The 144179-nt window shown below is 38.8% G+C and overlaps 3 protein-coding genes across 4 annotated transcripts; 1 reads left to right on the top strand and 2 right to left on the bottom strand.

The window, feature by feature from the left end:
* Positions 1 to 24719: 24719 nt before the first annotated feature.
* VTA1 (vesicle trafficking 1) lies at positions 24720 to 77552 on the bottom strand. Its single transcript, XM_054819527.1, has 8 exons — positions 77361 to 77552; positions 63324 to 63418; positions 60008 to 60135; positions 59267 to 59342; positions 56433 to 56544; positions 46857 to 47030; positions 45024 to 45104; positions 24720 to 35159 (listed from the first exon to the last, which is right to left on the bottom strand). The coding sequence occupies exons 1-8, from the start codon at positions 77467 to 77469 to the stop codon at positions 35014 to 35016; spliced, it is 921 nt and encodes a 306-aa protein (XP_054675502.1). The 5' UTR covers positions 77470 to 77552; the 3' UTR covers positions 24720 to 35013.
* Positions 77553 to 82331: 4779 nt separating this feature from the next.
* GJE1 (gap junction protein epsilon 1) lies at positions 82332 to 91706 on the bottom strand. Its single transcript, XM_054820773.1, is given in 6 exon segments — positions 82332 to 82624; positions 82627 to 82711; positions 83093 to 83275; positions 88588 to 88734; positions 89903 to 90036; positions 91511 to 91706. Coding segments are annotated over 6 exon segments (1038 nt in total).
* Positions 91707 to 91921: 215 nt separating this feature from the next.
* NMBR (neuromedin B receptor) lies at positions 91922 to 110959 on the top strand. 2 transcript variants are annotated; one of them, XM_054819525.1, is made up of 3 exons: positions 91922 to 92812; positions 107620 to 107968; positions 110334 to 110959. In XM_054819525.1, exons 1-3 carry the CDS (start codon positions 92397 to 92399, stop codon positions 110733 to 110735), a joined length of 1167 nt encoding a protein of 388 aa, XP_054675500.1. In that variant the 5' UTR covers positions 91922 to 92396; the 3' UTR covers positions 110736 to 110959. The 2 variants fall into 2 exon arrangements, with proteins under 2 accessions (XP_054675500.1, XP_054675501.1); XM_054819526.1 differs by lacking the exon at positions 91922 to 92812 and adding an exon at positions 92969 to 93114.
* Positions 110960 to 144179: the final 33220 nt, after the last annotated feature.

The following is a 144179-nucleotide window of genomic DNA, read 5'->3' as shown; positions in this document are numbered from 1 at the left end:
ACAAGTGGTAACAAAATCACAGGATTGCATAAAAATGGAAATAATTGCACATTAATCATAATCAATAAGCTTTTTCCCATGTCATAAAAATAATATACTTCTCAAGCAGAATGAAAATTAGATGCTAAACACAAGTGCAACATTAAATCAAAAAAAGTTTTCAAAGAGCAGAGTTTCAGTTGTAGGGTGAAAGCAGTAAACGTACAGATGTATAAACCCTTTCTGACTTTTAAGAGAATGAAAGGAAAAAATGTGATAGTACCATATTTGAGATTAGCTAGCTATCAGCTGCTCTTCTAAAACTTTTCATTGTGTTCCAGCTGAAACCACAGTAGTTACACAGTAGTGTTTTAAGCCAGTAATTAAAAGTATTGGTTTGAAGGTATGAAAAAAGGTTCTTGCAATTCCACTTTTAAATAAATTATGCAAAAAAGAACAATATTCGTTCAAAACTATGTGAAAATTTGACCTACCTTTATAACTTAAATTCCATTTCCTATGCGTAAACATTATTATAAATTAAACAAGCTTATACTATCTGTTCCACAAGACAAGCAAGAAACATGACAGTTGCTTCAGCCTGAAGCACATAATGGAGTGATACAGGTAACATTTAGTCTGGCAGCATTCAGCTCCCCCAGATGAAAGATCAGGAATGCTTTAAAAGCTGAACTACATAGGACAGATTTTGGTGTGAATTCAGAGTAACGATTAAACTCAAGCTGCAGACTACCAGGCCCCAGCCAGTACAAGAACAGTTAATTAAAATAAAAAAGTGCTTTCCATTAAGAGTGTGATCTGAGAAAAAAAAAAATTCCAAACCTGAACTTTTCAAAGTACATTTTAAATTGCCCTCACTATAATATCTGAATGCTTGATAACACAGTACCCTTGAGTGAATACGAGGACTTACCCTGATTTTCCAAATGGGGAACTGACAGACAGAGGGAATAAGGGGAAAATTACAGAAAAATGCCTACATACTAAGTGTCCAGCCTGGAATTCTTAGGATATCATTTTCCCTTGTGATTTTTGTGCTATATTTATAACACTTCTATATTTTTAAGATGTATTCCTGCTGAGGCTTCCTCATAGTAAAAACTAACAGGGAAGTGGAAATACAGCAGCTAGTAATGATTTTTTTCAATTTAAAAAACTATGACAGCAGCAGGAACTAGTTCTTCATAGCTTCCTTAAACTAGTTTTTGTCTGCCTTCAACTCCTTTCCCATGTGTTGTTACCCCTTTCTCACTGGTTGCAGGTATTGGGCATGGTGAAGAAGCATCTCAAATTCTACAAATGATCCTGATTCTTGCAGGAATATGTATAGACTCCCAGCAGTGAATAAAGCTGGGACCTTGAGGGCAGTGCAGTGAGAAAAGAAAGGTTATATCGCAACATATATTGTTATGTGGCTACTTTCTAACCGTGTCCAGCTCACTGAGCTCCTTTTGAAACTGGACCATCTAACTCCAGAACCTCCAATTAAGCCACCATATGTCACTCCAACTTGACTTGACAATAATACAACATCCTTGTTAGGACTTGCATCTAAAGAAGAAAAAGTTGTGAGGGAAAACAGCTTATCTGAAAAAGAAATACTTCTAGATGAGACAAAATGAGTTCATAATCACTAGATTAACATGTATATTTACCTCACCCAAACCTGGACTTTTCCGGAAGATGATTTAGGAATCCACACCTCTGCAGACCTCCTGGCTACTTCTTCTTTGTATCTTCTCTTTTCCTTTCACAGGCAGAATATAATTTAAAAAAAAAAATGCAGTGACAAAACCTGAAAAGCAAAGGCAGAGCCCCATTAAGCAATGGTACTGGAACAGGAATATCTTTTTGTGATTGCAGGGGTGAGGAGAGGTATCAGTGGTGACTTTCCACAGACCAGCTGCAGAACAGGGGAAGTCAGCCAGCAGTGGAGAAACAGACACCAAAGCTTTAATTCAGAACTGTAATAGAAGATCTAGTCCACCATCTGAGCATGCTTAATTCATTGTGAAAGCTGAGCTAGATGCATATGTTTTCAATTTATTTTATTTTATTTCTTTTTAAACACTGCTGTGACTCTCATCATAGAATCAAGACTGCACCTACTTGGACTGCAATGTGAATGTGCAGTCCCGTGAGTTTTCCAAGACTATGTTTGTAGGATGTGCTTACAACTTGTCATAGCCCAAGTCACAATTTTGGTTTTTTTAATCTTTTAGATCCTTTGTGAAAGTTTATATATTTTCTTCAGCTTTTTTTAGAAGACGACATAGTAAAACATCCTAAAACATAGCCTCAGGAATTGAATTCACTTAATCTTTTAGTGTTACTTCTATGGGACATGTGTTGGATGGTTATATCTATGCTTTTTTCCTTAATTTAAGAGAGAGTGCATATGAAAAACAGTTAAGATTGTATTTCTTCATGATGAATAAATAAGACTTGGAAAATTTTGTGGGGAAGGAGAAAGAAACAGGGAATGTCTACTTCCCTAACTTGAAATCAGGGCTTGACAAGTGACAGAAAACTGTGCAAGGAGAAAAGAAAATATTTTCCACTTAACGCTGTGTGAAACTTTGATGTTTCATTCTTACTATTATAAACTTTTTTCTACTCTCCTTTCCCCCTTCTTTCCTTCCTGCCCTGCTTCTTCTGCCTTCCCTGTCCCTTCTTCCCTCACCTCCCTTCCTTCAAATATTTGAAGGTAAAATCATTTTAATTAGAGATTCTAAATTCAATGTTATTCAACTTAACTCTATATTAAGACCTACTTAAATGAAAAATTATGACATACCTTTTGAAGTATTAAAAATATGTATTCCGCATGTATTTTGAAAAATAGAAACATTAACATATGTTTGTGGGGAAAAAAACCCAAACCACGAACTCCAAGCTTGTGTTACCCAGATATACTCAGTCATTTCCCTGAATTGTATTAGAATTTCCAAAACACCATAAAAAGAATAAACTGTATTACAGAACAAAGTCAGTCAAAACTTTTACCTTAAAAAAAAAAGGAAAAAAAAAAAAGAAAGAAAGAGAGAAAGAAAAAACCCTATCTCTAACTTTTCAATAATTTTTAAGCACTACTTTCCATTTCTATTTGGGAAATACGGACCAGTCCCACCCTCAGTAGAGGTGTCTCCTGTACTCCTTTGCTAGGACTCAGAGACTGTTTATTTTACTTCCCTAAGCATTACATTATATGTGGATATACAAAATAATCCTGCAGATTGTACCCCTGAGTGCCAGGAGGAGTTTAAGTGCAGATATAACCGGCAGCGTGCCCCCCCCCCCCCCCCCCCCCCCCGATACGACAGCCCTCTCCCCAGTGCCGTGGTGAAAAAGGCACCGGACAGCGTTTCCCAGTGAAACGACTGCAGCAAGAACCCATAGCTTACCCACAGCAAGTGCGAGCCAGTGAGAAGAAATCACCCATCGCTTACTGAAGTGAGGAGCAAGCTTTGCCTGCAGACCAGGACACGGGAGGAGAGGATGGATCCCACAGCACAGGAGTTGTAGCTGCTCCTGTGTTCCTGTAGCTCGCTTCGTATTTCAGCCTTAAGGTCTAGCTAGTCATGAGAGCTGCTACTACTTACATGCTCTAAGTAAGTGTTACATTATGGTACATATTAGGATTATGGTGCTTCTAAGGTAAAAGAAATAAGGAAAATCTGCTCTTATTATTAATAATATTAATTTCTGACTAATACACACTCTCAATCTCTGAAATCTATCACGATAGTGACAGAGAGAAACCATTGCAAATAATGTAAATACAGATGCAAATATAAATATTCAAGATTCCTAAAGTTCAAAGGTGTTTGAATATAATTCACATTTAGTTTTCTTATTTTGCTGTTTTAAATTATGTTCATTAGAAATGGGCAATCATGAGAATGCAGAGGGTTAAATAACAAGTTCCAGATAAATGCCTTGTAAGAAAACATCTGAACTTAATCATCTTTTTGATAATCCACAAAGATTAATTAAAAAAATACAGTAATTCTTTTGAAGTTCACCATTTTCATTGTGATGTTGAAACATCTTCCTGTACATAAGCTTTGTCTAATCTATCCTGAACATACTTATTTGTTTTTTCAAATAGAAAAGGAAATTCAGACAGTTGAATGTTAGTGCTGCTTATTAATTTCACAGCATTAATATTGTCAGTAATTTATCAGACTAGAGGTATTTGGTGGACCAGTGAGAGTTAATGACTCAGCAGCTCAAATATGTCCCTAAAGCAATGATCTAATATACAGGTTCTTTTATGTCCTAAGTTACTGGAGTCCGCTTCTCAATGACTTGGTTTTACCATCATCACATCATAACTCTAAACATCTGCCTTGAGATCTTTATTTAAAGTCTCAGTGGAGAAGTGAATGGAACCGCCGTGAGGGCCAGCCTCTCTCTTACGGTAGGTATATACCACACAGTTATGGACAAGACATGCTAGCTGAATGACCTGGGAAAGCAGCAATGTCTACCCCAAACTCCTCCTAAGAAAAAGTAGTCTGCAGCAATGGAGTCCCACTTTCACATAACCACCTTAGGGCATTGAAACTACTATGCCAGAAATATTGACATATTAGTAGAGTAATTTTGTGTATCATTAAATGAGCCTACAATAAAAGGCTGCATTTAGATATTCAGACTGGGTGTTCCTATGGGTACTGCCCTTTCTTCTTGCGAAACATGCTTCCTCCCTGTCTCCTCTCTGCCCTTATTGCCTCATGCATTCTTGGAGGACGATGAAAAAGGAAACAGCACTGTGTCCACAGACCACAACAATGGCTTCCTAGTCATCTTTCTGCCCCTGGGCATGCAGCACTTCCCCTCCACCTTCTCCTTGCTCAGTAACAGGCAACTGGATCCACCTTGCACTGGAATTTCACACATCATCTTAGCCAATAAGGCACATGTAAACAAAGGAGTGCAAAACCCTAACCACTACTGAGGAAGAAGGGTAAGTGTATGAGGTGGCAGAAGACAGACATCTGTGGGGTGATTAAGTAGATACTGGAAATCTCAGGAGGTGGGAAGGTCAGAAGGAAGACACTGGGGAAATGGTAGAAGTGTTGAAGTGGTTTTTGTATCAGTAATAGTGTGGCCAGCAGGAGCAGGGAAGTGACTGTCCCCCTGTGCTCAGCACTGGTGAGGCCGCACCTCGAGTCCTGTGCTCAGTTTTGGGCCCCTCACTACAAGAAAGACATTGAGGTGCTGGAGCATGTCCAGAGAAGGGCAATGAAGTCAATGAAGGGTCTACAGAGCAAGTCCTATGAGGAGCAGCTGAGGCAACTGGGGTTGTTCAGCCTGGAGAAAAGGAGACTGAGGGGACACCTCATTGCTGTCTACAACTACCCGAAAGGAGGTTGTAGCGAGGTGGATGTTAGTCTTTTCTCCCAAGTAAAAAGCGATAGGACAAGAGGAAATGGCCTCAAGATGTGCCAGGTTTAGAGGTTTAGATTGCATATTAGGAAAAATTTCTTCACCGAAAGGGCTGTCAAGCACTGGAACAGGCTGCCCAGGGAAGTGGTTGAGTCACCATCCCTGGAGGTATTTAAAAGATGTGTAGATGTGGTGCTTAGGGACATGGTTTAGTGGTGGACTTGTCAGTGTTTGGACTTGATGATCTTAAAGGTCCTTTCCAACCTAAACGATTCTATGATTCTATGGATTGGTGGAAGAAAGCTGGATGGATAAACCAAAAAGTGCTGAAGAGGTAGAGACAGGACCACATAATGGAGAGAAGAGAAATACTGATACAGAGTGAAAAAATGACGAGACATCATTGTAGTGAGAAGAGGAAAGAATGGAAGAAGGTAAAAGGAGGTACAGAAAGAAAACAACAAATTAAATTGGAAAACTTGAAAAAATATGAAAAAATCATTAAGTTTATTAAAATTAAAATTATTAGATCAAAAGGAAATGGGTGTGGAAAAGATGATGCAAAAACTTGGACCTGGAGTTCATACACTGCAAACAAGTATTTTTGCAAACATTTTAACAATTTAACTGGAAATGCACTTTTCAGAACACTGTTTTTAGGTATCACATATTATGTGAGAATGTGTGTATAGAGATAATGCCCACCATACCAAATATTATAAGGATGAACAATCTAAATCATTTAAAGCCATGAATTTACAACCATTACATTCTTCCACCATTTCCCATCCCCTTTTTTATGAACTTGAATGCAGACATCCATTAAGCTAATGAGGAAAATGGAGCTGAATTTGCTCTAGTCTGCCTGGAATGGCTCCCAATGCTGCTTGGTTCAATAGTCAGTAAGATTTAAATCCGACTTTTTGTAGAGTTTCCATAAATAACCAGCTCAGACTCAGAAAGGTCCGAACACCCCAAATTCCTACTGAAGTCAATAAGAGCAGTGTCTATTAAGCTGCTCTCCACATTTTGTCCCTTTATCTTGTATCAGAAGAACTTTCTCTACCATTAAAAACAATCTCCAGACAAAAACTAAGTTTTTTTCTTCTTGAGTTATAATGACTAAATTACCTTGTATTATTGACATAAACATTTCAAAAGACAAAAAGAATCATTATGATGTCTCCAGTGATGGTTATTAATGACACAGTCTTTAGAAGCTGTACAGTTGTTCTTAATTTCTTTATTCTCAGTAGAGAAGAAAAAAGTCGTTTATCTGTTGTTTTTCTGGCAGCTGTCACTACTTAAGCTTCTTAAAGCACAACTAAAAGAGTATAATAGTAACTTCAGACATCATCAACTTAGCAGTAGTGTTGGATCTCAGGACAGGTTACTGATTTCAGACAGTACTTATACTGTAATCAGCAGTGGAAATAATTTGAAACTGCTCTGCCTACACAAGCAGAGCTGATTCCCCCTGAGGTCAAGGGAAAGGTTCCCACTGACTTCAACAGGCTTTGGATTAAGCTGTGAGGAAGGAGCTGCACAGGCTAAATACTGGTGTCAGAATCTGGGGTTCTGCCAGATAGACGCAGAAAGAGAAACAGGGAATTTCAGAATGCTTCGTTCCTGGAAGAGATGAGACTTTCTATTCTTTGTTTTTTAGCCCTAATTATTCCCCATGCAAAAAAAGGTCAGGAGGAAAGAAACAGGAGAAAAGATTACATTTTTCTTTTGCTCTCAAATCTTCAACAGAATATGAGTACATTCACGAGAAACCAATCTGTTTTAAACAGTCTTTACTAACAGTGACAACAACCAAAATATAGGAAGGTATGATCTAGGAAAACAATTTGTGGTGTTAGAACCCATGGACAATTCTTCTGAACAAAGTTTCAGGTTGAATGTCAGAATGTACACTGGAGAATTCCATTCCCCATCAGCATCTGTTTTGTGCTTGTTTGGAAATAGTCTGACGATTAATACTGGGATATCCTCTTTGATACAATATATAGCATTACCCCTCCCTTTTATCAAATTTGGGAATATTAAGAGCCAAGGAATATCCCTTTTATTGAATCCTTTTTTTATCAAGATTATAGTAAGACATTCCTCTAAAAGTTGATTTTGTGTGGGGAGACAGCAAAAATTCCAATTTATATTGAGCAATGTTTCTCTTAATTTTCCGTTGGTTTTCATGTTTATAAATTAGTTAAGTGTTAATACCTTCTGAATTACACTAGATTTAAAAATTATTACAAAGAAGGGGACAACACCTTGAAAATAAATAATTTATATACTAGATCATTATTAAATACATTGATTTATTTTCATGACATAGGCTGGACATGTATTAAAATCTTCATATTAGGCACTGCAAGTGCTTAAACATTGTATTCTTTAGATTATCAATGGATTATTCACTGGTTTTGTCTTCAAGCACTTTCTGCTCAAGCAGACATGCAGACAAAAGCAGCAAATGTGAGCACTGTAATAAATTTATTGTGGCACACTGGTGTTTTTAAGATATAACAAATAGATAATTTTTACCCGAAAACCAGGTTTGAACATAGACTAGTGTAGGGAAGCTAGTTCATAAGGAGTGTGAACTTCCAGCATGGAGGAAAGCATTTGTCCTTTTCTGAGCCAGAAAGCACATTCATCTTTCCCAGTGTCGGCAGTGCAAATACGTGCAATTTACACATTATTGTCTAAGCTTCTGAAAAAATGTGGCCCTTGAGGGCTTCTTCTTCAGAAAATACAAAGTTAGGCTTCCCACTAACATTTTTTTTTGTGGGAATCACGTAAGAACAGTTGGGAAGCACAATTCAAAAATCCCTTGACTGTAATCCATTCACCACACCCCCAAGCCCAAACTTAGCAGGAAAATAATACAGCAACACAGTAGAGTTGCCTTACCATGGCATGCCTAAAAAAAGTCATCTTGACACTTAGATTGTTATAGCATGGGGCCAAATTCAGTGTGATTTTAGTTAATGGTGCAGAAGTTTTTACAGGCAAGTTGGATGCTGTACTTTATATTTTATATTTTACTTTTGTTAGTTGATGAAACAGATATATGAATGAGCCTTGATGATATTATGGGTCCTCTGATTTGAGTCTCTTTTTGCATGGAATAGGTTTTTACTTTAAATGCACAATAGATCCAAATACCTGAGGTTTTGGGTTTATTTTCCCTTGAGGCAATAGTTCCTTGGCAACTCACCATGCCTTGTCTACTTGCTTTGCATAAGAAACAGCAGGACGGTGTGAGTAGTTAGTACAAAGGACTTTGTCTTCAGAGAAAATGTCGTGTGTCATGATCATGATATATTCATATATATCCTATATACACACACACACGTGTGTGTGTGTTGATTAATAGCTAATTAATTTATTGTCTGCATGGGGACTGAAAGAAACTGAGAACTCGTAGATGCACGCTGAAAAAGAAGTGCTGTATTCAGAAAATAACATGGAAAAAACAATCAGCTTGCCAATATGTGTATTGCTCAAGTAAAATATTATCTTAATAAAGGAGCTAAGAACCCACTTGTGACTATGTAGATGTAAATATATTCTAGTTTATTATTTTAGCTCTAGTTTACGCTAGAATTACTCATTTAAATTACTGATGTAATAAAAACAAGTCTTGCAAAGCCCAGTGAGTAAAATCACCAAGACAGCAGTTAAGATCCAGAATCCAAATGAGAGTAACACTGTCTAACCAAAAATCGATGTTCCCTCATCTAGTGCTTTATCCAGGTATTTCTGCTTGTATTTCAAGCTGCTTAAACCATGGCAAATGCAGCCTTTTAGTCATTCCTCTCACAGCCATGATGCACTAAAATTTCAAAATTGCCTTCTGCTTCACGGATGCTGAACTGGCTCCTCACCCCTCTTCCTGGTCTGCTTTCCTCCCTGTTGTGTTCATAAAGCAAATAATTTCCTGTACCATCGTTTTTTTCAGACCACAGCCTTTTACCTACATCTCTTTTCCTTCACAGTCCCTCCATCTCAGCCTGCCTCACTGCATCCTCAGACCCCGGAAGGAGACCTATGAAATGAGAGAGGCAAGATGGCATGAGCCAGATGAATGGTAACTGGCAGAATTTAACTAAACTGTAGGCTGTTCTTGGAGAAGACTAAATTAACCCCCGTGGAAGTCAGCGATTATGGAAATAGGTAAAACTTTGAGAATAGCTCTGTGGCTGTTCTCAACAGAAACACAGAATAAAAACATATAAGCTGCCACCAAGAGAAAAGTTTTGTACCATTAAATTATAAATTTTCCTCACAACGTTAATGGATATTTGGTCTGTGGAAGCAGTGTGGATTTTATAATTCATTTATAACTGATAACCTAAAATACAGAGTGGGATTCACTGAGCAGATAAAAATGAAGCTATCAAGAAGATAGGTGTATAGTTCAATACAGCTATGCTACCTCATTCACTAGGGGAGAGAGATGTAGAAGAGCCATTCCATGCCTTTTCGACATCTAGTAGATGGGAGAATTTGGACGTAATAAGATGGGAGAACTTGCTTGCTGAAGGATGCAATGACCACAGGAGTGAAGACAATCAGCTTACCATAGATGCCTAATGAAAGTCACAAATGTCAAATGAGATGAATCCCATACTTCCTCTGCAAAGTCATCATGTTCTCCTTTCCTTTTTATCTCACGAACTCTGTAGAGTCATCCAGTCAACTATCATACATTTTCCTGTAATTTACAGACCTATTAATTATGATATTTCATACTATTTGTCTATAGAGGAGGTATGGTATTTTCAAAATCATCATGGTTAATGTATTGACTATAACTGGCAGGGTTTGGGGACAGGTGGCAGCAGGGAAGATCTGTATAGGAAGAGGCCATGAGCTGCTCTGTGGTGCCTACAGCTGGGTCCACCTGGCTCTGAAACCCACATGGGCAACCCATCATACTGGCTCTGAAACCTGTGTGGGCAACCTATTGCACACCACTGCAGGGGAGCGCCCAGCACCTGTGCTCAGACATTTAAGAAAGAGCAGTAGCTGCTGGGAGCAGGAGCGACAGAGGAGGAAAGTAGAAGGGGACATTGTCTGGGATGTGGCTGGACACACTCTTGGAAGGGGGTGCTCCACAATGAAGGAGTTATGACTTTGAGGGCTCTGTTATTACTGTGTCATGGCAGGCTGCAGCTACTTCTCACATGTGAGAATGCTCCTCCTAAGTGTTTTTCAAAAAGTTTCAGGTACAATTTTGACCTTAACTAACACTATTAAATAGAAATTCCATGACGGGCTAACTCACTGCTGATTTTGTTAACTGTGTGAATGTCATTGATGAACATGTTGAGTTTCACATATTGGGACAACACAGGCAAATTCTTCTTCCCTGCAAACTGAGGTTTATTTTCATGAAAAGCCAGTTATATTTATACATACATACACACATACATATAAAGCCAAATTCCTATTATGCAACAGGCAATATCATGTTTATTGGCTGTTTCTCAAAATAATGAGAAGCATTTTGAACTGGTATGGCATTTTAAATATAAGTTGGTGAGATGCGAAGTGAATAATTAAATTCAGTACCAAAGAACTTGATACATAACTCTTGATATATCCTGTTATAAGCTTTAAGATAGGACACTGCAATTTCTTGGTGCAAACACTTATTTTAGGCTTAATCTAATCAGAATGACTGTAAACCAACGATTCACAAGTTTCATGTGTACACCCTTATTATGATATCCACACAACCATACTTAAGAAAAACTTAGAGTACAATGTTACACAGCAACAAGGAAAGACTGAGGTAAACTCCAACAGAGCTTGTTCTAAGAGCCAGAGTTCCTTTTACTCCAGAAGAAACTGTTCTAAAATGATTTCCCATTTTGCATGTCAGCTTAACGGATAGTCAAAAGATTGCCAGTATTTCTTCAGAAGATCCTTTGCGTAGCTGAGGGCGGTTTATGCTGCGTGCACAGAAATAAAGTGACTAGACTTTCCTCAAATGGCCATCAAATGAGTGAAGGAAAACCTTTTTGTAATGGTTGCCATGACCATTTATAATATTTGTTAGTTTGTCATCCACTTCTACTCTTTCCTTTACAGAATTACTAAAAAAGAGAATAGACCACAACTTAATTCAATCACAGCAAGCAAAGGATGGAAACAGACCCCACACAATTGCTGTATTTCCTTTCTCTCTTAAGAATGATACTGGCATCTAAACAAAGAAAATTTGAAGAGGAAAAGGAATCTGGCTTTCATTTCTGGAAAGTATAACAATAAGCCAACAAAATGTTTATGGAGACAATCAATAACACATCCATCTCCGCGATGGCTTTGGCAGTCATCCTTCGGTCTCAATTTCCCATTACACAGTGTCAGAACTCAAGGTACAAATGCTCTCTCCACCTGGTTCAATCTCCCTTCCCCTCTGCCTCCCAAAACTCATTGCTTATGGCAAATGAAGTCTCAGCCTTCAGGAAGGTTATTCCCTAAAAGAAGTAATGCGTAGTCCAGACTGGGCTATTCTTACTCCTTTCCCCACAATGTTGCTAGGAATCTGAATGGTTTTCTGAGTTGTCCTCTCATGATCATATCCACTTTTATTAGCTGTAGCTCACTAGATGCCAAGTGAGATCCCATCCCATCCCATCCCATCCCACTCATCCTTCATGGGATTTCATCCATCTCCCTAGCTAACGTCTGCTGCTGTAATGCCATTAGGCAGGCGCTGTGTCAGGGCTTAAATCGTCACCTTACCTCTCCTTCTGACACTGAATCTGAGTTCCTCCTTTAGTTGGAACACATATCACTTAATCTTTCTCTCTATGAAGCACCTTTGTAACACTTTGGTTGTAGGTTTTAAGCTGCATGTGGTAATCCTGCCACATTTACGGAAAGCTGCACAAGGCCTTTAAGATTTTGGCTGCTAGACTCTACGATGGGATCTCAAGACAGCCCAAAATTTGTGGCTGATCTGCCTGCGCTTCTTCCTGGAAGTGAGCATACTGAACACCCCAACAAGACCTTCTAACTACACTCCATACTTAGAACACAAACTAGAACCAGATGACTTGAAAGAGAGGTCTTTAGATCTGCTAGATAAATCAGACAAAAGATCGAAGCACTTTTGAAAAGATTTTCTCTGTTGCCTGCTCTTGTCTTTGAATGACAAGACCTTTACTTATGGCTTGATTTCTAGTCCAGCAATGTCCAGCAACTTTTGCACAGCACTGAGCACTGCACTGTTCCCCTTGGGGGTCTATGAAAACTACTTTCTTGTTATTATTTGCCTAGTCTCTGCTTTTCTCATAGTGCTCTCACTATCCCATTTGCGCTCTCTTTCACACTGAGTTCACTCTTGCACTGTGAACTTCTCCCTTGCTAAGCTTGCGTGCTTTTAGCAATGGTGCAATCTTCTCTTTCTTCCTCAGGGTTTTCTGGGCTGAGACAGCCTTGACAAGACAAGAAGGTAAGCTGCTTCCTTGTCTGCATTCCAGCCATAGTACCCTCAAGAAAACACACAGCACTCTTGGGAAATCAGATCACCTTTTTTATACACGTGTCTGTATGATCCAACAGTTCAGAATGATTTTTTTTTCCTTCAGGATCTGAAAGCATTAATGGGACACTGTCCTTACTCTCTGCAGGTCTTCCCAGAGGTAACGGGATGACAGACTCATGCATATAATCTTCCACTGCACAGTTTAAGAGATTAGAGCTATGGCTTTTGAAGGAAAGTCTTATCTTGGCTGTCGCTTCAGGCTAGTTTACTCACATAAGAGCTTCTAAAACTTTTGGACTTCCTTCCAAAGTCCTTTTGTTTTTTGTTAGAATGATAAATAAATTAGCACATGGTAACAGAAAATTTACTTGACTTTGTCCTGTCACTGCAGGAAAGTTTGCTCCTGTTTGCTCTGTCACGTGATAAGATTCTGCCTTCTGTCTGGATGCCCTGCCTGTATTTGTCAGCAGGACCTAAACTTTACAACACAACCCTCACCTTGGTATGAGCTACAGAATACATCGGAGTGCTGTATCAATGAGCATTTCTATCTTGTCTTTTACCAGCCTCATCGGCAAGAAACCTCCCTCCAACTGTAATTGGAAGTGCATTCATGATATAGCTGATAAGTATCTCTGGTTGTCATTATGCAAAGTAGATGCCTATGAATAGTCAGCTAGAATAGTTCCAGCTGAGGGTCAGTGGCACCAACGTGCAAACTCTTTAGAGACCACATGTGCACATTTGTCTGCTGGGTGGACATACATCTCATGAAATGAGTGGAATATTGCAAGGATGAAATATGGAGCCTTGTCTTTGTGGCCTTTTTGACACCTATGACCTTGTAACACAAATAGTTCTCTCTGCAGGAAATGTAACTACCGCTGAAGTTGAAAGATGCTGGGAGAATATGCCAGAATAACTACGATTTTTTTCTTGATAGGTACTGAATGCTGAACTTGTCACAGCAGGTCAGGGTGAGAATTACTGATAGTGCCATTTGGCATTTATATCTGACATAAAGCATGCATCAATTAAGCTAAGATTTCAGTTGCTGAATGGGGTAACAAATGGTCGTTTGGCTGTGCTACAATCCACAGCTAGAAAAGGCCACCTTTCAAAAAATCTGTTTACCTCTCTGTTCACAAAATTAAAAAACAAAATTCTTTGCCAGCCCATCAGTGTTCAGAATTAGAATTTAATTTTTTAATTCTCCCCTAGAATGACCCTAGGTGATGGTCATTACAGAGCCATATGAAACACTTTATAAAGTGCATTTCATCACTCAAGCAACAAATTCTTAAAGGTGACAGAATTCCACTTTTCAATAGATGCTATGGCAAATATAACTTTTGTCCTGTAAGTAGTTATCATTCTCCTGTCCACATTTGAAGGCTTCCTTGACTTTTTTGCTCCTCATTTCTCCAAGTTAACGCTTCTGACTTCTCTGTTCCTTTCCCTATTGCACATGAGAATTTCAAAGCTGAGGCTTTCCAGTCTGAGATGTTTTTATACATGTTTTAGGAGTTTGTGGAGCACATTTTAAGATATGGGAAAGGAACTGAGCAATTAGCATATGTAGACATAACTGTGTTTTTTACCATAGGTGGAGAGGGGCAGGGAGAGCACGCACAGCACTCCTTTTCGTTAATTCATCTTGACTCATGCTGTCCCTCCTTTTGCTGGAACTCTTTTTTAAGAATTGGAATTTCCTTTGGAAGAGCTTGCAGGTGGCTGTAGTGCTCACTAGTTGGCTACTACCATTTTAGATTTCTTTTGTTTACTGCAGCTGCTTGCCAATTTGCAAGTGATTTGCAGATTTTTCCACTACTGAGAATGTCTGGTGCAGTCTATTTCACAGGGCCATGTACTGCTTGGCTTCCATGAGAAAAAAATAGTTTATAGAGGACAGCACAATGATTTAATTATTTTATTGATTTCATTGCACTCCACTAGACACATAAGATCCCTGTGCACATCTTGTTTTTCATTTACTTCTTTGCTTTGTTGTAAAAGACATTTTTTTTTTTTGGCTAGATGCAACTACCGATCTATACCTGTTCATTAATTTGGCAGTTTCAAATTAAAAATGCTACACAGTATTATTCATTAAGACTTGATAAAATTTAGAGAGATTAATATAAGGATAATTCCAGAGATAAAGAATACTCAAAAAAAAAAAAATATATATATATAGGCCTTCTTTGCACAGAGATATTGTTACACTTGATCAACTGAAACAACTGGTGCAATCAAACCCTGGCACTGACCTGTTAATACTGAAATAATTTACATCCATCTGGAGGGAAGACTAAACTATGCTAGTAAAAAAAGCACGTTGATGCTCCCAAAAGGCACTGTATTGTTGTAACTCCCTACATAATTCTACCAAAATGGAAATCATACGGATCCAGCCCCAAGGTGTCACTGAAAGCTATTGCCAAATACTATCTAAATTACCCAAATCAGCTACAGAATTACCATGTTTGATGTAGCAACTAGTCAATAAAAAACAGAGCCAGGACAAGAGAGACATGCTGTTCCTCCCAATATTAAAGTCTGGGAAACTGTATATAGAATGAGGACACTGGAAGAGAAAGCTTTGCTACTGTCTGTCATTAACAAGGCTATAATTGTTACAGCCCTCAGCACCAAGATGTAATTAAACAGATAGAAACAGGCAGTCCCACAATAGGAAGAGACTTCAGGAGCAGCACAGAGTCAGTTTTAGGGAAGGACTTATTCTTCATGCCTAATCTACTATTTCCAGTTATTGTTTACAATTCTTTCAAGTCAGAGCACTGCTGTTGATGAAAGCATGTGTGTTTGCTGCTTTTTACAGTTCTCTCAAAAATTGACATGTTATTTATCTTCTCTAGAACTAATAATTACAATACTAATATACTAGCTATAAAGAGCAGGCTGCAGTCCAGACAAAGGCAGTTAAACTCAACTTCAGTTCAAAGTACAGCAAATAAAGGCTAACAGTGCAATGTTGTGCAACTAAGAAAGTCAGGCTCCACTGGAAAGGAAAGCACGTCTTTAAACAGCCTTAACAGAAGGTGAGCTAAGTACAGCTGAGACCTACAACACCTAGCAGAGATGTAGGCAGCTCCTTCGATTTCTTTGTGGTAAATCCTCTATCTTCCTCACTTCTTCAAGTAACACTCAGATTATAATTACAATTAATCTTTTCTCACTTAAAAAAAAAACAAACAAACTTTTGTAGTAGAAACAACTACTTTCTATATCTCACAGGTATTGAGGTACCTCCTGCAGGCCAGATAAAGCTTTAGCAAAGCTTCCAGAATCAAGCTTAACTGCTGATGGGGAACACATTACCTGGAACTGAAGGTTTGAAACACACTTTTGGAAAGTTCATCTCCCTGGATAAAGTTACCTTTGACGGATAATCTTTTCTACCCGTATATAGAGGCACAAACTATAAGTCAGTGAGGAAAATGTAGCGCAGCTTGTCATGGGAATATGCTGCATGAATTTTGCTACAATGGCTCACTTGGCTTCAGTAGATTTAAGTGGAATTTCAGCTGCATTGTGTTTGAAAAGTGCATTTAGATGTAGTGCATCTGTATGATAAGGAAATGACATTTATTATAATTACTTCTTTAGCACAAGTTCTGCATTGGTATCAAAGTATGAAAGGTCATGAAGACTCTCCTCCCCCCAAGACACACTTCTTCTAAAAGTACCTTATCTGAAGTGTAGGCAATTCATGTGAAAACTTTAATAGTATCTAAATATAAAAAGGAAACTCTTTTTCCATTTGGAAAATTAGCAGTTGGACTAGATGATCGTTGTAGGTTCCTTCTGACCAAAATAGTCTAGTCTAGTCTAGTTCTATTCTATGCTATGTTATGCTATGCGATGCTATTCCTGTTAAAGGAATATATTACTGAAGCATAGCTGATGCCAAGTACTTCCTTACATCTGATTTGTTAGTAGTGTTTTTGCGCATACCCTTTGAAAAACAGATAAATATTAAAATAAATAATGAAAATATTTGTGCAAATTAAATTGGATTCGAGATGGCTCTGAAGGTATTTCAGTGCACGTCAGTTTCAAAATGGAACAATTATTGCATAACAGTAAAAAAGGTCTTCATTTTGATCTGAGGGAAAAAGTAGAGCATGATCAATGACTTTAGTCTCTGCATAGTAGAAAATGCAGATGTAATGCATTAGAAATAGTATCCCTAAAGTAAGCTCTTCCCCAGTAAAGGCCTTCACCAAAAGGCTTAATCTGATGGACAAGGGAGTAATTGAGGACACAGTTACCGTTCAAAGGAACCTGTTTAACAGTCTAGTTTAATGATTTAAGCATAATCTGACTACTTAAACAGTAAAGTACAGAGAACAGTATTTTAATACACTCAGGTCTGGAAAGCACCATAAAGCAGCTCTTGCACCCATCCACGGTACTGATGGCAGCGAAGCACCCGCCACAGGCTTCAGCTGGTGTGTGAGCACCCCTAACCGCAGGCCAGCAGGGATAACCAGCAACACCAAAATCCAAGCTGCCACCATTTTGCTTTTGGCGGTATTTAAGATAACTTAGATACGGCTCCTTTCACTGCAATAATGCTCCTCACTTGAAGTTAAATGGTCTTCAAAAATATGTCCTTGCTTTGCGCATGGAAATAAAGAGCTCCCTTTCAGCTTTATCGGTTGGCCTGAGTATTCAGGATTTCAACAGCATGGGGAGTGGGAAAAGGATATTTACACGACCCAACTCTCGGCACTTAATGTACTTCCTTCCCCCTCCTTGTCGCCAGCGCCTGCCAGGTTTACATTTGCCGCAGCTATAGCACTTCTGTCTCCTCTGGGAACAAAACACCAGAAGAGGCATATCGCCTCTAGCTTTCTGATAAGCAGCAAGGAAATGGGATTTAAATTCACATGACAGGTACTCAGCTAATCATTTTTCATAAATGATAGTGCTATTATATTAGATATTAAACAGGGAAAAAGTGTTTGTGTGTACAAACAGAGCCATTCATCTACTTCAAGTCATCTACAGAGAAATACTTTAAGGGTGAGGTTCTGATTTACTTAATTGATTTTTTTTCTCCACACACACTTATGCAAGATTATGATGTAAAAAAGCAACATCAACCATTCTGGTGAAATAACAACTGAAGAAAGGTGTCAGAGAACACCACTTGGTTTTCAACTACGAAAAGAATTGATCTGCAGAAAGCTGTCAGTGTCATCAAAACTATCACTGGGATGAGGAATATTAATATCAAACCAGGAGGCTGCCTTTGGAATGGACAATGTTGGATTAGTAACTACAAAGACATAAGAATTTATAAATGTATCACATTTCCTACACTTACAGCTATAATTCTCATAGACCACACATACCTGAAGCTTCCTCACCTTGTTCTGAGAACCATAAGGGTGTATGGAAGTTCCTGCCCGGAACAACTCTCCACCCAGACAGGCAGGTAATTTAAACTGAACTGGCATCCGCCCGGTATTTTGAAAACAGAGAAGTTTTGAATAGCACATATCAATGAAATGCAAAGTTTTTGCTTCTCTATGGGCATTTTAGAACGGGATATGATGATTCTAAAGTCTTATTCTATACTGTATAATATTGTCATGCATGGAATTATTAACTTTGCTCACTTGCATATAAGAAGAAGTGGAAATAGGAACAGTGACAAAAATGAAACATTAATTATTGACTGGTGAAAATGTGCAGCAAATTCCATGCAGTCCCATACTGCATTCCTTCAGCAGAATTCACACAGTTTATCCCTATGTTGTAGATGCAGGAAGGTTAATACAGTCCTACCTTACGACATGCCACTTTGCATTTCACTATAGCTAGTTCTCCCCAGTGAAGTCTTTAGTCATGAAAGACGGAAACTGGAGAGCAATTAAAGCGTCCACTTATTTGGTGTGTGTGAAAATAACTGTTACACTACCTGAGGTCATTCTCAAATTATGTCTTGTGTATCTGTCCAGAATTAAAAAGATGTCATTTTAATACTTACTTGGACAATCCAATAATTCCTATTACACTTGTTTACATATTTACTTGTTTACATACCATTTTTCTGGTCTTCCTTGTGATAATTTGGCCTTCTGTGATAGGGTTACAGCATTGATGGACAAAGGAAGAGCGACTGACATCATCTACCTGGATTTGTGCAAGGCATTTGACACTGTCCCACACAACATCCCTGTCTCTAAATTGGAGAGACACGGATTCGATGGATGGACCACTCAGTGGATAAGGAATTGGCTGGATGGTCGCACTCAAAGAGTTGTGGTCAACGGCTCAATGTCCAAGCGGAGCACAGTGACGAGTGGCGTTCCTCAGGGGTCAGTACTGGGACCGGCACTGTTTAACATCTTTGTCGGCGACATGGACAGTGGGATCGAGTGCACCCTCAGAAAGTTTGCTGACGACACCAAGCTGTGTGGTGTGGTCGACACGCTGGAGGGAAGGGATGCCATCCAGAGGGACCTTGACAGGCTGCAGAGGTGGGCCCGTGGGAACCGCATGAAGTTCAACAAGGCCAAGTGCAAGGTCCTGCACGTGGGTCGGCGCAATCCCAAGCACGACTACAGGCTGGGCGAGGAATGGATTGAAAGCAGCCCCGAGGAGAAGGACTTGGGAGTACTGATTGATGAGAAGCTCAACATGAGCCGACAGTGTGCGCTTGCAGCCCAGAAAGCCAACCGTGTCCTGGGCTGCATCCAAAGAGGTGTGACCAGCAGGTCGAGGGAGGTGATCCCGCCCCTCTACTCCGCTCTTGTGAGACCCCACCTGGAGTACTGTGTCCAGCTCTGGGGGCCCCAGTGCAAGAGAGACATGGAGCTGGTGGAGCGAGTCCAGAGGAGGGCCATGAAGCTGATCAGAGGGCTGGAGCACCTCTCCTGTGAGGACAGGCTGAGAGAGTTGGGATTGTTCAGCCTGGAGAAAAGAAGGCTCCAGGGAGATCTAATTGCGGCCTTCAAGTACCTGAAGGGGCCTACAGGAAAGCTGGAGAGGGACTGTTTATCAGGGAGTGTAGTGACAGGACAAGGGGTAATGGGTTTAAGCTGAAGGAGGGTCAATTTAGATTAGATGTTAGAAAGAAATTCTTTATTGTGAGGGTGGTGAGGCACTGGCACAGGTTGCCCAGAGAAGCTGTGGATGCCCCATCCCTGGCAGTGTTCAAGGCCAGGTTGGATGGGGCTTTGGGCAACGTGGTCTAGTGGAGGGTGTCCCTGCCCATGGCAGCAGGGGGGTTGGAACTAGATGATCTTTAAGGTCCCTTCCAACCCAAACCATTCTATGATTCTATAGTTTCCACAGTGTATGGTAGTGGAAATTAATTAATTCAGTTGTTCTCAGTCTAGGAGTTGTGATCGCCAGGCCAAAAGTACAGCTAAAACTCAACCAACCAGCCTAACTGGAGTATGAAATTGGGAGTATGAGCACTAATGAAAAGAAAGGATTGGTTTAGACTTTCTAGAACTACCATATTTCTTTCATTCTAGGCATGATATTTTTTTTTCTTTCTAGCATTTGGATAACTTGAGTGCAGTGTGAAACCAGCTGTGCATCTCCTGTGTGGTCCCTTAGTGCTGAGTGCTCAGATCTTCTGTAAGATTTAGAACCTGTGATGGGTAATGAAAAGTAGAATTTACTCAGATACCCTCCCCTCAAATTACTTGGACAGAATACATTGTTTCCCAGTTTGTTTCCCTTCTTCACCACTGGCATCATTTATATCTAAATTATTGCATTAGCACACTCCAAAGGTTTCGTTTATACAAAATACATATTAGAACATAAATGTTTCTTCGAGTTTGGCAGAACTACAGGGGAAACAGCAGAGAAACACTGGAAGAGGGGATTAAACCAGAGAAGGCAGATTAGGTCGTTCACTGGCGTAATCTATCACAGCTCCAGCCAGACACGGAAATGGGCGCAGTCACTGCTCCGTTAACAGCAGCAGTCTGGTTAGACACAGAGGGAAGTGGCTGAGCGGCGCGTGAGAGTCTGTGCCCCACCACTGCCTCTCTCAGGCCTGCACCAGCACCCCTGCAGCAAGCATGCCAGGAGGGATCCTAAGGAAACATAGCTCTGAAGAACGGAATCTGTGCTGAAAACAGTGTTTGCAATAGCACATACTCATCTTTTGTACACCAATGGCAAGTTCCTTTGGGAAGACAGTAAAATGTATTAGAACTTTACCATTAATAAATTTTATTATTACTAAACTGTATCAGGTGAAGTAAGAAGCAATTGATTGTTGAACCTTTTATGGTTTTGCCTCCCCTCAATAGCAACTTTTCTTAAAATTAATCAGTTTTTTTGAGCTTGTGCTATAGGAAGTAGAAAACATGCTTAATAGAAGAAGGATCACTAGTTGAATGAGACTCATAATAATTTACTAGTAAAATAAAATAAAAATTAAAACTCTAAACATTATAACAGAAATCCATCACTGAATCAAAGTATAGGCTAGATTTTTTTTTCTTTGGTGCCAGTCGCATGTTAGGGATGGTTTATAAAGTAATCAAAATTAAATATAGAAATGCACAGCTCTCCCTTTAAAAGTTCAGATCCATTAGGAAGGTAGGAAAGTCAAAGCTCTGTCTGATCCTCCTCTCTGCATGGCTCCTAGTTTTGCCAAGGAAGCAGTACACAATAACTGTTGACTCCAAATAGGCAACAGTAGGAAGTCTAATTAGTCTGCAAAGAGATGGTCATTCCTTTGTAGTTTAATTGACACTGGATATACTTCAACACATTAATACACTCCCATTTTTAAAAGAAGAGTGTTTTGTAAAAATCTGGCATGCTTACATCCTGTTTCTTTTGTAATGCATTATACTGTGGTCAGAAGTACTGCTCTTGGATACCCATCAGAGCAGCTTCCAAGACAAAATTAATACATACTTAAATCTTATTTTGTTTTTGGAACAGCACTCCTATTTGAAAGAAATTAGTTAGAACTAAAGGAAAAAAAAAAAAGACAACCAGCACTCCTGTTGAATAGATAAATCCCCCCTATAGAAAACTGGCAGCTGTTACGCAGGGTAATGACAGCTAGTGATGCGAAGCTGAGGGATGCTGTTTGACACAGCGGTCTGCTTCGCACCCTCCTGCCTGGGTTCACGCAGGTTTGTACCCTAAGCTTTTGTTATCCAAGAATCTTCCCAAAGACAAAGCAAAACTTGATCAAAATAGAGTCTGCACTGCAAAATACCGACTCACGCCTTTTTTGTCCTAAACTGGTCTTGGTTCACTGGATTGTAATTTTGGCAAATCTAGTCAAGTTTCACATCCAAAACTGTAATTAGAGAAAATAAACAGAAATGTATCCTGTTAAGAAATAATATGCTCAAAATTATAACAGAAAGAACAACTGAAAGAACAGTATTTGCCAATGTGGAATAAGGTTATATGCAAAAAAAACCAAACCAACCCAAAAACCCAACCATATAAAAGAGATGCAATTTTCTCCTTCTGGTTTAGAAGTTGCTTGTCTTATATAAGATGCTCAAGAAAAATACATTCAAGATTATCTGTAAGGAGAAAGAAATAATCTTTGGTTAGTCTGCTGACTTTTAGAAGAGTTGGCAAGATACAGAAATAAGTGACTCCTCCCATCCAGAGCTAGGCTGCTTTGAACAGCAATGTGGATCTAGAACAAAAAGTGAGAAGCTGTGGAAACCTGTACCCCAGAAAAAACCCACAAGGAAATTCTATAGCATGTCAACGATGTCGTGGCACAGGCAGAAAACCGCACTCTCCAGGAGTGCCCAGAGGGGGGTAACGCCAGCTGATAATTACAACTTCCATTCCCAACCAAATCTTGGAAATGGCAAATACTATAAAGGTGGGAAGCAAAATAGCTGTAAAAATGTGACACAGAAAAACCTTTATAATATATACATGGTTCTTTTCATACCATGTGCTCCACTGACACCAGACTTTAGTATTGCAAAGTAAATGGACAAAATCATGACAGCCATTGATGACATTCAGTTTGTATAAACTTTGAACCTGTGTTAAAAAACTATGAGCACAGTTTAGTAGCTAAAATCTTCAGAACAAATTAAACCCTAAAACTCTGAACTGATTCTTGAGAGTATTTTTCTGTTTTAATCATCTTTGCTTCCACTTAGGGCAATCCGGATGGAAGTTCTCCAGCATCTTCAAATTATTCTCCGCCCCATCCCTGGAAGTTTTTCCTTCTCCTTTACACGCTCTGCAATCACATGTTAGCAAATAATATCTGCCCCTTCTCCAAGAACCTACTGTTCCTGTAGCAATTACATGGATTCATGGAAATCACGCTTGCAGCAATGCGTAAAATAGCATACATATGTATAAGCATGCTCCATCTCAGGAGAACAAAGCAAGCCATTCACCAGCAACTCACGTAATTTTTACAACATAGTGTTAATTTTAAAAAGCTACTGACAAGTCTTAGGTACCTGCCATTACCGTTGCCACATTGCAGGGGTGAGATTCAGTTTCTTTTAAACTTTATGTGATTTGTTCATGATTCATGGCAACTCTAGAAACCAAGAAGCTGGCTGCATGCATGAAACTAATTGAAAGCAGTAAGATAGAGGTAAACAGAATTAAAAAAAATATTTTTTTTTCTTGCACATATTCATATTTCATAATCTTCTCTGCAGAGAATTCCACATACATATTGAATGTTCTGATTTTGACCCCAGGAAAGTGCTAATTTCATCATTTTAGTGAAAGATCTCTACAGCTCTCAGATTCCTCCTCCCACAAGCAGAAAACTTGACATCTAGACACTAAATTAGATATGATTCGAATCACACATTACTAAGCTGGAGACCAATGATCATATGCCGAATTTTATTAGTTTTCATGTAGAATCTGACCAGGTCATTTTCTTCTCTCCCTGCCTATTTTGATGACACTAATAAAAATTTGTGGTGCCAGGAAAGGGAACCACTAAAGAAATCTTTATTTACATTCAACAGCTGAACACTTGCAACAGATTCCAGGATTTAGTGTGATCATGAAGCATGCTGGCCAGTTTGCGAATGCCATAATGCAAGTTATGAACCTCCATTTGGAGGTGTAGCATTTAAAGAAGTAGTAGATAAAAATGGATGTGCAATGCTATCTTTAAAAGCCATCTTTCCCAAGTTTGGAATACGCTTAAACGTCTATGAGCCAAAATACAAATTTGTATCAACGCTTCCCAAACTTTTTACTTTGCCTCTATCTGGTCTAGAATACAATTTTAAGTACAATAGTAGCTAGTTGAGCACTTTAACTTAGTAAAAACTCTGGATTAAAAAATGTATGTGCAAATCTCTCTCATTCTGGACAATCAAATTAATCCATGGTGTTATCCACTAAGAAAAATACTTGAAAGATGAGGGAATTTTGCCCAGGAAGTTTCCTCTCCCACTTCTATCCTCTCTGACATTTTATTATTTCAAGACTTCAAATACATAAAACCTCTGGGTTTTGGGGTTTTTTTTTTTTACACTTACATGAATGAAGCACATATTCATCTTATTATGATGCCCACATAGAATAAAAACAGAAGCTTACAGTATTGAAAGCAGAAAATAGCATACATGGTCCCCGAAACCCCCCTTGCAATAAAGATGTAGGCAGTTCTATTTTAAACATTTGTTTTATTTTAGAATCTGGGTTAATTTTTCTTTCTTCTATCCACTTCTGTGTGGAAATTTTTGTGCGAGATGTGCTTTCCAAATAAAGTCCTTTTACTGAGTACTGCCAAGAGTATAGCTGGAAAGAAGGATAAATAAAAATGTCCATCCTAAATTTGCTATTATTTTATATTTTGCATGTGCATTAAATTTATAATTTACATTGCATGTTCATCAACAGTATCCACTATGGTCATTTTAGTGATGAAAAGGTGTTTTAAAAACTTGTAGGAAAGAGATTAATTACCTCTAACTAATTCCCTCCAAGATATATTTCCTACAGATGCAGCAGCGCTAGCTAGTGATTTTCTGGTTTCACCAATCTCCATCCACTCCTTTACAACGGCACATTTCCAGCAGCATCTGCCTTGCTGTCATCCATGGTTCTATCTCTTCCCATGTCACCTTGTCACAGCCTACTGAGAGGACCTCCACACCAAAGTTGCCATCTTTTTGTAGACACAGACAAGAAGACATCCTGAATGAACTTCTCCTTTGAACAGAAAAAGATGAAGCCAATACAGCATTCACCTAGCCTCACTTCTGTGAATAGGCTTAAGGATGAGGACAATGGCTTCAAGTTAATCTCTGATACTCATCTTCAGAAAAAAACTTATGGTGAATCCTCGAAGTAGCCTACTCCTCAAAGGTTGTAAAACATCACGTTTGTACCCTAGACACTGACTCTTTCCTATTCTTCTGACCAGATGGACAGCTAGTAGAAAAAGCGTTTTTTTGACAGGAGACAGTATAGCCCTTGGTCAAAAGGCAGGTAAATAAAAAGATACAAAGACAAGATTAAGTCACAGTAAGGATCCTGCCCTTCAATAAAAGGAGAAGCTATCACCAAATGCTTCGAACACAGTAGGTGAGAATATTCAGAAACCTGCAGCTACAACCACAAGTTGTACCTCGGCTTCTGTATTCAATGCTTGAGGCACTCGATCCATTGACTGACTCACAGGAAAGTGGAGAGGACCATCCTCTGGGTCTACAAAGAGGACTCTAATCTGGAACGGTCCTGATCAGGTCTGATTTCATTGAGAAAGACCTCAAAACAATTTCTTTACAGCTAGAATGTGTAACATCAGAGCTCATACCGGTACCTCCATGGAAGTTCCTACATGGAGTCTGCAGGAAGTTGTCTGGGTGGGATTTGGGAGACTGAGGGCAAGAGCATAGCATATACAATAGGTTTTCTGTTTTTCAGCGTGAATGGAGATCCCCTAGAGACAAAAAGTATCAAGTAGCTATCCGTATTGAAATGACAGCCTCACCATACAGCTGCTAAACATGTTGTCCTTCAAAGGATGATTTTTCATTGCAGGATAATTTTTTTCCAGGAATCAAGAGACACACAGCAGACATTAATGCATGTGCTCCACTATCCTCCTGGGAGGCCCAGAGAGTTGTATGACAATAGTTTTGTGCTACTAAAATATCAGAATCCAAGAATAATTTGGTGAGTCTTCAAATGTTATCAAATTGTCAAGTGGTTGACAATCTTCTACTATAAACAAAGCCACTCAGTTCTTGTTTGTTCACTCTTTTTAAAGGCTGCAGTAGACATGGTGGCTACTGTGCATGGTCACATGGATAAAACAAGCCTCTTCTGCAATCTTTTTGCACTTTTTGTCAAAATTCCTAGATATTTGAGCATAATATCAAGCATTTCAAACTTACCCATCCAGTGAGTGCCAGTCAGCAAGACCTTTGGAGTCATGAGGGAGGAACCTACCAAAATGTAGACCAATTAAACATATTATCCTTGCAAAGTACTTCTGCCAGTTGCTTGCCAAAATCTCAAGAAACTACTTTAAATCAAAGTCTTAAAAGACAAAGAGTTTCAGAAAAAATGGCCGATACTCTAAGGTCTTCTCTAGAGTGCCCTACAAAGACAAAGCCTCTTCAGTCTCTAAAAACATTACATCTGGAAAACTCAAGGTTCCCACCCTGTGATTTGCATTTCCCTTTTCTAAAGGCTTGAATGTGAAAAAGCTTTTAAGTTGGGAGCATAAACAGATGTTTTCTCTCGGGAGCTCTTGAGTCCTTATATTTTGCATAGCTGAGGACTGAAAAGACAAGGAAGTTGACTGAAGATCAAGAAATTTCTAGACAGGAGACTAACAGAACACTAGTCACTGAGAGCAAATGCTTGTAGAAAGTTATCTCATTTTTAATCTAAGACTGGAGCTGTGTCAACCAAGGGGAAAAATAAGCAGGCTCTCCTGAGGCTTGTTCTGAAGATTTGCACAGTGCACAGATATTTGTGGCAGCATTTGTGTCTACACTGACTGGAAAGACTGATCAAAGCAGTCAGAAGAGGCAAGATGATCTCTGAAAAATGAACTGTGACAGAGGAAGAAGTTGTGGAATTAGGACTTAAATTTCAGTAGAGAGTAATCTTGATAGGTATTTCCATTGTCAGAAACTGAAGAAATTGCAGGTGCCAGAAATGCAGTAGCAAGGTGTTTAGCATACTCCAATGTGCTTAGGTTCACAGAGCTTAGTGATTTGATCGAACACACATGGATCTCTAAACCTGACATATACAGGTAGAAAGAATTATAGATTACTTCACAGAAAGCTGACTGAACAATACCAGCAAATATTACACAGTTACTATGAAAAGTGGCTGTAGAAAGAAACTTTTTCATTTTATGCTGTTTGTATCTCACTTAAGCTTCAGCAGGGACAACTGCTAAGTACTCCAAAGAGTCTGCGGGAAAAATATATCATCTAAAGCTATGTGGTAAGGGGAAGAAAGTTTCAACAGTGTTCACAATGCTCTGTGTGAGAGCTGAATGTTCTGATTTAGGTAGGTGGTTGAGAGTGAACAAGAATAGAAGTTGCCTTCTTTCATGACCACCTGCAGTACACGTGGCAGGGCCTGTGCCATGGGGCTTGTACATGTTCCTGCAGGTGTTGCTGAGAATAAGTATTTCTTAGCTAATAGGAGCTGTGTTTAGTTCTATCTGAACCATAAAATATACTGACAGAGCCTTCAAAAGAGTACTGTCCTTTTCTGCAAGTCTAGTGCAATTAGGTTAAATAAGCTTTATCATTATTATTTTGTATAAAGTATAAATAAAACCTCAGATTTGCCAACAGAAAACATAAATGGAAAAAAAGTCAAGACTTCTGTCTCTGTCAGTATGAAGACTATGAGATTAGAACCCCCACACTGGAGAACTAGCTGCATACCACACTTGTCCTAGCTATATTTTACTGAACAAGCAAAGCTTTCTACCCGAACACAGCAAACACTTACGAACATGAGTACTCTTACTGCCTCAACAGGACCATTCACATGGGTGAAGTTAAGTCAGGCAAGTTAAGTGTAGGAAAAAGGCCACATGTGTGTAAAGCTTCTATTATCAAAGTGCTGCTGAGCTGAAATGCAGCAGTCATGAGTACCTGCATGCTTGTTTTACAAATACCGATTTAATATCTACACTGAATAAAGTATTTTTCCCAAGACTGCGCTGATACACTTGATTACCTTCAGCAAAAAAAGAAATATTTGCTGTTTTTTACAACAGCTTACAGGTCCTGCAATACCTTTTTTTTACAGTAACATTTCCAGGTATTTTGGCAGATGGACGATTACTCAAGGTTGAGCAGAAGCCAGAAAAACTTTCTCAAAAGCTCAGTGACTGAGAAGATGAAATTTTAACTCTAGAATTTCAATCCTGCAATCCAATCCAATTCATAAATTTATCAAGATGTCTTAAAATAAATTAATGCTTTGTCCCCAATGCCTTAAGAAAGCTGTTCCATAATGATTTTCAGTAGATAAGATTGTAATCTCAGTAGCCCACCTTTGCATCTCTTACAAGTAAATAACTTTCATCAATGATCAGAATCAAACCTAGTATTGTAAGTGACAGTTTACTCACTCTGTGCTGAAACAATCTCATCCAATGCATCCTAAATTCGCATTAGCCCACTGAACTAAGTAAGGCTGATCAGAATGACTTCAGCTTCCAGTATCCTAATTTTTATTAAAAATATTCTCTTGTTAGAACCCAAGTGAGTGACTTGGTATTTTGTGCTTTCAGTTTCACTCCATACTGATTGTTCAGTCAAAGTCACAGAATTTTTCCCAGTTCTCTGCAGTACTTGCAATACCTCCCAACTTCATCTCATCCACAAATTACATGTGACTTAGATGGTGAGCTCAACCTAAGTCACTGATATACGAAACAGGATGTGTCCCTGGGCTGATCTCTCTCCATTTCCATCCTGAAAATAATTCAGAATTTACCGCAATCTCTTTTTCCACCAGCTTTAATTCATCTTTCAATTCTCATGTTAATCTACTTCCATCTGAGTATTTTTAGAGCCTTATGTCAAGCATTACTTCATTTTAAGTAAATTAAATTAATCACATTCATTTTCTAAAAACTTAAGTGTTGCAAAGCACCCAGGGTGGGGGGCAGAACGAAAGGGCTAGGAGAAAACATACTATATGGTATCATACCCATGTTTGAACTTTTAAGTCTTCTGTTCACAATCTGAACTTAAGCTTTTGCTTAATCTTATGGTTAAACTAACAGGTCTGAAGTTGTGCACAACTTTTTTTTTTTTTAAATACAATTGCTTTATTTGCTATTCTTCTGCCGTAAAACACTAATTCTAAACTTAGAGATCCATTAAAAGTTCCTGTTACTGGATTTATACATTCTAGAATGCAGGTTATCTTGGTCCTCTGATAAATCCAACATTTTAAGATTTGCATTAGAAGTTCCTACTCTATATAAAATTGCTGCCTCTGACTTACAACTACACTTTCTCTGTATCTCAGATCTCCTCATTCCTGTCCATTGTCCCCTAAATTATCCTATCAAATTTTGTTCCACTTCTTTCATTTCATTATACGTGTTCTCATTACATATTAATGCCTTTTCTGCCTCTCCCCAAAATCCCCTAAAAACTCTATTTTAGGAACTTGTCACCGTAATGAACCCTTCTTGTCATTACTTGTCAGGATTACAAAAATCCTGACTATATTAAGAAGTGTTAAATCTAAAGAAGCCCATTTTACAGATGGGTTAATTGAGGCAAGAAAAAGTTGACAATTTCACCAACTGCTTAGCTAGAGGTCTCCGAACTCCTGGAGATCAATTTGTTGGGCTCCGATTGGGAATATGGCTCCAAGTAGAATTAATTTCTACAAATCCATCTTTTAAATATTGTGGTCATACTGCTGCCAAAGAGCCTCTGAAGCTCAGGAGAGAAGTACAATTGCTACATTTTTCTCCATAGTACACACCAGGCAAAAGCCAGACCTGTTCTCTTCCCAAGTATGTGGGGTATCACTTGTTCCCAAGTTGCCTGAGAATGTCTAAGTATGTGGGCTATCACTCATACTAAGTATTGCATTCAACCACAATCACCTCCCCTCTAGCTATGGGAACATCACAGAATAAATACAGACAGTGAAAAAGGGGAGGCAAATCAAAACAGGGAGGAAAGTACAAATCAGGACATAGCATTTTAAGGACAAACATGGATCTCTGTAGTTCTCTGCAGATACCATATATTTATTTATGCAGTCTCCTAAGTTTTCCAAAAGGGCCACATCAAATCAATTTTAATTATTTAATAAAATGACATATTATGAGTGCAAAGGTCCCAAGGATGAGAAGATCTGCTCCTCTCCATTTCCAGAACGCTGTCAACTTGTATGTTTTTTTCTTCCCTTTTAGAGCTAGACTTAGTCTCCGATATAATTTACTCAACTAGGTTAACTTTCACCCACACTATAACTCACATTTTCTTCCCAGTTTGCTGTAAAAAAGTGGGGGGTTTTGTCATTCTAATGCTCCTCCTCACCCCTCCTATCTTCCTGTAATCTTCTCCCTTAAGCTCAAGTTTCTCTCTCATCTCTTTCAAGGTTCTAAATAAATCAGCCAACAACTCTAACCTCATTCCAGTCACTGCCCTGCTCCCATCCCATGTGGGATTGTAAGTATTTCTTCCATTTTCTTCTGCAATCATTACTGTGCCCCCTCCCATTCTGTTGAGAGTGTGATTTCTTTTTCTCCCCTGGCATATGTCTCCACTCTTTAAGTTTGTTTTCAATGCTCTTATTTACAAAGTTCCCATTCTGAGATCATTTAGGGTATTACATTCAGAACCATCTCTATGATCAGACTGTTCCACAACTCTAGTAAGCCAAAAAGAGCTCTGCTCTATTCTTTTCTTGCTGATAGTGAAGTATCTAATGCAAATTCATGTTTTCTCTAGTTCTCTTGTGGTGATGCAATAAGAAAAAAAAACATTGCCTTTTCCCAACAAACTTGGTTAAAATTCCAACATTTAAAAATGGGTACTCTGAGATGACTGAACAACAGTTGCTGCCAGCATCAGGATGCACTGGTGGTTTAGAAACTTAGCATCTAACTTTAGGTTTTCCTAATCCAGATATCCAGGCTCAGACTCTAATTACATAAACTGCACAACAAAGGACATTTTGAAAGAAAGTAAGAATTATACTTTATAAGCAAGGGCACTTTCCAAACTCAATCAGAACATTACCACAAAGACTTTACAATAACAGAAACTACCTTTGATCTTTTGTAAATCTAACTTCCTCTAAATTTGTGTTCTCATTCTTTTTGTACCAGACTCCTATTTTACTGCTGACATGAAAAAGGAGAAAATCAAAGATCATTCATTTGGAATACTGCACAAGTAAAAGGTAACTTTTGGCACTATAATAGTACATTTCAAGTTTAGCATTAAGAACAACATTTGTCAGCAGTATCTATATATTTCTATCTGACATTTTCCCAATACTTGTAAAAAGGTACTAATTATGTAATTATGTTGTCGGAAGACATTCTTATAGCCCACCGTTAAGTTTACATGCATTATATTACAAATGCACAGACACAAGTGTCTGCACACACACCACCACCACCACCCCACCCCCAATCCTACTTCAGACAGTAAATTTCTCTGTTGTTTATTTCTCGTAGGTAAGTATTACTCAGTATCAAATACTACAATTGCAATCACATTCTGCAGTATGATCATATGTAAGTCTGTGCTTCTGAAACCTCATTTACAAAGGACATCATTAAAAATTCTACCTGAAATGACTGCAACAATTTGAAAAGAACACCTCCAGTATTAGTAAATCCAATTAGTGCACATTCAAAAAAATCTCCACCATTTCCTAAACGATGACCTGCTCCGCAAGACACTTTTCAAAGACTTTTGGAGGAATCCTGAAGTATAACATGGAACCTTCCGTGCACAGAGGTGAAAGTATAAAGAACTGCAAAACCAAAAGCCTGTTAAGCAACAAACAGTGAACAGATTTGCTAAAATTCTTGCTACATTAAGTAGCAGAACTGAACGTGGAATATCTGACAGAAAACACTTCTTTCTCCTTTCTTAAGGAAGATTGAGAAGATTGGGAACTCTCAATCCAAAGGAGAAAGGCCAAGCATGTAGGTGGCAATCATACTAAAGAAGAGAGAGTTGTCGGCTGTTGCATGCAACAAAAATGGCACTCTATTTAATACTGTACTCATATGTGTTGGGAATTGGTTTAAGAGGAGCTATGGGTTGATACTTTATCATTCAGAGCGGCTGTAAAATCAATCATTCAACACTTAAAAGCTCACGCAATATTTAACAATGGGGCCATAAATTCCAGTGCCTACCACAAATTCCAATTTGCAATAATTACAGGCTATCTACCTACATTCTTCTGATATTTTCAAGTATGTACACTTTTTGAACTGTTCTGCAACATTGGTTTGTACTTTTAGGCTATCTGCCACATTTAAGGCTGTCCCAGAGGCTATACTTAGTGGAATGGAAATGTTGTGCTATGATTGACTTTAGACATCAGTTTGGAGGATAAATACTCAGAGTTTGTTGCATCAAATTTTAGTAGCTTAAAGATGTGGCTTCAAACATGGTTTGATACGCTGTTACAAAACTTCTAAATTAAAAAAATAAATTATCAGAGCAAAATAATTTTGAGCAAAATAATTTTATGCAAAATAAAAGTCAACATGCTAATTCAGGTATTGTGGTCTGAAGGTCAGTATTACGATATGTTTAATTTTACAGACTTGATGAGAATTTTATATGCTAAATCTTCTAAACACTAATTTATTTTCAGAAAGAATGTCCTGATAGCGTCTCTAAGAAATTCTTAAACTCTTAAAAGCATTTTCATTTCCATTCCCCTCAGAGACAATTATTTTAATTTCTTTCTAAGCAGAAGGTGATTACACATTTGTAAATGACCACTCAAAAAAATTGCTTATGGCTTTTTCATTGCTTATCGCTTTTTCACTGATGATTCCCTAGTTTCCTAGAGGAATCTAGAAGTTCAACATAATCATGGCCAAGAGACAATCTTTTATACACTTTAAGAAATACTTAAATTTTCATTGGCAACCTTCTTAGTTATGTATTCCCATATCATTCTATCACAAAAAAAAAAAAATTGAAGAGCCTCAAATTAATGCAGTATTATATCATAGCCTGCTTATTTTTCCATGTAATACAAAAGCCCCAAAGTTCTTTTAATTATTTTGTAAATAGAAACACGAAAACTGACTTTCCTCCTTCAAGTGCTGGGGATTGAAGCTGGTATTAGTAAATAGTGGTATGATGCCCAAATGAAAGCAACTTCTGATTTTATAGCAATGCAACGTATATATATATATTCTACATGGATTAACATTCTGCATCCTTCTTTCAAATGAAAAGCAGCTTTTCCAATCACAGTGTAACACCATAATAATATACATGGAACAATTTACAGTAATTCATGTTGATACTGAAGGGAGGGCTCTATCTTGCATGAAACACTGTGCACAACATAGGCTTATTGCCCAGCTCTGTACAGCATTACTGTCAAAAATGTTTCAGACTGATTTATTCTAAATTTCCCAAAACAATTAAAATCTAATCCAAATCACTGTCCAGGTTAGCATGTTATCCCATATCAGAAAGCAACACAAACAATACCAGATGTTTTAAATCTCAGTCAACTAAAATGCTTAAGCATACATTTACAAGTTTCATACTACCTTTTCAAACCTGCTGTCAAAGAGTCTACACTCTTAAATGGATACAGTCAACTAAACTTTAATGCATGCTTATGGTTAATTTTCTTTTCTTCATCTTTTTGCTTTGAATATCAGATTTATTTTAGTCACTGCAAAATAGTGCAGCTATAAAGAATACATGGCTTTGATCGGAAAGACAGATCAGATAATATGTCATTATTACATAAATCAGGCATGCTTTATGTTGTACTCAATTATGTCACGTCAGTTAAAAGACTACTTATTCTTTCTTTTAAACAGCATGGATGGATTTTTAACAATCAAGAGCTCTATAATTGCAAGGGCAGACCTCATAAAGACTCAAAATTCAGTTTCCAAGATATTTTAATTAAATCCCAAGTCCAAAAAGTCTCCACAACAAAGCAGACAGGAAGAATATTAGCTGGAAATACGAAGCTCTATGACACTAATACCACAGATGAACCTGTACTGCTTTAATGGCTGAAGAACAGGCCTTTTTTCAGCCTCTTAAAAAGATGGAACAGCTAGGAAGTAAATCTCCCTGAAAGTTCATGTTGTTTAGAATCTCTGCCTCTGATTTCAGGATCATCTCTGATAAATATTAGTACTTTCTTTTAATTACCCATATATATACAAAATTGTAAGTGTTCACACAAAAGGAGCAAGAACCATTAATACATGTAGCAGTCCGTACAGTTGTGGGGCATTGGGCTGGAACACCATCGAAATAACTCTCTCTGAAGTATCAAGAGATGTTTTTTCCAGCATGTTTTAAAAAGAAATACAAATGTCCTCAAGACTCCCTCAACTTTGACTTATGTCTCAGATAATACCCAAATAATTTATGTATAGAAAAAAGTCTTTCCCATTGTGATCTGTCAGACTTCTCACATGCTCTCATTTCAGGAGGAAAGCACTAATCTTAGTTATCATTTTAAAGATATTATACTTATTAAATAATTGCTTGAAATAATAAAACCAGAATAAGAATTTTAACAGAACAATCTTATGCTCAAGTTTTTTTACAGATTCAGCATTTTCCCATTCCAATAATCTAAATATTGCAAGATGAATTCTAACTCTTGAACAGTGTTCACTGTACTTTCTTCAGTATTTTGCTTATACCAAGCCACGGCATTCATATGTTTCTAGCTCCGCTGTTTGTAAAATGAAAACAGAGATTCCTACTGTACCATTAACTGCTAATCTGACACTGAAACAGTGATTTCATTGTCATGGGTGATGGGATTGAGAACTTCTGTATAACTCCACTCCTCTAACAGGTACAGTAATAAGCTGTTAGTTCTTTAGGCAAAAGACATGAATCTGTTGCATAAAGGCTTCATTCTCTGCCCGTAATCAGTAACTTGAGGGCCTTCTGTAGATTCTGCACAGCAGTGCTCACATCTTCGTATTGCAAAGCACTGCCAGCATATTTGCAGTATTTTTGAGCTCTGGCAAAGTCCTCTGGAGTCAAACGGACTTCCCCTGCAAAAACATAAGTATTACAAAGTTACTATAAAAGAAATCTGACTGGGGCTTCCTTTCACATGATTTCTGCGCTTTACTTCTATTTGCGGTAATATTATGAAAACCAGGGTAATATTTGTGGCAATATTACAAAGACGAATCTACAGTGTTTCTTCTGCTCATTTTTCTTTCCATTCATATAAGCTCAACTTCTTTGCTGCTGGCATTTGAAAAATGCAAGAGGACCTTTCTGAACACTGGTATTTGTATGACCCAGCGCCTTTCAAAAGTAAGTCAAAACCTTTGAGAAAGATCTGCTCTTCATCTAAGGCAGCAAAGGAGAGCTTTTCAATGACAATGTTAGCTGTAATCATATTCCAACCTGTAAGAAACAAGGATAGTGTTTTTTGTGTTTACAGTATAATTACTTTGCTCTTTTCTTCAGGAATAATACATAGAAACTGTTCCTTCTCAACTGGAATAACTTTTCAAAATGTAGGAGCATTTCTCATTGGCATGTTTTTGCCCATTTTATATTTCTGGCTTATTCAAGTAATGTTTGTTTCCAATTTTATGTAATATGACTGAAAACAAGATCGATCCCATTAAGCGTGCCCATTTTTGTAATACAGGAGAACACAAACAAAAAATATTCTTATAATATAGTATAAAACAATTAACTGTTACTTATTCATGAGATATTTTCTTGACATAAGTGAAAAAATTGGGAATTCTGTAATGCTCACACACGTGCATTCGGCCTTCTAGAAAGCACAGTAGGGAATTATGCCCTAACTGGCAGAAGATTTAGTATGTGAATAGCATCACTGATGTGTGCATGAAATAAAGCAGTTATGTTACTGTCCCTCCTTTCACCTGCAAATGCCACGCCTCTCCAATAACCTATGGGTAAACTGTAAAACCTTTACGTATGTTCTTTCAGAACAACTTAACTTGTAAAAGACTGATTTTTAGGGACATGGATAAATAATTACATATAATACTTAAGAATTATGTATTTATTTAATAGGTTTTCCCACAGCATCTTATAAGCAATGAACAGATTTCACAGATTAAGAGAAAATCCATTTTAAAATGCACCACAGATTTTATACAAATTTGGTTAAACAGATTTAGCAAGGACATGAATATACTTAAATACATTTTTACGGTACAATTTTAGTTATCTGGGTCCTTTTGTTTTAAAATAAAACTGTTGTTAGCAATACTGTGAGAACGTTACTAAAAAATCTCAGTTCTTATCAGAAAAATGTCTATTATATTTGCTTTTCCTTTCCCCAATCTTATTAGTTAAGAACAGCTTTTGAACAAATAAAACAGAAAACCTGGGAATATTAAAAACTAGACTGGTCTGCTGGTTTTCAAAACAACCCTACCCCAATAAAAAGCAGAAGGGTAAGTGCTCTTAAGATGAATTTTATCAATTTTTAAAATATACTCTAGAAGTCTACTTATTTTCCCTTCAATAAATAAATATAACCACAGAATAACTGTTGAATATTGAGGCACATGACAACTTGGTGGGCTCATTATCATTGCCATGTATATTGATGTACTCCTGAATAAGTGAAGCCACATTAAATCTCTTAAAATACATACACGTGAGTAAATACACGTGACGGAGTGCATAAACACAGGCATACGCTTAGGTTATTTTGTAACCTAAATAAAGTCATAGACTAAAAGCAGCTGGGGTCAATCTGCGACCACATTACTGAACAACTTGAAGAAATTAAAAAGACCAAGTTCCCCTCAAAGTGGCTTTATGCTCTGATGCCAAAAGAAACTACAGAATCATTCTTTAAAAAATGGCCAAGGCATCAGTCCAGTATTCAACTAATTTATTGGAAGGAAGCCTAAATTCACCAGTCTAATCTTATTTTTACAGTATGAGCTCTATTAATGTTTTGCTGGCATAAAGCCTTATTTATTATGAAATCTACTTCAGATGCTATTATGACATAACTTGAGAGAAAAAAGTTAACAATTTTAAGTTTATAAACCAAAGTTTACACAGTAAGGGTTGTTGATCTTTTGATGTGCTCAGTGGCCTCAGCTCCAGTCAACACCTCACAATGGACAAGCAGAATAGAAATAAAATAGCTCTGTGTTTTTACGTTTTCAAAATAATGTGATGTGAAACTTATCTATAATGTCTGTACTTACATCAAAGGTACAACCATAAAAGTTAGTAACTGACTTCAATTTACATATTCTAAGGGTTAAGCAGCTTTGCAGAAAAGGAAAGCAGCTTTGCAGAAAAGGACTTGGGGGTCCCCGTGGACATCAATTGGTCCATGAGCCTACAGTCTGCCCTTGTGGCAAAGAGGACTAATGGCACCCTGGCCTGCATTTAGGAGGAATGTTGCCAGCAGGTGGAGGGAGGTGACTCTTCCCCTTTATTCAGGGCTGGTGAGGCCACACCTGGAGTGTTGTGTCCAATTCTGGGTGCTTCAGTACAAGAGAGGGACTGACATGCTGGAGAGAGTCCAGCAACAGGCCACAAAGATGATGAAGGGACTGGAACACCTCTCATGAGGAGAGACAGAGAGCTGGGACTGTTCAGCCTGGAGAAAAGAAGGCTCAGGGGGATCTCATCAATATTTATAAATACCTGAAGGGAGAGTGCATAGAGGACGGAGCCAGGCTCTTTACAGTGCTGCCCAGGGACAGGACCAGAAACAACAGACACAAACTGAAACACAGGAGGGTCCTGTCTGAACATCAGGAAACACTTCTTACTGTGAGGGTGACCGAGCACTGGCACAGGTTGCCTAGAGAGGTTGTGGAGTCTCCATCCTTGGAGAGATTCAAAAGCTGTCTTTTGAATTAACAGTGACTTTTTTTCTCAAACTTCTTCCTTCAGTGCTGCAAATCAGACCATGGGGAGAGTGCAGGGGCAGACACGAAGGACATGGTCCTGAGTAACCCATTTTACAGGACCCTTGCTTGAGCAGAAGGTTTGGACCAGATGACCTCCATAGGTCCCTTCCAACCTCTACCATCCTGTGATTCTGAGTTCTAAAAAAGCCCAAGAATACTGAGATGTGAAAAGTATACTGTATTTATCCTGAAACAAACCTGCTTCTGTCAGAGCAACCTCCTTCTCTGGAGATATTCAAAACCCACCTGGACGCAATCCTGTGCAACCTGCTCTAGGTGATCCTGCTCTAGCAGGGGGTTGGACTAGATGATCTCTAGAGGTCCCTTCCAACCCCTACCAATCTGTGAATCTGTAATCTTAAATTATTAGTAGTTATATTTATTATTGAAATGTGGCAGACATATGGAATCCATAACTAATGTCAACAAACATGATTCTTTTAGTTTAAGAGGAACACAAAGTAAAAACTAAAAGGTGATTTGACTAGAGATGCTGAAAATCATGTTGGGAAAAAAAGCAGTTTTAGAATGAAAATAATGTGTATTTTATGTGATGTATCTGCTTCTCCCTGGTATCCTTTTCTATCCATGAGATGTTTTTCTTTTTTATGAAGTTGCCCAAATACAAGGCAGCTGATTTAAGAACATTTTAATAATGCAACTTGGTGTATAAAAACAGTGATGGCAAAGGTAACTGAAATGATTTTTGAAACAAGATGCTCTTTTTTCCCACTAAAGCACTTAAGATATTCAAAATATAAATCCTCTAAGATTTCTTCTTAAGATCATGAAAACACGTAAAATGTCAAAATATTATTTCTACGTTGTGTGTAGAAAATCAAACATTATTATACACACAACTAGAATGGACAAATGGTTTCTCTATACTATGCCACCTGTGGAAGGGAGCATATGGTAATGTAAGAAGATTTTATAAAAACTCTGTGTAGCACAACCATGAATGCATTTAGTGTTAGCAAAATCTAGGGGTAATAAATTTTTTAAGCTGACCACACCAAAGAAGTGCACGCACATGTTATACAAAGTTGCTGTGTAGCTCTACATTCTGTTGTCAGAGACATTAACCCATGCGCAATTGCACAGGCTTTGACACTTTCAAAAGCCAATGTTAAACTCTGAAACCTGTTCCCATGGGACAGGACAATTATTAAAGGATTCGTGCTGACTAAAATCAAAGGAATACTGTTACTTTAACTTGATTTTCTTTTGATAAAATATTCCACTCTTCTCCACCAAAAGTTTCTCTCCCATCATAGCATTAATCAAATTGCTTCTCCCATGTTATGGAAAGGAAAGAAAATATATAATTTATTTTAAAAATATACATTTGATCTTACTACCAGAAAGAGTCTTGCAGGAATATGCGGAATATCCTGTTTGGCTATGCCTATACTAGTACACTCAGCAGTGCCAGGGAATGCGTCTCAGTACTCAAACTTGACTGTCTACACTGTCAAACTGCTGGAACAGACTCCAGTATGGTTTTGGCCCATGCAAACTAGCACTTTCCCAAACAATTCCTAGGCACGACTTGTGGTTAGAGCAGGCTAGAGACCATTCAATACTGGCAGCCTTCACCAACTACCTTGTTTAGAAGGTTTAAAAGTTTAATAGTATGGATATGAGTGGTTCTGTGCCAGCTGTTCTCAGTGTCAAATATTTACAGGCATGTTTAATTTATTAGTATAGACACAGACATCGTGTCTAAATTGTGGAGCAAGTGTACTTTGCACTGTGCTAGCTAGCTCTATGTATCTACCGGAGGGCAACACCGATCCCTCCTTCCTGTCCAAAGGAAACGTCAGTTCCATAGGAATGGTGCATACCAAGGTCTAACCTCGATATGCAGCCAGGATCTAGCCCAAATATATATACTGCAACTCAGGAACTGGGGACAGCTTCTGGGTCCCACAGTTTAGTACGTTTGTTGCGAGATATAGGCAGTTCTAAATCTACTTAGATACTGTGCAACAGAGTACCGTTGGCATAAAAAGGACTCCTTGGCAGTGCGAGGAGAATAATCATAGCTGCCGTTACTCTTACACGTATAGCTGAAGGGAGGATGCTTTGGGTAACGACCAGGCATGCATGACAGGACGCTGACAGGCAAGGACAAACACCTTCCATTGCTCTTAAGCCTCTTAATTCTATGCATGCAAACAAAACCGTTACTGTATCTCTGCTGACTGACATATCCCTTATGCCCTCTCAAACTCCTGCATAACTAACAGTGTATTTTCTAAGCTTTCAGAACCGAGTATCTGTATGAGCTTTATCACCTCTCAGGGTGCACTTTTGCAAAACTCCCTCCTAAGAATGTAACACTAAGCTGTTACAAGACCCAAACTTGTAGTGATAACAACAGATGTGCAGAGGAAGAATGTAGGCATGCAAATACTCAGGTTAGATCAAGTTAGAGATTGATCACTGTGCTTAGCAAGGGTCTTGATCTCTTAATTACAGGACAGTAGTTATTATGAATTCTCAAAAACACAGGGTATCTTAATTCACACAACTCTTTTTTGTTTATATTTATGTACTAGCTCCACCGGGGGATGGATGAGGAGCCCACTGAGACCCTATGGGTCAGGATTAAAGGGAGGGCTAGGGCAGGGGACATCATAGTGGGGGTCTGCTACAGGCCACCTGACCGGGGGGACCAAGCAGATGAAGCCCTCTATAGGCAGACAGAAGCAGCCTCACGCTCACAAGCCCTGGTCCTTATGGAGGACTTCAACCACCCTGACATCTGCTGGAGGGACAACGCAGCTGAGCACAAGCAATCCAGGAAGTTCCTGGAATGTGTCGATGACAACTTTCTCCTCCAAGTGATAGAGGAGCCCACAAGCAGAGGTGCCATGCTCTCACCAATAAGGAGGGCCTGGTAGGGGATGTCAAGCTCAAGGGCAGCCTTGGCTGCAGTGACCATGAAAGGGTGGAATTCAGGATCCTCAGGGCAGCGAGGAGAGCGCACAGTAAGCTCACTACCCTGGACTTCAGGAGAGCAGACTTTGGCCTCTTCAGGGATCTGCTTGGTAGAATACCATGGGACAAAGCCCTGGAAGAGGGGCCCAAGACAGCTGGCTAATATTCAAGGGTCACCTCCTCCAAGCTCAGGAGCGATGCATCCCAACAAAGAGGAAGTCAAGCAAAACTACCGAGAGGCCCCCATGGATGAACAAGGAGCTCCTGGGCAAAGTCAAACAAAAAAAGGAAGCCTACAGAGGGTGGAAGCAAGGGCAGGTAGCCTGGGAGAAATACAGAGAAACTGTCTGAGCAGCCAGGGATCAGGTTAGGAAAGCCAAAGCCCTGACAGAATTAAATCTGGCCAGGGATGTCAAGGACAACAAGAAAAGCTTCTATAGGTATGTTAGTGATAAAAGGAGGATAAGGGAAAATGTGGGTCCCCTCCGGAATGAAATGGGTGAACTGGTTACCCAGGATATGGAGAAGGCTGAGGTACTCAACGACCTCTTTACCTCAGTCTTCACTGGCAAGTGCTTGAGCCACACTGCCCAGGTCACAGGAGGCAGGGAGAATGCAGAACCGCCCACTGTAGGAGATCAGGTTCGAGAATATCTAAGGCACCTGAAGGTGCACAAGTCCATGGGACCTGATGAGTTGCATCCGTGGGTCGAGGGAACTGATGGATGAAGTGGCCAGGCCACTCTCCATCATATTTGAAAAGTCCTGACAATCCGGTGAAGTTCCCACCGACTGGAAGAGGGGAAACATAACCCCCATTTTTAAGAAGGGAAAAAAGGAAGACCCAGGAAACTACAGGCCGGTCAGTCTCACCTCCGTGCCTGGCAAAACCATGGAGCAGACCCTCCTGGAGACTATGCTCAGGCACATGGAAAATAAGGAAGTGATTGGTGACAGCCAACACGGCTTCACTAGGGGCAAATCGTGCCTGACAAATTTGGTGGCCTTCTATGATGGGGTTACAGCATTGATGGACAAAGGAAGAGCGACTGACATCATCTACCTGGATTTGTGCAAGGCATTTGACACTGTCCCACACAACATCCCTGTCTCTAAATTGGAGAGACACGGATTCGATGGATGGACCACTCGGTGGATAAGGAATTGGCTGGATGGTCGCACTCAAAGAGTTGTGGTCAACGGCTCAATGTCCAAGCGGAGCACAGTGACGAGTGGCGTTCCTCAGGGGTCAGTACTGGGACCGGCACTGTTTAACATCTTTGTCGGCGACATGGACAGTGGGATCGAGTGCACCCTCAGAAAGTTTGCTGACGACACCAAGCTGTGTGGTGTGGTCAACACGCTGGAGGGAAGGGATGCCATCCAGAGGGACCTTGACAGGCTGGAGAGGTGGGCCCGTGGGAACCGCATGAAGTCAACAAGGCCAAGTGCAAGGTCCTGCACGTGGGTTGGGACAATCCCAAGCACGACTACAGGCTGGGCGAGGAATGGATTGAAAGCAGCCCCGAGGAGAAGGACTTGGGAGTACTGATTGATGAGAAGCTCAAGATGAGCCGACAGTGTGCGCTTGCAGCCCAGAAAGCCAACCGTGTCCTGGGCTGCATCCAAAGAGGTGTGACCAGCAGGTCGAGGGAGGTGATCCCGCCCCTCTACTCTGCTCTTGTGAGACCCCACCTGGAGTACTGTGTCCAGCTCTGGGGGCCCCAGTACAAGAGAGACATGGAGCTGGTGGAGCGAGTCCAGAGGAGGGCCATGAAGCTGATCAGAGGGCTGGAGTACCTCTCCTATGAGGACAGGCTGAGAGAGTTGGGATTGTTCAGCCTGGAGAAAAGAAGGCTCCAGGGAGATCTAATTGCGGCTTACCAGTACCTGAAGAGGCCTACAGGAAAGCTGGAGAGTGACTGTTTATCAGGGAGTGTAGTGACAGGACAAGGGGTAATGGGTTTAAGCTAAAGGAGGGTCGATTTAGATTAGATGTTAGAAAGAAATTCTTTACTGTGAGGGTGGTGAGGCACTGGAACAGGTTGCCCAGAGAGGTTGTGGATGCCCCATCCCTGGAACTGTTTAAGACCAGGTTGGATGGGGCTTTGGGCAACGTGGTCTAGTGGAGGGTGTCCCTGCCCATGGCAGCAGGGGGGTTGGAACTAGATGATCTTTGAGGTCCCTTCTAACCCAAACCATTCTATGATTCTATACTAATTAAAGCAGGTTATCACAGGTAAGTGGCTGGAGGGAGCAATGCACTGATACTATCCAGATATCAAATAATGGAACTTCTACTACTTATTGAAGAATTAAAGCTTAAATCAGTATTACACATTTCTGACAACTAGAATTAAACATTAAAACTAAGAAACGATGATGACTAAAATTTTCAGAGTAGTTATTCAAAAACCTATTAGAATGACTGTCTAGAGGATCATGATAAGCTGGTTAAATATGAAAGCTTTGCTGCCAAACAACACAAAAATTGGTTTCCAACTAGCAGTTACTATGGTAAAGCTTAAAGCATTCAGCTGTTTTGGTTAAGGAGCTGCTGAAACCCCTACAACAGCCCCCCAAACTCAAAAACTATCACGAAGTTTAAATGGTTCAGCTACAGGTCTGAGGTATTGTTTTCAATAAAATGAGCTGTCACATGAGACATGATAGTAATAAGCCAGACAAACAATAGGATGTGCCTTTTGTTCTTCAAAGGAATACTAAAGGTTAATGTGTCTCTATTGAAGATAAATTTTGATGATTTTATCTTTCTAAGATATCTACAAAAATGGCTTCCTAATATATTAAGATGGACACATTCTTAAGAATTCTTATGACAGCAGACTAAAATCAAGATAAACACTGAATTCCTATTATAGCATTCCATTGAATCAAAAATGTTTTTTCAGTAAAGCTGGTATTTTACCATAGACACCCTCTTCAACAACATACTAAATTATCTAACTAAATATTTGTAAATGATAATACACAAGAATATACCTATCTAAACTTGGTACTCATAACAGGCAACATTTGACTGTATCTAGTACTGGAACTTAAAACATCAATTACCAGCTTTCCCTGGTGAGGATAAACTGTAGGGTAGAATGTGAACAGTTTCATAGCAGGACTTCTAGACCTCCTCCTCACTTGACATCCACGTTACATTGCCAACAAAAATCTGATTATTACAAACAGATATAACTTATCTTTTTATTATCTCTATTCCATGGACAGAAAAATTCCTAGAAAACAGTTCATAATTTGTCCAAATGCACTTCAGTGTTCAAATTAGAACCTAGGATGATTCCAGCTTTATTGTTAGTCACTACTCTTTCACAAGCCATGGTTTCCCTAAGGTTAGCATTTATGTGTGCACTTCAAAGCATGCTATATGCAAGCAGACATAAAATACATGCAATATAAGTTACCAGTGACTTTAACATCAAATGGCATTTTAAAAGATAAAAGCCTTGATTAAAAGGTACATTAAAATGACATCATTAGCAGTACCTTATAAATTATTTCATTTAATACAGGTACTACTTATAATTAACAAGCACACATAACAATTATGCTGTAACAGAAAACACCACTAGAATGTCGTGATTATTTAATGAAGTGAATAAATAACTTATGTACTGGCCCTGTAGAAGAAATTTTAAGTAAAGGGAATGTGTATTAATTACCAAAAATATAATGTAGTGAGGCCATGAGGAATACAGGCTTTCCTAAGTATATCAGAACGTCATCTGAGAAGGAACAAAATAAATAATAAAAAATCCTAACACAACGCTAGCTCATTGGTTTGAAAAAGTCAGACAACATTAATCACACACTGTAGCAAAGCTTTCAGAAACTATTAAACTCTTAGCAACACTGTTCAGATGATATCCATTCTTTTCAAAAACTCAGAATTAGTTGCATTCAGATAACGACATTATTTCTCAAACATTTTCCTTCAGTGCTGGGGAGACACACAAGACACAGCATGTCCATGCACAGACAATACAAATGCCATCACCTTACCTGCAGACTGAGCACTGTAAAGGGAAGGGTCGACTAGAGGAATATTCTGAGGAGCAGGCTGAATGGTGTTGCTTGTCACTCCTGCAAATCAATGCAAAAAATTGGACTTGGGTTATTTTTATTTATAGACTTTAAAAGTAAGTGGATGAAATAAGACAATAGAACAGGTAAATCTAATGACTCTGATTTTTAAATTAAGCAGCTGATAGCTTCCCAACTCTGAAAGTTTGTAACAAGTAATTTTAAAACCCTCACTTCAGACTATGAATGCTTTATAAAGAAATACAGAAGAATTTACAGGCTGTCATTCATTTTATCAGTTCTATATTTCACAAAAATTTAATTGCAAGCATTAAAAAATAAAAAATACTAGTCCAAAAGACACTGGTTACCCTAGAGTATATTGAGGAAAACTTGCTAAAGAAGAGTAGAATTAAACTTTTATATTTGAAGTTTAAATTCTGCCTTTTAATGTCAGAGAGAGTCTCTGTTACTGTATTTTTAAAGCCCCATGCCTGCCAGCTCATACTTGCAAAATATCTCCTTACTAATTCCTTCGAAAACAATTGGCATTGGCATTTTTGTGTCTGTGTTCACATTTTAGATGCTTTCATTTGATCCAACACCATATTTTTGCAGTGAGTTCTGAACATACCAGACTAACATAAAGTTATTTCTACAACATCTGCTATGCAGGAAGATGGTATAATCACTTTTCTAAATTATCTGTTATTTCCTGGAATGACTGATGGGATTAAAATTACATAATGCAAAGAATTAATGTATTCCAACAAGGTACATATTCCATAATTTTCAGATCTGGTAAAAACAAAGAGGTAAACATTTACCTCATGAAAAGAACAACACTCTCCCCATCCCAGACCCAAAACCTCCCACCTATCTGAAGGATTTCTCTTTGAGAAAGCTGAAAAAAAAAATAAAAAAGGTCATCCTGAACTTTTCATAGGGTGAAGCATTTTTAAAATGAGAAAGTGAAAGAAAAGGAGGGGCTGTGTGACAAAAACATCTCATATGTTCTATAATATAAAAATGTATCTGAACAATCAAATGATCATTAGGATTGAAATCAAGAGCTATTAATTTTTTAGTCTTATTAAACATAATTATAAAAAGGTAACATGAGGTGAAAAAGTAATACAACTTTTTTTTTTTTTTAATACAACAACTGGGAAGAACTTTGAATTTTTAAGAATTTGGTTTTGGTCCAAAAATGACATAGAATAAGAACCAGGATGTAGGAGCCAATATGTTTAGCAGCAGGGACAAAATCTCCATTAATAATATTGTTTGAGGTCAATCACACTAAAATACTTGCATGGGAAAAGGAGCATAAACAAACAGAAGAAAGGTATGAATGGTACATCAGGCATGATTGTTACAGTGTTGCAACAGTTTCAAAACTATGTTGGATATGTTCCTGTATAAAGAACAACAGTCTATCTGCACAGGGAAAGCTAAATATGAAATAAAGTAATATAATTTCTTCTATCAAGTGAAAGATTCAAATGGTGCTTTACAGTATAGATGATGCAAGGCATGATTCTAGAGAAGAAAAAAACATTCTATTTGCAGGAACACTCACTCTGTCAGTCCATATATCTCTTCTGGCAAAGTGCTCCAAAATATGAATTATGTATTTTAAAAAGCCTAAAAACATAAAAAATATTTCGAATGGCATTTTTATGATGTTAATTTATGAAGTTGATTCTGCCATAGAATACCTATATTATTTTACTTTATATGTAATGGAGAGAGGGCTAGAATTCACCTCTCAATAAAGGCATGAATTTTTTGGGTGTGATTCCAACATACCTGTGTTATGAGGTACTTCAGCTGGAGTGTTGGCTGGTGCATGGGCACCTGGTGGTATATGTATGCCAGTGTAATTACTAGTTGGTATGTTGTTAGCTTCGTACGTAGATGATGATGTTGGCTGAGTTGTTCCACTGTGGAGAGAAGATGACCCTGCTTCTTCCCTTTCAACATCTGCGAAGATGACACAAAAGAGGAATTACTGCAACTCTTCTGTACAAACACTTGAAAACGTAGCCTTTCTTTTAAAACCTTTCAAATTTTTGTTAGTAGAAAAAAATTTTGTTAGTAGACATAAAACATTTATCAACCCAAACCACCTACAGTTGATTTGACAAAGTAAAAAAACCACATATGATTGGATAAAGATCTAGAAACTCACATACTTTCAAAGATCTCTTCTGTTTAAATTGAAGGATCATCTCATTACTGGTCTAAATATAAGCAATTTGTCTCATTAGTACAATCCCTTACATTTCCGTGTACTGCATCCACAGTAGTTGAACAAGATACTACAAATACGCAGTAATCTATATTTTAATATATACATGAACCAGAATATGGAAAACTGTATTTGCCTTACAAGCTCCTTATATAAAACTACAGTACCAATCCTTTCACTCCATATCAATTAAACCACAAATAAATTACAAAAAAGGGGAACTTTGGGAAAGTAATACCAAACAAGAAAACGAAATGCAGCTCAGCCGAGTCATAGCTGTATCTAGAACAGTTAGAGTACATAATGCACTATAAGAATAATGAGGTTCAATATATTCCATAGCATGTACAAAGAACAGATATATTATTTTTCAATCTAGTCATATTCTTAAGGTTCTGGTCTAGTTTATTCAATGTTGCTTTGAAGGCTGCAAAAATAATGGTCCATTTTTATTATGCTAATGACCCAGTTAATTTAAATTAGGTTGACTTCTGCTCCTTAATTTGAATTCAGTTCAATTTAAAAAAGCTATTTTTATTTTACTGTGATGTGTTCATCTGTATCAATAATACTGAGGTGGAACGAGCACAGTTTTGGGAATGGCTTTGTTGACAGCCAGTTGTTGAAAGGAAGCAAAACAAATACAGGAGCACAGAACTAGTATGGCAAAACTAGCTGGCAAAACTAGCTGGCAAAAGAGATGTTTCTTCTTTATGAAATCCACACTGATCTTCAACTCTACAAGACTATGTGTTATGCAAGCACCTCTACTGCTTAATAATTAAACAGTCTACTATTCCAAATATTACTATTACAAATAGCAGAATTTTTCCCATGCAAGGTCCTCTTCCTCCCGAAAGTAGTTCAGGTACTACCTTTACTAAAAATGACTAAACACTTTCTAATTCACAATACTATTTACTATAATATGAGGCTATAATGCAGAGTAAAATCAACAGTATTGTCATTAGGACATGCACAGTTAAAGAATATATTTTTGGTTTATATTGCAAAGTTGTAGTAGTTTGCTTTCATTCAGAACATCCAAGTACTAATAAATTCACAAATCCCCCAAATCCAGAGTCTAATACCAAGAATCTTTATTTAAAAGTATTAAAAAGCAAAGAAACCTAGAAGCAAATGCTACAGGCTTGGGGAAGAGTGGCTGGAAAGTCGCCTGGCAGAAAAGGACCTGGGGGTGCTGGCGGACAACTGGCTGAACATGAGCCAGCAGTGTGCCCAGGTGGCCAACAGCATCCTGGCTTGTATCAGGAATAGTGTGGCCAGCAGGACTAGGGAAGTGATTGTGCCCCTTTTCTTGGCTCTTGTGAGGTCGCACCTTGAATACTGCGTTCAGTCTTGGGCCCCTCAGTACAAGAAGGACATTGAGGTGCTGGAGCATGTCCAGAGAAGGGCAACAAAGCTAGTAAAGGGACTGGAGCACAAGTCTTATGAGGAGTGGCTCAGGGAACTGGGGTTTTTTAGCCTGGAGAAGAGGAGGATGAGGGGATACCTTATCACTCTACAACTACCTGAAAGGAGGTTGTAGTGAGATGGGTGTTGGTCTCTTCTCCCGAGTAACTAGCAAAAGGACAAGAGGAAATGGCCTCAAGTTGCGCCAGGGGAGATTTAGATTAGATATTAGGAAAAATTTCTTCACCGAAAGAGTGGTCAGGCATTGGAACAGGCTACCCAGAGAGGTGGTGGAGTCACCATCCCTGGAGGTGTTCAAAAACCACGTAGACGTGGCACTTTGGGACATGGTTTAGTAGACATGGTGGTGTTGGGTTGACGGTTGGACTTGATGATCTTAGAGGTCTTTGCCAACCTTAAGATTCTATGATTCTATGAAATTTCTGTCAGGAGTGTCAAGCACTGCTAGCAAAATTGAATATAAAAAACACAGAACATGGTAAAATTTTTGTATGCTACTCGTGAAAATTACTTTCACTTGCTGCAACTGTAATTCAGGCTGTGGTTTTATGAAGCTATTTCTGACATATGCAAACAAACATCCGGCAGATTTCTGGAAGGCAAAGGACATCTTAAGGTGCCAGATTTTTCCTTTGCTGTATTTTTTGCTAGTAACTCATGCTGCAATATCATGTGGCTAACACGCTTAGATGTAAAATTTAGTGTGTTAAAACTGGCAAAAGAGAGTGAGATTTAAAACACCAGACATGCTACCTTTTAAATAATAAAATAATAATAGCAATAAGCCATTGGTTGAATGCTAGATTTTTCAGTGGTTTTGATGTTAACTAAAAAAATTATTTTAAAATCATTTCAGAAAACAAAAATTTAGTTTAAAAAAATCCCACAGACTTACTGTACATAAGATTAATGAAATAGTTACGCATAAAACTCATCACGCTGTCTGAAGGCAAGGCTGCCCAAGTTTACTTGTAACACTGTTATCAATTATTTATAGCTTGGTCAAATTGTAGCCATAAAGTTGGACTTTCCATGCTGAGTATCTGCCTGAAGCTAGTATTTTGGGAAAGCTGCAGTAAAAATTACTAAGCCACTTTTGAGAATGAGGGAGTGGGACAAAACATGCTTTCATTGTACTTAGCATCTCAATTAAGAGAAATTATCTGTAAGTTCTTGCCCAGATTTAATCGTTAATGCATTTATTCCTTTATTCTGCCCCCTGCAGCTTCCTGTTGCCCTCATCTGGCTCTTAAGTCCCATTCGGACTTCCCTCTCTGCACCAGGACTTCACACCCCATTGCTGCAACCCCTTGCCCCCTACTTGTGTCTGTCTTGCACTATCTCCCAATCTTCTCTCCAAGACACTCCCAGTTTCAGCTTCAAACTTCGTCACTGGGTACTTGATAGTCTCTAGTCACTCCTGTAAAAGTGCAATGCTGTAGGCAACACTGGTCATGAAGTCATGAACTCAAATGGTTAAAGTCTGGCAACGTTATAAACAAAAAAAAAAAAAAGAAAAAAAGTGTTAGAAATGCTGACCACCCTTAATAACAGTGCCTGTAAGAGGCAAATGCACAAAAGGGCAATATACTTTTTTATCAGGCGTATGTTTCAAGAGATCAAGCTCAACTCTGATTTGTTCATTATGCATTTGGCAAATGTTAAACTGTATTAAACATAAAAGTAGCTTTGTTTAAATTAACTCTTCTTAGGTGTTTAAAGTGCCCAAATGTCGTCAAAGCATTGTAACTATTCTTTCAGCAAAGTAAATATTTAAAATATTCTTTATCAAAGATTAAAGTATTAGAACCATTTTTAGATATGCACTTGCAGTATTCGTGAAGAGTTTTAACAGTAGTGCTAAATAGAAGGATTTTAGGCTGCTGGAAAAGAACATTTAAGTCAACAAACTGTTTTTAAGTTCTGTGGTTAGAACATCCATAACACTAATGAAAAACAAACCTTTTCCAGGGAATGGGAACGAACACTAGGAAAATTAGAGAATTCATTTCTCATAAAGCAGTAATAACCTAGAATTTAAAGTTCCTTGCAATTTGTTTAAGGATGCTGAAATACTAGGCTGTGAAACAGTGACACAGTTGTTACACATTCAGTTTCAGCTCCAGCTGAGTATCTTGTCTTGGAACCTCATTAGCCTTTGTGTTTGGATCCCAGTATCATGAATCCATGTGCACTTTAGATTTTCCACAGAGCTACAGTATACCCAGACTATCTGCTTGTTTGTTTGTTTTAAATTATTATTTATTTATTGAAGGGAAGACTTTGTGGCTGATACTCCTGGTCCCATAACCAACTGTCCAAAGATACTTTCATAGAAATAGAGGATTCTCAAGGCTTAATGGCACTCCCCTTTCTAGTGTAAGGAAGCACCAATTGTGACTTAACTTCGGCAGCCCAGAGCACTAAATTTAAAACCAGAAAAAAAATTATTTTTAAGGAGTCCAGACTTCTCCAGTTCTCTGGACTCTTATTTTTAAGGAGTCCAGAGAATTAAAAAGGTAATTTATTAATTTTAATCTTAAAACATTTTCTTTTTCTCATTCTGCTGCACTGTTTCTCTTTAGCCTGAGACGTGGCTAAAAGACACACAATGTAAGGTTCTATTAGAAAACTCCTTTTTTAAAAAGATGTATTTTTTTTCTACAACATTGAGAAATGGACTAAAAAAATCCAACAACTTTTCATACACTGTTCTTTTTGCTAGTTGGTACTATAAATGTTTCCTGGAATTCTGCAATATAAATGTAGCGTACATATTATATATTGCAATGAAAGTAGTGACATTTAATGTATTTTACTATGGCTATACCGTGACCATTTAGGAATTTTCTCATATTTGAAATTACATTTTTAATTTTTTTCCATTAGTACAAAATCTTGTTGGATGACCTAGGGCTACTGCTAAATGACCTTTATGTGTACTCTAGGACTTGTATTCCAACTGCATTAATAAATGAAGCATGTCATTTGAAGGTTTCCATGGTGGCATCCTGACAAAAGCATCCATAAATCCAACAGCAGAACTGCATAAAGCATGCCTATGTTACTGTAAAAACATCGCCAAGAGTTACAGTATGGTTTTGAAGAATCACAAAGAAAATAACACTTTGGAAAAAAATGGTAATTTGTCAAGCTACAGAGACCTAGTTTCACTCCATTTAAACAGACTTTTTCCACTTACAAGGGGAGGAAGAAAATGAGCAAGCAGTAAGGAATGGGGAAGGTCCAGTCGTACATTCAAACAATGCTGCTTTTCTTCTTATGATGCACAAAGCAAGAATTGACACTTTTTTTTACTGATTCTTCCAATAAAAATTCATTTGCATAAAATTTTTGTCTTGGTTGTGTAAAGCATTATGGACACCTACACTATGGAGTTAATTTCCAAAAATAAATGTCAAAAAGTATTTTTCATTTCATTGCTCAGTAAAAGAGTGAGAAAATCTCTTACATGATACACAATTCAACAAATAAAAAGATATTGCTACATTATAGATATTGCAGGCTCCCTAACAATAAGGATGTTAAAATTTTGGCTCACTCAGGATTTGCGTTCCTTTTAAGTTGTATGTAGATGTAACTTGTTAATGAAAGCTTTTATTTCAACCTGAAATGAACAGTAAGGATACTACCACTTGTAATGACCTGCAATGAATAGTAAGGATTTCAGTTAAGTCTGAATTCTACTTTCCCTCCTACAACAATTTTTTTGCACCCTTGAGCAAATCAGTTACCTTTGCCTCCACGTTAGTAAAATGAAGAAGTAGGCTACTTGTTGCTGGTGAGGAACAATTATTCTTTCTACACAAGTTATGCAGATGGATTTTTAGCAAAAGCTCTGTAATCTTTATTTAGAAATTCTATTTCTGCAATTGTTTAGAATTCATAATTCATTTCAGATAATCACATGAGCTTTGTAAACATTATTACACTATGAGCCGGTGCACTAAAGAGCACTCATTTAAAGCTAGAAAGATTTAATTGGGTATTGATTACATTCACTATAACAAAAGATTTTTTCCCACATTGGCTTCTCCATTAAATTATCAAACTGGTGTAATTTGACCTACAAAGATGTGGTGATGTTGGCAGCTGGAGTTGCATCGTAAGTCCCTCTCGCTACAGCTGCACCAGCAGTTAAGAAAACTGCCTCGAAAAAGATCGTATGTTGAAGAAGATTTTAGTTTGCTAATGCTTCACTTCAAGTATAGCTGTGTCTAGCCTGGAGCATATTTCAGTGGGGAGGACGGCCATTCCAGTGTTTATGTGTGTAAGGCATCTTTAGGTAAGGAAAACATAATAACAAGAATAAATGGGTAACTTGGAAATCAACAAATAATGAGTATGAAACAATTTAACAAACATTTGAATTTACTTATGTTGCAGTGCTTCTAGGGTGCTAATACCCAAACAGTATTTCATCCAGGAAACTGCAAAGAAATCATAATTGGCACCCAGACTTTTACACACTTTTGTTTATTGTTAACAAAATAAAGGCTAACAATAAACAGGGTGAGATGTTTGGTAGACATTCTCATTAAAAAATTGGTGACACTGTATTTCATAATTTTTAAATTTTTTTTTAAACTGTAATGGTGCCCAGGAGATAGAAATGATAAGAGATTACACTGTGGAGAGCCAATTTCAGACTTTTTTGGCTAAATTTGAACCTCAGAAGCGCTCTTATCTGGCCATCTCCTCTTTCCACCCATTGATTCTCTTTTCCATATACACCTGAATGATTTTTTCAAGAATCATAAAAAGGCTGGAGGATCCCTTGCAGATGACCTGGTCCAATTCCTCAGTCATAGCAGCGCTAACACAGATCATGCTGTACTGGGCACAGAATGGCTGAGGTTGGAAGGGACCTCTTAAGATTATCTAGTCCAACCCCCCGATCAAGCAGGGTGAGCTAGAGCCAGTTGCCCAGGACTGCGTCCACTTTGGGTTTTGAGTATTTCCAAGGATGGAAATTCCATAACCTCACTTGGTCTCTCTTTTTCAATATCTGACCATGTTCATGATGAAAATTATTTTCCTAATAATTAATTCAAGTTTTCCTTGTTGCAACCTGTGTCCATTGCCTGTTAACCTATCACTATGCATGCCCAAGAAGAGTCTAGCTTAGATCTTCTCTATACTCTCATTAGGTATCGTTTAAGACAGCAATAAGAACTCTTCTTAGACCCACTTAACTTCACCTTGTATGCCATGTTCTCCAGTTCACATCTGGAAGACAATAGTAAACTCTCATACTTCAAACAATATACTACTTTCTTAATCCTTCCAAGCCCACCTTTGTTAGAAAGACAGCCTATCTTCTACTTCCTTATAGTTTGCTCACTGTCTGATAAAGGTAGCAAGCCAGACACTTTTTAATCATGCTACTTTGTCCCTTTTTATCTTCTGCTGCACATTTGTCTTCTGCTAAATAATCAGCCAGTGGCTGCCGAGTCGAATAGGATGCTCTACTTTACTGGAAGGACCACCATTTTAATCTTTCTATAAATAGTAGGTCATGTCCATCCTCCTCTTTCTTGACAGATGAACAGGAAAGAAGCTTCAGAATATAAGATTGCACGATGAAAAGACTGAGAACCAGAACAGAAACCAGTTTTGTAATGTTTTGACATGTTTAAAATAAAACCCATGTGCAGAAGATTACAAGCCTATTCATAACATATTTAAAATTACAGGTTCAGACTTCAAAATCCACTGAAGACCCAGGTACAGATCCCAAACATTAATGAATGGAAACAAACCAATAAATACTTGTGTGTGTGTGTGTGAGCACACATGTAAATATATGGATCATATGCATTAATACATGTTCATAAAACTTTATGTAGCCACCCTACAAGGTGGCTCTAGAAGTTAGATACAAGCCACACTCTACAAGTTGGATTTCTCTTGCATTGTAGATTTGTTTACTGATCCTTTTTATTAGAAAAAAAATGTTATTACTAAATTCAAGCTTAAGTTAAGAGATAAATGAGCATAAACTTAAGTGACGTTTATTCAAGCCAAAGTCTTGTATACTAGCTCAGCGGAAAATTTCAAATCATTTCATGTTCTTAGTTGTTTCATTAGGTATGTGAAGAATTATACAGAGGTTATTGTCATTGTGCAGAATTAGTCTGTTTTAATTTACATAATGAAAATATCCATTCCAAAGACATCCTATTTCTAGAATAGATTCACATTTAAAATTTGTATTTCAAGCTTCTGCGCTGACTGGGGAGGAAAATGAAGGGACCGCTTATTAATGAAACTGATTGCTATCAAAAGCTCCTGGTGAAATGCAAAAAGAATTAAACATTCATAAAGCATTAAGCACAGAAAAACTGCAAAAATGGAAAAAGTAAATGGGTGAAAATATTTTGAAAGTTAATTTAACACGTGCCATTTTTATTTTGATATATTTCAGAAATGAATAATTTTTGCATATATTTTGCTTTTATCAATAACTGAAGAGCATGATCAGTTTATACACAGAACAGTAACACTATTGTCTGTTTCAGCAGTTTAACAAAAAAAGTTTTGTAAGTTATTTCATTTGACTTCACAAAAACTCGCACATATCTGTGAAGTCTGTGGATCCATACTTTAGCAATAGGGTGATGTTTATGAAGTTTAGAAATAGTATGACAGCTCTGGTTTGATTGTAAAGTTATTTTTAGCAAAAATACAGATAATGAAATATGAGAATGGAGCTATCTTTCTCAGAATAGGTTAGGATGTGATCTACGTGCTCTTGTAAGAGAGAGTCCGCTTAGTATCTGTTCTGTTACTTCATGGAGAGGCTAGCTTGTGTCTGCTCACAGTGCTGGTGCCTGTGTTTAAACAGCTCTAAATGACAAAGGTTTGGATGCCCCTAACATTTCTTACTGAAGAGCTAAGACTTTTAAATTAGCAGCAGAGTTTAGACAGGTCTGAGTGCATTAAATAGAAGACAGTAAAAGTTACAATTCGGGAGGTTTAAAACAACCTGTCCTGATAAATGTTCATTTTGGTTAGCGAGTATCCTTGGAAATCAGCACTTTTTATCTAATAGTTAAGGAAGTAACTTCAAGGAATCCTGTACAGGAAAGTCAGGTAGCCAGAAGAACACAGGGAGTAACTAAAAACATGAGGAAAAGGCGGATGAGTGAGAAAGCAGCAGGAAATCCAAATTTAAAAAGAGTAGGCCATAAACCAGTTTTGAAATCCATGTTATCATACGGGGAGGAAGGGGTTGTCAGGTGTTTGCCTTGAGGCTGAATTCATCTAGGATCAAACCACTTTCAGCTGCTATTTAACTTCAGAGAGAGGATAAACTGGCAGTGGGATCATAACTTTACAGAACAGATTTAAAAAGACTGTGGGTAGCATTAAAGAAATGCATGATTCTGGCCCAGAGGTGACAATGCCTTCTTAGAGAGTAGCTTCATTCAAAATAATAACCTCCATGACAGAGGAAAGGAAAAATAAATTATTAAATAAGTCAATCAAATAGTAAGGTCCAATAAAAATAACAGCAGGGGAAGCAGCAAAGAAAAAGTAGAAGGCGGCCCATGGGAACTGAACATTACACAGGGAAGCCATGCTTCCCGTGGGGTGCTCCCAAAGAACCGCGCATACTGCTATTTTGGCCCGAGTCCAGCCCTCTGCTCTTTTAAAGAGAGACATGAAGTCCCTACCGAAGCTCTCTCCTTCCATTCCGATAGGCCCCGGCTGAGGAGTCTCTCCATTCTTCAGGCAGTTATGAATGTATGCTGCCTTCCACCTGGCGTACTTCCTGTGCTGGACGTTCTGGGGAAGAGAAAAGGCCAGCCAGGTTAGCCACTCATTTCTGTGAATTAATGCACTCAAACCAGAAACACAAGCAAGTTTTCCACCCTGAGAAGAGATTATAAAACTAAACTGCTTTCTCTGCTATCATTTGACACCCCTTCAAACATAAACAACACATGTGAAATTAATCAGTAAAATAAAAAAAAAATATATTAAAAGAACAGCTCTAACAGGACCTCAGCATGAAAGGAAACTGTGGAGATCTGTACTTAGTGCAGCATGTCAGGAAAAGGAAATAAATTATACCAGGACCATCTAGTGTGAAAGACGGAGCACTGGGTACTAATTACTGATGTGAAATAATAAAGAAAACTTCTTATGTTCATAAACTTAGATGATTATTTACTTTAGTTTTAAATATCTGAAATTTAAAATGCTACTCCTGCTGATCAATAATATAAAATCTTTCCTAATTACATTATTTTAAATTTTAAAAAAACATATTTAAGAGCATGAATACAGAAAGGCTGCTTGTAGTTGCAGATTAATGTAACGTGTGTGATATTCTAGGACATACAGTATTTTGATTTAGTATCTTCACAACGTAGCTAAAAATCAGATGAAGGACTTTAGCAATACATAAACTACCTGCAGAGTGAGGGGTTATGATAATGACAACTTTAAATAAACTGTTAACGACAAGTTTCATAGTTCAGTTATTAGAAAAAATATAAAGACTTCTCAAAAAATTACTTACTATATTGACAGTCAATATAATTTTTTGCCAACTTTCATCTTCTGAAATGGTGTCAATATGAAGCAACAGCAGAGAGAAGCAAATCTGCTGCTTGCCCTTCTGATTCCATTTCCATGGTGACAGTTTGAAATTCAAAAAATGCGGTAGTAGCTTCAGTATTTAAAAAAACCAACAACATAATTTTTCACTATTTTCAGTTTCTGGGAAAAAGGAATTGAGGAAAAGCATTTCACGTGGGTTTTCATAGATTCTTTTTCTCACAAAACATGAGCAACTGAAATAAATGTCAGGATCTCAACTATGTTGAGATTTTCCGTCTCATTTTTAAAAATATACTTCATTGTTCCTAGGTACAACTCGAATATGTCAAAAAATGAAATGAAGTTTGGCCACTTTATATCTCCTGGGACTGTTACAGTAGTGGTTTTTTAATCCAGGAAGAGTTCTCAATTGTTATGAGAAACCTTAAACTGATTATGTAAATCAACTACTTTGTCAAAAGTTGTAAGAGAAATAACCAGACAGTTATGAGGTAATATATTTCAAGGAACAAGGTTGAATATAAACAGCGACGAGAAATGTGGGAGGATGAGTGGAATAATTTGGCCAAGTGAACAATGCAGATTGATAGCATGTTTCACATCAACATCGTCACCTGCAAGGTACTGGTGAAAAATTTCCACAGTAATAATCTCAGCTAAAGTGGTATGGAAATTGAGGTAGACAGAATAATCTCTCTTTAAAAGTCCTGACTGAAATTACATCCAAAGTTTTTGAGAATTAATAAACTGAAATTCCAAACTGTACTTCACTAAGTCTATTGCACTGTCATCTAGAATAGCATAGAGAGCAACAGTATAATGGATATCTCCAGCTTACTAGTGGAAGCGTGTAACACTCAAGTGTGTAAGAAAAAAAATATCTGTAGACTGCCTGTGTGGATTTAGGTGTCCTGAGATGTGATCAGCACTTCCTGATTTTGTCTCAGATTGTTTAGCGTCATTGTTGTTTCTTGTTTATTTTTCCAGGTATTTCAATCTTCATTTAACAACTGTTGAAACTTACCTTCATGAGTCAGTAGTAGCTTTCTCTAACCCTTTTTTCTTTGCCAGAAGCTATCAACTGTACCATTACATTTTCAAAATGAGCTTCTCATTCAGTTAATTTAGCAAGGAAACCTCACTTTTAATTTTCAGAACAAGGAATACTTTATTAAAAGTACCTGCTCCTCTACATCTGAGATTAACTCTTCTGTGGGACATGAATAAGAGAGCAGCTGACCATGTACCTCATAGAAAGGTTTGTTTTAAAACAGATGAGATTATTCTGGTGTGCCTTAATAAAAGTAATTATGATCTTGTTCAGCCAATTCTGGAATTGATTTAAAAAGTACCTGCCATGAAGAGCACTGTGTTAGTTACTTTAGTAGATAACTTTTTTGAATTAAAACATTCATGTCCTAATGGCCAGATAGCAAGTCATTTTTATGAAGTAAATTCATATTCTTCCAACTTATCATCTTTTAAAAGTGTGGCTTGTTGCAAAACCAAAAATATTTATTCTAACTAAAACTGTACACATTTCCACCTCAATTACTAGCACTAAAGTTCTTGCTTGCAGAGTGAAAATAGTGAAGGTGGAAAAAGCCAGGAACCTTGCATCACTTTTCCCTATAATCATTCCTGCTTGTTCAATGTAATACTACGTGTCCCAGAGTTGTAAGTATCAGTCAGAAATTCAAAGTCTGATTAAGTCATGAAGCATCTTCTAAGAGATAAGTGTTATCTAATATTTCACATATAATTTATTTGAAATACTTAGCACAATTTCTTATGGCTTACAGCATGTATTTGACTACACAATTAGAACTTATGTTCTTTGAAGGTCATATTCACAAGTTATAAATACGACTCTGTAGAACTAAAACAGTAATTTGCACCTGCAAAAGCAATCAGATAATACACTGATATCCCTAACACTTACCTCTTCAGAGAGCTCCCCAAATACTGTTAGAACATCTATCAGCAGACTTGCAGTATAAAAGGACTTTATCATGTTTCTGTAAAAAAGAAAACATTTCACTAACTTGGTAATGTCAGTCACCCAGGATCACATTTAGAAGTTGATATTTTAGATCATACTGGCTTATTTCAAGCCAATCATCACTATTTTTTTTCTTTTAATCTGATGTTACAGAACTTACTTCACAATGTTTAAATTTAACAATATATTGACTAGTCTTCTGACTACTATGCAGAAAGTTTTCAGTATTTTTTAAAGTTGGTCGTGTTCTGCACTTAGTTTCTAGTTTGGAATGTTCAATATTGGACATAGGACATCCTATATTATCTTAGATAAAGCCTAGCAAAGTCATCAACATGCTGTAGTAATTGCTGTAAAATAAACCACATTATGTATTATAACAACTATTTCAATATCATTGGACAGTAGTAACTACAACATGCTTGATGTCAAGCTCAATATTAGCCTGGGGTTTTAGAAGGCTTGCCAGTAGATGAGCAACCTCTTAAAGAACACATGGAGGATATCAGTTAATGTGTGCAGTTAGAAACACACACATAGTAACAAATCAAGTTTTCTGAAAGAGAAATGAATGCATTAAGGCCCAACTCTTGTTTCCAGTCAAATAAAAGAGAGTTTGTTTATTCAAATTTCCTGACCAGTATCTTAATTCAGATAACAAACTCAAAGATTTTCACCTACTTATGAAATTGCCCAGCTCTGTCTTCATTGTCTGCATACAAAAACATTTTCAAAGCATAATTCTCCACATGAGCAGAACCAACAATTTCCTGAGTAATTGCTTCATTATCACCAAATTGCTTTTTCATCTGAAAAAAGTTGAAAAAAATACATTAATTATGATATTAGGCCCTAGTAATTCTGCAATCTAATTCAACCACAAGATTCAGACAACGTCAAGCACAATTTAAAAAAAGAAACAACATACACTTTAATTATTTTACAAATCTCCAGCTTCTAATATAACAAACACTGAAAGTAGCACACTAAAGAGAAAGCACATTCTTTTGGAGGGAGAAATACTATGAATAAGTAACTTTGAATACCATCTTTAATCACAAAATACTTAAAAAAAACCCCAACCCAAACAAAAAAAACTTGTTAAACACAACTACAATATTGTGAACAAATAGCTACAGATATTTTTCCCCTTACTATCAGAAAGACCAAGCACTCTGAAGCCTGTGTCAGGATTCAACACAGTTCAATTGACAAAGTAATGCATGCTTTATAAAGACATTGTAGGTCAGACTGATCATGTATCTTCTCTCCTGTAAGGTTATTTCACTGCAGTTCATTACATCTTGCAAAGCTTCTGAGCCCTACCTTAACTGGTCTAGTGACTTATGGATTTACTGGAATTTTCAGAGTAAGCAGTGTACTGCAATTCAAAGACCTCTTTTCAAAGATGTTAGAGTACAAGAATCCTCAGGTTTCCTAATAAAAATCAGTAAAGTAAATAACCCTCTAACAGTTACAACAGGTGGATTTACAGCTTTTGAATAGGCTTACTGTTCACACATAAGGAAATCTCAGGTTATCCTTAGAGAACAAAAACAGGAACACTGCATGATACTAACTTGCTTACTTATTTTGCCAAAAGATTTAAAAACAATCTCTGAATAGCAGTTATTTTTCATTGTGCGTGTGAAGAAAATGTAATCATGTAGGCTGCATTTCCTTATTTTTTTAGATTGCTGCCATCTTTTCAATACATAGAATGCTGCCAGAAAAGTTACTTGATTTCAGAAGTCAAAATATAAACTTTCCAAATAGAACTATAAATTTGAAGACTTTTGTCAAACTCGTAGTCTACATAGTTTTGAAAAAGTATTTGTGTTTTACAAAGTGTAATTGTTTTTCTTGTGAGTGCACCACAATTTCTAAGTTGCAAGATAGATAACTGAAATGAAACACTGAAGCTGAGAAAGAAAATTATTTGTTGATATATATATACACATATATTTATTTCACCAGCCTATACATCTACCTTACACTCAGAAAATAACTTATTGCTGTACTTGATCTGATGTTCAATGGAGATGATTTCAAATGCACAAATGACAGTTACATATGCTTCTAAAAATATCAAAGTTAACAACGTTGTTTACTTTTGAAACTACCCTTCACACAATCTGTGATTCAGTGCAGCAGTACTGACATTATAAATGATGATTCATAATTTGAACCTAAAATCAAGCAAATTTGATTTAATTTTACTAAAAACATTTAAATGAAACAGTTACCTATTGGAAAAGCAAAACAACACAATCATACATAAAAATATTTCGGACAGAAACATGCATTTTGGATATAAAATCACGGTATTTAATTAATTCACATATTTGGAATAATGTTAAGTTTCTTGCAAAGAACACACCTGGTAATTTCCAGATATATCTACACTTTTATTCTTTGCTACTATAAAGTTCAAGATTGTTTGTAAGCTTCTGTCTTAACCTCTAAAATAATCAATCGTGGCAACACACAGAAAGCTGTGAGAAACATTTAGCACAGAGCTGCAGCATCCCTTTGTGCCCCCGGCTTGATACAGGCAGACTGAAAACAGCTGCTATTGAATTACTGCAGAGACTCAACTTCTCAACATATCCAAGCTTCCTAGCCCCAAAAATGCTGTATTAGATCTGCTTAGAAGCGTCCTTACTATGTAGAGGAACTTCAGTACCTGAGCATCAGTTGTCACACAATCTTACCAGCAAATGAAAGATGAAACCATGGATTTTTCCAAATTTAAAACAAAAAGGGTAACTGAACACTGCAGACAGATTAGTTGCTGCAGTACCACAAGGGATCGAATAAATTTTAACAATTCTTAGGGAATGAAGAGGGAAAATTTTTGGCGTTTTAATATCATTTCTCCTGCCACCTCTCCTCCTTTTTGAGCATGAAAATCAGACCCATTATAGATGTTAAACTTGATGAAATAACACACCAATAAGTCACTGTACACTGGATTTTCCATTGCTAAAAATTCAGAGATAAAACATAGCAAGAAGGTATGAATAAAAGACAAATGGTTCATGTTTCATTTTTTTTCTGAAGAATTGAAGGCTGTTGCACTAGTTTCACAAACTCTTCAGGCATTGCCATGGCTAGATTTTGGATGAAATCATTAATACTAAACACAAAAGAATGACTGCTTCACTTTTCAATGTTACTTTCTGCTTCCAAATGAGCACTTAAACCTTAAAAACTACACACTACTTCCTTTGAGGCTACTGAAAACTACAGCATATGAACATAAACAGCTCCTGGAATTTAAACTGACCATCTGTACAATGACTTCACCTTTCTTCGTTTAACTCTGTTCTATTTAAGGTTGTTTGCTTTCTAGTACTACCAGGTCCACTCAAAAGAGCATGGCATAGCCATCTCTTACCCACATAGATAAGACTGTGCTTACAAAATTCCTAGTATAAGATTCTTAATCTCTAACAGAAGATATGATCAAAAGTATCTTTATCTTTTAGAGAATGTATCTTTATCTTTTAGAGAAAACTCCTTGGGTACAACAGTTTAGGTCAAAAATTTCAAAAGCACCAAGGACTAGGCTAGCCAGTCCTATAGGAGTGAAAATAACTGCTCAAGGAATCAAAGAAAATCAATTGCAAACATCTTCTAAAACTCTTGCATTTATTTCATAATGAATTAAGACTTCTCATGAGAATATGTATGAATAAAGTATTGTAATTCACGTTGTCTAGACAAAACCTTTTGGCAAATGTCTGCTGTATGAAATCTCAGTTATGTTTGTGCATGCATACATATATATAAACATACATACACATAAAGCTTTATCTCCTTTCAATCCTTGTGCCAATTTATTATATACAACTTAAATTCATTCATTGTGGCTGCATACAGAATAGTTGCATCAATGACTGATGACAGAAGAAAGATAGTATTTGCAGAAGCGTAATACAAATTAAAGTAATATCATGAATCATTTTAGAGAAGAGCAATAAATTCTACTTACAGCTTCCAACTGATCCATAAGTTTGGATAAAAATTTACGGCATTCTGGGGTTTTACTATCAATCTTCATCCCTGTTTGCATTGCATACAAACGACCTTTAAAGGAGACAAAACACACAAAAACCCAGAAATGATTATCTAAGGCAAAACACATAAGGAAACAAAACAATGCCCCCACCCCAACACATCTGAAACATAGACTCATTTTGTGGTTCAACAATATACTACTACAGTACTAGTCAGCAATGACAGCAAAATCTAGATATGTTCAGTCTTGCAGAGATACTAGGAGATATTTTTCTAAGATCGATGCATTATTTTTCTCAATGAGTATTTCCGCTGATTTCAGATTGATGCTTGTATCACTATGATGCAATATTAAGTGCTTTTGTAAATAATTACAATCCTTGTTTCCAACTCTCCCAAATAGGAACTTCAAGTTGATTTTTATCCCTAATTATACATCAATAATTCTCATATGACTTAGATATATGTATAGAGTATATGGATATATCTCAAAAATGGAACTTCATATAGCAGGAACTAGATAGCTTTAAAACTCCGCTTTAACAAATGGAATTAAACATCTATTATATCCATGTATATGCATACATATCATCAAAAGACACAAGACTCAAACCTGTTCTTTAAATCAGACCAGACAGACTTTATTAAACTTACTCTGCAAGTAAAGTTGCTAGTTTTTCATACAATCTTGAAAATGAATGATTAACACCTTCTGATTAAAAAAACATCTTTTTACTATCAAAAATCTATGAATTTTAGATATGCACATGGCAGAACTTTATATGCTTCAGGAAATTGTGGGTAAAACAATGAACCATTATTTACTAGGATTAACACACATAGAGAAGGGAAAATGGACAGAAAAATTCAGTAACCAAAGGCAGAACATTTTTCACAAAAAACTTACATTCTACTAATTCTCATTGCTGACCCTCAAGGGAGTACTACAAAACACCTTCAAATGCAGAGCTTAAGAACTAAAAGCTGTAACTCTACCAAATATTATCATGAGCTAGTTATTATGGCATACCCCAATGCCCTTCATCATGCAGGACACAGAGTTCCGCAAGTGATGCTTACTTGCTTCACAGCTTTACCACGTCTCTCCTTCCAAGCATCTCTTCATGCACTAGAGATAGCTTTTTCCCTTCAAATTATCTCAGTAAACACAAATATAACACAGTTGTTTTCAAACTGCACTTATCCTGATGTTTGCTGCAGAAGAAAGCATTACATGCACAAAAGCCTTTCTGCCTTTTCCATCTATCATCAGCCTGTCCAATAAAATTAGATCTCTCTCTACAAAACTCACGTAAGTTGTGCTGGTGAGCATCATAATTTAACTAATTTTTCTGGATTTTAAAAGTACTATTTCATGTTTCACATACAATTGATTATTCAAACCAGACAAAGTGTACATTCCTTTTTTGGGATTGCAAAGCTGACAATTTTTTTAATGTTAAAGCTGTTGAGCTACCCAACCATTTAAAGACCCCCTTCCGAAATAATAAACAAAGTATTTGTGCCCTCCAGCACATCTCTACTTCTACATTTACAACTTATAAAACAACCTAGCACCTTCGTATTCAAGTTCTCAGTAAAGATCAAGTAAAATGTACTCTGAGCAAAAGTTCAGGAATTAATAAATAGTATGAACAACTACAACTGACCATGACAAACAAAAGAGCAATTTTAACAAAAATTGCTATGTAGGTTTCATCAAGTGACAACACTAATATTAAGCTAATTACTGATATGTACTCTTAAGCCCACCTTATTTATCTTCAGGATATTGACATGTTAATATTGAAAATTATGATACCAGGACATGTAAACTTGAAATTATATTTCAAAGAAATCCAAATGCAGAAAGATACAGAGATTTGTATCTAAGGCTCTCAAATTAATTTAAGTCTACTGCCTATTAAAGTACCACAATCACATAATGAGGAGTTAATACTTACAGTTAAAACCTGACTTTTACGTACATACTTGATTGTAAGCTTCCCTGAACACATTTCATAGTATCACTGAATAATGTAAAACTTAGGAATTAACATAATGGGTGCCAGACCTACGGGCCATCTAGATCATTTATTTCTTTTTGACAGATGCAAATATCAAGACATTTTCAGAGGAAAGTAAATTAATTTTAGACTGATATGAGTTAGGGCATCATAAATTTAGAATACCCTTGGTCATTGCTGGATATAGATTCATCTTAGCTGCTGAAGTATGCATCTTCATCTCTCTTCCAAAATTCATTTACATAAAAAGAACTCTGTTTCCATATAAATGGAAATCTTGCAAATGTCTTTAGTCTTGAGGATCAGTTTAATGATTAAAAGATCTGCTTATTTATCTGCTTAACTGTTACTCTTCTGTTACCTGTATGTGGCTTTTTTACACATTCATTGAAAATACATCCATTTAAATAGTGCAAGTAAGATAATTTTTTTCCTCAGTAATATCCAAAGGGGTGTATTTACAGGACTGTGACATCTGTATGCTTTGTAGGCAGCTCTACAAAGCCAGCCTGCTCCCTTTTCAGGATTTCAGAGACTGAGAAAAACTCAAAGTCTCCTTCAGGCATTCCAATGAACAAACACAGAAGAGCGAGTCTTGAACACACAGAGAACACAAGTCAAAGAACAATAGTTACAGATAAGAAACATGTTTTTCTTGCCTAGATATAAATTTAAACTGTGAGTGACATCAAGTCATGTTCCATACCAACCACTTTCCTGCTAACAGAAGACTCTGGGATCAAGGTGCCCAAGAGTCCTCTCAGGTCATTCAGGATCAAAGGACTATTATCCAAAGCATACAGACTGTTGAGAAAACAAGAAGATGCTCTAGCAGCAGCTCTACAGATATTAAGAACAGAGACATCCTACAGACAGACTACTAATGTCAACTGAACTAAGATTAAATGTGTTGCACCTGTCAGCAATTACATCTCTGTACCACACAACTGACTATACTAGACAGTTACCACATCTAGCCATCAAACCCCATTTTGTACCAAGGTCTACATAAATTGGAAAGGTTTTCTGCATGATCTTATTAACTGGTAAAAGGTCAAAGCACATCTAAGTTACCCTAACAAGAGAGTCTGCAATCTTTAAGAACTTTCAAAGTTCAGAATTTGTACATACTGACTTCAATTACAGTAATGTGTTCAAAAGCAGTACTGCATAACCAAACCTGCCCAGAGACAGGCCTTGATGAGGGAATCATTGAGGTAAGGGCAAAAACTATTCCTTCTTTCTCAAGTAAGTGGTGATCAAGAGAGAGTATGATGTTTGTGAAAAATACTATTGACAGAGAATCACACCTAGTAGCATTCAGTACGAAAAGGGAGTCTTGACTCAAGTACCTTTGATAAAATAATCTGAATTAGGAAGAAGTAAGCAACCTGCAGGTCAGAAAACACAAACCATATCCCAGCAGTCAAAATCTCCTGGAACATCAGTTTCAACTGATGAACTGAAGATGCAGAAGGAAAGTATACTCTCCAGTGTCTGAAACTCACCAGTGACAAACAAAATGTTGGTATATTTAGGTACACTTACTGCTTTACTCAATGCTGCTGTAGCCAAAAGTGGGGCTTTGGGGTTGAAAACCTCTATCAACACTCATTAAAGTTATCAAGCAGACACCAAGTGAAATAGTTGAAAAACTGAAAGAACTAGGGATTTCTCTGACAGCAACAGAATAGGAAGAAGAGGAAATAGCTTGGTATTTGCCTCTACTGACACTACTGAAATAAGTATATTATTCTTTTAATTTTTTTAAATTTTGCTTTTGAAATTATGTGTATGAAGAGCAATACATAAGTAAATCTGAAAGCAGTAAGTAATCCCTTGCCTTATTACAGACAACAGGAGAAACTGTCTACTAGTTCTACTCTTTGCATTTATTTGTATTGTCATCATGTCTTATTCCTAAGGCAAAGAATCTTAATTTATTTCCAAACACTGATTTTTCTGTGCCTGCATCTTTTGTCATCCTTTGCTCTGCTCTCTCTAATTTTGAAATGTCCCAAGTGTTCTATATGAAGGCTATCTGTAAGACCACATTAGTTCGTATTGGCCTTTGCCAATTAAGGTGTCAGAAGTCTCTTACATATCTTCTACTTTTGTGTGTAGTTTATCACACAAATATTACTTACAGTAAGGATACATGATAGTAACTGGAAGATATGCTTCGATCTAGTAAAGGAAATCTGTTATGTCCTTTTCCTGTCTAACTTGCAGCAAATAGGCAAACTCACTTCATTGCTGCATTTTCAGCAGCAATGAGCAAAACATAGTTTTCCTGTGTTAAGATCACCAGTGAAATTTTAAACTGCTAATTAATGGTCAAAGAACTGTCGTCCATGTTTATGTTGACAGGTAATCTCAGTAGCAAAGAACTCATAAACAAGAGGCTAAAAGTTTACCGCCTCCACCATCTCTGCTGAGAAAGCCAAATATAACATAAGCTCAGTTTCCACCCCCTGTATCTGAAAGAAAAGAGTCATTATTTACATTCCTTTAAATATAGCTGTTCTGGTTTCTATAATATTGCAACAGCACTGGAATGTATTATTACTGTGCTTGCTAAGTCAACAATTTTGCTTTAATGCAAGTGGTTCAATTTCTAATAACTAGAAGTTAATCTCCTGAATGGTATGGACACCAGAGAAAGAAATCCTCTTAGCATTCTGTATTACAATTGCATTATTTCACCTTTTAAAAATATCGCACTTGAGATGCCATTTTACATCAAAATTATTCCAGAGTTGTTCTCTTCAGAACTTCTCTCTATACACTGAAAAATGTTTAAAGTGCATGTCCCTAATGACCACAGTAATATACTGTAAAACTAAATTACTAGACTTACAGAAGCCATTTGCTTGGTAACTTGTAATAAAAAATTTCCTCTATGAAAAGCCAAGCTGCTGAAAAATCCAATATAAAATAGACAACTAAACCCATACAATGTAGCTGCAAAAGTTTTCAAGTTTTTAAAGCCTAAACAAAGTATTTGAAGAATGCAGATAATCTTGGAAATAAGTGACTTGTAATTCTCATCTCTCTTGACTATTTGTGATGAAGATCTGGAAAACAAATAAATGAATACAATTATTGGTTCTTTTTAAGCTTGTTTTACACACTTGGCTTTGTAACAGATGCAACCTACTTTTTTGCCCCCTTTATCCAAATCAAGTAGCAAAAAAGATTTTTGTCTGGCCAACAACAGTAGTATACGCATAAAGCAAAGCACTAAGGAGGTAAAGGAGGCTACATAGAGCTAATGTCTAAATATTAATTAATATTATAAGTAGAGCTCAAGTCACTTGTAATCTTTTATGCACAAAGACAGAACTGTTTTACCAATTACTAACTAAAAGAGGGTTTGCTCTCAGTTTGCAGACAGGACATTTATCTTCAAATTCATAAAGACTTGGCAAGTATTCATTCTCAGAAAAATGTTTTGCCAAGACAACTACAAAATTTATGTCTTGATTTGTTGCCCTTAATCTTTGTTCAGCAAATACTAAGTGTGGGTGTGCTGGAAGGAATTATACAGTGAGCTTTACAGAAACTTCTCTGCTTTTATTTATGTCACGTAATACCACGTTATTTTTCCTTTGCTAATACACAGCACAATTTCAGAGAGAGTATTTTGTCTTTAGTATGTGCCAGGCATTCATTCCTCATACACAGTAAGTTATCCCAGATTTATGTTTGGATAACAACTGAAACTCCCCTCACTCCCATTTTAAACTAATTCTGTGCCAAGTAAAAATACTGGAGAACAAAAGTTCCAGCCAGCAAGCATGCACAATAAGTTGATTCTATCTTCTAAATTCTGTCTTACTATCCATCTTTTTTTCCTGGTCTAACAGGATCAAAAGATTACAGTTCTTTTTCCCCTTCTCTACTATAGAAAAAAAAAATACTAGGAACTGGAATATTTTTGACATTTAATAGTAACTATTTGACATTAAATAGTAACAAAAAACATTGCCATAAACTTTAGCCGTATTTTGATTCTGAGATGAAAGCTCTTTCAGGCTGTAATTTATTACTCTTTCATATTCTACACCTTCCTCTTCCCTTTGTCAAACCGCTGACAGAAAAATGTTTGTTAACTGCTTCGTACAGAAAGACAATAGTTGGAATACAAATGTGGGAAGCAAGGGACACAAAACCATTAAATTGGGTTGTATCCAAACTACTGCAAATTTATTTTCATAAAGAATGCATCGGCAAAGAAAAATGAATTACTCTTACTGTCACGAACATTAACATATCATACTTCATTCGTGTAATTTCTGCATGCAGATCATAAATACATGATATTTCTACACGGCTAAGTCAAAGTTGTCTGAATTCAAAGACCTTTAAAAATAGATTTAATAGCATGGACAAACTTTGAAGGGCCTTATACTTCCTCTTCATTATATGATGCTGAAGGAAACTGGCAAATGACAAGGTAAGTACTAGGTTGGCAGCATCAATTCAAAATCTGAAACATTCCAGAGAAAATTCATTACTTTTAAATATTTATTTTCAAGTAAAATTAGTTTAAGGAGAAATGCAAGGAAAAAAAATAATTCTGAGACAAAAGTAGGGGGAAGGAAGACTACACACACATTTCTTTAAGAAACTCAAAACAAAAAAAGGATAGTATCATGACCCCCTCTTCCCCTCAGATTCTTTCACAGTATTCTAAATCCTACAGAGGAAAATGGATCAATAACAGTATATTTCAAGGTGATGTTACATGCTAGACAAACTTGGTCCAGTCAAAACTATCTCAAGTAAAATTTCTCTTACTTAAAATTACTGAAAGTTATAGTAAATTACAATAGGACTCACTGTCGTTTGAAGAATAGCAATTTGTAAACCAATTAAATAGGCGAAACAAAATTTTCAATTACAAATAAGAGTGATAATTATTAGGGTGAGATGACAAAACAAATAATCTAATAGTATCTATTGTGAATCCTAGGAAATCAATCAGTATTTTACACAGCCATTCTTCAGGGCAGTTTAAGGACCAATTCTGGTCTTGTAAAATTTGAGTAAGAGATCTGTATGTGGAATTCAAAGGTTTCTAAGCTTTTGCACAATATTTAAACTATCAGTATTTTGCAAAGCTTGTCTCTATAGTCTAATAAAGAAAATGAAATATTTCTAATTAAAACAGAAGAACTACCTTAACTGTAGGATTTATAGTAATTGAGATTTCAAGAAGCAAAAGGAGAAGGTGGCTACTCTGGATTAGTTATGGTCAAGTCATGGGGATAAAACGGCTTGTAGTCATTAGACCACAAATGTGAAGTACTCCTGCGGAACACTCTCCAGTTCAGTTCAAACTAGAAGAAACCTGTTTCATGCTCTCCAACTACTCTGTGAGGTAAACCAAAGCACCCTAGATAGGCATGACCATAAGTCTCCAAAGTACATTCCTGACCTTAATTGCTAACAGCATGCAGGGCTGCAGTAGAAGAAGCACTGCCAGCAGGTTGAGGGAAGTGATCCTTCCCTTCTACTCAGCACTGATGTGACACGCCTGGAGAGCTGCGTCCAGTTCTGGGCTCCCAGTATGAGAGACATGGGAAGGGACACAAAAATGATGAAGGGCTCGGAACATCTGTCATACCAGAAGAGTCAAGAGAGCTGGGGCGGGAGGAGTGAAGACAAAGCCAGACCCGTCTCAGTGGTGCGCAGTGACAGGACAAGAGGCAACGAGAAAACGAAATACAGGAAATGCCATTTAAACATACGAAAAACCTTCTACTGTGAGGACAATCCCACAGTGGAACAGGTTGCTCCCACCTGCTGGGGAGTCTCTATCCTTAGGGATATTCAAAACTTGCCTGGAGACAGCCCTGACCAACCTGCGTTAGTGATCATGCTTTGAGCAGGGGATTGGACTAGATGACGTACAAAGTTCCCTTTGACCTAAATGATCCTGTCATTCTGCAAATTAGAATGCTGATATCGATGCACGCCTTCTTCAGAAGCATCAGCAAACCTCAGGCAGGAAAAGACAGTTCTTATTTCTACCTCCAGAGGTTAAAGGTGAATAAATATCCACCAAAACCCCTGAATTTTATGGTGGAAAAATGCATGTTAGTATATCTACACGGTACAACTGAACTTTAGGAGTTTTATGCAAACACACATACCTCAGAAACAAAGTTTCGATCTCTGAAGTACACTTGTTCTATTTTATGTTCTCATTCCTGTCTCTGTCAGAGCAGATTATTGTTAAATACTACCTATGTAATCAAAGCAAGTGCCAAAAATACTACACAAGAGTTAGTATCATCTTTAATTTTAGCTTCTACCTACAGTTTGCTTTGACGACTGTGGGGTTTACGTATTTATCTCTGTTATTCCAATCACTTATTGTTTTTCTGTCTCCACGGATAAACTAGAGTTTTAAGAGTACAGTTTTCCCACTTACAAATCTTTGAAACAAATTAGAGCAAACAAAGACTGAAGACAGAAAAAAGAAGAAAGCACAGGGAAAAAAAAGAAATTGAGAAATATTTTGTTTATACTCAGAGCACAATCAAAACAAGTCTTACAGTACACTATGAAATGAATATCTACTGCTAAAATACTCGACCATTTTGATTAACTTATCCTGAGTAAAGAACAGATTACATCTATTCTTCAGTATGTAATCTCTAATAACAGGCTTTAAATTATGCATAGTATCAGTAGCACACAAAACAGTTTTTTGCCACCAGCAATATGAGAATACGGAAAACGTACTTTTACAAATGGATTATATAAAACTAGTACAAAAACAAATATTTAAACTAGAAAGCTCAGGAATTTGATCTTATTACATAAGGAATGTTCTAAGAACGTTATTTTATGCATTTCAATTCCACAATGTCCCAGTTAAATGAAGTCAGTAAGTATGTGCAGAAACTCTGCAGTGAAATACAGCAAATACCAGTTACTTTTATTTCCATTAATGTTTCTGAATTACATGCATCTTCTAAATTAGACATTCAAAATGCATCAAGACACAATAAAAAGTTGAATAAATTAAAAGCTGAATTAAAATATTTGTCTGATATTAGTCCTCTGCTTTGAGGAAGGATCAGTGAAAGATTAATTTGAAATACTGTTAAACAATAATTATATTTCCCAAGTTCTAAGTCACGCCATGAACTTTATTATTTTTTTTTTTTCTTAATAAAAGACTTGTAATTGGTATGCAGCAAGAAGCTTGTTTCATGGATGTCTGACTAAACTTGAAAGTAAAAAGCCAGTCACATTTAACAGATGGGTATTTCCCTTAAAAGCTGAATGACTTTTGATTCAAGAGGTTGTCAACTAGTTGTGGAAAGTAAATTGTGTCTTTTGCTTTTCTCTTCTGCTTGATTGCAAAAACAGAAATGTCAACACAATAGTAAGATCCTTCAGAAGCAATTTTCTGGTGCTTTTCTTCCTTAAGAATTTGAGAATTGTAGATTTTCTTTATAGCTTTTTTTAAACAGATCAAGTGTACTGATCCCATATGACTGTTTTTTAACGTTCAGCAGACTGCAAAGCAAAAACCATTACAGCCCTGCTTTTCAGAGGTTACTAGAACCATAATTTTTCGTGTTGTATTCACTGGATATCCAAACATTGTTGCGTGTGAGGATGTCATACATCTTGAAACATCAATGCTTTTCTGGCAATTCACTGGCATTCTCTCAATACTTTTGAATTAGAAGATCAATGGCCAGTAAGCACAGAAGTATAAAATAAGCTACTAATAATCTTTGAAATGAACTTAATGCTACTGAAAGGCTGAAACAACAGCTATTAAGGAAAATCTTGCTTTAAACACTAAAACAGAAGTTTTCAGAAGACAAAGCTACCTCTCAAACTTTGCAATTTTTTTAAAAAATAACTTCTGAGTCAAACTACCTATGGCAGAGTTAGAGATATAATTTCTTTAGTTATTACACAGGTCAGAGGTTTTTTTTATCAAAGCCTGCCTCCTTGTGTTTGCAGAATTACATCTCAGAGTCAAAGTCAGACTTGTGTATATCTTTAACATAAGAAAGTTATATTTTATTGATCACCAATCACTTATTTTCTTTTTGCTAGACAATCAATGTAGCATCCTTTACTGGTATTCCCCTATACCTATTGAATCAGCTGACCTTTACTGAACCTGAAATAGTTACATACTTAATGACAACGATTAGCAAAATAACATGAAATGTGAGGAAAAGTATCATATGGGGAGGTAAGCATTTTAAAATGTGGTACACTACCATAGTGCTGAACACTTACATTAACCATAAAGTGTCTAGTCTCTAAAAGGAGAATTATTTTGTGAGATCATGTCCTGTAGAACTTAAAATAAACTTGGTTTATTTCTCTACAGTCTATGTTCTAACTAGAACAAATTTTACAACCAAGTAAATTTACACTACATACTGTCAGGAAGAAAATATATTTTTATTGCTTCAATCAATTATGTCCACCTACTAACAGTGGCTAGGGCTAAAAAAAGTAACAGTTTACAAACAACATATAAAGCTACTGATCATATACTGCTTTGAATTTGAATACCTAAAAATGGAGTTAAGCATGAAGGCTTTGTAAGGAATACACAGGACTACCAGAAATAAAACCATTTTTTAATTTTTGCAGTGTTTCTAGCAAGTACGATAACAAAAAGCATCCGTAATGTATTATGGTGCACAAGAGCATCAATGTTGTTCTTCAACAGTTTATTTTCATGTGGAAAATTATGTGGCAGTTGAAAAATACAACTCATCCCTGCTATTGCTATCCATATTGTGTAAAACAGACATTAAAGTTCATCAAATTACACTTCCTTTAAATCAACATATGCTAAGAGTATCAAAAAAGCAGGAGTCCTGTCTTTGCCCCAAGCCACTGTGTCTTGTTCCTTGTCTTTGTGGGAGCACAGCTGTTCATGCAGTAGCAAATTGGCCTGGCTGAAAAACAGCTTATTGTTGGTTTTCATCATACAATTACATCAATGCTTGCTTCTGAAGCACATTAGGGTTAGGAATGAGAGGCCAGAGGAGGACTACAGTATCTTCTTTAGGTAGCAGCACTAGTTTATGCTAGTTTAATGCTTCAAATGAACTACACCCAAAAAACACGTAGGGAAAAAAAATTAAAATGGTGTATGCAAATAAAATGTGTAACTGCCATTCAAATTTCCAGCTTTGAGAGCACACCTCTAGCACCAGTGGATGCTGACTAGAGACAAAAATATTAACATGAGTGATAAGTAGTTCCTCCTGACAATTTTATTGCTCAGCTATAGAAAGTAATATTTTAGGTTGCAAAAACACTTTACTAGAGCTCACTTGCTTCCGATATTCAAATTAGTTTGTGTCACAGGTCTTATTGTCAGAAATATACAAGAACTAAAATGCATGTAAATCAAAACCTAGCAAACATATGTCCATACTGAAAACTACTGTGCCGTGGAAACATTAATATTAGGACTAAAGCTTTTTTCTAGGGATGAACCACTTCTGGTAACATTCCAAAGCTATAAACGCCTTAATCTTTTCTTCGAACTGATAGTTACATCCATCACATGATCAAAATTCAGATGTTCCCCCTCACACAGTCGCTGTGCAAGCAGACTTGCGACAGGACGCACAGTGCTGTTCCATCATTTGACCTTTCACTGCAGGGTCCCCTCGGCTGGCTGCTGCGCCACACCACCCTCCCGGTCCCACGAGATGCGCGGTGCCAGGCACAAGCCTGCAGACAAGTCTGATGGCGGAACACCAGCACAGAGAACACAATATGGTCCAGCACACACCAAGCCTTCCTCACGCTATTCTTTCCACACAATACATTATAACACATGTATAGAGCTCCTTTGAAACATACTTCAAAGGCTCAATAGAGATGCTCAGATCTTTTTCAGTGAAGCATCTAATGAGAAACATTGCTTTAACTTCACATAAAATCTCTGTTGCTTTCAAACCCCTACCTTTTTAGGAAAGCTTTTACTACTTGTAGCATGCTAGAAGTACATACAGTATATTTTTTGACAGTACCAATATTAATAACTAATACTTTGCAATTCCACACAATTGTTCCAAACCCACAATGTTCAAAATTAATGGTTCATAAACCTTATTTTTGCTTCAAAGCCAGAATTAAAATAAGAAAATAATTCCTATGAAACAGGAATTCTGCATTTTATTCAATCCAGACTAACTCATCAACCATGGGAGGAAATAGGTGTCATCAGTGGAACACTAGTGAAAATTAATTCTTCTCCTTTTTGTATTTAAAAGAACAAAGGATTGAAGCAAGACTTGTCTTGAAAAAGAGATGTCACTGCTTTTAACTTTATGTAATAATGTAATAAGAAGGATATCTCTAGCATATAATCTTCACTATACTCAGTAACGAATCAGATGTGCTGAAGTACTCAAATGAAAAAATAAGATATGCAAATTTTCAGGCCACTTAGGACAGAGAATGCAAAGGACTTTACAGAAAATGCTAACTATTCAACACAGTTATTTTTTTTCCCTGTACACTGAGACTCACGTTGTTTCAAAATGGAAAAGACAATAAGAAAAATAGAGATCAGCCACCAAAACATTTCTGTTTTAAAATAGATTTGTATTTTGTTACCTACACTAAATGCTAGTATTTTTATCATATAGTCAGACAGGTGTTAAATCTGATTAAAAAAACCCAAAGAAATAAAGAAAAAGCAAGAAAACAGTGCAACTTGACCTAGCTGATGCTTCCTGCCACACAAAGTATTATTTTTCCTGTGTTTTTTTTCTAGTAAAAAAGAGTGAGTACTATTGAGAACATCCAGTGTTCTAATACGTTGCTATCTTGCTTCTCTGGTGGCACTTTTCCACATTAGCTCAGTATTCCTGTGTAACACATAAAAATTAAAATTCTTGCTGTGACACTGAGCTGACAGGTTTTTTCACAGCTTTCTGAAGCCTGAATTTCATGAGTTCATCCTTCTAAACTTAAGATTGCCTTACAAATTAAACTACCACTTCTACCTCTATTTTTTATTTAACTCTTTTTGAAGACAAACTATTGCCAAGTAAACCCCCAAATGATCTCTTCACATCTCAATAAAAAGAAAAAAACAAACAACATAAACATACATTTCTGGTGATCCGCTAGTCTTAGAAATCTTCCAAGTGCGGTGATTAACTGTGACAGGAAATTAAGACTACTAACAACTGGCTTACATTTCTTAATTAACTGCAGAAAGCCTTTTAGGCTCATAGACTACCCTGACGACCATTAGCTTAGAAGCCATAAGTTAGCTTGAAAAATTTACACATTAATCTGAATGATTTGCAGGAAGATTTTGCTGTGTTCATTTCAATGAAACAAACAAAAAAAAAAAGAGCCACCCACTCTGCCCCTTAGAGAACCCTGAAGAAGCGACAAAGCCTCACAAAAAATAAAATTAACTCTATCAAAAGAACTAAAAAGTCTTAAACCCAAATTGCTTACTCGGCTACAGGGCAGAAAGAAGGAGGTCTTTTCAGCAGGAGAAAAACTCTGAAAAGACTGTCGAACGTTTGTCTTTTGCGATACCTATTAGGACTATCCCATCGCAGAAGACTTGACTTTATACACATGGGACAATCGTGTATTTAGGCTGCTGGTATATCCACTACGACTGCAAAGAGGCTTAACTCTGCAAAAACAGAGCACGTGAAAGACGCGTTGGGGCTTGCAGCTGAAGAAGCAGACAAGGAAGACCGTCAACACCCGGTACCGCCCCAAGAGGTGGGGCTTACCCCCCTGCCCCCCCTCCTCCCTGCATCCGACGGGCACTCCGCGCACCCCAACGAGCCAAGCGAACAGAGGGAGGGGCGCGCTCCGCTCAGTGCAGCGACTGGTGGCCGGGGGGGGCGGCGGCGGGACGGGACGCGACGGGCCGGGCTGGGCCCGGCTCGGGGGCCGGCGGGGCGGGGCGGCGCTGCGGCCGCCTCACTCACAGTAGTATGCCACCACCGGCTCGCGCTTGTCCAGCTCCTGCGCGGTTCGCAGATGGTGCTGGATGCTCTTGAACTGCGGCGGCAGCGGGGGAAGCGCCGTGGCCGCCATCACGCGGGCAGCGACAGGCAGCAGCAACAACGGGCGGCCGACAACGGCTCTCGCTTCCGAGCCTGGCGCCGGCCGCTTCCGCTTCCGGCACGGGACGCCGGGGCGCGTGCGCAGTGGGAGGGCTGCCGCCCGTGGCGCTCCGCCCGGCTAGAGCGCCCCCTGCTGAGCGGGAGGGGCGGCGGACGGGGAGGCCTCGGCCCCCCGCAGCCGGGCAGCGCCGGGCAGGTTCGCTCGCCGGCGGGGCCGTACAGCCGTACGCGTCTCCTGCGCGGCTCGTTAGTGTTTGAAACGCGTCCCGCTGCTGCCGTGCGGGGCGGCCTGGAGACCCCGGGGGGGGCCGGGGCTTTCCCGGGCCCGGCCGGGGGAATGACGGCGACGCCCTCCCCAGCCCTTCTCTGTCCCTGCGGTTGGCACGTCAGCCCCAAGAGCCGTGCAGACCTTCTGCTGAAGGTAGAGCTGCACGTAAAATTCCTTTTCAGGTTGAAAAACCTTCCCCTTGGGCTGCCCCGAGGCTTCCCGGAGGTCCGGGAGCCCTCCAGCGCTGAACCGCACCTCTACTCCCGGGCCGCTGCCCTTCCTCCCGCCACGGCGCCCTGGAGAAGCCTGGTGCCACCAGTGGCCTGGCTAAGGGCGCTTCACCGCGCTGGGCTGCTTCCCGGCAGCTGTCAGCAAGTCCGCCAGCCCTGGAAAGTACGTCTTGCAGGATCACCACTTCCCGGATAACTTCTCCTCAGAGGAACCTCCAGGGATTTCTCTTTTTGCTGAGAGGGAAAAAGAACGACAGAAGAAATGGGAACCATTGAAGCAAAATGGTGTCATAGAATCTTAAGGCTGGCAAAGACCTCTAAGATCATCAAGTCCAACCATCAACCCAACACCACCATGTCTACTAAACCATGTCCCAAAGTGCCACGTCTACGTGGTTTTTGAACACCTCCAGGGATGGTGACTCCACCACCTCTCTGGGTAGCCTGTTCCAATGCCTGACCACTCTTTCGGTGAAGAAATTTTTCCTAATATCTAATCTAAATCTCCCCTGGCGCAACTTGAGGCCCTTTCTTGTCCTTTCACTAGTTACTTGGGAGAAGAGACCAACACCCACGTCACTACAACCTCCTTTGAGATCTGTTTCAAACAGATCTCACAAATTGCGATAGAAATCATTTTAGTATCTGTCACATTCTCATTCTGACAGCATAGTTAAATGATTTTTTTTAAATTTCTTTTAAATGGCCCTGTTGTCAGACTTCCTCCTAGTCTCATAGCTGTCTGCAAGGCAGGAGAATGTCAATGCTCCAGGGCATAAAGAGAGATGCATGTTGGAGAGAGGCACCGGGTAGGAGAGGTGGCTGCATTGTCTCATTGCTATCATGGGAGACCGCTGAAAAGAAAGCAGAAGGGAAATGATGGCTCAACAGAAGAAAGGAAGAGAGGAAAGGAACAGAACAAGGAGTGGTTATAGGACTCGGATGCTGTGATGATGTACTAGAAATTCGCTGGCCCAGAGCAACTATACATTTGATGTAAAGGCAATCACGTCACTTACTGAGTGTATTTAGCTTGTTTCATTGAAGATGATGGAGGGAACAACTACGGCTCTTTGTTAAGTGAGAACTAAAATGGGTATGATGTCTGACTAGAGACAAACCTGACTGCAAACGCATGAGCTGGGGATTGCTTTGAGTGCTGTCTGTGAAAATGAGGTGGCTAGGGTATGGTGGAAAACAATAAAAAAGTCAAAGAAGCAGTTATAACGTGACCCTGATGTAAGGAACAAAAATACTTCCTATTGTGTTCTGGGAGACAGGACTTTTTGTTCGCTGTGTAAAGAAATAGAATTGAATCAAAGAACCCCCAAGTGTATTATATAATTTCTTCCATAATGGCAAAAAAGCCTTCAGGATCATCTCAAATATTTGCTAAGCATTTGAGCTAAAATCAGTGCAACACTGAGAAACACATGCAGGCATGTTATAAATCTCAGAGGGAGTAAGGGTGGAAGGAAGCTGATAGAAAGCAATGTAAATTAGGATAAAAGTGGTGGGAGTTTGGAAGACTAGGAGAAATAAAAGTTTAGAGACATTTGAGAATACAGTGAGTGCCAGGAAAACAAATGGCAAATATAGGAAAGAGAAGTGTTGACAACCATGGGTAAATGGTTTCTTTATGTGGACGTAATATCTCCATCAACGTGTTCCAGAAACTAATGACAGAATCAGTCACAGAAAAACATTTGCACTGAAAGGCAATAATGTAAATTTTGTTTTTAAATGAAAAAATTGAAGCTGAGAAATTTGACAATTTTAATTTCACAGGAAATGCAGAAAAAAAATCTGCGTTGTATCTGATTTGGAAGAATAAGATTTGCTGTGTTCCAGATTTTGACCACCAAGAGAAAGGGCATGGTGGTGGATAATCCATCTCCTAGAGTCCCTCCAGGCATCCTCAGGTTGTCCATTGTCAGTCCCGGCTCTGCAAGGCTCTTGATGGTAACAGGGGCGAAGTCCCCTGAGGGGCTGGGGCTTTGGCACTCCTCTGACCTTTCTGAAGTGTTTCGAAATTTACAGAAGAAGAACAAGCAATGGAAAGAGCAAGCACCAGGGAAAATACAGACAAGGTTGTGATGAAGTTATTTTGTTATTATACAAACATCTGATTAAGTGTGATTTGAGTACATTTGATCACTACTGTACCTAGCACATGGAAGTAACTTCTTTTTAGTAGTAATGTATACATTGTATTTTATTTATAAATAAAAAGATTTTTTTTACCTGAGATTACAGGTTTAAATAGAAAAGAAAAATTCCAGATGGATACCGATGTATACAACAAAAAATTAAGCATGTATTGACCAAAGCACATAGCATATTATGCAAACAAGACGTTAGCACAGTGATTCTTATTCCACTTGTAATTGTTACAAATATCAGATTACTGGTTTAATATTGCACAAACCTGATAGTGTTGACTGGACATATATTTAAGACAGCGTATAACTTGTTTCTGCAGGGAAAAAATAACACATTAATGCTTTAATACAGTGAATGTATTGAAATTTTTTCATCTTGTTCTTGATCAGTGTACAAAAAAAAAACCAAACCCAAAACCAATCACACATTCAGTTGTGACCCACTTTGATTTAAATGGTTCAGAATCAATCAAATCCAAGACACCTAAATCATGCAATTCCATTTATGTAATGAGAACTACTTTTGTGGGTGAGGATGACATGGTCCTTATAACCCAGCCTTGTTTGGGACTGCTTAACTAACAGCTGGTACTAAAAGATTTTCTAGTAATTTTCCCAAAATTTTCCAAATATTCCTGAAAAGACCCAAGTGCTGTCACCGGGATCTCAACTTTTGATGCTTTTATGGTGACATTTTTTTCACATAAGTTAAACTTAATTCAAGAAGAAAAGACGTTCTTCCCTTCAGTCTCACAGGCCTCAAACTGTGTCCAAAGATGCTGAGGGATTCCTTTTGACTTTGCTGGTTCCTGGATCACTGTTAAGTAGCAATGAGTCTGAGTCTCTTGTTTCACTGAGATTCAGAACAGAAATTGTTCAATTTAGTAGCTACAGAAAATGATGAAAGAGGAAGAGGAAGAAACTTTCCATTTTTTTTTTCCTAGAAATTGAGGATATTTGAAAAACAAATGGAAAATAGCTAATTGTTATGATTGCTCTTTGTACATATTTTATACAGGAAACTACCTCCTCTTTTCTTTCCAGTTGTGAAATCTGTTTGTGGTTTTGTTTGGGTTTTTTTTTTCTTCCTTTACCTCACTTCAGCACAAGGAATGAAATCACTTCGAAGTTTAAGATGTCTGTTAGTCCTTAAGAAGAAACTGTCACACCTGAAAATATCTGATGCCTATATAAAGTTCAAGACCTAACCTATCCAAATAATACACTTATTGCATGGAATAATTTTAGAATGTAGACTTCATTTTAACTGTTCCTCTAGCAACTTTAGTCAGAGCAATAAGAAGTTAGATGTGACACTCACAGCAAAAAATTCTGTGGGCCCAATTCTGCAGTCACAGACAAGAAGAACTCTCACTGAAATGAAGGCATGACTGGACCCAGAAAAGGCTTTTCTCTGAGGTTTTCTTTTGAGACTTTTAAGCAAAACTAAGTCATAAAGTCCCTGTACTCCTTCAAAATGTGATCGTACAGAATTGGTAAAAATCTTCTACATTGTAAGCCAAAGCATAGTTGAGGGTAAGCATTCCAGTCAGTGCAAAGAATATCATGCTAGTCTTTCACTTTTAAAAGGAGATTCACAGCTGGCAGATGACAGTAGCTGGGCTGCTGTAAAGCAAGCTGATTATTGATAGATAGATTGTCACCGCAGCCTAACCAGCAGTCTCTGCTCCTGGGGTCTGAGATGCAGGTTGCAACAGTGGCACTGCTTGGGAAAATGGTACCTAAAGACTGCCCACCATTACTGCTTAATTCTCAAGCCATAAGAACATGTAAGAAATTTGGAATAGTTTTTCCTGGAAGGTCAATAACCTTATTAGCTCCAATTGCATGTGTTCAGAAAAGCTGTGAATAAAAACACATTTATAAAAAACCTCCTCACGCACACACACTCCTCTGCAGGCAAAACTATTGTATGTGGCAGGTCATGAAAACCTGTTACTCTTGTAAATCTTACTGCCTTTGGTCTTGACATGGAAACAAAGATTATTCATGTAATGTGGTAGTTTTTAGATGAGGAGTGTCAGATGGCTACTCTGCAGCAGTAGTCGTGAGTGCGGTTCTCTTCTGCAACACTGCATAGAGGACAGGAGATGGTTTTTGTTATAGCTTGAAATCATTGTTATAAAACTGCAGGTGGACAGGATGGCAAATATCACTGAGTTTTTAAGAAACGTAGCCTTCTACATGAGATCTCAAAAATTTCGGCAACACACAAGACCACTGTAATCACAGTATATGTGTACGTTGCAATAAGAAAAATTTTCTTTTCAAAGTGCTCTGGCACCATGGACCGGGTAATGTTAAACTTTTTTCCAAGCGCTCCCACATCACACGTGTAGATTGTGTTCACTTTGAAACCAAAGAGCTGAATCTGAAGCCAAAAAGCCACAGCTTCAAAGATAATCCTTAAGAAAACAGAGAAGATAAAAAAAAAAATGGTGTAGAATCCTGTTTGATGCTCTTACATGCAGCATAAAGGTGAAAAAATGCTCCAAGTACCAGTACAATCACCAGCTGTAATGCCCAGAATATCTAAAACGTAGCAGAAACGCGGTTGTCAGATCATTTACAACTGCATCAGGACAGCTAAAACACGCACGTATTGGAACATTTTGCAAGTCTGGTTTTTATATATATCAAGTATATAATGACTGAGATGACAATAAAGGTAAAAATCATTGTTATGTTTTAATTTGAAAAGTTCAGTTGGTTTCTGAAACGTGAGGGTTGTTGTTATGAATGATAGAAAGCACAACTCCATATTTAGTCACAGATGAAAGGTTATTAAAAGGAAAATATTCGTGGAAAGTCTAAGTGATAATTAGCCCAATAAATTACTACACGTTCTATGGAACAATTTTTTGCAGTTTATTTTCTTAACATTGGATTTCTACAATAAAAGAAGAGAATTACCTGAGGAGTTATAGGCCTGAACTGGTTGTAACAGAAAAGATTAACCTCTCTCTTGTCTGGGTCACAGCTGAAATGCAAGGCCTCATTTCCATAAACAGCAAAGCCCAAAACACCAAGGAAAAACAGACGGACTGAGCCAAAGAAAGGAGTGTGGAATTGGCCAATTACCATTGGTGGCCTGAGCTGCAAATCACAGGGTTATTCAACATGAAAACAAAACCGAACAGCATTATTGTTGGAGGCCTACTTGCTCTTTTTCATTATCCAAAACATTTATTTTATTCTACTTGTTTTCAAAGGAGAGAGTTTGCCTATGAAGGCTGCAGTAGCTTTCTAACAAAGCAATGGCTTAGAACATTTTATTGTTGCTAGTAATTTTATATAAACATTCATTTGTCTAGCACTTATCAGTTAATTTGTTTCACTGCCTTTATTTGTATTCTGCTGTTACAGAATGCACCAGACCGAGCTGAATGCTTCGACGAAAGTCCATTCGTTTTGCTGTTGTATCGATGTACATGATGTCAGGTGACGGCAAAATAAGGACTGCCGTGCCATCATCCAACCTAACGATACTTATTCTTGCAAATTAAATTTCAGCTTCCCTAAAGGGGCATTTCTAGCACCCAGGCAGGCCTGTTTCGGTGGGCGTCGGGAAGCCCTGTGGCTGAGCGGTCCGTGAGGGAAGACATCCAGCAGCGCTGCTCAGTACTCGGGGGATGGGGGACGCGGCGCGGCTCCCTCGCCGTTTGGGGCCGGCCCCTTCGCTCCCGGCTCCGGCCCCGGGTCCGCCCCCGCGTACTCACGCATCCCTCCGAGCAGCTCCGCGTGTGGTTGGGGGACGCGGCCGGGGAAGGCGCCCTGCTCGGCCGGAGCCAGCCCCCGCTCCGGCTCGCTCCGCCCTTTGCCCCCGGGCGAGCCTCCGCTCTCGGGCCGGGAGCGGGCGCGGCAGGAGCGGGGCTAGCCGGCGCCGGGCGGTAATCCCCGGCCCGCACCGTCAGCAGCGCCGGCTGCCAGCGCCACGCCGCCGCCGAGTGCTCCCCGGCCCCTGCCCCGGCGCCTTACGCCGGCCTTTCACCCCCGCTTCGGGGTACACGCGGCACCGACCGTCAGCCCGGCCCGGCCCCGGCAGCGCTGCCTCTCTCCCGCCCCGGTCCCGGTCGCGGCCCCGGTTCTAGTCCCGGCCGGGGGCTACGCAGCAGGCGCAGCCCCGGCGCGGCGCTCTCGGGGCTTTCGCCGGCGGTAGGAGCCGGGACCCCGCGAACCGCGGCGCTGGGGCAGCGTCCGGGGCTGCTGACAGGTTCAGTTTACACCGTCTAGAGCTCAATAACTTATGTTTAACTAAGTCAAATAAAAAGTAAGGATGCAACCAAAGTTGGAAGCTGTTAGGTCCCAGATTCTGCATTCAAAGAAATAACAGCAATTGAATGACCACAAATAATATTAACCATTCCAATATTGCTACAAATAACTTAATGGCAATAATTGCTATTAATATGTTGCCAGCGCAGTAGACAGGTCTCCCGAAGAGCTAAGCACACGAGCTCATGCGTGTGCCCGACAGTCCTGCAGGTAAGCAGCCGCAGGGACGTACCTCAGCGCCTTAGTTTGAACCTAGCGGGAGCTTTATGAGAACCTGGAGAGAGGAAGGATGGAGATGGGAAACCAGAGGAGGGGAAGAGGTAGCTCGTCATTCAGTCGCTGGCGTGCAGTAGCTTACTCATCGTTCTGCGAAGGATGCACAAAGAAGTGAAAGCCACCCACCAAATCCAAAGAGGGGCATTTACTCTTTCGCCTCTAAGCTCATGAGAGAGCCTTCCTTGTAAGTGGTTGCAGCGTGACTTCAAGCTGATGTAACAAAAAGTATTGCCCGCTCTGTAAATGTATGCTCATAGGCACGGAAACATAGGCAGGAGGAGGGAAGAGATGGGAATCGGGGTTCATTTCATGTGTGGATTTAGCTGCTGTGGCTCTAAAAGGTACCACAGTGACTATATTGATGGCTCGATTAGAGTAACTTGTGAGACACGGGAATATCCTTTGTAAGGGCAACCTGCCCTGCAACCGCTTAAGTAGCTAGATTAAGAAGGAGGTGAAAAGTGCTTCACTAAGTGTGTGTTATTTACAGCTCCTTTTTAAGGCAGTTAATTAAATGTCTATTTATCTCCCGGAAGACTGTAAAAGGTGCTGTATTAGTAGCACTGGGTTTCTAAACTTTTTTTTAATGCAATCTGCTGCTCCACTGCATAGAGGGAATGCTGAGGTTTGTGTATATTAAATGAACTAAAAGCAATAATATCTCAAACTGATATGTGATCTGCAATAAAATACTGTAGTTCTCAGGATTTGTGACTAACCTTCACAAAAATGCAATAATTGTGATTACAGTGAATTGTTTTTCTTCTGCTCATATGGAGCTTAATTATCATCCCAAAGCAATTTTTAATGTTCCCACAATACTATAAAATTACTAAATTGACTCGTTATGCTGGACAAATGTTTAATATCAGTAATATTTTAATCATTTAATTCTTTTAAAATGTGAATGCTGTTGAAAACCTATTGTTGAACGTACTTCAAAGAGTACTTGTATTGGTATTTCTTACGATCTCTTTAAGCAGAAATGTTAAAAAAAGCAATACTGGGAAAACTGAAAAGCTCCTAGTATCTAAATTGAGATAGATCTTTCAATGCCTTTTATTATGCTCAGTATGGTAGCGATTATTTTCACATTATTGATGAACAGGAACCCACAATAATGATTAAGATTGGCCAGTAAGCATTTTATTTCGCTGTAAATGGAAACAATATTTAAAAACACATTTTAGGTAAAAAGCTGCACTATGCAAGTGCTACTTTGTATCTTTTAGTTGTTAGGTGGGGATAACATAAATACTTACCTGACTGGATTGTCTAATCTAAGACAACCAAATCATTCTCTGTACAACCTCAGTAACATTACGGAAACTTGAATTTCTGTCCTGTGATAAAGATGATGCTAAAAGAAGACTTAGCTGGCAATGCTCTGCCTTAGTTCTGTGGACGCATAAGGAATACAGCCGCAATGAAATAAAAGATGAATTCTGGAGAGGTTGTCAAATAAACCCAGTACAAACCCCATGGGCGTCTGCACTCAAACCCCACTGAATGTGATGAATGGGCCCACAATAAAACTGTCGGTTTCTCTGAAGTGGCTCAATACGTGTCATATGAGCTGAAGCACAGGAAGCCCATTATCTTCACACTAGGAGGAACTAATAGCAATGTTTTTCTTTTGTCATGTGTGTTCAGTAATGTGCTTTGTAACACCACATTAAGAGGATGACTTGAGATGGGAGTAGAGAAAGCTGGCATTGTGCAATCATTTTGAATGCAGTCTGCTGAGGCAGCTCAAGCCATTCTTTGGGATTTTCTTGACAGAAAATAATTATTTGTTTTGAATGTCCAGGAGTGGCTGTCTGTTGGTTGTCTATCGCGCACAAATGGAATGGAAGATGTTGATATCACACTTGTTTCTAAGTGAGTCCTAAGCCTGGCTTTCAGCTCAAGGTTGCAACTCAGCAGTGTGCTCTTTAACCTTTTAATGAGTTGAAGTCCTGCTGAATAATCACAGTTAAACAAGTGGAACCTAAATGCATGCATAAAGCTGCACTTGTGCTTAGAGAGATGAACTGCTGTCTAGCATTTAGCACCCAGTTCATTGTGGGGTTAAACGTAATGGCACCTATTATCCTTGTGCCTTTAAAAAATGGCACCATGAAAATGGCACAAAATGAAGTGGCACAAAAAATTAACTGGTATCACTAAGATAAGTTTTTGTCTGCCAAAAGAGAGCTTGCATGCCTAAGTCTTGGAGAACAGCCTTTTCTGCCAGCTTTCCAGTTTTGCCTAGCACTGGAAGCATCTGAATTTCCATTTTTGTTTGCAGTGTTCCCCACGTTGAATCTTAGGCCCACTGGAGGCCTCTACTAGCTGCAGACTGGTGCCTCCTCTGCAGTTCGGACCTGAGATGGAGGTTGCCTCACCTTCAGCTAGGGCAGGAGGCTTAGGAGGCAGGTGGCTTCCTCAGATCCTTCTGACTGCCTGCTCGTTTATGTGTACACAAAGAGTAGCGGGCAGGATGCAAAGTCTGGGAGTTGAGAAGAATAGACTAAAGAGAGTCTGGGTTTTTTGCACAGGACTATGGGCTCAGCCACGGTGCTCAGTCTGGGGAGATGTGGGGCGTACATAAAGCTTCTTCCTAATATTTTTTTTTTAATTAATGCAAAGTCTGTTCAATCTAAAAAAGCATATTTTGAAAAATTAAGAAATAGGCATGATGAATCACTCTAGCATTCCTTTCTACAGCCACTGTGTCCAGTCATGCAGAGTTAATGAAGAAGAATTTCCATATTGGTGGTTGTTGCAGCTTTGCCAGTCCTGGGAGGCCACAAACTACTGCTTGCAGCCCAGTGCTCCAAGGACATAGTACTGCTGGCAGACACAGCTTGGCTTTGACCACAGAGTATAGCTACTTCTTCTGTTACTTGGAGTCTTGAAGGGGAAAGGGCTGCATGGCACACATCCGACATCTTTTCTATTAGTTAGCTGCTTCTTAGAACTTATCCCTGAGCAGCTATAGTTGAACTCAGCATTTCTCTTTTGAACATGTGTCTTTTGTGACATTTTCTACACAAATCTACAGCAACTCTTCTTTTTAGCATAATTCCTCTCATATCCATTTCTCCAGAGAATGCACTGGCATTGTTTAGGAGATGATTAATTTTCAGTGCTATTTTACTGGTAAAAGAGTCTGTCCTGGTTTCGGCAGGGATAGAGTTAATTTTCTCCTAGCAGCTGGTGCAGTGCTGTGTTTTGGATTTAGGATGAGAATAATGTTGATAGCACACTGATGTTTTTAATTGTTGCCAAGCAGTCAAGGACTTTTCAGCTTATACTGGCCTGCCAGCGAGAAGGCATGAAGCACCTAAGGAGCTGGGAGGGGACACAGCCAGGACAGCTGACCCAAACTGGCCAAAGGGATATTCCATACCATATGATGTTGTGCTCTGTATATAGCTGGGGAGTGGGCTGGGAGGCAAGGCAGCTCTGAGTCTTGCTGACCACTGACTTTGGGTGGTGAGAAATTGGGCTGCTTTGTTTATTATTATTGTTGTTGTTATCTTCCTTTTTTGTCCTATTAAACTGTCTTTATCTCAACCCGTGAGTTTTACTTTTTTTTTTTTTCATTTTCAACTCTCTCCCTCATCCCACTGGGAGGGGGGGAGTGAGCGAATGGCTGCGTGGTTGTTTTAGCTGCCGGCCAGGTTAAATCATAACAGAGTCATAGAGGTTTGATGTTGAGATGGCTAACCTTAGAGCTTGAGGTCTCACCTTAGAGATGTGGCCTTAGAAGCTGAACGTTTGTCCTCCCTGGATGCTCCACAATGCGGAGTGTTTCATACCCAGGTAGAGAGCCCTTGTCTCCATCCCCTCCTTTCTCCAACTCAGCCTACTCTTCCCAGCTGCTTCTTGGACCCACTTCCAGCTACCCGCATAGTAGCAGTAGCAAAGCTTGTTATCTGTTCTGAAACCTGGGGATAGGGGAAGTGATCTGTTTCTGTATCCTCTTGTCCTTTAAACAGACCCTCTGACTCAAAAAGCTGAAAGGTAACAGAAGTCCCTGACAAAAAAGACCTCTACCAAATCAAGAAAGCCTATATCAAGAAAGAAGACATGACTTAATGTTATTGTACTCTCTGGGAGAAGTCACTCTGTGTTACAATGCATGTCCACTTTTTCTAACTCTATCTGCTGGTCTAATGCATGATACTACAAAAATTTCTCTAAGGTTTGTTTCCTAATGCTCAGGGTTTAAAATCAAATAGTATTTGTTCCTTGTTTGCTGCCTTGTTTCCTTTTAATGCATGACTGATGATCAGGCCTTCAAACACGATCACTCCCAGAGTTGCATTTGAACACAGTTCTGCAAGAATGCATACTTAATTAAAGGCTACTTACTGCAGGTGGTTTTGGTGGCAGATATGCTTGGCTCTTCATGGGTCTACATAAAGTTTGTTGTGATGTGCAAATCTGGAATTAGCCCTGGCATTATCAAGCACCCCGAGCTGCACAAACACGTGCAAGGAGCCTTTTTCCCTGTCAGAAGCAGGTCTCGGTAGAGGGCGTTTGTGAGATGTGTGGAGTTCCTCATTCCTACACGGACTGGTATTGCATCCCGACGTTTGGGAATTGCTGATGAAGCAGATTTGCCTCCCACGTTTCCCAGTTGTTGCAGTCGCCGCCCTGTGGTGTTGCACTCCCAGATACGCTCTGTCTGCGCTGCCTGATTTCAGTCTATGCACAGTTTCTTTCCCACCAAGGAGACTTATCTGTGGTGCTCTCTCCTTTGCTTTTGTGCTAAGTACTGCGTCGCAGCTGCACGGTGAGATTGTCTTTAGACTATAATCTAAAATAACATCCAAAGAGTTGGATGGATTCTTTTGTTTGAAAAGAGAATGATGAACAGTTTGTATGTGGGGATCTGAATTCTGGCTGGTTTATGTCCGGGTCTGTGGATCTTTTCCTTCTCCTTTTTGCCTCTGTAGGAAATTGTATTCATGCTGTTGGAGTATATTCCCTTGTCTTTACATAGACATCTGTTAAATGACATTAGAAGCATAATCTAACTTTTTGTTTCCTTTGAGCTGGAGACACTCACAGTCTCCAAAGTTTATTTCCTTGCTGTTCAGAGTTCTGAATATGTAAAGTAGATAAAATCAAGTAATGACAAAAATCAGGAACATTAATTCCCACTGAATATGTACCTACCTTAGGAATTCCATCCTTTGGACTAAAGGACAGGTGAAAACTATTAGGATAGAAGAAATTCTCCTGGAGGGCAGCAGTAGGAGTGGTGATGTTGTGTGACAAAAAGCAAATGGTCTCACCTTTCTCCACACAAACTGCAAGAAGTTTATGCCAATAGAAGCTTTTAAAGTGTTCTTCTGTTGATATTCCTGTAAAAAGCCTCAGCTTCTTGTTTTCTCAGGTGAATCAATATTAAGACATGGTGACTGAACTGTTCTCCCAATGGGAATCATATCGATTGTTCACATATAAACCCATTTTCAAATAAATTAGTGAAAGGACCATACTTGAGGTTACAGTGTTAAAGACACATATTGGATGCAACCAATGGGAACCAAAAAGACTGATTCGGACTGTTTGCAGAAACCTGAATACTGATGGTCTTAGAAAAGTTTGTGTACACTCCACAAAGTAGTGGGTGCCAGCAATAATGATAGATACCCAAGCTGACAGTAAGGCTGCCTCGAAGGGAGTGTAGTTGAATTTAACACTGTGTGGAGGAAAGTAACAAGAATCACTTCCAGTGGACTCTGTGACAATTCCTATCAGCTGCCTAGTGGTAAAGGTGAAGTCTCTAGCATGATCATTTCTGAGGACTAGCGCTGGCTTGGTTTTCTAATAAACTAATCAGTATTTTATGAATCACTAATTTACAAAACTGTAACACATTTATAAATTCAAGGAAGTGAGAAGAGTCACAAAGATCAATGAATAGATACAGACAGGTGTAACTTTTAAGAAGCAATAATACTTTTTATTTGATAATCTTAGTAAAAGGTTATTTAAGATAAATCACTGATGTCTTTTAAATTTAATTCCTACACTGAACAGCATGCCATGGACAGGCTATGTATTACTGCACACATGACACACTTTGTTTCTGGTATTTCAGTGGTCAGACTCTTTCTCCAACTTCAGCAAGTCCACCATGCATTCGTTTGCTTTCTCCATACACCTGCCATAAACTTATAGGGCTTCAAGACAACTGTTTTGATAATATGAACATTTTAATAATATGTTTAATAATACGAATAAGCAAGTTCACTGCAAGCTCATATATCCTCTTTTTTGAGAAGAGGAAGGGAAAGAGTCTGTTTGCAGAGAATGTTACTGGCAAATGCTGTTATTCCTCTGCCTTAGCTCTTTAACTTAAAAACTTCAGTCCAGTAGGTCTGCCTCTTTTCCAGCATATTTGTCCTGCTACCTACATTCACGGCTTCTGCTGGGAACAGACAGAACTGTTTGGAAAGCCTATACATGTGCAGATACTTGGAAGTAAAAGATATTACCTCACTGAAAAGCAAGAAACACTAGGGACAAATGCTACCCTTCGAAGGGGCAAACAATGTTTATTCTCCACCGTGTTACACCATTTGCATAGTAAGTCATGGACAAAACACATCACCTGTCCACATTTCCATAGTTGAGACTAACGTGAAATGCAACTTTGCAAATCAAACCTTAAAACTTTAAAGGCAGCTGATGTCTTTGGTTAGGGTCTATCCAGAACCTACAGCTGGATGACAGGAATAAAATCTCTTCATCTCCAAGTGCCTCGCTCCCCGTTACCCTGTATTTCAAAGCGCCGTGGTTTCACCTGGGTAAGGTGCTGGAAGACGGGTTTTCCGACGGCGATCCCGCCTTCCGCCCGACGTGGCGGACAGCTCTCCGGTTTGCCCGGCAGTGCCTCTCGGGGGGCTGCTTGCGGGGGGCAGCGGCGGGGGGAGCGGCCCCCCTCGCCCCTCTCCCGCCCAGCCGTCCCCATCGGGCTCAGGGGCTGGGACCCCGCGGGACGGCGGCGGCTCCACGCTGCGCGTCTCCCCTCCGCGCAAGATCCGCCTCGGCGTCTCGGGGCTGGGGCGAAGGCACAGGCGCTTGCAGGAGGAGAGGCGGGGCGGCTCCTCCCAGCACCAGGTATAAATCGGGGCTGCGGACTAAGGAGCGGGCTTGGTCTGCGCCTCGTCCCCGGCGCCCGAGGCCGCGGGGCGAACAGCACCGGTGCCGCTGGACAGCGCCGGCGGCTCCGAGGCAGCGCGGCCCCGGTACCCGCGGGGCGTCCGCGGCGGCCCCGGCGGGCGGGGGGAGGCGGCCGGACCGCGCCTCCGCGGCGGCGGCGCGCCGAGGTCGGTCCCGAGGGCGAGGGCAGGCTGCTGTCCTGATGGCAGTCGCTGCCGCCGAGGCTCAGGATCTGGCCCTCCTGCCCCCTGGGAGAGGGCTTGCCCACAGAGCTGAAAGGGAGCGGCACGGGATTTTTCATTCCTCCCCCCGCCACTGCGCCGGCGGACGGTGCTTCCTCTGCAGTTCTGAGGAGAGAAAACTCGGCAGAAAAAAAGGGGGAGGAAGAAAGGCAGGAGGGAAAGGGGAGAAAGTTTGTTGACTTGCAGAGAGGTGAAGCTTTCCAGTGATTCCCACTGCACTTTGCACTGGAGACCTCCAGTCTGCCTGAAGCTGGAGGATGGAGGCAGAGCTGCCACCTGAGCTCGTAGCATTGCCCCTCGCGGGGAATGGGAGCACCCAGCTGGTGCCAGATACAGCCCTGCTGCCCCCGGCGCAGGGCACGGCCATGTTCACCGTCCACTGTGTGATCCCTTCGCTTTACCTGCTCATCATCACTGTGGGCTTGCTGGGAAACATCACCCTCATGAAGATCTTCATCTCCAACAGTGCCATGAGGAGCGTGCCCAACATCTTCATCTCCAGCCTCGCCGCCGGCGATCTGCTGCTTCTAGTGACCTGTGTGCCTGTGGACGCCTCCCGGTATTTCTCTGAGGAGTGGCTTTTTGGGGAGGTGGGCTGCAAACTTATCCCTGCCATCCAGCTCACCTCCGTTGGTGTCTCTGTCTTCACCCTCACTGCCCTCAGTGCTGACAGGTAGGAAAGCTCGTCTGCCCCTTCTCAGTCCCCTGCAGCTTGGGCTAAGGCTAGCTGGAGCTGGCATGAAAGGTAAAGCACCCCTCTGACAAGGTATCCTTGATTTGCAATCACCTCATTCCAACTTGTGAGGTGCCCATACTTCTCCTTCCCTCACTGACTGATGGCAAGTCTAGTACTAACTGAAATTAAAAGGTTTCTGGAAATGGTGTGCCTGGGCCTCCAACTTCCAGGGTACCAGCTGCAAGAACTGGGTTTAGTCCTGTCTTCTGCACCTCTGGGATGGTCCAGTAACAGCCCAGGTATTGAAATCTTATTCATTAGAGGAAGGTTTCAGATCCTAAGTATAATCCATGACAAGCCACGGTGATATGTCGACAGGCAGCAAGCAGCTTAAACCAAGTCAAGCACAGAGGTGCTTTTAATAGATTTGTTTCTTTCTGCTGAGAACGTATGTGTGTGTGTGTATTTGTGCCCTAACAGAAGAGCAAGTTACCAGAGGTGACTGCCAGAACTGGTTCAGCCTCTAAGAATTTGGAGGCACCAAACTGTTCTATTGTCATTGTCGGTCTTAAACTATTGGTTCAAACTATTCATTTTAGCTTCTTCTGAGCTTATAGAAAAGGAAAGAAAAAAAAAAAAGAAAAAAGAAAAAAAAAGAAAATCCCCCCAAACAAACTGGAAAGTAACACTTCCATCTCCAGTACTTGTCAAATTAGGAAGAAACGAAGAGCTGGAACCTAAGTTTTTCCTCCCAATTAATATAAATGGGTACTTAAGGGATTTATAGCAATTGGGTGGCTGTTGGACTGTGCTTCAGGCTCTGAAAGACAAAATCTTGCAGTGTAATTGGCAACCTGAAATTAAATTAAATTATCTTTCTTCCCTTCTCTAAGCAATTTTTTTTTTTAGCCAGAAATGAAAATGTTTAATTCCTTCATCGTGGGAATTACCCCATTTTCTTTTGTTGGATTTTAAACCGAACAAATGTATTACATTGGTGCATGATGTAAAGGCTTGAGTTCAGTAGTGTATCTTCACACTTACAGTAATATTTCTTTAAAACTTTTAATTCTTTTTTTTTACAGAGTATAACTGTAATTTATTTCTTTTTTTGCAGCCAGTTCAGTAAATAATTTGATTGCACCTGAGAGTAGTCTTCAGTTGCCATCAATTTCAGTGGTGTTTGAATCAGGACCTAAATAAAATACTTGCATATAAAGACTTTGTAACTTATGAAAATAGATTATATTTTTGAAGAAGAGCTTGCAAAATATACCTTAAAGTGAACACCTGTAACTCTCTGATTACCTCAGTTAAAGAGTATGTCAAAAGCTGTCCTTGGAGAGCCAAGCAAAACTTGCAGTTTTCTTTCTTCTCTATTTCCACTGTTTAGAAGCATGTCTGTGGTATCTTATTTGAAAAGGGAAGAAGTTATTTGCAGAGGAGATCATATCTCTAGTGAAATATAATGTGAAGGAATGCTGGTGGTTTAATATTTAAGGATTCACTCATTTACTTTTTATATAGCTTTGGAGCATTCATTGTTTGCTTTCTCCATAAAATTTTATATCCTTCTTTTAATATCAGTAAAGATTCAAGAAGTAATAATGCCAAATCTGTTTACACTGAATGCATTTAGAATTACACATCTTAGGAAACAACTACAGATGGTGTGCTGTGACCATATAAGCTTATAATAAATATGTTCCTGCAGCATTTTGGAGTCCACAGCATATACGAATACCAGAAACGGTGATACTAAGAATTTAAGAACTGTTTCTTTAACCTCTGCAGTTACATTTTCAATTACTGAGAACAAAACCCATTTCTTTTTCAGTCAGAAGAGCAGCCACTGACTTCAGAGACCAGTGTCTTATATCCTAGGGGCCCAAGTCATCTCTGAGTGAAGCTGGCTGGACTCGCAATGGAGTTTGGGTTGGACTCAGGTCTACTTTTTTGTATGGCAGACACTTGTGTTGAATTAAAGGGGAGGCACTGGTGTGGAGGGGTTTTTGTCATGCTAATTTGTAGCCAGATCCTAATGTCTGTCATCTTGACTAGATTGGTTATGGGTAGTTACGTGATCCTGGCAGATCAGGAGTGGTGGCAGCATCCTGCACCTAAGAGGATGCCATAGGATGTTAGCGGTTTGGAAAAGGCTAAAAGGCTCCATTATATTCCAGTACATATTTGGTCTGGTATACATCTTCTCAGTGATTCCTTGTATCACAGGTAATGCTCAAAGTATGTTTTAATATATGGTCATTAAAATCTTTCCTGCTTTTTGCTCCCTATTACCACAGGACTGTAGAGAACTCCGGACATTGATTACACTAAGGAACAGATTTATAAATATTTAGAGTTCTTTACAACGTGCCTGTGTGAATTAGGATAAGGGAGGTTGTCTTGGTTTCCACAGTGTAATTAGCACTTTTATTGTTTATGTGGAAATTCTGCATGGCAAATTACATGTATGTGATACATTTAACAACGGCTACAGAAGCAATAAACTCGGAATGATCATTACTTACAAACTGAAGCTATAAGGAAGGAAAAGTAGCATTCATTACATATATAACTTTTCTGAAGTTGCTTTATTTTGTATGGCTTTCTGTCACAGAAGTCTCTCTCAGCATCACTAGTGCTTTCAGTGTGACAAACATGCATCTTCTATATTAAAGCTTCATTATCTAGTACTGAGATTATTGGGGTTTTGGTTCGGTGGGGTTTTTTGTGTACAAACAAACACACTATTTAATTTGTAACAGTGCTTTCCAGACTTCCCTAGAGCACACTATCAGATTGAAATTGGCAGCACACAGCAGATCTGCCCAAGGTTGCCCATCCCCATCCCAGGAATAGCAGCTGGTCCCATCAAACAGCCCTTCCCACCCTTGAGCTCATGTGCGTCTGGCTGCCAGGGGTGGATGGTGGTGGCAGTGGTGGGGATGGTGGCAGCAGAGATGATGCAGTGGTGGCACTGGAGGTGCAGTGTGTTGCGGAGTGTTCCTCTCCTCTGGGGTGCAGAAGGCAGCACAGGAGCGGTGCTGGTGAGCCAGCCACCCCCTCTCACTGCCACGCAGGCGATGTGCAGGGATGGCACCCCTGGCCCTCATGGCCACTGCTCCTATTGATTTTCCTCTATTGCGGAGAAACCATACTGCCTCTAGAAACCTTAATGTTTTGTTGGTTTAAAACAGAAAAAAAAACAGAGAGTGGATGACAGAAAGAGAAAGCCTAATACTTGCAGTGGATGACAAATGGAAAAATGTAAGGGGATTGAGGGACAAAAATGTACAAAACAAAAGAAACAGGGAAGCAAAGTGACCATAGGGAAGAAGACCTCCAATAGCACTCGGCACACCCTAAAAGTGCCCATGGTGCTGGTGCCTGATGGCCAGGGGTGCACTTCCCAGAGGTGTGGATGGACAAAGAAATAAAAATGAGTCCCTTGTCTGACTTGCTTCTCCAGGTGACTAGGGCTAATCAACCATGTTGATGAGCAAGTCCAAGGACTTGGAGTGGTCTTGGATAAGGAGGGTAAAAATAAAGAGATGAGAAGTGTAGCCAGAGGGACTGCAGCATGGCACACATGAAGAAAAGGTGTGCCAGCATCTCCCCACTGCCAAAAGGACAGAAGCCAGGGATGAACCTGTCCTGAACTATGCCTGACTTGAACCATCCCATGAACTTGTTCACTGCTTCAGGAAGTGTTTTTCCAATTTACGCCCACGATGGGCCATGCAGTTAGCCCAGAGTGCAAACTAGGCCCATGAGGCTCCTCACACTCTTCTCAGGGCCGTTTTGTGCCAGGCAGGGACCCTAGGGTAAGGAAGCGGAGGAGCATGAGTATGGAAAGATGTGTCCAAGATGCCTTTCAGAGCTAGAGGGCTGGATGATGTGTAAACCATAGTGTGGAGGGGTGACTGGAGAAGCTCAGGGGCAGTAGATTGAGTGCTGCAGTGTGCACCTCTGGCCGTCACTTCATTGTTGTGTATGCTGATGAAAAGCAATTGTATCCAAAAAATGCCAAGACACCTGTGGTGAATAGACTATGAAGGAATAAGTGGCAGCTCCCTACAACAGCTTTAGATTTGTCCCACATACACTTTCCTTTTCTCTTTGGCTGTCATTTATGCCTCATTTTTGTGTGATCTGTAAAAATAGGATTAAATTCAATTCTGCTACTTTTTCTAGATTGAATTTTCTTTCTAATGAAGGGTTTAAATGTGTTAGCTCAAATACAGTCCTGCTGCACTCTAATGAAGGCAGTGAAGCTGAACAGTAGAGCAACTGGCCCTTACTGCAATTGAAATAGCATCTTCTTTGCATTCTTCCTAAAAAGCGTGACAGAAAGACACCTTTGATGAGACACATATTTGATAAACCAGGTAACAAAGTTATGTTTCATTAGTGCCATGAGTCCTTTCCTATATCTTAATAACAAAGGAGTTTGAAAATTTAAATTCATACTTAAATAACTAAACACATTGCCTGACTGAGATGCTTAAAATGTATCCTATAGATTCTGGTAGCTGAGCTATTTGATCCTTTTGTTTGCTTGTTTGTTTTATTTCTTTATGTATTTGCTTTAATTTTGGAAAATTGCAGTCTGTATTTTTAAAAGTGTAAAGAGACTCAAAAATGTTTTGTGCAATTTTAGTGTCTATGTGCTGACTTCTGACTACAACTGATGACAAAAGCCATTCTGGCTCAGTTTGCATGCCTATTATCTCCTACTTTTAGAGGGACCCAGGAAATGTTTTGAAGACATTCAAAAGTGTGAAAAAGTGCCATAGCAACAACTTTAGGATTTTTCATTAGTAAAATCACTCTTAACAAAAAAAAATCTTTTTATTCTTCTTCAGAATTTATTTAAAGTTTCTTCATTTGTTATGTCAGGTGCTGATTCAGGCTGAAATATAGTGATTGGAGACCTCTAAAATCCTCATTTCTTATTATATGCAATGGAGCAGGTGAAGCAGGAAAGCAGACATGATTTCTTTTTGAGCTGTAATAGTTGACATTCAGGGACCAAAGTGCCCTGACAAGGAAAGTAGTATTGAATGACATCCTGAAAATTACCTATAATTAACCAAGGAATAAAGAAAAAATAATCAAAGGTAAAATGCAAGACTATCTGTATAAAAATGATGCCTATAGTAGATGGGGAAACAAAATTATATGAAACCAGTAGAACTTCAAAATCTATAAGTAGAACTATGAAATTTTAGAAACTCTAGCACTTGAGATAAATGTATTGAATGAATACTTAATGAAGTACATTAAAAGAAATGATGATCCAGATGTTTTTCTCGCTGTAGGCTGTAGCAGTGTGGTTATAATTATGTGATAACAGACAAAGCAAAAGAAATTTAAAAGAGATTGGGCAAGCTTTGTTTCTCACTTTTTTTTTTCAGCTCACCCTTTATTTTGTATGTGCAAACTTAAATGACAAAATAAAGCTTGCCAGAACACCTTTTATGAAACTCTGGCATATTTTGTCAGGAGCAATCCTTTTTGTCAAGTTAATAAGTGAAGCCTGTCCTCATCTGTCCCCATCCCAAGATGTTCTAGTTCATTTGTATCCTATGATCCTATGTATCCATTCCATACAGCTAAAAGGAATATGAAGGAAAATATTCCTGAAAGAAAAAAAGAGCAGGGGAAAAAAAAACCCCATGCAACAATGCAGGAGAAATTATATATCTGGAGTAGATTAAGGAATTACCTATTTTAGCATAAGTTTGTTCAAGTGGATGCCCCCTCCCTGGCAATGTTCAAGGCCAGGTTGGATGGGGCTTTGGGCAACGTGGTCTAGTGGAGGGTGTCCCTGCCCATGGCAGGGGGGTTGGAACTAGGTGGTCTTTGAGGTCCCTTCCAACCCAAATGGTTCTGTGATTCTGTGATTCTAAGTCAGGCAATTCAAGTCAGCTGTTGGAGAAGTTCCTCTTGTGACCGTCTTTACACAGCTGAAAATGATTTCTCAGCAAATAACATTTTCCTCCCAAGTTAGGCAATTTTTTCTGAACCTTCATACAGACACACGCATCTGTTAAACTCCTGCCTTTGTGCGCGTGTCCTGCGTGTGCTCTTCAACTAATACGGAGGCAGCTTAGTCCTGAGCATGGCAAAGTGAGAAATGGCTGTGGTGTTTATCCTAGTCACTGACCAATGCAATGTCTGTGCTGTCCTGGCAGCAGCCAATTTTGCTTTGATTAATGCAAATGCCAGTGTCCCGTAGCCTTTCCTAGGTTGCAACCTAAATCCTGAGAAACTGTTACAAAACCACGTCTTCTGTTTCCTGTTTCTTTGATCAGTTCAGTAAAAGCCCGTGTCCGTGGCAGACAAAATAGCTGCTAAGCAGCAGATCCAGCTGAATTCTTGGCAAGCAGGCCTGAATGTAGATCTTCATGCACTTATTTTGTTGGTCTCTCCCTATACCATGGTATAGAATTTCCTCACATATTACACTGCAATGGGTTTATCCAAATTGGACTGTTGGAATCCTCAAGTCCGCATTCAGCAGGTCCTCAGAAATACTGTCAAAGATCAAATATGCTCTACCCATGCTCTCTCTGAGGAAAAGATTTCACGTTTTCTGTGATGATAAATTTGTTAGAGAATAAATAATAAATATCTTTTATGTATGTGCAGAGTGATGGATCTCTCAAATATCCTTCCCAAAAGGGACAATTTAATTGAATCCTGATTTAAAATATTTTAATTATAGAAGAGCTGGTGTATTTCTCATATAGGTTTTGCTGCAGGACCATTCTTCCAGACTATATATTCCTAGTGCTAAATTCTTCTTGTCTTTTTTATATGTACTAATGAAACAAGGCATATGCAGTCACAGTCCCTGTGTACCTCCACTACTAACTTCTAAATCCATGCTGAGATTCAGCCCAATTTGACAGTGTGATTAGAAATAGCAAGTAAGTTCTTACAAGTTCATGAAATTTGTGGAAGGTAAGAGGAAACCTACTTTGGTGTCCATTGAAGAGAAGTGTGTTTTGGAATTAACTTGCACAACTTGTCAGATGTCAGAGAAAATAACCAAGAGACAAACAATCCATACAAACCTTGGTGTAATTAGTTCTGTTGCATGTAGATTTAACTGTGTATTTCCAGCTTTATATGAGCACATGTACATATAAAATTGTGGTATGTGTATGAATATGAGAGAAATGGATTATTCTGATATGTTATCATTCTATCTTGTATGATTCTCTTTTGTCCTTCACATGACTATCCCAAATATTGTTTCATTTTTTCCAACTAATTTTCACAGTTTTTTTTTTTTAACAGTGTAATGTTTCTTCTTTGGATCCAAGTTTATTTGATTGTTTGTATTTTAAGGATTGCTATATTAACTTTTTTCTCTGTGATTTTTTAATGTTCCTTTTTTTTTTCACTATGGTAAAATATGCTTGTTTTTTTTCCATCTACATTGATTTAAATGCAAAATTACAACAGATGTTCCAAATTAAATTGAACTGGAAACAAGTTTAAAAGTGACAGAGTGAGGCCTTCCAAATTATGATACTGGAGCAAATAAATGAAATTGCAGCTTTCTGAATTTAGAAATTAGAGATTTGGGGTCCAGATTCTCAAAATGGTAAAATCTAAGTCTATTCAAGATACATTAATAGAAGTTTGGTTATTTAATTCTTCCTGGCTTGTAACATTTCTGAAAATCATCTGATCATGTAATATTCTCCTCAATAGTTATGTTACCTGCCATGGCATGGACTATTACTGAATTTATCAAGGAAATGGGAGGAATGATTTTGTAAGAGCAACAATTTTATAAAGGTAAATTGGCACTACGCATACTTTACAACTAGGGATTTCTGCTTCCAGGCATTTTAGTTTCTGTAACTGATATTTTTATTGACCTTCTGCTCCAGCACTGATGATTTTATGAGACCTTCATTCAAGTGTGTGTGGATATCATTGCTGGGAGTCATGCAGTAAGCATATGATGGATATGCAGATAGGCGTACATCTCATCAATCTAAAGGCAGGGGTATCAACAAGATTTGGGTCAAGCCCATTTGGGGAAATGTTTCTCTTTCCTCATACTCCTTTGACCCTTCAAGATTCAGAATATAAACTCTGAAGGAATAAGACAGGATTAAGTGTGGTTTTATAAGATTTTTTTTCTTACAATAGGATTATAGTGAGGAAGAAGTAATATGACTAGACGGAGAACAGAGCACTAGGGAACAGAGCCAAACAGTACATAAGTTTGTCTGGGCTATGTATTGCAACGCCTACTCTCTAACCTAGGTGTTGACCTTCCCCTCCTCCTGTCCACCCCTCATGAGCAGAATCCAAAATCCATAATTCCAAATTAGTGTTGGAATGAGGTCAATGCTCTGGAAAGGCAATAAAAGCCAAGAGAATATACACGCTAAGCTGCCTCATACTTCCCAGTGGGAAATGCTAAATCCAGGGGTTTGTATGATGCAGCCTGGTAAGAATAAGGTTCTGTCCTCACTGATGAAATGTTAATTTTGAGCCACTGTTTAGCAGGCCTGGGCAATGAATCCTGGACACTCTGGCTGAATGAATGTTCCATTTTGTTCTTGGAGAGACAGGTACCTTTGCCACAGCTGTTTTGTGAAGGTTAATGACTTCAGTGTGCTCCAGCCATTATTTAAACACAACTTTGAGATCAGGCTCCTCAGCTTTGCTGTGCTTAGTTTCAGGATCCCAATGAAGCTTAGATGCAAACCGAGTAGGTCTGGTCACGGGAGCTCCTGGCATGCACAGCAGGGGAGATGCAGCTGCTTGCGTAATTTAAAAGTCAAGAAAGAAGGAGCAGAGCAGGCCGGGGTAGGCCAGCCATTGCATGAGGCTTCTGGGTGTGGTTTTGTTATGCACATATGTTTGTTTGCACATATATATGTGTGTATATATTTATATATACACGCACAAAAACATATTCCGCAGTGCCAAAACATAGTCCTGAGCACTGGAAGTCAACCACTTGTCAAACTGCTAGAGCAGCCCATAGTGTGCCTTTGACCTGGGTCCATCAATACTCACCTAAACATTTTCTAGGCATCATTCAGGATTAAAAACAAGCCCAGGGGCCATTACCAACAGAAGTGTAAACTGCCTATCTTGTTTGGATGGGGTGGTCTCATATTGGGAGATTAAAGAGTTAAAGGCATGGTCGTGGGTGTCCAGCCAATGCATAGGTTCTGGCACTGTTTCATTTGCTAATATAGACGTAGCATAAGTTTTTGTTAGATTTGTCTCCTGGTTGCCTTCCTCTTCCTCTCGCCTCTCCTCTCCTCTCCTCTCCTCTCCTCTCCTCTCCTCTCCTCTCCTCTCCTCTCCTCTCCTCTCCTCTCCTCCTCCTCTCCTCTCCTCTCCTCTCCTTTCCCCGCCTTCTCTTCATTTTCACAGTAGAAACTTAGAGAAACTGCAACTCTGCTGAAGATGTATTTGTCTATCTTAAGATAGGTAAAATATGTTGATTAGCAACTTGGCATTATTAAACATAAATATAAATCTACTGGGAATACTGACATATATGAACTCTTCTAAATAATAGTCAGTGAAACAATTTACTATTACTGCTCTTGGGAGGCAAATTGAACAAATTGCTAATGGTACTTTTAACTAGTGCAGTTTTACGTAAACAGGCTTAGACAAATAGGAGTAAAAGGCCAGATTGCAGGCTGTGAGCTAGCATTGCAACATTTGTACTAGCTTGTAAGAAATATAGTTAGCTAGTGTGGAGTGAATAGCAAGAGAAAGAAGTTGCAAGAGAAGAAAAATTAAAAGGAGAGAGGAAATTTATCCTCTAAAACACTGGGAGGGCAGGACAGGTAATATGCTTCATGCAGGAAAAAATCCCACCCTGGGAATCTTATGTTTTGATTCATTTCAGGGTGGAGAAATCATCATCCAAAAGACTAAATCAGACTTTTTTGTTGAAGAATTATTGATACTTTTTGGCTTAACAGAGCATATTTCTATAGAGGGGAAAACTTTTTCCACTTAGGGAAATCTTAGGATTTTCCCCCTGAGAAACACAGAACACCTGCCATTGACATTAATTTTAATTAATTTTAATTGTGTTTACACATGGTCTGCTAGTCTTCATTTCAAACACTATTCATTATATACAGCTACCAGACCTCTGAGATGCTCACTCCTGGTGAATGCAATTCTCTGCACTTAAGAGATAAGCACAGAACAGAAACATTAGGACTAAATATAAAAAACTTCAGGAAATCTACTTTAAATTTCAAGAATTTAAAAGAATAAAACTGAATAAATGCAAATCTCAGACTGTTTGTGTTGTGAAAGAAGTTCCCACAACACTGGACATCAAATGATTCCACATTGTTTTCAGCTAGATAAACTGTTCTCCTCTTAATGATGCAACCGCTGTTGAGACAACAGAACTGCCCATACAAGGAAAAGGGATTTGGCCCCATCCAAAATTTCATTCTACTTTAATGGAGTGGGCTAAAACTGGACTGTAACTGGACACTATATTAGTATTTTTAATAAATATTGACCATATAGTCATGTTTCCTATTCAGATATATTTACATCCTTTCATATTGTTAGGCTAAATGCTGTCTTTTTGTGTTTGAAGTCTTCATGCAAAGACAGAATAAAATGCTAACATAGAAATGGTTTTGATAAATGACTCGAGGACTCGAGTTTGCAGGAAATGCAGTACTATGACACAGCAACATCACTTAAAACAGAAGCTTTATAATAAAGCCAATGATACCAACCCCACCAGATCCAGGATTAAAATGCAAATTAAATTAAAGTATGGATCAAAGTGGTATGGATCTGCCTTGCCTGCTTGGTTTATGACAGTTCATTATTATAGTTATTTATTAGCATTGGGATGGCCTGTAGGAAGCTGGATGATCAGTCAGGGTCCTATTTGTGGTAGGTGCTGTATGAACAGGAACAAGAAGAAAGTCCATGACCTGAAGGGTTTTTAAGTAGAGACAATGCAAGATACAGAAATGAAAGGACAAGGAAATATTGAGACAATTCTGGTTAGAATGGCAGGCTGTAATCATAGGCCAGTGGCTGCCTAAGTATCGTCTCTTATCTGTTTTGGTTTTTCTTTTTAACTTGTTTTTGAAGGGCATCACGACAAAGTGCTCTAGAAAAAGAGGCAGTGCTGCAACAGAGGAACAGCTTAGGACTACTCATGAAGCAGCTTCTTTTGGAGTCAGGTGCGTGGGAGGGGAACGGCATTGTGGACTCTGGCAGACGGAGACAGGAGTAGAGCTTCCCATACTAATTTGGAGCTGAGAAATACCTTTGCGAAGGCCTTTAACAACAAAGATGGGGAAGAGTAGATAAGCTATACCGGAGTTTAGAAGGTAGCAACGTGTTATAACTCTGGAAGAAGAGGTTATTCTTTCATCAATTTTTTTTTTTGATTGTGTGGAAGGGAGGAGATTGCTTTATAATGAAAATTCACTATACAAACAAAGCCAGTATCTGTAGAATGGTTTTGTGCTTGTGTCTGTTGGCAGAAACCACGGTTTCAAAGAAAGGAAACTTATTATAAAAGTATTTCCTGAGTTGGGATGCCTTTGTCAGTGGTGATAATGATAGAGGATGTAGGAAGAGAGAATTTACATGAAGGCTTTTAATTAAAACCAAATGCATATTTATAATTATTTCCTGGTCTTCATGGCAACCTATAATTTTCTTTTTTTCATCAGTGAAGTAAAAGAAAAGATGGATTTTGCTTGCTAATTTGACTAAATAATTTGCACCCTTACCCTGATTTACCAGTGTTGTTTTATTGATAGAAAAGATGCCCTTTGTAATTTAAGTGGCTGGTGGTATGTTTTAGCCTCATACTGGTTTTATACAAAGGAAGAAGCTGGGTATTCATTTTGGGAACAGTTCTAATTTCACTCAGTTTACATTTGGTTCTATCTGTAACCTATCTCTTTTTACTCCGTATCTTGTCAGAGATATAAACAAGATGACAGATTTTGTAAAGCACTTAGTGCCTTTTCTTTCCCTTAGATGCCGAGTACTGTGCAGGGCTGAGTCCTAGGAAGAAGAGTGCCATCTTATAGTCAGCTGAAGTAGCAAGCAGAATTTTGATAGGGTTAAAGTAGAAGTTTTTGGGGCTGAACCTGGCTGTTTTTGTAAAAAAGGGCACTCTGCTCCAATGCCTTCCAACTTGGAGTCAGTTGTAGCTCAGGGGAAGGCATGCTATTTGCTGAAACAGCAATATATGCCAAGGCACAAATATATGCCACATTTTCTGCTACTGTAAAGGCTTTCAAAAAGGTCTCCTGTTTAGATATTAACCAGACCAAATGCTGCTAAAACAATTAATTGTACACTGTCTTGGGGGACAGGACTGTGGTCAAAATAGTTGCAGTGGAAAAAGAGGGAAAAAAACCCTGTAGCACGAAACATGATTTTCATCCAACATCCTTCCCTGCCACAAAGTCCCCAAATCAGCTCTTCTCCAGCCATGTAAAGTTGTAAAGAAATGAGCAGATGTAACGACTTGACGTCACCTCAGTTGAATGAAATGGTCTGTCTTTATGTAATGAAATCAAGGGAGACAGCAATAGGAAGCAAATTATAGAATAATAAGGTCACAGTTTGTGCTGTGGAGCATTCATGCTTTGTGCAGAAGCTTCTATCCTTCCCACGGCAGTGTAAAGAATTCTTTACACCTTGGTGTCCAGGGAGTTTCTCACGGTGTGTTAGAAGAAATGGTAAACATAAATTAACAAGGACAGTTCACTGAGTTTGATTTTCTACTCTGTAACAACAGTGAAGACACAATAAACATCCTCTCTCTGAATTCAGAGAGGATATGAAAATAAATAGCAATTATTTTTAATTATTTAGTGATAAGACAATTTATCACAGTCCTGAGAAAGAGGACTCCAAGGCACGTTTTAACTCAAATATTCTCTGAAGAAAAAAATTGCTAGGGTACCAAGACAGTGCTCTGCTCCAGACATGTTCATGCCATAGCCATTTCCAGTGTTGGTTTCCAGCAAACTCGGAACCTGCTGCATGGGGATATAGCTTTTAACCGCAGTTCCTCAAACATCTGCTGAAGGTTTTGAGGGGTTATGATGTACCTGTCAGGACCTGCAAATCAGCCACAAAGGGTATTTGGGATCACAACTCCATTTCACATCATTCCCTTCAGCAACCATGTTGTATTTAGCCATAACCTAACTGTGGGTATGTATTCAGACACCTGTTCATATCCATACATATTTATTTTGTGTATGCATGTATATGTATCTACATGCATGGATAAGGAGTTCTATCACCAAGTAGAAACATCGAAGTTAGAGTTCTTCTCACTCTAAGCTCATTGTATAGCTAATAGAGAAAAATAAGCACCTCAGAGGGTGATTTGATGCACCTAAAACCTGATTCACCCTTTGAACGTACATCTCTACTGACTAGAAAGACCTTAACATAAATAAAGTTATGTACTTGGAGTATGAATCTCTCCTTGACTCCCTTCTGTCTGTTAAACTTTTCTTTAGATGTTAAAGAAAAATAACTTTTCCATTTCTGAAAACTTCTGCAATTTCAATAAAAACCCTTACCCATCCCAAATCAAATCAAAACTAGAAACAAAAAATTGAAGAAGAAAAAAAGCAACCTTCCAAATTACCACAGCTTAGACAAAATGAAATGTTTTGTTCAATGTTCAGTTTTTAATGAAAACATTAAAACATAGTTTACTTACATTTTGAAAATAAATGTTTTCAAAATAAATTTAAAATCTGAGTAAAACATTAAGGTATCTTGAAATAATTTTCTCAAAATATATTTGGCCTTCTAAACCTGACCTTTTCTTGTGGTGAGTTTCCATTTGTATCACCTTCTGCAACAATTCTTTTGTTTAATAAAAGAGTTCCTGACCAGAGTCTACTTCGATTCATTTATTTTACTTTGCTGTAGCGTGATATTTCCATTCTCTGCAATACTTACTGTTTTCATTGTAATGGTTATGAAATTATCAATTCTGCAAAGGTTTATATGTAATCATATATTAGGAGACAGTTTCCCAAAACGCGGAATAGAGCAGCAGCCTCCAATTTTTTATGTGGAAACATTTACTTTCTTTAAGAGTTTAATACTTCTGCAGAGGCCGTTGGGAGTCATTCCTGCCTGACTTTATGAAGATGCTTATGTTCTAGGCATTACAGTCAGGACAGTATATCTGTGTGCAGAAAGGTGCTGGGGTCGGAAGGCAAGAGCCACCACGGCAGCGGCTGTCGCTGGTCTGGCAAGAGGCAGATAACGCTGATTACGGTCCCGCGCTCCCAGGGGGCTGGTGGAGTCCGAGAGTGGGAAAGCCGTGGTGGCGGGCAGGAGGGACTCCTGGGCTGCGGGAGCCGAGGCAGGAAACAAGCTCCAGCGTGCACGTGCTGGTTTGAACGCGAGGTGGAAGTATGGAGGTGGGATGTGCGTTTGTGGATTTGCTGGGAGGATTTGGGGAAAGAAAGAGCGGAGTCATGGGTGCTTCTGTGCTTTCACCAGGCTGGCACAGAATGGGCACCTACAGCCACAGGTTGAATCCAGGGCTTCTTCTGCCACTTCTGGCAGGTGTATATGCAGATGAAGTTAGAGGTTTAGAGAATGCAAGCTTAAGAAAGATTACGAATCCATTGACTTTTCAAATAAGAACAAAATATGACATTATTTTAATCAAAGGTATGAAGTGGCCTTATGAATCACATGTTGAATTTGAAAAGATACCTTTTAACCTGCATCTGTGTTTTGATCAATTTCAGGTACAAAGCAATTGTAAATCCCATGGACATCCAGACCTCCAGTGCAGTGCTATGGACCTGTGTTAAAGCCATTGCCATCTGGGTAATGTCCATGCTCCTAGCAGTTCCTGAAGTGGTGTTCTCCCAGCTGGCCCACATCAATGACACGAATAATGCCACTTTCACAGCGTGCATACCATACCCCATGACAGATGATATGCACCCGAAGATCCATTCTGTGCTGATTTTCCTTGTGTATTTCCTTATCCCTCTTGCCATTATCACTATCTACTACTATCATATTGCGAAGAGTTTAATAACAAGTGCTCACAACATCCCTGGAGAATACAGTGAGCATTCAAAAAGACAGGTAAGCAATTTGCTTTTTACATCCCGATGAAAGATTTGTGTGCTGTATACACTTGTAAATGAAAGTACAGGAACTATAACATCCAAATTATTGGATTTCACAGGGGATTAGTTCAGTTTCCACATGCATGAACTAAGCCGAGGATTATCTGAAAAATCTCCTTGTTTTCACAATTACTCAGTATTAAGCCCAATATGTAGATGAATATGAGCAAGGAAAAATATAAATTCAATGCCATCAATGCATATTCCTAACAAGAAATAAGATGGGTATATGTGTTTTTATGTGTTGCTAGTGTAACCATTACTTGTGTTCTTACTGAGGAACAATGTTTTTGTAGTTAATGCTTCCTGTAGTCAGGCATCACCTATCTCTATAAGCAGCCATTTTGGGAAGAAATCTTGCATGAACTTTTTGAGAATTCTCCCTGTTTTATTTGTATTTGGAAATGAAAAAACCCTGACATAGGCAGGGGGAATTTTCTTAGGGGATCTAAGGTTCTTCTCAGACAAAGGAGTGCTGAAAACATGAGCTCAGAGCATTAACTGATTCTTTTTTTGGCTTACTCAGTAAATCTTTCTTGGATACAATCCTGAACTCGCACTTTTCTAATACCCTTTCTACTACAGATGCTATAAAACTTTTGGTACAGGTTCTGTATGCCTTTGAGACTAAGCGTTTTAAAGTGCTGGACAAAGTGATCTTCCCTGTAAGGCACGGGAAACAATAAGATAGCAACCGGCTGTTCGTTAGCAGGAACAGTTATATATACAAACAGCTTTTACAATGGAAGTGCCTCAACCACTTTACAAAAGCGTTGATATTGATAGAGAAAAATATTTACACCCATTAAAACAATTTGGAAGGGTTTTCTCAGCCAATGTTTTAGAAAATGTCTTTATACTCACTGAAACTCTTTGCATATATAGCATGTACATATTCTTTTAAAAGGAAAGACTACATTCCCTCATGTCCTTTTTGCCCAGCATTCATTTCTACTCTAGCCTGTTTCTTGTCAAAAATGCATACATATTAGCACTTCCTGTAGTATTTTATTTTCCTGTGAAATATAGAGAGCCTTTTGGTTGAACCCTCAGGATGGAAACAATATTTAATTTATATCACATTTCCGAACCCACATGTATTTTCAAAGTAAGAACACATTTTTTCATTCTACTTAGGTTTTTTTTTCTTTTTGGTAATCTATGAGGCTCAGAGGAATAGAAAATTCCCAGCAAGAGAAAGTGAATTCAGACTATTGCTATCAACTCACGTTTCTTTAGGCCATAGTACAGAAGTGTAATATTCACCCTATGCCTCTGTGCCTTTTAGTCTGCCTTTGCAATCTGGCTGAGTGCAAATCCTACCCAATTGGAATGGCAGAGTTTTCCCGCCTTTTGTGAATTCCCCACTGGTTTTGATTTAGGCGGAGCCAAGAAATCTACTTACAGATGTATTTCACAGATTTTGAAACCCTGTTAGAATAGATTCACTTGAATTTTTCAGGTTAAAATTGATAGAAAATTGACCAAAGCCAGAAAATTTTCCTGCCTCTGCAAAACTTTGGTACCTGATATACATAATAAATCTCCTGGGAAGAAGGCCTCCCTTGGGTGCCTTCTACCTTGCCAGTTTCCCTCCCTCTCTCAGTTTGGAACCGCTCTGTAGGCTCATTTCCTGTCAACTTTTCAGCCACTCTCACTATCTACATTGTAATTCAATTATACTTTAGCACTGCAATTAAGGTACATTTCTTTCATGTCATTATTGAAGATTAACTGAACCTTTCACCTTACCCTGGAATTAAGGTGCTTCAGACTGTGCAACGCAGTTCTGGCGGTTTGCCTAGGAGAGAGGTGCAAGCTGAGGCATTTCAGGCAAAATAATGGGATGTAACTACCATTGTACAGCTAAAACCCTAGCAATGACTCTACACTTCACTCACGGTGTCTCTACATTTCAAAGCAAATGGTTTCTAAATAGCTTTCTAACTAAAGCTAGGTTTCGAGCCAAGCACTGAGATCTCATCAGAAAAGGTTATATTTCAATGGCATCCTTTGATGCGTGCTTTCAGGCTAAAAGCCAATGTTTACTTGGGTCATGAATCACTCTTGCTGTGTATAAGCGCAACCTTCTGTAACTGCAAACAGCTAGGGTCCGTCACTGAAAGTAAACTGAAAGTGGGAAAGGAAAGTAAATGAGATGGAAAAAGTAATTCAGCCCCTGAAGAAAGCATTTTTACTGTCCTCACTTACGATAGTTGTTAAAGTTAATATAAAGCAAAATGCTACATGTTTTAATTAAGTCTGTTATGTGGAGTTGTTCTATTCGTTGTTGTTCATTTGGGTTCTCTTCATCTTTTTAGATGGAAACTCGGAAACGCCTGGCAAAAATTGTTCTAGTTTTTGTTGGCCTCTTTGCTATCTGCTGGTTTCCTAACCATGTGCTCTACATGTACCGATCTTTTAATTACAATGAGATTGATCCATCGACAGGACATATGGTTGTTACCTTAGTGGCCCGAGTGCTAAGCTTCTGCAACTCTTGTGTCAACCCGTTTGCACTGTATTTTCTCAGTGAGAGTTTTAGAAGACATTTCAACAACCAGCTTCGCTGCAGGAGGAAAGCTCAGCAAGAGAGATCTGCCAGCTACTTGCGCAACTCTTCCGCCATTCAAATGACTTCCCTGAAAAGCAATACCAGGAACACAGTGACTAGCATGACACAACTGAATGGGCACAACTTGAAACAAGAAATGTCATTATGATTTAATAGGTGTGATTTTTGACTGTGGAACAAATTTGAACTTTTTCTTTGCAGTTTGTAACTCACTTTTGGTTCTCATATCCTTAGACCGTCTGAGTCCTCAGCGCAGAGGATATGTTAAAGTCTGGCCGATCTGAGGTTATTTCACACCTAGTCTTACTTTTAGACAGAAGTGAAGAGTACGTTTTATTGAGAAAATAAAACTGGCTGGCTTCATATTGTACTTTAAAGGAGATGCTAATATATGTTTAACATATAAGAAAAGAAAATAATGAATATTAGTGTAGCTGATCTAACATTGCTTTAAAAAGTATCGATTTTCTGATCTGAAAAATATGTATTTTTAAGTGAATATTGATCCAAGCTTATGTCTTACTCTAATAGATTTTGCATGATTTTAGCTGTGCTGTGTGTACAAGCATTGCTCATTAAGACTGGTAGGCGTTTTTTGAACCAAGTAAGGAGCCATTGCAATGTATAGATTCTAGTTTCAGATAAAAAAAATATTCAAGTATCGAGTGCCAAATCTTTACCTGATTTAAATCTGCCTTGTTTTTTCACTTTGGCAGACATACAGATGAGAATTTACTTTTGGGGGTTCTGTTTGCTGTTGAGGTCAGAAGATTATCTGCTAAAATTACATTCTTTTTCATGATGAACATCTTGAAAGAAAAATGTTGTGTGCAACATGCAGGTTTTCTAGAACTCAGTGGCTGAAAGCTCATTTCTCTGATTTGTTAAGACTGTGATATCGTTGGTTTGGAGTTTCTACATGCTTTATATTTGCTACTACTAGCTGATTTTGCTGATATCAATACACAACTAACAAGGATGCTAAGTGTGCTGGGATGGCCTAACGTTCAAAGAGGTAATGTTCTGAGTGGCTTTTTCAAGGAGGGTCTGTGGCAAGGCTACGGGTACACACCTAACATACTCTAATCACTAATGATCATCCAGCCCATGGGACCAGACAAGCTCTAGTCTCTGAAATGATCCCCAAGCGATGAAGCATGGAGAGCTGGTGTTGGTTGCTCAGTACCAGCGGTTTGCTGTCTAGATCCACTCCTCTTGCACACAGTTTACCAGTCTAAACAAAGCCTAAGTACTGTTGAAAATCTCAGCTTTAAAAGACGCTTTTTCTTTTCCTGAAGGTCCTTGTGCATAAACACTCAATGCACTTCTGAAAATCTTAGCTGGGCTGCTTAAAAGAGGGATTTTCAAATGTTTTTTGTAAGTCATCCCAGTGCCATGGACAGTGCACAGGTCTTTGTCAGTATTCCCAGGAGGATATTTTCAAAGTACGTGGACAGTGCAGATCTGGGATTAAAACAGCAGGGAATGGTGGGTGAGACTATAGTTACCAATTACCATCCTGTCCAGCATACATTTGCTAGGAGGGCTTACGGCTCGCTCTCTTCATTCACACTCCTGTGCTGGGAGTACCTTATGCAAGACTTGCAAATCTGTTCTTCGGACCACAAGAACACAAGCATTTCAGCTTTTAAACACCTCTTTTTTCTCCTTTTTAAAACTCTTTTCTTTTTTAAAAATCAGTTCACATGTCAACACAAGTAGTCAAATAGACACAACGACTAAGGCTTGTTGCTGCAAAAACCTCATGTAAGGCTACTCATATAAAACTTCCTAATCTGTCTCAGGGCTGCACCAGCTCTTGCTGAAAGAGCTGATGGGGTAAGAGCTAATTCCCCTTTGTACAGCTGCATGCTGTCAGACTAATAACCATTCCCCAAGCCAGGTGACAGGTTAGCTGGGGCAGGGTCTGTTCTGGGTCTGAGCACCAGAGAAGAGATGCTCACAATGTCCTTCTTAGGAGAAGGGGCATTAGTGGCAGACAATGGTACCTTGTGGAAGTAGTTTTTTATGAGCCAAATGTAATTTTAAATAGTTTTTTCTTTCCAGTTCTGTGGAACTGCTCCAGCACTGATCTGACTCTGTCACAATGCTGTAGCTTGTACTTCTGCAGCGACTTCTCTAAGGCAAACAGTAGAAAGTACACTAAAAATTTAGATTGGATTTCAGAATTAGTTGCTAGTCTTATAATTTCAAAAGCCAAAGTGCTAGTATAGTGTAGGAGCTTATAATTCCTTTTGTCCTTATTAATGCACTTGCTGTTACTTTAGTTCTACTTGTAACTGAAGTTCAAAATTTCTTTCCCAGTTCCAGTACATTCAAGGCTAGTTATCCTCTTACCTCAATTTTTAAAGCAACAAGAAGGTACATTGATGTAATTTGTACATGATTTTAGCTAATTACCTGGAAAAAATCCCCAATTGTTAGCACTCAACAGAGAAAAGTAACAGATTGAAGGTCTGAATGTCAACTAGCATGGTCCATCTGGTGAGACCTATAGTATGTAATGTAGTTAAAGCTGCGTGCAGCATTCAAATGGCAAAATTTATGAAGTTCAGTGTGGACCAGCTCCTTGGAAGACTTTACACGAAGGAGGAAATTGACATGATCTTGTAAATCTATCTGTAATAGTGTAGAAAGTTGTCATCCATAACTGCCTAGCCCTGCCTCATCCTCCTTTTTCTCCGTTTCACCTTTTCTTCTCCCCCTTCATATCTTAATTCTGTGTGAGCCCACATTTCCCTCTTTAATTTTCTGCCATTAATTCTTCCTGGATGCCAGCCAGAGTTTTGGATTCCTGATCAGTCTTGAATCATTTTTGCTCCCAGATATTTTACACCCACAAAACACAAAAGCCTTCCTTTCTCAGTTCTTAATGGTGATCATTGACTGTGATAAATTTCCCTTTTAGTTCTGCTTTTTTTTTTCTGGTTCCCTGCTTCTCATTTTGTTTGGCAATCTGTCTACCCAGCATAACATTTCATAGGACTTCTAAATCCATTGTGTATTTTATTTCCTGAAGGCATTTGTCTGATGGGGACATTACCAGATGATACAGGTACCCTACCAGAAAAATAATAATCTAATTTATAGTAGATTTGATGCTTGTGTTTGATTTATACTCTTCACTCAGTGTCTTGAATTGCTATGTGTGGTATGGACAGCATGAGTCTGCCTTCTGGCAGAACTGCAAGCTACAGTCTGTTCTTTTTCTTTGTGTGGGGAAGGTATTCCCAGGTAGACTATAACTCCTTCTTGTCAGGAAATCAGCACAATTTTGGTTGATTATTTCCCAGGCCTAATACTCAAAGCGTTTTGAGTAAGTAACCTAAATTGCATATGCCTCCGCTCAAATTCTTGTAGCATGGTGTGGGGGAATTAGTTAATCTGTCTGGAGCTTTACTAGGCGTATTGCTAACCCAGTATGCACATTTTGGAAGTGTCTGTTACTGTGCTTTTGTACACATTGTATACAAGTACCCCTGTATGTATGATGCTATTTCCAGACAACACTGCTTGGAACAATTAAAAAAATGATTGTACAACGCATTATGTGAAGCACTTCCTTCTAACTCTTGTAGTCAAAGAAACAAAAGAAATCTGTAAATGAGATCATGTCAACTTTTCAGGTACTACATTGAGATCTGTGACAAAACAGTTGTTAAAATAACATTTGATTCTTTTTTCTGTTGTGAAAACTTTCTTTCAGAAACATCAGTTCTTTTCCATCTTCCTCTCCTGAATTTTGAGTTGGTTTCTTTCAATAATATTTTTGCAACAATTGAGAAAACTGCCATCATAGTCTCTGAAAAATGAGAGAATAGAAGTAATTACTGTTTCTCTTTGTAGTGTTTTTTTTTTTTCCTAGACTAGAATTAGCACAATATAAGTGATAGCATCTTGTCACCCCACCCTGCCTGTAATAGAAACATTACAGTGCTGAATCCTGAAGTGTCAGTATGGTTGAATTCTCAACAGACTTGAGGTACCTCATTTAGCATTACACTATGACATTATAATTGTCTTCAACAAAGCCACTTTGGTTACAATACAGAACAGTACCTTTAATTTTCACAACACGCCTGCCCCATAGATATTTTTCTTAACTCAGTCAAAACAGATTCACAGAAATATAAGCACAGGAACAGTCAATTTGGGAGTAGGAGAGAAAAATGCTTTCTCATAATTTAAACAGATTCATATTAAGTTGAAGATTGGCAGTGTTGATTTCCAGTACCATTTATTTCTTCACTTATTTCTAAAATAAGAGTCTGTTGCACAATAGTCAGCCTTTCAATGAAATCACAAATCAGTCTCACAAAATCACTGGATGCCTTTGAAAATCCATCTGCATGTTTGTAGCACTTGTAACAATCACAGGGCTCTACATGGATGCTCGGTGTTACCTGCTACTGGCTTCTTCCTTCTTTCTGGTACCATGATGAGTCTTCTAATTTTCGCACCTACGTAAGGCTAGAGGGGCCACTGTGCCAGAAGGGGTTATATGAGGAGGAAGAATGAGAACAAGGATAGACCAAAAATATATGTCTTCAAATGGTGTTTGCTGGCTCAAAGATTGCCAGCATGACTCCATTTTGGCAAACATAGTCTGAAAACATAAAAGTTTTAATTGAGTAGGGATCCGTTGGGATCTGGATGAGAAAGACATCTGAAAATGTGCATGCTGAAGAGCTGTAGCTTCCCAAAGACATTTTGTATTTCCAGCTATGGAAATATACAACAAAGGTAGACTCAAGTACAATTCAAAGTACATTCAGACCCTTCTGGGATTGGTCCTGGTCCAGTGGAGGGAAGCAGGACATCTGACTGAAGAACTTGACTCCATGCTTTACATTACAGCACATTTTGCAGCCACTAAACTGGCAGGTCGGCACCAAAAACATATTGCTTAGCCAGATCTGCTTTTGATTTCTCATTTAATTTAGACAAATGTCTAATTCAGTTTTGAAAAGTTGCCTTAATTTCTGATTGTCTCTGACTTATTTCTGACTCCCAATACTACTGCTATCTTAGTGACTAGCAATAATGTAAAGAAATTGTGTTTGCTTTTAACAAACATCCATGAATGACTTTTATGACCTAAGTCAACAGGAAAACGGCAATATAGCAGAGATTAATAAGTTCATTTCTCTTTTAAAGGGTATAGTTGAGGATTGTCAGTATATAAGGTAAATTAAAGAAGTTTAGATTTTGTATTACAACATGATACAGTTAGTAAATTGCTATAGCATTGATTTTTCACAGAACAGGTATAATACATGGCCATGCATAAATAATCTGGTGAACTGTTTTTAATCTATCAAGAGAGGGATTTTGTTACTTCATTCTTTAAGCAAGGGGAGTATTTTGTGAGTCAGAAGCTCTGTGTCAGTACTAGCTCAGTGCACTATGGATTCACCTTGGAGTGCGTGTTTAATTCAGGAAAGACACTTATATCAACTGAACACAAGAAGATATTGTTGCTGTCTCTCTCCCAAGAGTGATGGTACCGCAGCATAGCTGGTTTTAACCCTTCCTGATTCTGACCTGCTCCATGAATCAGTGTTCATTACTGCTGCCCAGTGCCTACAGACTGCATTGCCCAGGCACCTCCAGCAGTCTACCTCCAGCAGACCCACTGTGTGGAGGTGGGCTGCAACTTTCTCCCTTTGCTCCTGTAAAGTGGAGGGTCCCATCTGCATGGCATCTGAGACAAGATATCCTTGTTGACATTAGCAATTTTGCAAGACCTTGTTTTATACTAGACAGCCTCTCCAGCATTTGTACCATGTCGTACTTACCTGCCTGTCATACAAGGTCCTTCTTATTTCAGTCCTCTCAGCACCATTTCATGCCCAAGGCATGCAGCAGCCAGCTTCTCATAGTGGCTGGGGATTGGAAAGGGAGAACAGGAAAAGGATGAGAAAGCAGTGTTTCAGATGTATCCTATACGTGCTTGTACCCTCCCGATATGTGTAATGGGAATCAGCTCCACCAAGGTGAACACCTTTGGAAAGCCAGCTGTGCTTGATGTAGCTGGCTGTGGTCCATCTGAACTACTATAAAAAATGGCATATATATTTTAGTCATAAAAGGCAAGTGCCTGAGAGCCCCCTATGCCTTCTCTCCATGTGTTGTGAATGTCACTCCTCTCACTGCAAACTCCAGACTTACATGAAATCTATAAGCACATCCCAAGATTTGTCTCCGGTTGCCGTAAATTTTTGCAGCACCTGGACAACTAGCCCTTGCCTGAGTGCCATGACTGCTGTTGCCAGAGCACCCCTATTCCCAGCAGCACATACTATCCCTTGGCTTTTTTGTGGTGCTCTGCAGAACTGTGCACAGCCTTTTGCCCGGGATGAGCTGGGGAGTGCATTCCAGCCTTAAGTTATTCATAGCTAAGGATTGTATATATTTCAAGAGTTGTGAAAGTCTGGAGTTATACTTAGAGCTAAGGGTAGATGATCTCAAGACAATGAAATAAAATCAATATGATCTAAAAGCACTGCCAGTTCTAAAATGACAAAGTAGCATTATGTCCGAGCATCCCAGTGTCTGAAACTAAATGCTGCCAAGCCCCATCAGCTTTTCCGATCTGAGAGCAGAGTTACCTAACTTCTGTAGCAGTGCAGCCATTTCAGAAAAGCACAGCACATCTTTGGGTGGGCTCGTGAGTCTACAGCAGCTTCCCTGATCTAATCCTGTAGCTGCAGAGAACGGAGCTGTCAGCAGCAGGGGAAGTATCCGTAGGAGAGGATGCCAGCAACAGCAAATATTAATAGCTTTTACTGTGCACCAACCTGAGTTAAATGCTTCTCCCGTGTCTAGACACTGTTTGCTTTCATTTCCTCTCTAGGCAAAGACAGATGTATTCGCCATGTTTCGTCATTATCACTTTCCTACAGATTCAGTGAAGAAAACCCAGGGAGCGTAGCAGTGTTCCACTCAGTGAAGGAATGACACTGTTCTAAACCACCTTTGTACACCCAGGGGCCATATGGGCTCCTGTGCCTCAGTTTAACATTACACCCGTGGTTGCTCTAATAGCCTGGCTCAGCTGCTGGACCTGGCCACCCACAAAGAAGGAAAAGCTAACATCACCGGTGCCTCTTGCTTGTCTTTTGAGCGAGACGTCATTGAGGTGGTTGTTACTTCTAGGACACAAACTTCCACTCCCACAGGACTTCTCTATTGCACAGGGCAGGAGCTGAAGATTGCAAGGGTCACTGTAAACCCAGCATTTCCTAATTTTGGAGAGCTTTGCTTTGCTACTTATATAGTGACCTTTTACTATGATTTTCTTGACTGTTCTGTGTGATGTTTACAGAGCAAGACTGTTTTTGTGGGTTTAGCCTTTATTGAAACAAAGTGGCGTGGTCACTCTGACAGCTTGTATCACAAGAAGTCAGGCTGCATTTTCCAGCGTACTGGCCAATACTAACAACAGGCTCAAAACCCCATTTCAACTAAACATCAAAGCTCCAAATCAGTTTATACCTGGGCAGGATTTAGCAGCGCCTGACCAGAAATGCAACTACTAAAGATGTATTTCCAAAGAATATTATTAAAACTTAAGCAGATGTAAATTCACAGTTTGTCTCTTTTGCCCACAAATGCAACAGAGAGCAGGGACTACGTGCGGAGGAGAGGAAACGGTCCCTTTACACAGCGGGTGCGGGAGGGCCACTGCGCTGGTGATCTCACCTTGCGAGATTTCCAAATGGGCAAGCATGAGCTTGGAAGTTAACCCACTTCTCAACTACTTTTCAAAGACGTAAAGATGTTTTATGATGATTTTTTAATGACAGTAGCGGCCTGAATTGGGTTAAAGAGCACATTGCTGCAGGGTTTTCTACCTTTCACCAGTGTGTAATCAAGCTTTGAAAGCTGCAGATTACTGATCGTTTCAGTGGGAGGCTGTAGAGTTCTGCCCCCTCGTTAGGAACACTCATTAGCTTTCTGTGGCAATGCTTGGATTGTGGATGCAAGTGTGATCTGAGAAGTTATGTGGTGATATACAGTATCAGCATTCAGTGACATTTAGCTGCCAACAAGCAGAACTCTTGGCAATTCCCATGGCACTGCTGGATCTGCAACCAGACTGTGTAACTGGAGAAAACAGATACAGTAAAAGTATTTTTAAGCCTCTTGTACTTAAGAAAATGAGAGGAAGCAAGAGGAGCTTTCCATTACACAGATTTTTTTTTTTTTTTTTTTTTGGTAGGTGTTAACAAAACACTTATTTAGTACACTGACTTGGTGTCTTACTGCCATTCGGCTAACCTGCGAAACATGATCATCATGCTGATCATACAGAGAACTGTTTTTTAAAACGTAGGTCGCTGTCTTACAGAAACCATTGTGAAAATACAGAATGATCTTTGGAGAAAATAGCTTGAGCTTAACAAGCTAGACTAAGTCCACATCAAAATTATGTTGTAGGAAATGCTAATCATGTGAGTAACTAATTACCATTTATTCGTCAATATTTCCTGTCAGACATTAAAAGATTAGCAATTCCAGCTATTTCTGACTTGAAATTTGACCAAAAATTGTTTAGAGCATGAGTCAAGAAGGGCCATTTCTACAGACCAACTGTTTCTTCACTGCTGATTCTCCATTGTCTTATACCTTACGTAGAGAGAGCATGAAGATGCTTTCCGCTCTAAGTTCTGGTCATGTAATTAACCAGTAATCTCAGATACAAGCCCTTTAAAAGTGTCAGGAACTCCCTGAGAAAAAAATGGTGGGGAGTAAGAAAATAGTCTGGCAAAATATGTCTGGGTGATTTGTGGTTTTTTGGGGTGGGTTTTTTTGTTTGTGTTGGTTTGGTTTTTTGTTTGGGTTTTTTTTTTTAACTTTTATGTTATGGATCGACATATAGCTTAGAGATATTTGTTAAACTTCATTTTAAGTCTGGAATAACTAGAAATCATGAGTTCAGAAACATTATTTTGGGCTCACATTGGTGTAAGTAGGTACAAAATAGGAAACCTTACTCTATATTTCTGAGGAAGGGTTCTCTGTACTAAAGAATTAAGGTGATATTGATGTTTCTAAAAGATTTACTTACTTTCCTCTTTACCTTTCCAAAGAAACTTTAAGGTCCTGAAATTTAACATGAATTTATACGTGTTTATTCTTGGCAATGTAAAGCCACAATGAATATATAGTAAACCAGATATTCTTATATGATTTATTTAAAATTTTTCTCAAATATATGCAAAGCAACCATGCAATTCTTATTGATATTAATAGGAAATGCATATGAATATAGAGAGGACAATAAGGTAGTTCTTCAAAGCGCTTGTAGATTATAAATCAGAACATATGGACCAAGTATTCATTACACTACCTCAGCAGTTACTTCAATTTCAGTATAATTTGGTTCTAATGAAATTTTATTTTTGGAGAAAGGCTGCTAAAAAATTAAATCTTAAGAAGAACTTTATTTTTCAAACTGAGAACATGTTGGCAAGTATTCATTGTAATAAGCCTGTTAAAAATCCCTTTATTCATCTCATTCAGCCTCTATATTTCCCAGGGAAGCACAAAGCCAACAAAGAACAACTGAAAACCAAACTCAGGTGTCCTGAGTGATGGCTTTCACTAGGATTGTCTGAAAAATGGAAATTCTTCCCAATAAAAGAAATTATACAAAAAAATCTCAACAATTTTTTCTTGAAAATGTAACATTTTAAGTGGAAAAAAGTAATTTTAAATGTATTAGGAAAACTGGCAGTCCTGTTTGAATCTAAGCAAAAAGTAGAGAAAAATCAGATTTTATACTTAATGCCAACGATTTTCTGGTTTTGAAGAAGAACCCAAACTGCCCAAATCAAACCCTCTGGCATTAGTTTTAAATCTAGGGAACTGTTTGACAGTCCCCATGCGGAAGTAATATGTGCAAAAGGTCAAGTTTTAAAGCATCTGTCTTGTGTACAGAGTATTTTTACTAGAGAATCCCATTTTAAATAAATTATATATGACTTTTATTTCATGTGAAAGATATTGATATGAACAAGCACAACATAGTAATTTGACTGAAAGGCAGAAAGTAAAAATGGTTCTTCCATCAGTCTGTCAGGTGAAAATAAAGATATTTTCTGAAAAAGTCTTATATCAGACACTGCATAAGTGAAGCCACGGCACATCAGAACCCTTCAGCACGATCCCAGAGCTTTCACAACAACAGAACCAAGAGTATTTTTTAATGAAAAAGAAGTTTCTCTTCTCACTGAAGAAGAAATGTACACAGCAGATATAGCCCTTGGGTACACTTGAGTCATGTCAAATAGATTAAAATCTTTCCTTTTTTGTAAATTTTGCAATCTTGTTGGATCAATGATTGTGCAACAATACTCATAAAGAAAAAGAGAAAATGTCAAGTCTGAGACTTTTTAATTCTCCTGTGTTTTCAAAAAAAAGGTAAATAAAGTGTGACAAGTGAGCAGAAAATACTATGGGTGATGTAAACAATGGTAGAATGCTGATTTTGCAGTGCATCTGTTTTGCACTTTCTTTGCTAAAAAGCAAAGAGGTTTAGAAAGACAGAAAACCCTCACAAGCCATAAATACATAGCAGAGAACCAGAATAATTCCCATAGCTAATACTGCTGAGTAGACACTCCCGTAGGTCAGCTGAGGGCTTCTGTACCCTTCATTGTGTTGCCTTATGGCATTGAGCAGAAGTGGGCACAGCTAACAGCACAGGACTCATCACGAAAATGGACTTGACAAATATCCACAAAATCAGACCAGTATCAGTCTTTAGATAAATCAATGAAGATATTAAATATTAATTTATGCTAATAAATTTAATGTAAATATTAACAAAGTGCTTCATCTGGCTGTAAGTACTCATCGAAATATAGGCTATATACAGCTTCCAGAATTGATGCTCATTTTAATTGCAATCCACTCCTCCTAGCACAGACGTGTAATTCACCTTCTACAGAGCGTATTGCACTGTAGATGTCTATGCCATCATCTGGGGTAATGCACAGCCTGAATGCCTGGATGTTTATACAATCCTGCAACTGAAAAGAAGGTATTTGCTGGGCAGTCACAAATGAGCACACTCTGGTTTCTGTACACAGATCTCCTTTCTCATCATAATCATCATAACTGTTGGGGAAAAAAAAAAAAAAAAAAAAAAGGGTGGAAATCCTTCCTGATTTTCAAGACTCGGTAACAGAAGAACTCCATAATCTGCAAATAATGGTGTTCTGCCAGCAGAGGAAGGCATAGCCTCTGTAAAACCAGTGTTGAAAGCAGAAGTGGTTGGGTATCTCACAGAACACTGTACCACTACCACAGTGCCTGCTTCACTGACTGCCCTAAAAAATAGCCCCCCTTCCACGGCTGGAAAAGACAGCTTGATCAGTCCTGCAGACTTTCCTGCACAATTCAGTAGCTACTCAGCATGCACAATGAGTTGAGCATTACACATGCTCTTATCTGGGTGCTACAGTGACATGTTCACCCAGAAGGTGGAGTTCCTCTGACATGGGATGGGGAACTAACAGGGAAGAAGACAATAGGAAGGTACCAGAGAAGAAGCCCCTAAGGTTTCCCAAAACAGGAGACATTACACTGGAAACGTGACTTGGTTTCATCCTAGGACTTACAGTCCAGGGGAAAGCGGACATGTACTTCAAAGACCTCATTGTATTTTCTCAGGGTATGGGGGACTAGAACAGGTCAATGCCATATATGTATTCATACATCTTCCTGATGGGGGAGCCCTTTCTACAGGAAGATGCATGGGTACAGTGTGGCATGAACAAAGAGGAGGTCCCTTCCAGTGCCTGAAGGGGGCCTACAGGAGAGCTGGAGAGGGACTTTTTACAAGGGCGTGGAGTGATAGGACAAGGGAAAATGGCATTAAGCTGAAGGACGGTAGAGTTAGATTAGCTATTAGGAAGAAACTTTTCACTGTGAGGGTGGTGAGACACTGGAACAGGTTGCCCAGAGAAATTGCCCCCTCCCTGGCAGTGTTCAAGGCCAGGTTGGATGGGGCTTTGGGCAACGTGGTCTAGTGGAGGGTGTCCCTGCCCATGGCAGGGGGGTTGGAACTAGATGGTCTTTAAGGTCCCTTCCAACCCAAACCATTCTATGATTCTATGATTCTGTGATTCTATGAATCCAGCAATACTTCTCAGTCAGGGATTTTGGACAGAGATGGAGCTTCTCTTTCTTCCTTTCAGCAGGCCCTTCTAATTGTGTGTTACAATGTCATGTACGCACAAGGAATTTCCATTCTATCAGGTATTCTGATAGTTCACACCATGAGAAACATCTGGACAATTTCATATGCTGCAGTTTGTGCTATAGCAGTTGAGAGAGATGTTTTTTCTCTTCCTATTTAAATTCAGTGAGTTTTTCAGCTCCACAAGAGAAAGAAAAAAAACCCCAAAGCCAGAAATTAATCTTTCATATAGTAATATCATGATAGAAATGCCTTAAAAGAAAAAAGGAGGAATATGATATTCTCAGTCTGTTTTTATGCCCCCAGGTTATGGTGATAAATAACATTTTGCTTTTCTTCTCCTTCCCCATTCCTGTGGCAGTGTTAGTGTTGTTCCTTCTGGAAAAGCTCCATGGTGCAAATAACAAGATAAACCCACTTTCTCCATGGTGGGAGTTGAAGATGGAACATTAACTTGAAAAATCAATGGTCCTATAAGATTATAGTTTTATGGAGTGGGGAAAGGAGACATCTGAGACCAGCCTTTAAGTCTTAAGAGGTAATATATGAGACTTCACAGACTGCAGTACTAACTTTACCTACAGAAAGTTTATGGTGCTTAGGAAGGCAAAATATTTAAGCTGTCTGCAGACTACTGCCTGTGACGTGCTGGAGGATGCAGCATGTCCGAGGGTCTTGTGCTGATATGAAGCTGGGATATAGGTAGGGCATTCACCCAGATCTGAAAGTTGGAAAGTGCCTAGTAACACAGACGTGTGCTTACAGCACCAGTATGCCTTTCAGGAAGAAAGAATACAGCATCATTGAAGATGGTCGCTAAAACAATTACCACACATATGGAGTTTTAGTGAAAAGGAAACTTCTCTTTTTTGTGATTATCTTAAAAAAAGCGGTAGGTCTTTGTGGTAGGACCCTTACTGTGATTTGGATGAGCACTTTATTAGAACTACAGCAGAGAAAGAGGAAAGTAGCTGATAAGGCAGGTAAAAGGATCATAAAATACTATTATTTACTTTTAAAAGTAAATCCCAGCATCCTGTATCGACAGAAGAGATCTTATTTGTTTTAAAAGCCTTACTGAAATAGGACACTGCTGCCTCACCCTGAGCAGATAAAGGAAATTTCGAGGGCAGATCACGTCTGGAATAATTCTCAAACTATTGTGGAGAGCAAATGCTATCTCAATATCTTCTTTCCAGTCTTTACATTAAAAGTTGCCTGGTACTGAGGCCCTGCAAAAGACTGAGAAGCATCAGACTCCTGGCGCATGAATGCACCTTTTTTGCTGACCGAGCCAGATTGACTTTTCTCCAAAAAAACCCAGCCTTGGGAGCATTGGTAGCCACAGTATGTGCCCCATCGTGGCCACCAGCTGAGTGCTCTGTCACGAGGAGCAGCCTGTGCTCAGGGCACTCAGGCACACAAGATACGTAGGCAGCAACATGCTGGTTCTCTGGGCCCTCCCGGGGCTGCGTGGGCAGGCTGAGTAGACCTTATACTCCCTACAAACATCTTCTATACCTTGTCGTATGCACAGATTGGAAACTGCTGATGGATATGCTGCACCTCCCTTAACTCCCTTATATACGTGCACCTGACAGGCACGGGCTTCCTTTCCTATCTCTGGGTACAGCACAGGAAAACAGAATCATGGCCCATGACGAGAGTCCAAACATGCCCTTAACACACACTCACACACACACAAGTACTGATAAGAATTAATACTAAATGGATTGTCCTGGTGAAAACGATGATCAGCAGTAAATTTACTAAGATATGTTAATTTAAAATATTTATGCGTTATCTCTCTGTGCTTGTATAACTGCATTCTCCTAGTCATGTATCCAGTGTCAGGCAGGTCACTGCTAAGATGTTCCGCTGGTCCAGCATGATGAACGTGGACATGACAATTACAGTGGTGCCGCCTTTTCCCGGCCATGATGTGTTATGAGATAAATGGTCCTCCATTTCATTTCCTCTTCTTTCACTGGCTTATCTATTTATCCTGTAAATATGTGTATATGCAGTACCTTTGAAGGTGCCCAGTCTTTATTGATGTTTTAAGCATTAGCTTAAAGAAACCAATGCTAATAAAAATAATGTCATGTTATCTGTTTCTGAAGTCCAGGTGTAATGTTAGACAAATGTTTTCATTACATCCTACTCAAAATATCTACTTCATAACTCATTCTTCTCTGTAAATGCTGATGTACAAAACACTTGCTTTTTGAGTACTCTCTGACCCTCAGTGGTCTACCATTCAGGTTTGAGAGCCTGAATTTTACTGGTCTTATGGATTATTTCTAAAAGAACATTTTATAAACTCAGACTTACTGTCTCCTGTACTGAGCAGATGAGTAGATGTGTCATTAAATTATATAGACATTAGTTTACTTTTCTGGTATGAAATATTTTCCCTTTTTTTTTTCTTCTGTTCTCTATCTCAGCATGATAAATACAAACTCACTTAGAACAAAAAATGTTGGTCTGAACTATGCATTGTGCTCTCATTTAAAAGTATGCTTGATAAAACCGACAAAAAATGTGTTGCTTGATTCCTCATTCTCTCTCTCTAAAACTGTTTCATCCAGCTGTTAGAAAGGGTAAGAAGAATATGCACAAAGGTGGTTATTATGTGAAAAATAAGGGGAAAAATCAGAAGCTTAATCACTAGTTTGCGTATATTAGCCTCAGTCCAATACTATGCCTCTCACCTAATGACAACATTCAATGCCTGGAACATATAATAAATAATTTGTCTCAGGTGGACCCTGCATTTCCAAAAACTGTCAGCAGCTGCCTGGATCCCAGATTTCATGTTCATTAAACTGTCGGCATATCTGTAATGACTGCCCAGAAAAGGGTTGATTAGTACATACTGTGGTAGCTTTTCTAATTAAGGCTTTTCTCTCTAAGGGTGTGAATTTCACATTTTAGTAGTAAACCACAATGGATTAGACTCTTTGTTGGCACAGCTGAATGGAATTTGAGGTTACTTAATCCCCTAACTACTGGCCCCTCAAACTTTTGCCAGTTCACTTCCCCAGAATAGTATTTCATAATACACAACTTCAAATCTAATTTTTTTCAGTTTTCAACATAATACCTTTAAGCAGAGTTGTTACTTTGTAATAGTTCTTGGCAGATATTCGGGTTCTGCAGAAAATATAATCTGTTTTGAAGCAGGATTTCCACAGGATTCATGTACTCAGAATTGACCAAATAGGTATACAAATACATATATTTCTCTCAAGTAATTAATCCTCTAGCTGTTTGCTTAAAGCTTTTTTTTTTTTTATGCTGATGATGTTTCATCAATATAAACATAAAGAAGATTTAAGCTTCTTGGGAGGAAAAAATGAAGCTGAAGAGTCAACCCTGCAAAAAGGGAAAAATTCTCTTCCTCAGGCAAAGGGGTGCTCTTTGGGTGCGTCTACAGCAATGTGACTGACTGTAAGTAGCAATGGCTCGGTCCACCACTCACGAAGTGGTTGCAACTTCGCAAGCCACGTGTAAAAGAACAGTCTTACTTGAGAGGAAGTACTCCCCGAGTGCCATGTTTGGGGTTCTAAAGGTCAGGAAAGCATCAGAATGGGTACTAATGAGGTAAGCAGACAAGGAGTTGAAACCTATGACATGAGTTTCAACCCCTGAATCTTATTCCCTAGTATACCCTACCAACCTCCCTCTTTCTCTGGGGATTCACAAGGAGTTTAAGTCTGGTAATTCTCCAGCTAGATTTCTGATTAACATGCATAGGATATGCTCCCATTCTACCTTCCATCTGAGTCCCATTTGGTTTACCTTTTCTAAGGCATGTGTTCCACTAAGGTTGCCAGGGAAGCCAGTAACCCTAGCACAGTGTGGACCACCAGCAGTTTCCACACGTTGTACTGAATGGTGGATCCTAAATCTGAAACAAGACTTATCTGCTGGAACAAAGGTGACAACCTGCTCATGACCACCTTGGCCTTTGAGTAAGTGACAAGAGTGAAAGGGAGAGGAAGGAGAGGGAGAAAGTGATTAATTTGCTTAACAGCGTTATCTAGAGTGGAGTAGGCATTAGAAGATAGACTAGCTGTGGAGAGTAGGGAGATGCCAAGAGGCTGTCATAAGGTAACGGGGATGTGAGAGCACACATAGGAAAGGCTGGGATAGGTAGGCGAAACCAAGCAGTGACTCAGGATCGGTTAGCTTGGAAATAAGTCACCATACCGGGAAGAAATAGCAGGGAACTGGGAGGCAGGGAGCTGGGTTAGGGGAAGCTGAAGCTACTCCGTGTGTCAGTAGGCTGCTGTCACACATGCCTTTTGGCCATGCAGAAGCTCTCATAGCTTCAAGGAAGACAGCTGCACTAAGAGATGATGGCTCAGTGATAAAACTGTGCAGCACCTGTGGGACTTCTTCTGGCAGCTGCTGTAACAGCTTGATTTGTTTTCAATTTACTGCATATTGTTTTCTGTGAAAAAGGTCTGGCTGGTAAGCAAGGAGGAAGGTTGCTTATTTCTAGGTGATACTGCCTGGCTCCTGCGGCACTCTCTGGAGGCTTCTTCTCCTGAAAGCAACTGGGTAATGCCAGGAAATAAAATCTTCTGCATGGCCAGATGGGTCAAGCAAGCAGCCTGCAGTTAGAAAGTGAGTCCTGGAAGGAGTGCGGAGAGCTGTTATGGTAGAAGGAAGATGCATAAGCCTCAAAGAGAAAGAAATTCAAGGGACCAGAGGGAAATGATGGAAGTTGCTGGAGAAAAGATGTTGTCTGTTAAGGAAACAGTGGGAAGGGAGGAAACTTGCAGATTGAGCCTAAGTCACATGATTCCTTAATTACCTCAAGGTAATTAATAATGTTGATTCTAACATGGGGGATATTGGCTTCTCTCAGCACATGGCCAATGAAAACTAGCCAGTTCAAACAAATCTTTCAGGAATATCCAGATATTTTCTGCAACAGCTTCCGTGGCACAGACAGAGGAAAGTACGCTGAGAATATCCCTTGCAGAGAGAGGTTCCAATAACAATTTGGACAGAAACCTTGTGTGCCTTTGCTGAAAGCTCCACATCCTGGCTCACTGGCAGCTGCTCACTGTCACTGCAAGTTGCAAAGTCAATAGTTATTTAGATAGAACAAATTTGTTGGCATTGTACGTGTGTCTGCCTTAAAAACACCTGCCAGGCAGCTAGCTAATTGCTAGCTAATAATCTTTGGACAGTGTGTTGCAGGGTCTCTTCCTCATTTCCGCTCATTTTTTGAGGCAGTACAAATTAGCAGAAAGCTGCTTCAAATGAAAAACTAGTTTAAAGCTGCTCTAGGTAGCATCCCTGCCACTGCCAGTTGCAGTGAAGGAAGGGTCCAGCCCAGGAAGGGAGTGGAGTTGTATCCTCCCAGTTCTTACCTGGTATAGCCTTAAGGCCAACTGAGATCATCTCACAGCAGCAGGAAGACGTAAATGGTACCTTATCGTTTCTAGTCATCCTTCCCTGAATAAACACTTTTCTGTATAAGAGGAAAAAATTGTGCTAAGCATACGTGTCAGGAAATGATTATTACTAAAATAAGTAGCATATACTAGCAACAACCCAGCAACAGTTTTTTCCTGTTGCTTAAGCTAAGAGTGTAATAAAGACAGAATTATTTTTAAGGTTCAGCAAAATTCAGTTGACTAATTAAATACCAGGTTATACAAATGATAGTATAAATACTGTGATAATGAAAATTTCTAGCTACCAAGTTCCTAAGTGTCAATATGAGATTGTTTTCTGTGTATCCACTGTGTTGAAATCATTCAGTCCAAAGCTGGTGGGCGGTGTCATCTGTGACCATGACAGTCTCATAAAGATAATACGTTGGTGCAAAATGATCTAACAAGTTACTTTAATTGTCAATGCATTGATGCTGATATCTCAGACTTCATTATTTCAGTTTTGAAATGTTAACACTTCATACAAAGGTTCAAATGGAAAAAAAATACATCACAGTATCAAACCTTAGAGAACAAATCTGAAGGGAAGATAGGTAGCTGGTTGTCAGAACTAAGGCCACTTATTTACTTATCCTGGAGGTGTATTAATGATTTAGCAGGGAAGTCTTTCCACCTTCATGGGAGATGGCCTTCATTTTCTAGTAACAGAGAAAATACATTTTCTTGCTCTATTTCACTCTAGCTATTTTATTTATTTACTATAGTGGACACTTAGTTGTGACCTAAGGCAAAACCTCCAGTTGTTAATGATGGCCACTGAAAAGCATGGGGTAACAGGTGTAACGTGGGTAGTTCTTACCAGGATATCAGCTCAGCATATATACTTGGTTTCCTGTCATTCTTTACTAGTCTGCTAACAACTCATGTGACAGCTACAAGACTGCTTTTCCTTCACTAGGATTAGTTGCTGTATTTCAGCTGCCACACTCTGAAAATGCCTTTTTCTCCTGATGAAAACAAGGCCCAAGGAACCAGTAACTCAAACAAGAGAATTTAGGTGTTCTTTCCTCACCAAATTGCTTGCAAATGATGATAGAAAGATGGGCAAACTCATTTTCAGTAATGTGATAAGAAAGACCTAAATTAATGGATATGTAATTAGAGAAAAGAGGGAATGATTATAAATGAAATATCTTTCATTTAGATCTGAATATGTAGATCTGCTTTGATCAGTTAACAAAATGTATTGCATTTTCAGCACAATATTGGTTCTTAATAATATTAAAGGCATTTGATTTCTTTGACTGGGAAGAAGGCCAATCCTAATCACAGACACCGTAAATACTCGTCTAATCCCTTTCTCTGTTTTATCTCCCACATATCAGTTCCACAACATTTCTGTATGTCTAGTCATTTATATGCATTGCTAACACAGGACAGTCTTCTAGAAGGTATGTTATTTTATTCTACAAATGCTCAAAAATGATTGCTGCAATCACTTAATCACCTTATTCATCACATGGATACCACATGGTTTTTAAAAGAGCATGAGTTACTGTTATCGTAGCCATGAGTGAACAGAAAAAGAAGAAAGAAAGGGAAAGAATAGCCAGAAAAAGAATAGAGAGTGAAACAGACAATCGTCATAATGAATCATAGAATCATGGAATGGTTTGTGTTGGAATGGACCTCAAAGATCATCTAGTTCCAACCCCCCTGCTGTGGGCAGGGATACCCTCCACTAGACCAGGTTGCCCAAAGCCTCATCCAACCTGGCCTTGAACCCTTCCAGGGAGGGGGCAGCCACAGCTTCTCTGGGCAACCTGCTCCAGTGCCTCACCACCTTCATAGTGAAAAAATTCTTCCTTGTATCTAATCTAACTCTACCCTCCTTCAGCTTAAAGCCATCACCCCTTGTCCTATCACTCCATGCCCTTGTAAAAAGTCCCTCTCCAGCTTTCTTGTACGCCTACTCCTTCAGGTACTGGAAGGCTGCTGTAGGGTCTCCCTGGAGCCTTCTCTTCAGGCTGAACAACCCCAACTCTCTCAGCCTGTCCTTACAGGAGAGGTGCTCCAGCCCTCTGATCAGCTTCGTGGCCTCCTCTGGACTCGCTCCAACAACTCGATGTCTTTTTTGTACTGGGGCCCCCAGAGCTGGACGCAGTACTCCAGGTGGGGTCTCATGAGAGCAGAGTAGATGGGCAGAATCACCTCCCTCGACCTGCTGGTCACACCAAAGGAAAATAAAATAATTTTTAAAAATTTGTTTTATCTATTTTATCTATTCATCATAGCTCCTTCACAGATAATGGACTTACATAATTTTGTGGGAATAAGGTTAAATCGCAAGAAAGAATGGTTTGCATAAATGTATTTAACGACCTTTGCTAACTCCCAGAACGATTTGTATTGTCAGAAAATCTCAAATGCAGATTTTTCCCAGGCTGAAATAATACTGTTTATCTCTCGGGGTGAAAGGAGAGATGGACAGGAGGAGGTTGAAATAACATGAATTGAAAAGTATTTTAAAGGCCTGCTCAGCCAGCTCTATAACAGCAAGTTAAACCACTGATACTTTGTCTTTGATAAAGAGTTATGAGGTCTAGCTTGAAACAAAAGGATAATTCCAGTCACTGTGATTCCATAATCAGCCTTTCCAATGAGTACCACTGACCTGATGTTTGATACATTGGCATTATTGAGCTTTCCTTGTAACATATAACATTATTATTTCTTCTGTATATTTAAGAGGACAGTAACTTATTTTCTCCTCAGAAGTAACCAGAATATCTGGTTCCCATCCTAAAGCGCTGATTTGCATGACCTTTGTCAGAATTTTCTCCCACTCCTTTTTTCGCTAATAAAGCATTAAGTCAGAGAAGTGTCACTAAAAAACCCCTCTGATCCCTTTGTCACTCCTTAGGAAATTATTGTTGGCCTTCTGAATTATATTCATTAAAATGTTGGCTTAAACTCCTCTTCTATCTTCTTGAATTAAACTGGGAAAAAAAAAGGCAGTTCAGAGGAAATTTAAAAAAAAAAAATCTTATCATCATGTAGTTTGGTTTTACACACTGGAAGATTCCAAAGTGGTTTTCATTTTAATCTCCTAGATGTCAGTCTTATGAGTGGCTGAAGTGCTGCTAGGAGCACAGTCTAAGCCACTAAACATTTTTACATGACATGGAAAGTGTGTCACCTCATGCCACAGCCTCATGCAGGTCTCCCAGAGGAGATAAATCTTTGCAAAGAAAAAAAAACCTTTAAACTGGAAACACCTTAGGGCACTGACAGAGGAGTGTCCTGTTGAATGTCTTTCCATTCCCCAGGGCTTCTTTCACTATAGTTGCAGATACACTTATATGCTGTAAGACCTAGTATCTCCTTGTACGAATGTGCTGCTGGCTGTTTGCACAACGAATACAAGATCGTGAAAATGGGATTCTGAAGAGCTACATGTTCAGGAGAAAAGAAAATAAAGGCACAGGAAGTTATCTGAATTAATCATTATTTTTCTGTCTCTTGGAGAGTAAAGGGGAAGTCATCATGGACTTAACATACACTTGTCATCTCACATTAAACCTAAACAACATTTGCAAGGATCCAAATGTTAACTGCACAGGGAAACACTGCATCCCGTGGTGTTCATGACCCAGACCAGCCAGTTTCCAATTGGTTCCATGGTGGCACACATCTAATGCCACCTAGATGAGGTGGGAAATGAAGGTCTCTGTACTAGTACTTAGATTATATTAAAATAAAATATAAATATTCTGCCCAATTAGCATAAGAAAGAGGAAATTTGCCATTTTTTAAAGGATATGGCTTATCTGCTTTTATTCTAAAGTTTTGTTATCTTTTAAAAAGCAAGCTTTGCTCATATCACCATGTTAAATATGAAAGAACAAATTATTTGGGTGCTCTTTCTGCTCTGCTCTTAAAACCTGTGACTTTCTGAGACACTTATGCTAGAATATGGTAGGGACATCGAAGAAAATAGAAATAGGATTACCTCTACTTTCCTTACTCCAATACATTCAGCATTTGTGTTTGTCTCTATAATGAAAACAACCATATTTTTTATCTCAGCAGGAGTCATTACCTCCAGCAGCAAAATATCTTCTAATCTTTTTTAGAGAATATGTTTGTGTGGAGCTTCTTACAAAATAAAACTGCGAATAATACCTTATGCCAACTCAGACTGCAAGTCTGAATGCTGGATTGCACTTAATTACATTAATCAATGCAGTTCTATTACTGTCTCCGCTAACGACAAAATCTTGACTTATCTGCTTGAATAATTGCTGGCTGTGATCAGGCATCTGACTGAGTTTTTGAAGAACGCCCTTTTACATGAAGCTAAAGTGAATGTTTGCTCTTACTGATGCTTGTGTAAAGTTCAGCTCATGAACACGTGCTTTCTGATTTGCTGAGAAGAGAAGTGGGTTTAGGCACAAACACTCTAGCAATGCTTTCTAATACTGTAGGGCTTGCAGGTGTTATGAGTCCAAGTCTAGCATTGGAAATTAATTTCAATACCTCACACGGCTGATTTAGTTATCGGCTTTTCATGTTTTGCATCTGAAGATAGCACCATCTTCTGATGGCTAGGCCTGGAATAATAAGCAGCTTCACAAGCTGCTAGCAGATACTATAAAGGATTATTTTAGACATTTTGAACATTTTGGAATGCACTATTACCTCCCAAATTATGTTTAGATTTGGTTCATTTCTCCTTATTGTTAAAAAATTCCATTTAGTAATACAGCTCTTCATTTCTGGAGATCCCTGCGGTGTCCTGCCTACTTTCTTCTGCTTGGTGGCCTGTAGGAAATAACTTTTGTCTCTTCTTCTGACAAAAGTTGCAGCTCCACATGCTAGCATTAGGACCTGTTAACACCAGGAAAAGCGCTAACATTTTACCTTTTGACTACCTGGTCCTTGCTTCGCTTAACTCAGGGGAGAAAGGAGAAGGGCAGGGGAGTGCAGTGGAAGTGGGCTCCTGTCACTCCGAAGTCCATGTTTCATTAAGGCAGGGAGTTTAAACTCCTCCCTTCTGCTCTGAAAAGCAAAAGAGAATGGTTATCTCATGTTTTCTTCCTCCCACTGTTACTCCCACCACTTTTAGGTGAAACGCAATATGTGCTAGCACATTTGAGGGACTAAAGTGTGAATGGAAAAGGTGTGGCTCTAAATCTGTAGCTGTAAAAATGTGCCTCATTTATGGGGCCACTATTCTGGGCTAATATAGTAATGGAGCTGTGTATGTATGAAACATACTAACAAAATTTTCCCTACAGTATTGTTTTTGACAAATAGAATTCCTTCTCTGAAAGTAATTTATTACAAACTAAACCTAATATTTGCTAGTGTGCAGATGTATTAATTTGCACAGTCAAAATATGATTAAACATTAAAATGTGAATGCAACTCCTTAGCATGCATCAGTCAGTTCTTCTACTTCCGTGTCTGAATATCTATATATCTATAGATGCCTCCTGTCTTAGATGGCACAAAAAGGAGAAGCTATCCTTTTATTCAACATGTACACATAGACACAGTTATTTCATATTTATGACTCAAGTTCCCATATGCTGTAAAAGAACAAATAATAAAAGCCCTTGAAGTGAAAAAAGAACTACACAATTCTTACTGCAAGTAAATAGAATCATAGAATTATTTAGGTTGGAAAGGACCTTTAAGATCAAGTCCAACCGTTAATCTAGCACTGCCAAGTCCACCACTAAACCCTGTCCCTAAGCACTACATCTACACATCTTTTCAATACCTCCAGGGATTGTGACTCAACCACTTCCCTGGCCAGCCTGTTCCAATGCTTGACAGCCCTTTCGGTGAAGAAATTTTTCCTAATATCCAATCTAAACCTCCCCTGGCACAACTTGAGGCCACTTCCTCTTGTCCTATGCTTTATTACTTGGGAGAAGAGACCAACACCCACCTGGCTTCAACCTCCTTTCAGGTAGTTGTAGGGAGCAATAAGGTCTCCCCTCAGCCTCCTTTTCTCCAGGCTAAACAACCCCAGCTCCCTCAGCTGCTCCTTTTAAAGACTTGCTCTCTAGACCCTTCACCAGCTTCATTGCTTTTCTTTGGTTACGCTCCAGTGCCTCAATGTCTTTCTTGTATTGAGGGGCCCAAAACTGAACACATTATTTGAGGTGTGGCCTCACCAGTGCTGAGTACAGGGGGACGATCGCTTCCTTAGTCCTGCTGGCCACACTATTCCTGATACAAGCCAGGATGCTGTTGGCCTTCTTGGCCACCTGGGCACACTGCTGGCTCATATTTAGCCGGCTTTTGACCAACACCCCCAGATGCTTTTCCTCCAGGCAGCTTTCCAGCCACTTTTCCCCAAGGCTGTAGCGTTGCCTGGGGCTGTTGTGACCCAAGTGCAGGACCCAGCACTGAGCCTTGTTGAACCTCATACAGTTGGCCTTGGCCATTGATCCAGCCTGTCCAGATCCCTCTGTAGAGCCTTCCTACCCTCCAGCAGATCAATGATCCCACCCAACTTGGTGTTGTCTGCAAACTTACTGAGGGTGCACTCGATCCCCTCGTCCAGATTATTGATAAAGATATTAAAGAGAACTGGCTCCAACACTGAGCCCTGGGGAACATCACTTGTTACTGGCTGCCAACTGGATTTAACTCCATTCACCACAACTCTTTGGGCCCGGCCATCTCGCCAGTTTTTTACCCAGGAAGGGTACACTAGTCCAAGCCATGAGCAGACAAATAATGGTATATCCATTGATTAACTGGAATGAATCCTTAATAATGTGAAACTTAACCTTGGTCCAGCTCAAAGGCAGAGGTTTAGTCCCATTTGCATCTTCACCATGACTGGAATTATTAGCATATCAAGCTGATATTTGCCAAAGCTTTGTGTCTGTAAATTCTCTTAAGTTACGCTAGCAACAGCACTCCAATATGTGTGGCTGTATGAACAGAAAACGCAGAATGTCCTATGGCTCCAGTTCCAAATTTGCTCATCTCTCTGCCTGCTGAGAGGTGGAATAAGTTATCCTCAACATACGAAGATGCCTTTGCATCTTCACCTGGATCCTGGCAGTGAGCATAATTTAGACTCCTGGGGTGCAACCTTTTCATTCTAGGCTGATGCAGTGCTCTGTAGCAAAATAGTATCCCTTTATTTTCGATAACGCCACAAAGCACCACCTCTTTTTGCAATGTCTGTTCTGTTTTTTTCTATAAATGCAGTCAGTTCAGGAGATGTAGACATTTTGCAAGTGTTATTCCCTAATCCATGAATTAAGCACTTTAGTCATATCAGATTATATCAATATTAAGTATGTCAGACAGTAACACAAAATGTTGACTTACAAAATTTGTATAGAAACAATAGCCTATTTTTGCTTTTTGCTCAATTTCTGGGTGAAAACCTAAAATATTTGAAGGTTTTCTGTGGTATGTGACTGATCTTTTTTGTAATAGTGAAATGTGAAAATAAAAGCAATTTAAAAGTTTCTGTATTTGACTGCACCTATTCCAATACCTATTCCAGTACTTATTTTCTTGTTTCTATATGTAAAGAAAAAAAAAGGAGAAAACTAAGTCTGAGGTGTTCCTTTTAATACACCTTTAAAATAAACTATTAAGTACAATGTCCTGAGTTCTGTTTGATTCTTCTTGGTTTTGTTAACTTGATGACATAATCTTTGTTACATTTCAACAGGGCGTTTTGATAAAGAATAGTATTTGTTTTAGAAATAACCACATGTATATTTTGTTATTGTCACCTCATATAAAGCCATAATTCTCTGCGATTTTAAGACAACATTCTCAGCAAGAGACTGAAATATCACAAAGAATAATTTCTTGGTGAGTAAAACAAAAGACAGATTTCTCTCAGCAAAATGCAAATTCTTTTCATGGGTTTTGCTCAGAATAACAAAGGGAACCATAGCAACATAACTAAGCATATACATTCAAAAGCTGTAATTGACTGATAGGGTGGAGACAAAATTAAAGAGCAAAATCACTAATGTTCAAAGTTTGCAAGCAAAGATGTGATGATACTTCAGGTTTTTCATTTGGATTCAGAGTTCATACAAATTCAGGGATAAAGGTCACAGAGTAGTAAATGTGAAATCTCTGGATTGTGTTTCTACTGATATAACGATTCCAGTAACTAAAAGGGTGCCTTGTGAAATGTAAGGCTTTGTGCAATGTGTAGGATGTTTGGTGGTAACTTTCCCAGTTCCTGGAAGTTCAAAGAATTAGAAAAATTATCTGCCATGCTGGCTCTTATTGCTCATATTAGTTACACTGATCAACAATCCTGATCTTTTTCTGTAGGCAGCCTGTCATGACACCAACAGCAAATGATGTTTTACTCCTCCTGTACACCAGACATTATTTTGCTTGGAGTCACAGTCTGCTTGGGAATAATAGCTTAAAAAATCAGACTGGATTCAAGCCGTAAAGAGGTGGGCAGAATATTATTAATGACAACCACTGTAGCTTCCTGTGGGGGAAAAAAACAACAACAAACCACCCTCCCAGAAACTGAAAACACCACCATCACCACAGAGTATAGCTGTTTTACAATATATATCATCATTTTAAATTGAGATAATGAGCTTGGCTGATAAAGGCTATGTAAAACATAAAGCTTTTGGTAAGCAGTTTGATTTGTACTTTATGACCTTCAGATTGAAAACTGGAATTTATGCACATGATAATGCGATGAGAACTGACCTGGAGCTATCAAACCTGGTCATTAATAAGGAATAACAAGTGAATGGAGTTTCTAGTTCTGGAACCTCCATTGAGGATTTTCAAGGAGTGGTTTTCAGTGTAGCATGACTCAATATTTTCACCACTAAACAAGAACCAGATTAAAAAAAAGAAAAATAATAATACCAATGTATACATTACACAAAGATGCCTCTGAATGGTAACTAATGAAGGTCACATAGCCAAACTTACAAGTTTTGTTAAATAATTTCCAAAGGAAGCATAAACATTACCAGACCCAAATACAGAAGTTGCTGCTACACTTCTGTAATGGCAAAATGCATTTTCCAAAGAGGCAAACAAATAAGAATAAAATCACAATGTTTCATTGTAGCAAAAAGTCACCTCTTATCCTTATTTATAGAGGGAAGGAATTAGCAAATAGAAACAAGCTTTTACCTCTGTAAATGGCTTTTTTTCCTACAGAAGAAACATACCGAATCCCACAGCTCTCCACATTTTTAGAAGGATGATGAAAAATGACACCTAGGGAGTTGCAAAGACTGGAAGTGATGAAAGGTCCGTAACACATGGCTTGCTTCTAAAGAGTAGAAGGGTTCATTTTGTTTAGTATATCAAAAGGAAGAGTGACATGCTATGTTATTCAGTTGTAAAATTACTTCAGGAGGAGAAAAGACTAGGTTTATTAAAATTTTTTTCAGCTCACTAAAAATAAAATGTGAGAAAGGTCAATGATCTGGAATTAAAGATGAATAATTTAGATGAGAAATTAAGTACATTATTACAAAAGCCATAATTACTCAATTATACAAACTACCAAGATAAGCAGTAAATATTAAAAAGAACAGTATTTTTATTATTACAGTTATTATTGATTAAGGTCATCAGATGAAATTCAAATTATTTCCTGGAAAACATGTTGGCCAAATTCAAATTACTGAGGTTAATATGAAAATAACTGAGATAAAGATACACTAGAAATCAAAGAAATTGTGAGTTCTTTCCAGCTTTCAGGTTCTGCACCTGCATTTCCAGGTCTATCTTTTAAATCAGTATACTGTGCATACGGTAGGAATGCATGGAAGGGACATAAGGGATGTGTGTGTTGGAAAGGAGTAGTGGTGGAAAGGGGAAATCTGCTTCTGTACATCTCCTGAAACAGTTTTCTCTCCTTTCCTCTCTTTCTCCAAAACTCTCAGGGTAGTTTCTTAACAGTAAATTTGCATAGAGAAGGATTTATCTTAGAAGGATAAGAAAGCTCCATGAAGATAATACTTAGCAAAGTGTTTTTATGTCAGAACTACCAATAGCACTTACCAGTTCAACTAATAAATTCATAAAACTTATTGGAGGAGACAGGGTGAGGCTGTTTCACATATCCATTCAAAACCAGCTGTGATATCTAATGTAATTTGGAGAGTGGTAATAAACCTCACTGTTCCTAATTTCTGCTCCAAACTGCGGTAGAATGTAATTTTTAGAACCAAAAACTGAGCAGATGGACAGTCAGAACAACACTGTAGCTGACTTATATACCTCACTTATAGCACTGGAACTCTGTGACTGTGGCTTGCTGATCAAAATATGTACAATGCAGAGTTAGCCTTTATTCCTCAGATAATGCTTTTAGATCAGCATTGGCAATTTTTATTTTTATTTATTTTTATTTCTTTTAATCAAAATTGCAGCATTCTGAGGTGTTGATTTTCAAAACAACAGCCTAGGATTAGGAAACCATCCTAGTCAAGGAGATATTACTTCATTCAGAAAGCTACCTTATTCCTTTAATTACTGAAGGTTTTGTTCAAGGAGAAGGGCAGTCATTTTGCAATGGGCAAGTCTCAGCAGACTGGGAGCAGCCAGAGATACCTGGCATGTTTGTGTGGTTGTGATGAAACCTCCCGATTAATTTAACATCTTCAGAAGCAGCAGATACCACGGAACATTCATGTTCGGGGTGCCTGAGAGCACGCTTGCAGTACAAACGGAGGCCAAGGCAGAGAGTCCCCGATTTAACAGTGGACACAAATGCACGTGGTGTGGCAGAAATGCCTTGCAGGTGTAGCAGGTCGGATCCAGGAACAGCCAGGAGCCGCTGGCTCTAGGCAGGGCGTGTTAGCTTAAGTAAGGGCAGTCTTAGGTGAACACAACTTCAAGGATTGGCTTTGGTGGACTGAGTAAGGGTAGCTGTAGTCTGAGGGGTCTGTCGGCAGGAAAGTCTTCTGGAACATTTTACCTCAGCAGTGTACTACATTGAAGCATTAGCTTCAGTAATACATCACCTACAATCTTGATAATTATGCTGAAATTTCCCTCTTAAATGCCCATGGATGTAAAATGGATTGTTTATGATGCAGCTTTTACATGAGAAAGCCTTGTCTTTATCACATGTTGTGTAATATATATGGTTTTTCTTTTTAGATCAGTACCAACATTATTTTTGTAAGCTAATTTTCCTTGCTCGCCTCATTTTTCCTCCTTGTTTATCCGTGTCAGAGCCAATCACAAGCTGTTTGAAGTCAGAAGAAAAACTACTACAGACTTCAAAGGAACCTGAATGTGTTTTTAAGAACATTTCAGAATAAGCTTTCTCCTGTGCTGAAGGATCATTTAACCAAGGGGATGTGAAGCACAAGCAGAGACAGCACGAGGCTCTGTCATACCCCATAGAAAAGGGTAGCTCTTCCAAGCAGAGCAGCTCATTTGTGCAGATTACCTGTCATGTTTGGGGAGGTATGTTTAGGACAGTATTGGGCCGTCTAAGAAGACAGAAACCGTTTTCATTTGTGACTGGGGACAAGGCAAGAACAGTTTTTAAAATTAAAAATCTGCTGGTGGAAATGGCTATACATCTTGTTCCTAACACATCTTTGCACTGAAAATGTATCCTGAATTACATCTGATTTGATCTGATTTTAGTGAATCTGCTAGTGTTAATTTGCCTATTCCGGAGTCCCATGCTTCCCCCCATATAGTCTGATTGACTTCTAAAGCAGACATGATCCATTTCTCTTTACCACTGACCCATTTCATAAGCCATCTTGACTTAGTCATGACATCTTAAACAATGTGAAATTTTTACTAAGGAGAGGTTCTGGTTGCCACATCTGGAAAGAAAGAAATCATGGCCAAACAAGGTTTACTTTTTAAAAAAGATAAAAAAAAATACCATTCTAAGAATGATGGCTACTTACGTCTATTTGCTTTATGTTTGCTAGAGTAACCAGATATACCAGCTGATTTTTCCTTGTGCAAGGGAAAACGCTCTATCGGTCTGCTCTGCAAAACACATTTAGATTACATCTCCCTGCAAGGCTAAAATGCATGAACTTAGTGGCTTTGGTTGATTGTCAACGAAACCAAGTAAATGTATCCACATTTTTCTGTGCTTATTGTCCTATCAATTATGACTGATATAATTAGCTTTGCACTTTCTGCATTGCAACTGCCTTATCACTTGCCATTTATCCTGTCTTACACAGTAGAATACATTTGCTGCTTTGATTTACAAATGGTTTATGAAGCAAGTTCCATTAAATCTGTGTGCATACTGGTTTCCTCTTTCATTCTTATCATGCCTCCATCTCATGATAAAAGGGCACAGACACTGCTGAGGCAATTACAGATACCTGGAGATAAATAAAACCTTGTTGTTTATCCACATGGGAGAAACTCCCCTCTTTTAAGCCAGCATAGGAACTTCTACTGAAAGGATAGCTTAGGCCAAGTTAGTGATTATTTATGTTGTGAACAGAATTAGGATCTAAATAATACACACAGAAGAACAACAATTTGCTTGAGCAATTAGCCTGAGGCTAATGTGCTTCCCTGACTGGTGATGTGACTCCGTGAGCTCTGTGTTTTAAATAATATTATCCATATAATTAATATAGATTGAGGAGATGTCCAGAATTATAATGAATATGGTAACTCTTGAGCTAAACAGATAATTACATCAGGAGGAAAGAATTAGCCAAATTGTGTTGGGTTTTGGCAGACACTAACATTGGATAACTATATTCAGTTTCATTTGTCCCCAGCTGATACGGGCAATCCAGTCTCCAGAGATGAGCAGATGTACATAGTTCACTCTCTCACCTGGTACACCATCTTTTCATGTGTTGTGTTCTCTCTATGGCAACAAGCTACTACTGGTAGAAATTTGGCACAGAGACTTGGGAGTGAAGCATATATGCATCTATCTGAATGCACAGAAAGCTTTTGAATTATTGTAATATCTTTAAAAGTTCTTTTTTCCCCCCTTACTTTATGTGCATTTTAATAAATCAAAGGTCTCTGAAGCCAAAGCATTAAGGCTCAGCAGAAGTTCATTATTCTGGCTACAGCTACTATAATTTTAGCTTCTTGGAAACAGTTAAAATTACTGTAAGTGCTCTTAATTTGGAAATCTTTTGATTCAATTAGTCTGCCTGGTGTCTCTCACTTTGGTCTTGGCAGCTTCAAAGTGCACACCTGTTTAGTCCTTGCTTGTGTGCCGAGTAAATAAAGACTATCACCAGTGATAATGTTAATTAAAATTATTCTTTAAAACTATGCCAAACATATTCCTTATTAGGCAAAGAATGTGCCTACATGTTATGAAAATATAAAGGTGTGTCCCAACATTATAAAGTCACAAGAAATAGGGATTCTATACAGAGACAAGTCTTTTCCAAAGAGAAGTCTTTGATCAAAATGTCACAAGTGATAAAATCACAGAACGGTTTGGGTTAGAAGGGCCCTTAAAGACCATCTAGTTCCAACCCCCCTGCCATGGGCAGGGACACCCTCCACTAGACCACGTTGCCCAAAGCCCCATCCAACCTGGCCTTGAACACTTCCAGGGATGGGGCATCCACAACCTCTCTGGGCAACCTGTTCCAGTGCCTCACCACCCTCACAGTGAAGAATTTCTTCCTAATATCTAATCTAACTCTACCTCCTTCAGCTTAAAACCATTACCCCTTGTCACTCCATGCCCTTATAAAAAGTCCCTCTCCAGCTTTCTTGTAGGTCCCCTTTAGATGCTCAAACCAAAATGAAGGACAAGATGTCAGGTATTACAAATGCAGGACATATGTGTCTTTCTCTCTCTGTCTCTCCATATATTACATTATATCATACTATTTATTTGTGGTTTGTTATATATCATATAATATAATTGTTATATGCATACATGTGTATAAAAGTGTGTATGTCATATGTGTACACTTTATGCATAACAATATAATAAGTATAATATATATAAATATATCCATATGTAATATTATGACCATAGCACTAGGCTCTGAATATTTTTAAGATTTCCTAAGCTTGTTGACTGCTTCCTTCTTACTTCTATTGTTTCTTAACGATATTTAGAATCACCTATGAAGCTACTTTTCCTACCAAACCTAATGAAAATCTATTTTATTTTCATCACTGCCACTACATGACCTCTTCAGGTACTTGGGCATTTCAAAAAAGAAGTTGGTTGTGGGGTGCAAATATAGGCTTGGAAAAAAAATATTTGTGTTCTATTTACCTTAGTCTTCCCCTGTTTCTGCTTTCACACTTTGGTAAATTCAAGGACAAATTTAACGGTGCTAATTTTTCTATAAGCACTTTTATATTTTCCCTTATAATGACTCACATCTTTGTTCATAGTGTGAGATGAAGTGTCCTACAACTTCCTCACTCCAAGGAATTGCTTTTTTTGTGGATTCATAGGACTCATGCCCGTAGTGCCCAACGAAAAAGCATAGAGATATTATGACTGAAAATAAAACCAAAATGAAAAGAATTTTGCATTTTCGGTGTGCAACAAGTCATTCAACCTTGGCAGTTGTTAATAGCAACTGGATAACATAGACCTTAAACATGAGCCCCTCTTGTGGCATCCTATGTTTTTATCAGGTTTCTATCAGTGGTGTCTATTTACTTTCTGTAGGAGGAACAATGTGAACTCTGATTTTTCTTGAAAAGTCTTGATCTTATTAAAATTATGTAAAGAGAAAAAAGACGGTTTTCAGTTTTTTCATACTCAAGGAATATTAGGAGTTATCATTCAGAACAATAAATACAGTTTTATTAAACTTTTTTTCCCATCTAAAATGACTTCATAAATTTGTCAAACCTTTCTGTATTTAATATTGTTCTGACATCTCTCACTTTTATTTTCTGACTGTAGTATTGCAGGTAAGGGAGAGTTGTGATTTAAATCACTGTGTAGACCAAAGAGTACTCTCTTTCAGGGAAGTACCAGAGGGCTCTTATTGAGTGTTAATGCTACTGAACAAATTCTGTCTTAGAGATTTAAATTCTGTGCTTTCATACAATCTACATGATCCAAGTAACAAGGGGTTTAATTTTGCTTTTTAAATGTAGAGCACTTGTGTATAAGTGAATGCTCACAAGTTATAATTCAGTAGTTAGGAATTTTCTGCACGATGAATGTGGATAATACTCTGAAGACATAGATCGGTCATTTATTTTTTATTTTCCATAAGATATTATACAATATTAAGATATTATACAATATTAACCACATAAAACAGATTTATAAGAATCATTTTTAGAATTTGTAGAACAAAATACTTTTAGCTATTCCTTACTGGTCATAAGAAGAATCTTTTTATATCACAAACTTTAAAGTGAATTCTTGTAAATTACATTTAATTTTCTCATACGAATATCTTTTATATTGGTGAAAAATGGTATCACTTTTCTGTTTACAGTAACCATAAAGTCAATATAAAGAAGTAGATATCAAGTCCAGACTGAATATCACTTATGAAAATTTGTAAAGCCGTTGTATACACCTTCAAATTTAACTTGCTTGCTTAGATGATGTAAGAGGTCCAATTTTCTTTATAGAGAACAATATTTAATAAGTAACAGTTATATTTTTTTATGAACTTTCATCAGGCATATCATGTTCAAATGCACATCTGAAATTTCATGTCTGATATTCAGCTACAAATTTACAGCACAGAAATGATTAAAAAGATATTCTTGGATTGACCACAGTTCTTTGACAATTTCAGGCATCATAAGCACAGATTAACTACAGAGCTGAAGTGAGTTGCATCATCAATAGATCATAATGGAGCATGAGTAGATAGAATTTAATCTTTAGTGAGTCTCTGACTACTAGAAAAGACATGAACCTTAATCAAAATATAGGAGTATTGAGTTCAGACGCACTCTCCAAGATATTGTTTTT

Source organism: Grus americana, chromosome 3, assembly GCF_028858705.1.
Source record: "Grus americana isolate bGruAme1 chromosome 3, bGruAme1.mat, whole genome shotgun sequence".
Classification (NCBI taxonomy): Eukaryota; Metazoa; Chordata; class Aves; order Gruiformes; family Gruidae; genus Grus; species Grus americana.
Note: the sequence above shows the minus strand (reverse complement) of the source record. Positions and strands in the feature narration are given on the sequence as shown.

Excerpts from the sequence above, each read along its gene's own strand:
- NMBR (XM_054819525.1), top strand. The coding sequence starts at position 92,397 with ATGGAGGCAGAGCTGCCACCTGAGCTCGTAGCATTGCCCCTCGCGGGG. Across the intron at positions 92,813-107,619 it reads ACTGCCCTCAGTGCTGACAG|GTACAAAGCAATTGTAAATC; the intron begins GTAGGAAAGCTC and ends GATCAATTTCAG. Across the intron at positions 107,969-110,333 it reads GTGAGCATTCAAAAAGACAG|ATGGAAACTCGGAAACGCCT; the intron begins GTAAGCAATTTG and ends TCATCTTTTTAG.
- VTA1 (XM_054819527.1), bottom strand. The coding sequence starts at position 77,469 with ATGGCGGCCACGGCGCTTCCCCCGCTGCCGCCGCAGTTCAAGAGCATC. Across the intron at positions 60,136-63,323 it reads TTATGGATCAGTTGGAAGCT|ATGAAAAAGCAATTTGGTGA; the intron begins GTAAGTAGAATT and ends AACTTTTTTCAG. Across the intron at positions 35,160-45,023 it reads TTACAGTGCTCAGTCTGCAG|GGGAAGTCCGTTTGACTCCA; the intron begins GTAAGGTGATGG and ends ATGTTTTTGCAG.